A 121896-nucleotide genomic window follows, 5' to 3' on the forward strand; every position below is an offset into this window, starting at 1 on the left:
TCAAGATGAATACATGACCACAATATATTAGTTGAAATGTTTCAGCCTAATGGATGTATAATCCATGAACCAAATATCTTTGAGATATCATGATCTTAGAAGAGTTAGATATTAATGGCACCAAGGGAGCTATTATGATCTAGTTTGCTAAAAAGAGCATTCAGATTAATCAGATTCAGGGCCATTGTACTGTAGAGAGTGACTTATACTTGTGCTAATATGACAGTTGAACTCCCTTCATATAAAGTTGACTTGAAATGCTGTGGAGGTGTATTAAAGGAGACTTCAGATATATAAGCACAGTGAGTATGGTTGCATACTTGCTATTTTTTAGTTAAAATCACATTTGACTGGAGGATAAAATCTGAGCATGAGACATTATAATTCAATTACTATTTTGAATTCTTTTATTCCTTTACTTACTGTTTTAAGCCACGGTTTGGGAAGTACTTAATTTTTTTTCAGCAAGGTTACGTTTTATAGAAAACACTATAGATTAAAAAACCATATAATGCATTTAATAACTGATTTGCAAACAAAGACATGCCTTTTATAAAACTCCTTGCATTACATCAACAAGAGACTGATTTCTGCAAAAGGGCTATAAAACCCTGCAATTATAATCAGCTTAAGAATGATGTTCCCATTTAATTACAAATCTTCATTAGAGTCTTCTATGCTAAGTTCTCTTTAATATTAAGATTAAATAATGAGCTCCATAAAAGCTATCCAGTTTGCCTGACCTTTATATAACACTGGGTTAGATATCAGCATACTGTGAAAGTGCCTTTTATGGGTCTGTTAGTTCAATCTGTGTATCAACTGTATTTGAATTCCATTAATGCATCTGCTGCTGGAATGCAATCTAATAAAATAAAAGATGAGCAGAGAATAGTAAGACCCCGATTTTCTCAGTCTTTTGACCTAGAAAAGTATCCTAGGGGAAGGCCACTAAGTAAATTAGGGAATTTTCAGACATATACCTGTGTCTAGTCAGAGATGCTTGAATTTTACACAGAATATGGAGGTAATGCAGAGAAGTATAATCCATCTATAACAATCCCCTTTAAAATTAAAGACTATTTTTAATCTTCTTAAATTCATTGGTTTAATTTTAAGATTCATAAATTTATACATTTTATGAAACCAAAAATATTAATACAGTAATTTGTCTACTGGGAAAAAAAAAGGTAACTGACTTTTTATGAGCATTCATAAAGTAAGGGGTAAAAAAACCCATTGGGGAAAGTCATGCTTGAGTTGTGATGATTTTCACAACCATTTCAATGACAAAGTTTAATTTGCAAAAATGAATTTCAAGGTCATAGGCAGGTAAATTCTGGCAACAAAGTTTAAAACCAGTTCACATGAGATCTGCCTGAAAATTGGCAATGTTTCCTAACACAAATATAATTAGCATTGAATAGCAAAAGCAATTGCAATGTTAACTTCAAAATGTAGTGCAATAATTTAACAGAACCTCAAGTTGTTCATTTCAAATGTGACTTCCAGCTACTCTGGGGATTAAGATTGTTCCTACTCATTTTCTCATGATTCTTTGGTCTTGGCTTCTTTCTTCATCAAAAAGAAACGGTGATTAAGTATACTTAGTAATTCCAGCCAGCAAATAGGAAGGGCAGCACAAGTCACCGAGTATCATTCAAGTATTAAGTATCATTCAATTATGCTCAAAACTGCAACTGCTCTGTTTTCCCCATTCATTTTCAGCAGAACTTAAAATATTTAGTTTAAATGTGTTCAGTGTTTTCAACAACAACAACATCAACAACAAAAAAGTATGCTTTTTCCCTGACAACTGTAATAATAATTTTAAAAAAGCAAATAAGCGCATTTGGTTAACACAGATATTTTAGCCACAGCAGTATAAACTTGACATTAAAAGACTAGGATTCATGAATCCCTACTGCAGAAATTTTTTCTTGTAATTCTTTTGTTACAGAAGACTGAAAATGGCCCAAAACATAAACTGCCAAATGAGGACTTGTAAAAAGATATATCTGGCATAAGAAAACATAAAAATGTTTTTCCCACCCATTTAATATTGTTTCAAAAACACCAAAATATGAAAAATTAAATTTTTTCATGATGAGAACCTGTGCCAGACCCTTACTGAGGCACAGAATACTCACTATAACTAAACCTTTTCTTTCAAAGCATATTTGTGGTTGTAAAAGTTTGCAGTGCCTATTGCAATTTTAGCCTGTAGTTCTCAAGATTTATGGTCAGATTTTATGTCTTAGTAGAAGAGGGATCTGGAAATCTGATCCTGCTATAAAATTCAGGAAAGGAAAAAAGATTGTGTAAATAGATCTCTTACTTGTCTGAATAGTAATGCTGTAAATGAGTTAACTTCTGACATTTTTGCTTACCTTTGAGTCAGTCCTATTACAAACAATTCTCTCCCATATTCCCTCAGTCGCAATCTTCTTCATTAAAAATTTCAAATTTGTCTTGTATAATATTATACCAGGGCATGTATAATTTGACCTCTTCTGTTGACAGTTGTGAGGTTCCTTTCAGATCTTTTAATATATTTATATCACTGAAACCTCTGGGACTAATCAAACCAATAAAATAGCTCACTGTGGAAAGGATGTCAAGCTGAAGATTCTGAGGGAATTCTGGGACTGGGTGATATTTTGAAGAATCAGCTGTTCTGAACGTCCAACTTGAGACAAACCTGCCTCTGTAACTTGTTTTCATCCCCATAGACTGAAAAACCAGAGTAGGAGCTTCTAAACATCTATCATTAGCTGACATGACAACTTGTTCTAAATGATTAACTGATTGTCTCCAACCCCTTTTCTCTTAAGCCAAGTGACATCATCTCCACTGAAGGCACTGACTCCAAGGACTTTCATTTAGCTCTCCCCGAATCCTTCACACCTGTCTGTGTTCTGGCCAGGACAGGGTTAATTTTTGCAGCAGCCAGGGAGAAGCATGGCCAGAACCTGGAGATTATGGTGTACCACCTGAGGTCATGTATGAACCTCTCCTCAAAAGGGAGGGGAAGCAGGGAGAGGTGCCTTCCTTTCAGGTGACAGTCTTCAAGCCATCTCTTTTCACAAGTGAAGATGACAATGAATAAGACCTCCTGTGAATCAGAATATCAGCATAACATCTTATTAGATGACTGAAAGCACAAAGAGATCCTTGAAACTCCAAAGGGGTCAGCATTCTCTTTGTTTTTGAATTGATGAAGTAGGTGCCTTACCGTGACAAAAACATGGGGTGAGCTTTGAGCACAAGCTGAAGTAGATACCTAGATGATCTGGGAAAAGCTAAATGTTGTGATGTTGAAACTCCTTTATGTTTTCAAGATTGCAAATAAGATGCAACAGAGTCTTTATAATTAGTAATCACAGAGGCACCAGAATCAAGTACAAAATCTGAAGAATGACTATTTGTTTTAAAACAACCTTGCTTAATCATCCTGTGATCGCTCAAAGAATGATGAGACCTTTTAGAAAATCATTAGCAGTGCTGTCTTGGCCAGCACCTTAATTAGACTTTCTATGAACTTGGGAATTTCAGTAAAGGTGACATTTGCATCAGAGAATTTTCCCTTTTGTTTTTCAATGTATGATCATTTAAGAGAATACAGATCATTTATGCTGGCATTAAGAGCTTTTCATTCTTCTCCAGGTTCCAGGTATCATTCATGCAAATTAATTCATACAGCCATTAAAAAGCCTATTAATCTCTTTAATATCCAAGAACCTACTGACTTAATCATTTTTACCTTTTGTTATGTTAGAAGAACTTGCCAGTTTTCTTGCTATTAACCTACAAATTTCACGGTTTCATCAAGTTAAAGCCAGTTCTTCCAGTGAGAAAGTCAAGGGTGACACAGGTAAGTTAAATGATTTCCTTCTTAAGCATTGATCTTTGAGGTCTGTTTAAGCTATGACATTCTTTTTTCCTTCTTGCTGTGAATGACATTTCCATTTCTGTCACTGCAATTCTAATATAGGATCTTCATATAAAATAAAAGCCTTATATAAAAGGAGTGCATTTTTAAAAAAATATTTTCAGATAATTGCATAGAATTGAAAGAGATTTCTTTCTTCATATGTTTTGCTGAAAATAAATTATTTTGATGAGAATGATCAGGATGAAAATAATTTTAAAAAATATCCATTATGCATAGAAAATATCCAGAAAGAAAAAACAGACACAGAAAACATCAAAAAGAAGAATTTCAAAGATCATTGTAATCATAGATTTCATCTCTGCCTTGGCTTTGTCTATTGCTTTAATTTGTATGCGAACAACACAGTTCCTATGAATAGGTTATCAGTGTCTCTGTAAACAAGATCTTATTTATTTAATGCTTAAACACAGATTCAGGGATGTTTCCTTAGGTATGGTGTTTTAAAAATATTGGTTCAAGTAAAACACTGCTCTGTCATGGTAGGTGACTGGTTACATCTTCTGAGATATTTTGGAGCCATTCTGATCATGAGTTCCTAACACTGCTAAAGTTTTGTTTGGCACAGAGAAAAGCACTACCTGAAACATATGCATAAAGGTATAATGGGTCATACCTTTATTAACAAGTGACATACTGCTTCAATATAATATAATATGAGCTTGAAGTAACTACTTTTATTGTCACAGGAAGACTCATTTAAAACACCATCCCCTGCCTTTTTGTAGGCTTTGACAAATGAAGATTGCTTCTCAAAAGTGTCTATATAAAAAGTATACAAAATAAATCTAATATTATGATAAACTTGTTGTCAGTGGCCTATAATGCAGAATGCCTTTTTAGTTTTTAGGGCTGCTTAACAAAGCTATTGAAGCGCTGTGGTTTCCAGGAAGAGGTTAGTTCAATATATCCAGACATAACAGTTTAACAGAGGAATTATGAGTGATTCATATAAGTACAGAGCATCCCACTCAATTCAAATTTCAGGGAAGCATGGGGAAGATAAAGTTTTTAATGAGGTTTACCCTGAAGTAATGAAGTTACGGTATCTAAAACAGACTAAAAATTAATATTTGGGTTTTTATATTCCTTTCACAGGTATGATACTCCCATATGAATGGAGTGATGGCATTTTTTTCAGTTACATTAACCCCACTAATGGTACAAGGCAGACCACAGTGGAGCATCAGCCTCCAAAAATAGCACCCCAGGTAATTTTGCATAGCTTATCTTCTTCTTTTCTTTTTTTATGCCTTTGTTTTGTTTGGGGTTTTGGGGGGGTCTTTTTGGAGAACAGGGGCTTAAGAGTCTTTCATAATTCTATTATTGCTGTGTTTGGACATTTATCCTCAAAATCTTCCTCCTTGCCCGTATTCTTTACCTACCCTATCCCCTCCCAGGAGGTTTAACCACACATCCTCAAACATTTGGCAGCTTGAAGAATGGAGATACAGAAGCATAGCAATTTGCCAAGGGTCCAATAAAATACCTGTGGTGGAGCAAAGAATCATATTCAGGTGTCCTTGGAGCCAGATTATTGAGATAAACATTGAACTGGACATACTCTCTACACATTATCCATTTTCCACAGAGAAGTCTCAAGCAACTTATTTTCAGCGCAAGAATGATTCTAAAAATAATAACCAAAATCATTCAGCACCAGCAGTCTCATTAGGATGCCTAATAATAGTACAAATAAGACAAAATGGATACATGCACATATCTATATGTCCATACATATATATATATATACACACATGTATATACACACAGAGGAAGAAAAAGAAGATATGTTTATTCAAATTAAAAACTGTTAAATAAAGAGGTAACTACTGCTTTAGAGACATTAATGCAAATAAAAGTACACATAAAATAACATTTAGCTCCATAACATGAGGGCCAAGAAATATTAAGAAATTCCATGTATGTTGATTTAAATCTGTATGTAACTTGAAAAATAATGCTTTGGAATTGTTTTGTTTTGCGTGTTTATTGACTGATGAATTCATTTATTCATGTGAGCAAAATCCAATAGCATAAAAATTTAATTTGAATTCTGAAAGAAAGAGTATATCATGCTTTCAACAGGCAATTGTTTTCTCACCTTCCAACTACTATCAAAAGTTTTATAACATATGATGTGAATGTGGCAAAGACAAACATTTTGATTTACAGTATTTCCAGTGTTGTTATCCTGTTCAGAATAATAGAAGGGATTGCTCAAAGACACAAAAAAAAAAAAAAGGCAATAAGTCAGGAAAGACAATAAAGAAATAGAGGTAAAATGGTGAATTTCTATATGTTGTAAAAGTCTTTCATGAAATGCTGCCTAAGCCAGTCTGATTAAATAAATGGTAATGTATTTTAAACTTTTTCCAAATGACCCTAATATTGTCATCATGATCTGAGTCCTCCATGTTTCTTTAATAAAAGCCTAAAAAACTGATTCTGATTCCCTTGAAACCAATAAAAAGAAGATAGATTATTTCTTTGACCTATAGATCTAGATCCGGGTCTTAAAAATAACAGTGATTCCAACCCACTGTGCTTGATTGTTTACCATTGGTTATTTCTGCATATGTTCACACACCCATTCTCATGTTTCATAACCCATTGAAATAGCTGTGCCAAGATATATATCCCTTTGAAAAATTAGGGGTGAGTGTGAACATTTTGGTTGTCACCATGGCACTAACATTAAGCCCTTAAGACACACAGTAAAACAAAAGGAAAGTCGAACTTTCTCATCAGCTTTTTTTCCTGGAACAATTCAAGAGAGAAAAATGTCACCACAGTTAATAGTGTAAAGCCTCTGTGTGGCCTGAAGCAAAAGCACCTGTCAAAACCACAGCCACGAAAAGAAAGGGTCACCAGAAGGACAACTGCTGTATGTATAGAGTTGAACAGCATTTCTCTGAAAATCAAGTTTGATTATGCTTTATTTCCACTATTATACAAACAAATGAAAGTTTGTCTTTTTTTTAAATAGGGAGCTAAAGAATATCACAAAGGATATGAAGTCAGTGGGAGTTGAAGTGAAAATCACTACACACTAGGCAAGCTATATTGCTGAATGCCAAATTGCAGTATTGAATTTGTGACTAAACTTGAGTTAAATCAGAGAAAATATGCTTGTGGAATTTTAAACTCTTATGGCAATGAATTAGATTGTTTTCCTACATTTAAATGCCAGCCTACCTAATGGATTTACTGTCTTCTATTGTGAAATTAGAAAAACCAAGGACACAGAGTGCTTTCAGCAATAAGAAAAAAATATAGAACAAAAAGAGCATGCCCTTTATAAAAATTACAAATTCCACTTTGACTGGTTGGGAATAAAGCAATTTACTAAATGGAAAATGTTGGTTTATCATAGCACTGGAAAGAAACGACAAAATTTTTGTTTCCTTCCCTCAGCCAGGACTCAGCTCTCTCTTGAACTGGACAAACAGTCTCATCCTATCCCCCTCTCTGATTGATCAGGATTAGTATGACATATACATCTATAACTACAGAGAGATGAAGAACTGAAAAAGGAAGCAATTGTGTCAACTAAGTACTTTTTTTCCTTTGCTTTCATCTTTCAGGAAAATTTTTAAGATCAATTTACAAGGTGGGTCAGTCAGAAGCCAACTGCTGTGACAATATCTTTGAAAGACTCACAGGACCTGACTGGGTAAGAACTGGTGTGAACTTTTCTTGCCTCTGGGTTTCAAAAACGTAAATTGGGAAAATTTTCACTAGCACTTAGTCCAAACATTCATCTAGCTTTAGGGTTAGGTCCAGCCACTGGAACAGAGCTGGGCTGGGAGAAGTCTTCCAGCTGGGCTGCTGGGCTTTCCCATCACTCAGGAGCTGGGATTCAGCCCCAGCCCTGCTCCTCGCCTGAGCTGCACACCACAGGCACCCTTGGGTGATTGTTCAGGACCCTGAGCCACCGATGGCACTTCCCCAGCCTGACCTTGGACGGGGCACCATGAACTCGTCTCATGATCCAGGCTCCTGGGCAGTCCCAGCCAGTGTCTGCCACCCTGCCCTGCTCTCCCAGGTCAGGCCACCACTGACCTGCTGACCTTGTAAGCCAAACCTTTCTGTGACACGGAGCCTTGTGCCCGTGACACAAAACAAACTAGGTTGTCTCAGAATTGTTATTTTTTTCTTAGAGTTTTTGTGCAATCTTAATGATAACAGGTTTTTTTATTAATAATATCTGATTGCATTATATTCACAACCTGCAATTTCTCTCTTTCATTACTTTTTTACCTAGCTACTGTACTAAAGTATTATTCTTCCCTATGATATGAGATAAAATCATTTCATTCTTACATCATGCAAACTCTGCATACTTTTTTTGAGATAGTCTTGCTACTAGAAATTTTTAAAAGCTTTCGTTTCATAATTAATCTTTTTCTTTCTTGTCAAACTTCCTTCTTGCAGAGATGATGCATGGAATAAATTTCTATGCCCAAATGTTGCCAAACTGAAATAGCTGACTGTTCTCACAGTCCAGTGCTTTAATCTGAAATTCCATCGGAGAATATATTACTAGGCTATTCAGTAGAAGGTATAAGAAAGTGCAAGAATTGATGCATAAGCTCAGTTTTGGTCTCTGGAAGTCAACAGAACTGTTCTCAGTCTTCAAATTTAAAGATACACTGAAATTTTGTGTCAGAATTTAATTCATATATATGTATATTTAAATTTAAGCATACAGATGCGTATTTTCATGAATATTTGGTTGGTGTACAATACATAGCTGACATCAAACTGGAAGGGGAAGAGCAAGCTATAAGAAATAAAAATTACTTCTGCTAAAACTTCTTCATCTATATATTTCAATCATAATGTGGCAGGTTATTTGTATTACAAGCACTTTATGATATTAAAATTAATATATTTAGTTTCACAATTCATTTACCCTCAGTCATACCATGATAAACTTCACCACTACCCAGATTAACAAATCAGTGCTAATAAGAACAGAGATCTCAATCTGGCTCATTGGTCTCAAACTCAACATCTGCAGAAAGTTACCACATCTGATTTACGAGGAAAGTGCCTCCCAAAAGGGTGGCAGACATGGGTTACATGACACCATGTAGTGGTTTAATGCTGACTGGATGCCAGGCACCCACCAAAGCCTCTTTATCACTCCACAGCTGGACAGGGAAGAGTAAATGTAACAAAGCGTTCATGAGTTGTGATTAGGGAGCGGTCACTCACCAAATACTTCCACAGGCAAAGCAGGCTAGAGTTAGTGATACTGATTGAATTTATTCTAACAAAATCAGAGCAGGATCATGAGAAGTAAAATAAGACCTTAAAAACACCTTCCCCCACTCCTCACTCTTTCCCAGCTCTGCTTCCTACCCCAGCAGTGCAGGGAGACAGGGAATGGGTGTTATAGTCGACTCATCACTCATGGCTTCTTCCCCTGCTGAGGGAGAGGAGTCCTTCCCCTGCTCCAGCACGGGTCTCCTGGTCTCCTCCATGGGCTGCAGATGGATCCCTGCATCCAGTGGTCCTCCACGGGCTGCAGGGGTACATCCTTCTTCACTATGGTCTGCACCGCAGGCTGCAGGGAAATCTCAGATCTACTGCCTGGAGCACCTCCTCCACTGCCCTTGGGGTCTGCAGGGCTGTTCCTCTCACATGTTCTCAACCTGCTCTTCTCAGGTACAATTACAACTGCACAGTAACTTATTTTTCCTTCAGAGGCATTACCACCATTTCTGGCCCAGCCCTGGCCAGTGGCACACCATCTTGGAGCCAGCTGACACTGGCTCTGCTGGACATGGAGAAGCTTCCAGCAGCTTCTCACAGAAGCCACTCCTGTAGCCCTCCCACTACCAAAGCTTGGCCACACAAAATCAATACCGATCACTCCTAAATACTCTGTAAATTATAGATGTGCTAATGTGAATATTTCGTGTCTTTAGAAACAATCTGACTAGACAGCTCCTAGAGAATAAATGTGAATAACCTAACAATAAAATTCACTGATCGCAGCGAATGTAAGCGGGATCTGAATATAAGAGGGATCATCAACCTCTTCTGACCAAATGTACCAGACACTTTTGGCCACTGTTGTTACCTCCAGAGCCAGGAAACCTGTGATCTAATAATGGCCAATTATTGCATTTTGTCACATTTGACAATCACAATTGTTCAGTTACTGGTGCCAGTTCTGATTGTTTTGTCCAGTCTCTGGCTTCAAAACAAGATTAACTCTATTTTCTCTGTATTGCAGAGAAATTAAACGCTTCAGTGTAAAGAAGACAAAGAGAAAGGAACATTCTATAACAATCAGAATTCTCCTTGTTAATGAAATATTTATACATTTAAAATATTCATACATTTATATATGCATCTGGAAGAATCCATGAATAATAGCAGATTCAAAAAAATAAACGAATACAGTTTATCAACATCCCAAATAAAAGGCCAATGGAAACAATGAGTTTTCTGTTCCATGTAGAAATATAAAATCTGAAAGGACAGGGTCCAAAAATTAATGATATTGAATAACCCATCACAGTCTAATAGGTGTCTATTGATACTTGAGATCAAAGTACATGTTGTATTTGTGTCTGATAGCAGGGGAACGTTCAGAAGGAAGACTCCTACCTCTGCATAATGAGGCAAGGATAAGTGCAACCAGTGTTATTTCCAGTCTATTCCCACTTCTCTCCTGCCAGTAGGGGTAGAGAAAATATATTTTAAATTACAGCATATAGAGAGTTCCCATGCTTAGAGTGTGCATTCCCTCAGAGTTATGGGTGCAAAAGGCAGTCCAGTTCCTTTCAGTCCAGAGGAGTGAGAGCCCTGACCTTTAGCACTTCTTTTAAAGTTGAACATCACAGATGGATGCACAAGGACTAGATCCCCAGGTGGCATCTCCCTGGGAGTAAATCCTACTGCAATTCTTAATCTAACTGACCCCTTTTCTCTCTTGCCACTGTGATTACTGGTTGATTGAAAGTGACCAAAATCAACCACTTCAGAGCAAAGTGCTTTGTAGCAATGTACCTAAGGGTGTGTAGAATCCACAGAAAACCGGGAACAACATAGGCTATTTGTGTATTTTCCTCCTCCTAAAGCCCACTCTTGCCTTGCATGTTCAGTAGTTTCAACTCAGCCCACTTGCTACCAACTTATGGCTGAGACTGCTTTGCTGCTTCCAAACACTCCCTTTCAGAGGCTCCTATTATTCACTTCATTGTGCCCTCCTATCTACTAGGAACTTTCTGAAGCAAATGTTGGTCTTCTCTGTATATCCAGCCTTGGCTAAGTAAATGTGTAACTCTTCCCTGCACCTGGAAAATAACATTTTCCAAGTTAAATGTCTAGTTCTTATAGTCTTCCTCCAAATTTTACACCTTGGTTTCTCATCTCATTATAATTTCATTTCATTATCAACAAACAGAACATGAACATGAATTTGTAACATCAAATTTGTTATTAACAATTCCCTTCTGAATCCAATGACACTGGGAAGGATAGTATTAAACACACAAACTATTTTGCCATTAACAATAATTTAAAAGAAAATATCATTATTTTAAAATTATTGTCCACATGTTTGTATCTGGATTGTTTCCCTTTCTGTGTAAGGCTGTTTTTCAATTATGGAAGTCTTCTTTAAGAAGATCATTTATTATGGAATGATGTTATAACCAGCAGTACAACAGTACTGTTGAAACATATATGATTGTCTTTTTTCAGTTGTCAAGGACTGTTTTATATCCAGCAGGTCACCCTGTCAATGAGCCTGATCCCAATTAGGAACAAGATGTTCTTCACAGGTTGAATCAGTCTTATCTTATGGATTTTTCTTGACTTAATCTTTCTGTTATGGCTTCTAGTTTCTGTTTCAGAACTCAAGGGAACATTTTTTCTTGTTAGGTATTTTTTTTTTCCTACGAGAGCTCACTGGGTTATCAGCAAGGCACTCTTCTATCGATTCTGACTCCTCCATTCAACTGTTTTCATTACTGAATTTCATCTAGTCTCTAATCTTCAGTCCATGTTGAGCTACTGCCTTTCTAACAGGAAAGAGGGCACATGCAGGGACCAGGCTGTTCTTGACATGCTTAACCTGGAATGAAATACTCCACATTCCCATTTCTCCTGCCTCAGATATGCTATTTTCCCAGTCAGAGCAGGCACCCCTGGCCATAAAACTCCCACTCATTTCACCCAGTGAACTGTATCTCTCTTTTCACATCATGTCCCTTGATTCATTACCTCTCCAGTGTATTAATAAGCACCTTATCCATACCTTTCCATTAAAAATATCCTAAAGTTTATGACTCCCAATGTTAAAATATGGGAGGGGAATTATATATTTTATTTTTAAATTATATTAAAAAATATTTATGTATGTTCCTACTGTTACTTTGTTCAGGTTCAGCTACCCCATAACTCTCCCCTAACCTCCCACTTACCATATTCCCCAGGATCCTGGTGCTTGATGCCAAGGATTGGTGACAGCTGAAGCCAAGTCAAAAGTGTTCCATGGCTCTTCTTGCAGAAAACAAATGTTTCTGGCAGGAATATCAAGTGGACACTTCTTGCAAGGAATGCAAATAGCCAGGAATTCAGGAGCTGAATAATATATATATATAAAACCCACAAACTGATCTATAATAATTTTAAACTCCTAAAAAATTTGAAATAGCCTAAAGGCCTCTAGGTGTAATTGTACTTCATCTTACATTAAAAACTCATGTAATCATGTACTTTAAAACATACTTCTTTGCAAATGATCTGTATTTTTTAGCAAAACCTTAGGTTTAGTTGCTGCTTCTTTGAGGTATTTTGTGTCAGCACTAGAAGATGTGTATGAGCAAAATGTACTGGCTACATTTATGTGGCTATACATTCCTCAGGGATCTTTGTTGTTAACAGCTAACCCAGTTAGCTCAGTAAATTTTTTCCACACCATAAAATAAACCTATTCTTTTCCTCCTCTGGTATTTTTGATTAGAAAACTCCATTTCTGTTTAAGAGACACTGTTAAGTCAGGAAGATTAATCCCCATCCCCCCCCCCCAAAAAAAACCAACAAAATATTTTGTTCAAATCTGCAGGCTTTATAAGTAATTATACCCAGAGTGTATTAGTGGCTTGTAAATATAGTGACTCAGCTACCTTTCCTATTTCTTCACCACTCTGCATTGTTGTCACACTTCACTGTGACTGAGTCTCGTCAGGCACATTGGGCTTAGCCAGTGATCTTGTCAAGTAAGCTTCAGTCATGCCCAAGGCTCAGAAGCTTGTTGCAGTCGGGCTGGGCTGCTCTGTCAGCAGAAACTGAAAGTAAAGCTCTCACTTAGATTTTCAATCTGGGGACCTGACTACCTCGAAATAATACCCACTTGTTACTCAAATGCTGTGCATTCAGAAAGTGTTAGTTTCGCTAGTTTGGCTTTCGTCTTACACATATTGCTTTTCCTGTGACACCTCTCCTCAGAGGCACTTGAAAGGGAGAGAAATATGACCAGGATAAAGGTAATTCCCTGAATTGTTGAAGTAAGAAGACAAAAGGAATAGCTTTCATTGTGCTAAGTTACTTGCAGATTGACTTGAAAACAGAGCTGTTTACTGCAGCATTGACTAGGTATTCCAGTAGAGGATTATGCATTTCTTTTGAAGTGAATGTACAGCTAGAAGCAATTTTGGCAGTTAAATAAATGCAAGAACTGCTTGAAGAGTTTGAAAAATATTTTTAAATAGTTAAACATACAGGATATTCATGAACCATATTCTCTAGTTGTAGTTGTATCCTTTATATCACTCAGTAGTCAGGAGTACCTTCTCAACCACATCCTTCATTTCTGAAAGGACAGAATTTTCATTGCACATGTTGAGGTAAGGAAGGAGTACCAGAACACAGAGGATTTATTCCTTTCATTTTGCCTGTTCTCCAGTGGTTTATGTGCCTCAAAGTGAGCAGCAAAGAAACCTGATCCTAAATAAAAATAATATCCTGAAAATTTCAATTGCATTTCTCTGTGTGGAGCTATGACACTGAAAAAGCATACCACTTGATATTTACTCTTTTGTTTCTTGTGCTTTTATGTAAACAAATTAATTTGCATAAAAACTGGAACTTTCCTTATAATTTAATACCCTCCTGCCGTATGTTCCTTGTTGAAATGTTCTTCTTCAAATCTGACAAGTATATGACAATATAAACAGAAGAACATCTTTTTGACAGATAAGCAAAGATCATTGATAGAAAAAAAAATACCTGGCAATAAGAATTCTATGTTGCAATTTTTCTGCTCTAATCCATGTCTTCACCCCTGTTGAATTAACACCAAACTTCAAGAGGTAGCACCAACACAAGAAGAAATATAGTATACATTTAAACTCTGAAATTCTTTTTAAAACTTCCAAATAAAATCTTTGTAAGACAACCTGATTTCTGAATAACACAGAGTAGTTACATAAAGTAAATTATAAATTAATAATCACAAGTCTTCATAGAGAAAACTCAATTCCCTCTGAGTTTCATGTGAACAGAAAGAGCAACATGACCTACTTTGCTAGTCGAAGCAGTTTTTAATACCAAATACTCCTATGGAACTCATATGGATGCCATACAGTCCAAGTTTATTGCTAGTTACAATTTGAAAAATTAATAATTTTTTGCCTTTTTTGCAAGTAAAAATGCATACATACTTACATATACATACATATGTACTTGGATATGTCTGCATTTAAATATATATTATTGTCTTACTGAATCATAATTTAGTAATAGGAAAGCCTAGACTTCTTCACTGTCTGCTTCTCTGTTTTGTTAAAACTGATGTGAAATGGACTGGCAGAGCATGGGTGAAGACATTCAAGTGCACGATCATTTAATTCACTCCTTACAGGCAGTCCCACTGTGCTTGGAGACTTTGGGCTGATTCAGCTGAAACCATGGCAGGTGTCCAAATGATCTGGCATAAATTTTAGCCAATCCTCTCATATACCTACCCACGCTGTCCCTTCTCCTTGGAAGCAAGGTAATCATGGGTGCCTTTTTCCTTCATTGTCCTCTCTGCTGACCTCAGAGTCATGTAGCCCTTGAATTTAGCAGGCAATTTTCCCCCATTCGTTCTTTTCTTCATTCTTTAGGTTGGATGTCCTGCCCTCTTCCTTTCAGTGACCCCGATGTGTTTTCATGGGGCCTGGGTTGTGCCCTCAGACTGGGGGCTCTAAAGGCATAGAAATTCTCTGAGGCACCAGAAATTAATTCAGAATTTCTGAAAAAGCAACCCCAAAAGGTTGGCAAATATTTTTGTGAAGAACTGTCTTAGCCACATAGGAAAACAAGCTTCTGGCAAACAGTTATTATTTCACTAAAATATACAATTACATTAAGCTCTGGTAGTTACACTGATTGTGTAAGGAAATATTTGTGTTTTTTAAATAAGCATTCAAGGTTTGCACTTTTCCAAGAGGTGCAAGCACTTGAATTTGAACACACTGAAAAATCAATTAGTGATTACAAGTGTTTTTTAGTCTAGGAAATGTGTATCATTAAATTAATGGCATGAATTTAATATTTAGATATTTAGGATTGCTTCCTCATGTTTTTTTCAGTATTTGAAATTATTAATATGTGGGAAAACAAGCATGCAGGTGCTAACATATTTGCCTGTTACAGTGACTGTCCTATCTATACTATGTGTCAGTCTTTCCAGTGTGATCCCAAGCTCAACTCCAGACAAGCTTATTTATAGCTGTAACAAAAACACAACTGCTCATTCATAACACTGCACAGAATCCCTTTTAGATGTCGCAATATAGCTCAAATGAGAAAAGGTACAATATTTTATGTGGTTTTGAAATAGCGTCGACACATGAATATAATGTCATTCACTGGTGTTTAAGCCTCATGCCTTAGAGATGACCAAGACAAATAGCCATAACCATGTTAATCTTCAAAATCTTCATGTCATGAAAAATCCTTTCGTTCAAGGGATGGAGTTTACCCTGTAAATTAAATCTCTAAAGTAATGGAAGAAATAACCCATGACACTGGTGGGGGAAATTAAATTAGAGCCACTAATAGCAGGTCAGCGCAGTACGACCAGAGGTAATAGAAGTGACCACAGGAATGATAAGCAGGCCTTCCCTAGGCTGTGACATCTGTGTCCCAGTGACTGTGACAAACATTCATCCATGTGGCAAGAAATTCACAAGTCAGGTACTAGCATGTTTACTGTGCAGTCTGACACTGGTGGAGCCAAAGCATGCCAGTCTTTCTCAACAGGATGCTCTGATTCCCTAATGAAGACCATTAAGACAAGTGAAAATCTTTGACCCCAGTCTCGCTGCTGAATCAATCTGACAGTGCTCCAGGTAATCTTTTTACTTTATTTATTTATTTATTTATTCGTAAGCACGGAAGATATTTTCTGAACTAATACAATTCCCATTCCTCCCAACATTGCTAAGTTAATGTAATTCTACCCTGGAGCAGTAAAATAGAAGGAAAAAAGGGAAGAAAAATATAAAGAACAAATTCTGGTTTGAACTCTAAAAATCCAGCGTATGCTTTCTCTAAAGATTTTAACATCACTGCAATAGCCGCTGGCAAAATAGCAGGGTGAGATTTTAGGGTAAAATGGAGTCTTGAATGTCATGCAAAGCACCTTTGAAGTTCACAGCCTTATTTATTTACTAATACCTGAGCATGATCACTGATCTTCTGATGTAAACCTAGCAGTGTAGTAAATAACATATGTCCAGAGAAAATACAGATTTCTACAAAATACAGAGGTAAAGGGTAAAATCATATTCTACCACCTCTTTTCTCTGCATTAAAACAACTTATTAATGCACAACACCATTATTAGCAAATATTTTCAGCAGGAATTAGGAATACAGACAGTAAAAGGAGGGAGAGTAGTATGACAAATACCAAAGTACTTGGCAATGTAAGCAGATAAGTAAGTAAAAAAACTAACCTTACACCCATGAGCCTCTGTTCAGAAAACAAAAGAGGTTAAAATAAATGTTTGTTTATATTATCTACAGGATATATGTGATCTTAACCTCTTAGTCATTGCATTGAAACAAACAACATATTAAAATGGAAATTTCCCCAGAGTTAGTGATTTGCAAAGTGAAATAATGAACTTCATATCTCTCATTTACTCATACATGTTGTTTCTATTTAAGTGGTGATTATGCTTACTCAGACCAGGCTTCCTAATGATCATTTGGCAGTATTATTATGTGGCTTAAAAATCCAGAGGTACGACAAAGATAAAGTGCTTCTAAAAATGCCAGACAGTGTTTTCTGTTGCTGTAGATTTTGAGATTTCCAAACAACATCCTGGTACAAAAGTTCCCCTTGTTCCAAGGCTCTGGCAGTCTTCAGAGACAGAGTATGAATCTCTCCATCGCTGCAACACCCTTCCTTGTTGCTAAAAACTTCCTTCTGTGGACACATTGCATCCTCCTGTGTGCACTGACGTCTGGTGTAGGGTCAGACCCCACTGATGACAACAGGAGTCCTGAGGAGATGACCAGCTGAAGATTCATGAACAAAACAAAAATAAGGTATAGTGTGGAGGTCAGGCAATACCACACAATAAATTCCAAAGTAGTTAATTAATTAAAGCCCACTCAAAACCCAACTTTTATATTTACCATAGACTGGATTTCAGAGCTTGCTGAGACACAGATTCTCTTAATTGAATTTTTAAGAGTTTTAATTACCAGTTCTAGAAGACATAAACTTCACATGTACTAATATTCTTTTTCTCAAATAAATATTCTGTCAAAAGTATTGGACTTAACTTCTAAGAAGGCTAAAGGAAAGGTGTACCAGAGATTTCCTTAGAACTAGCTCTTCAGAAGTACAGAACTAATTAAAATAAAGTCCTGTTGTGCTTCCAAAGTAAAAAAAAAAAAAAAAAAATCAACAAAAAACAAACAAACAAACAAACAAAAAAAAAAAACCAGATGCACATCTGTTTAAAAAAGGAGTTTGGTAAGGCAGCTTTTCAAACTTCTACTGACCTACTATTACAGCTAAGGAAAATTTCAGGGATGACCAACTGCAGAGTAAGGAGACAGTTTCTTCTGGAAAGTCCGACATCAGAAGAAAAACAGCATCAGTATAAGAGGAAAAGCTGAGGACACCATATTTTCTCAATTATATTAGGACTGAATTTTCTAAAAGCAATATTAACCCTTTCTGGGTTTTAACCATAATAATTTTTCTGGCCAAACAGCCCTTTCCTAGGTTTGAGAAACACTGCTCTGCTGCTTCTCAGCATATCCAAATTTACTTCACACTTCATCTCCTTCTTCAAAGAAACTAAGACTGACTCTTTTGTGAGTTTAAAAGAAGAAAATGGACAACATCAGTCCTTCCCTTTCCCCTGGGAAGCCTGTATTAGAAAGCAGAAAGAACTTTGAATGCCAACAGATTTCTTTACAAAAAATTACATCAGAATTAATTTTTTATTATTTTTTCCTGGATGAAACATTCAGCACTTGAAATTGTCCTGGAGATGACTCATGTCAGAAGGCTTTGGGACTCTGGGACTTTGGGAATCTGGGACCACCACACATGTGGTGGCAGCCATGAGCCAGAAAACAAGGATGAGTACCAGCTTGTTTAAACCTTTTACCTGCCTCAACGTGAACTATAGTTATCTGGGAGGACAGACTATGTACTCAGATTCCCACAAACATAGCTGGACAGAAATAATCAAAGGAGACAAATATTTAATCTCATTCATATTTACTTTCTAATGTTAGTTTGATAACAAGTAAAGGCAAGAAGATAAACAAAAGCTCTTCTGAGCTCCTGGTTCACTTGGGGTATGGAGTCAAAGCAGACGTGGTTCTAGTCCATAGTTAAGTGGAGATATGCATGGAAGTCCTGTGGCTGAGCAGAGAAAAGTATTCTGTAAGAAGAGTATCCCTTTTTGCCTTTGGTGAAAGGTGCTTGGCATACAGATGTCAAATTATCCTGAAATACCAAATCCTGTTCATTTTTGGAAAAGCTTTGATCCCAAATTGATCTTCTGGGAGTTGGTAAAGAAAAAAAATACATTATAAATATTAAAACTAGTTGGAAATATCTTTCTCATGTCTCCTTTTTCCCCGGCATCCAAATTTAAACCCAAAAATTGAGCAGTAATGGAAAAGATTCTGACATCATGTGTAGTTACTTGAGTGTACTTACACTTGCTTCAGGTCATAATAATTTTTAGTGAAACTTAGCTAATGATGTAATTTAAAAGCCAACATAATTCAGTTTCCTATTCTTACAATTGTGAGAATTGTAAGAATTATTCTTACAATGTAAAAGGTGAGTTTGAGGAAAGAAACTGTGTTTTAGTTCATTAAGGTTTAAGTGATAGACAGGTGAAAGGACAAAGTGAGTGGGCACTGGGATAACAAAGTCCTCAAAGGGAACTCCCACACTTAAGTGGTGTGATATATACAAAGATGATAACCATGGTTTGAACTTTAAGGTTTTACAGACAGTTTTAGCTGATCTAACTGTGAGTTGGAGAGCAAAGAAATGATCTGGTTTTTTTGCCCATCCTCAGGCACAGCCTCCTTTTGGGCTGCCTCTGGATAGTGTACCTTTGGATGCTTCCAGGGAATTTAGCCTAATTTTAAAGGATTTTTTGGGGGTTGTTTGCAGACCAGTGGTGAGTCACACCATGAGAATCACTGTGAAAAGAAGACCTGGGAGTGGAAGCAGGTGAGACAGGATTCCCCTTTTTCACATGGAAATAGCCTCAGTTCAGTGTGTATCACAACTCGAGAGTACACCCTGAGTGGTGTGATCTTTGCACCAGTCTGATGGATTTCTGGAATTTCCTCATAGATCCTCATCCCAGAGCAGAAGGTAATAGTGTTGGGGGCTTACACTAGCCAAGAAGCAGGCCCATAGCCATATCCATGGCCTTGTTGAGGTATGTGTATATATTTCTGTGATCTTCACAGTGTGACAAGCAGGTTTGTCTGTGAAGGTTTATAAATATGTGCCTATTCAAATATATACAGATCACATACAAGATATACAAACATTCTTAAAAGCCTGTTCTCCTGAACTAACAGCCAACTATTTCCAATATTACTTTGATTTGCAACACTTCTCTCACCTTCTAAAGACAATTAAGGAGGAATAAGTTGCACATTAAGTAGCACCATTATGAATTCATTTCCTACCTATTTTCATATTAGCATAGAGAATGATGAATTAATTTTGTATTCAAGTAATGCTTATTTCAGCCTCCAGTAAGAGTTGCCTCATAACACACCATTATTATGTTAAATGCATCATCACAACAAAAAACTAACAAAAAAGGCATTTATTTATGTTGCTTTAAATAATGACCCAAAAAATTTCCATACTTTATGTTTCTTTAAATAACAAGCCCTCAGAGATGCTGAATTAGCACTATAAATTAAGAAACATTGCATTATGGTAAGAATATATTCTTTAGGTAATGTCAGTTCACAACAGCAACAGCCAAGGTCAGTAGTCCCATCTCTCAGTTAAATTGCACAAAAAGTGAGAGAAAAAAAAAATCCTTCTCTAGGGCCCACATATACTCCCCCATGTGCCCAGAGGGATAAAATGAAAATTATATATTCTAGCTTCAGTATTAAAAGAATAAATTCCAGCCACCTACCCATGTGTCATTATCAAATTTCATTAGTATACACCTACTTGTGTGCCAAAGCCTTTAATAGGAATATTACATAAGATAACATTGAAGAACACATGCAGTCTATCCAGGCATGAATTTCCTTTCCAGGAGAACCAACTGGACAACTGTCCTTCAGCTTGTTTCCTAATTATCTGTGTACAAATTCGCCAAGATTAATTTTACAACATAAACCTCCTCTAGCATATCAGAAGTGTCATCTACAGTTCTTATTGTTTGTGCCAGTGGCATACACAAAAGGCTATAGAAATTCAGATATGTTTATCCTATGTATTAGTCAGTCTCTAAAATATCATTAAGGATATTTTTACTATTCTTGATACATCACTGTTTTACCTAAAATTTTTGTCATCAACCCTGAAATTTTTGCTCAAATTTCAGACTGCACAATTCTACAGATTGCATTGATAGGAGCAGTGAACACTTGCCCTGATTTACAGAGATTTTGATGGATTTTTTTCAACAAAAAATTAATCCAGTTTAGCTAAGAGATTCAATGAGCCTATGAATATTTAATTTGATGCACACCTGCTCACCCACGCACTGATGTAGACATCCAACCCAATAACTAATACTGGCAGCACTTAGCACAGAACAGAACCAGGCTGTAAACACAGGCTACATCTATGCTAGTGAATTAAAAACACAAGTGAGTTCCATGCTGTAGTTTTCCATACTGTTAAGTGAATAGTCCAGTTTTGGCTTGAGCCAACCACTAATATCCTTGGGTATGCCCAGGGTATTTCTAGAGTTGATCAGGCTGGAAACCATCAGGCTGACAAATCTGTTCACTACAGACAGGGGCAGCCATGTGAATTCAAACTGTGCCATGGCAGACAGCCTCAGAGCCAGAGAACAATTTCTGGTTTATTTGTTGTGTAAATGTAACTACAGATTTGCACCAGTAGAATGAATACACCCCCTAATAAATAGAGTTGTTCAGGAATTTCCAGTGAAATTATTATGTTGGGGTTTTTTTCTTTAGAAGGTTCAGGTTCATTAAAACTCAGACCTTTTGCAGGAATGATCATATCAATTTCAGCAAAGATAGAATAGCTGATCAAAATTAGAGACAAAAATGACATTAGCAAACAGAAAGGTCAACGTTGATAGGATATTTACTTGGCATGTGAGGTAATGGAGTTCTGGCTGTTTTGAATCAGCCAGAATAAAGGCTTGTGCATCTTAGTCAACCTGCACAAATATTTTGAACTAACAGCTAGTCTGAAACAAAATACAGATATTTTTTCATTCTCTATTTTTTAACCTGATAAAGGTTAGGGTTCAGTCCATGGGGAAGGGATTTTTAAACTATTTACCACAAGGTTCTAACCATAAATTATATCTCCATCTTTACCCAATCTCTTCTTTGACATCCACCACACACCAATAAAAAATCTGTACATTTTTCTACATATAGTAGGGGCTAAGCATATAATTTTGATCTTTGATTTGATCCTGCAATAGGATTTAAGTATAGGTCGTAATCAGAAGTGATTGACAAGAATGGCAGAATGACACACAGAAAACATTCCACTAAAGGAAATGTAAGCTGTACCTGGTTTCTTAGGGAGATCAGTTGATACTTAATAACTTACATAAGATGCACAACAAAGGATAAGGTTTTGATCAAAGGTGTTGCTCAATAGGACATCACTGGAAAAATTTATGAGGCATGGATGTGGATACTTTCCTCCAAGAAGACACCATTTTTCTTTCTTGAGAGTCAGGATACAGGATGACTTCAGAAGTTCAGGCATAGCCAATACTATAACACTGAGCAGAAACAAAAATAGACAGAAAAATAGAAATTATGCACATGATTCAGTGAGGTTGTGCAAGGATTTGGATTAAAATGTAGTTAAGTTTCCCAAGTTTTATGGTATAGCAAACTGTGCTGAAAATGTGAAACACACAGGAGTGGTTCTTTTGCAGAGTATTATTATTAAAGCAATAGCTTGCATGTTCTGTTCTGTTAGGCTTTGATTACTACCAGAATTTATATTTGCCTTATTTTTTCTTGATTAGATATAGGCATTTATATTTATGCCGGCTAAATTGAATTGAACTGCCAGCAGAGTTCATGCTGTACCCTTGTCCCAAAAAGTTTAATGTCTTCAAACTCATCCTGAACTGATGACATCTGTTGATAAGCACATCTCTTAGTCACACATGTGCAAATGCCTCATCCTGGTGAACAGGAGATTTAAGCAGTTTCTTCAAAATAGGTCATAGGTTTACAACACCTCAACCAGCTCCAGTTTTCCATCACGAAGTGTCAGAAAGTTCCTGCTTCCCTTGCCTGTATATGAGGCCATGAGATATGAATAAAAGTACTTTTCTTTACTCCTTTGCATGTGCATATGTCTTTATTCTATGTGCAGTTTTTTCCTTTCTTATGTTTTTTTCTACTTTTTCCTTTTTTCTTTTTTTGGCACAAAAGAAGAAGAAGCTTATATCTGTTCCTTTTGTTCTCACAGTTTCATGCTCTCAAAAAAAAAAGGAGTACTGAGATTAATGCTTCTGTATTAGATTTAGCGTGCTTTTCAGCCTGTCACTAAACTGATGAAAGGCAGCACAACTGCACACTTTTCCCCACTGAGCTCAGATAGGTTTGTTCACTAGAGTTCAAGTCTCCTGCCAACAACTCACTGCAGTTCCAGAGTATTCTCTTTACATATTCAATCTGTATGTGTGGATCAGCCCATGCCCCTTCTTCCAAGCCATAAATTTGGCAGTTTTAAAGATTTAATAGCAAGGTTGCTGCAGTGACAGCTCTATTTGTGGCACACCTCCCTTCCTGTCATTGATAGAGGTCTGCTGATCGGCCATAAAGTTCAATTCTCCAACTCCTTATCAATCAGCTTCACTGTGTGACCCACTTCAGGAAAGATTTAAACGAGGTAGTGCAGATTCTTCACGGAGAGTATAATAATTGGAAGGATTAATAAATCTTACATTGTTCTAATACACCAATTTTTTCAATGGATTGTTTAGCTTTGATGTTGATTCAAAGATGGTACAGAACTTGGAATTTGTGGAAAGGTGAAATAAAATTCTTAAATAAATTTTAACTATTTTATTTTTGAGAATTCTAATGGCTGTCATGGTCTAGGAATGGTACTCCCCAATTCAGTGCCCCTACCAAGACTCTTCATGTCCTGTTCCACTCATTCCTCTGCTTTTCCCTCCTCCTTCCCCTGTGGTAGGATGGAGAGGAAAATTGGAGGCACAAAAGGTAAACATCATGGCTTGAGATCAGAACAATTTGCTGGAAACAGCAGTGAGATAAGAAAATGAACAGTAACAGCAACAATACTAATGACAGAGGGTACTAGAGAGGAATGATTCACACAGAACCTCCCAGGCTCTTTCTGCCACACTCACTCTGGAAGGAGCCTCTTCTCCCCCAAAGAGTTCCTTTTCCCCACCTCCATCAATGATGTGATGTGATACAGAATAACCTCCTTATCCTGGCCTTGCCCCCTCATGGCTTCAGCAAAAATAAACCTTGTCTTGGACAAAACCAGGACATCTCCCAGCCTTTAATATCCTGTTCATGCCATGAAGCAAACAGTATCCTCTGTCCTTTCATTTCAAACCAGCCCATCATGGTTCTCATTTTGAAATTCAAAAATATTGACCTACTCTCCCAGTCTTGGTTTGTGTCTGCTGTTTCAGAAAACATGAGTGGGAGCAGATAAGGAGGTACTTCAGTCTGGTTGAGAAGCGGATTTCTTTCTCAAGAACAAAAGAAGTTATGCGGCTTAACTAATATAGATTTCCTTTCTCCCTTTATTAGTACAGGCAGGGCATGCTTAATTTAACTTGCTAGGTGGGGCTGCCTGGGATCTATTCTGAAATAACTTCCCAAATAAATGAATTTCCAGAGTCAGAGAATGGTAAAAAAAGAGAACACTCAGTCTCCTAAAAAGGAAGCAAGGGACAGTGCAAGCACAAGCTGCAAAACTCTCATCTCCTTCATCATAAAGATTGCACTGAACTGTTTGGAAAAGGAAGTAAAGTTGCCTTCCATAGTTTCTACTTTTAGACCTGCCATCCACTGAGCAGTTACAACTGCTGAGGAATACATGGCCATCTATCATAACAAAGGATATGACAGAACTGTCAGTGTTAGGAAAACAACACTCACAAGCCAAGCTGTAGGCAGAAGAAACACACAGAATTTCAATCAAAACCTACTGCTTTGCAGTTCTACCTTTATTTGCATCTTTCAAAATCCTTGTTGTCAAAATCCTTTTAATCAAGAGTGTCACTCCATTTTTAAGGGTAGTAAAATTATATATTTTGCAGTTAAAATTACTGAGGAGAAGAAGAAAATCAGAGAAGAAAATTAGAATATTAAGCAAACCAGATAATAAACCAAAATATTCTTGCATGACACACTAAATTCAGCTAATCAACCTCTGCATCTTATCCATTTCACATTCTTGCTTAATCTACTCTAACATTTGCAACCTTTGGTCAGTATACTTTCCTGAATACTGTCATTCACTCTTCTCCAAACCAGTCAAAAGGTTAAAACTTTTTTCCAGTTTATTTAATACCATTAATCAAACAACACCTTTTTAGAAAACTCTAGATTCCTGGGTTGTTTTAATAAATGTCCACTTTGGAAACACAAAGGGGCAGAAATTCAGATCCAGACTGCTTCAAAGTGCGAAACACAAAATAACAAAAAAAAGTGGCAAAAGTTAAAGCCAGTTCAGATACAAGAAAAAGGGTGCAATTTCAAAAGAAGAATCTAGAGCAAAATTTAAAATTGCATTTGAGGGCAGTTATACACTGACCATTTGCTGAACAGCCACAACAATTTGAGTCCTCACAGATTCAGGCCCTGCCTCAAAACAGGTCACTCATTTCTCAAGAGTTTGAACCAACCATTGTATTCCAGCTTTCTGGAATAAACAGCTTTCTCCAGTGTCCAGGGAGAAACAGAGAACTGACATTGAACAATGAAGTTTAGAATATGAAAGACTAAAGATCCCAGACACAGTGAGACACCAAGGAGAAATCCTTGGCATATCTTGTCCAGTAAGTAGGGCATGTTGATGAATCCCTCTTTCTGGGAATATCAACCCAACAAATCTCAACAATTTAGACTCACCAGTGGCTATTTCAAGTGTATATTTTCAACTTTTCTTATGCAAGAAAAGACAGGTGACTTGTGTCTCTTGCACACATCAGTGTAAACATTCCCAGCACTGTGGGACTGTGGTACAGAATGATATAAGACCCATTATTAATGTTAGTTGCATATTCCTTGCTGACCTGTTCCTCAAAGAGAATTAACACTTCTCCATTCCACTCTTGTTATCTCAAGTCCAAGCCATGTATCAGAAACTTCAAATCGACTTTGCTTTTTAACACATGTGAGAGAAAAATAAGTAATTTAATGTGGGTATGATGGAACAGCAATTTTTTAATAGAAAGAAACATTTTGTGAAGTTTTACCTAATAGTTAGTGTCAATTCACTAATCGCAGAATCACAGAATTGATTAGGTTGTGATTCAACCTGTGACCGAACACCACCACATCAACCTGACCATGGCACTCGGTGCCATAACTGGTCTTTCCTTAAGGATCTCCAGACACTCCACCAACACCATGGGGAGCCCATTCCAATGTCTAATTATCCTTTTTGTGAAGAAATTCTTCCTAATGTGCGGCCTAAATATCCCCTCTTGTCCTACTGTTAATTGCCTGGGAGAAGAGGCTTTTTTGATCAGCAGGTCATTAGGAATGACCCATTAACCAGTGTTCTCCTCATTGTCATGCATTTTGGTTAATGAACTGTTAAGTTCTACATCAGTTTAGAGATACTGATTGTATTAATAATCAATGGCTGAAAGTCCATCACCTCTGTAGCTCTCTTTGGATACACACTGACACTACTCTTGTTTCCCTACCTCCATGAATTATTTCTGGTAGCAGTCCTCAGATCTCAATCAAGAGACACGGCTGCTTGAAATGATGAACAAAACGGAAAATAAATGCTTGGAAGAAATTGAAATAAATTGAGAGTGATCACACTGAAAGGTCTGGGGCTTATGAAAAGGAATGAAAAATCAAAATAAAGCAGTTGTTCTAGCTACTTTCAAAACAGAAGAATTCTGCATAGAAGACTCAGTTCTTTCTGGTAGGATCACAGAAGAAAAACAAGCTTCTAGAAGAAAAAATACATTCCACAAAACTCAAAGCATCTTTTCATTAACCCAAGAGCAATAGTTCTTCCTAACTACTTATTTCTATTTCTTTCACACAGTGACCCTCATTTCTTTTATTGTCATACTTCACTCTGTTTTGAATCAATCATGTTGTATGTGTTGATGTCGTAAAACCCATATTCATGTAATTCACCTCCCTTCAATTTCACTGTCTTTGTTATAGAAAAGAAACACACAAAACAAATCTCCCTTGAGCAGGAGTCTTTGACTTGATTTTCAGAGATGTTAAATACTCACAGTTCACATCTCTGAGTATCATGTTGCTTATTACATTTCATGTCCTTGCACAGTTCAGCAAGGTATTAATTTTCTCTCTTTCTCTCCATCACATCTGTTCCCCTGGGTTTGGTTTATTTTCAATATTTTTGTACTCTTTGTACAAAGAGCTTTGTATCTTCTTGTAGTATTCTCTTACTTTTTCCAGAAAACTTCTGTAACTTTTTTATTGCATGTTCCATTTTGAACCTGGGAAACTTTTCCAGGAGAATGTCTACAAATGGGTAAAATTGACGCAAAAATATATGTCACTATAATTGGCATATTCTTTTAGCACTGGTTAAGTTCCCTGCTGTCAACCAAGACAATTATTACATTCATGCCTTCACAAGGTCTATAAACTGTAGCAGGCTAAACAGCCTCACCTGAGAGAATTTTTATTTAGTTTAATTTATTTCCAATAAACACAAACAATGTACTCACTGAGTCCAGTATTAATTTAAAAAGAAAAAATCATTGTTTTGTCCACCCTTAACAGACTGTCCCTCCAAATTGCTTCAATAAGGTGACAGGCAGCACAGAAGGTTGGAGTGGAGCGTATTGGTTTCTATCTGCTGCTTTTAATGTCCTAATGGCTTTTCCCTGCTCCTTTTGTGCTCCTTACTGGATTTTCTCTACTCCTCTGTGCATTTTAGTATCAGTCTGTAAGCAACAGTCTTTTGGGGGCGTACTTGCCCCAGTTTGGGTCTACCTGAAGGCCAAAGCCCCTTCAGACTGGAGTGCCTTCTGCCAAGTGTGCACCCTGGGCTGCGTTTTTCCACAGCAGTGCCCCATCGCTCTGTGTGTCTCTTTGCATTTCTCCCAGCGTAACTCACCATGTATGTCCCCATATGCTCTTCCCCTCATGGCTGCTGCCCCTTCTTAAGCAGGTCTGAACAGATGCCCCATGTGCTTTCCTGGTTTACTGAATTTCTGGCACCTGATGGGTTTGGGCATATGGTTGATTTATTTTTAAAATAGTTAATATCATTGCCACACTTTGCATCCCTTTTCTAAAATTTGCTGAGCTTAAGAAATGCAGAAAGTCTTCAAAAATATTAAAATATTTCTATGTGTTAACCGTCAGAGTTTGCTGAAAGAATTATGTTTACCATGCTCTTTTATTTCCAAACTATACATCACAACAATAATTTCAGGGATGTCTTAGCTCTCTTCCTGCCTATGAAGTCTACACTTAGGTCACTTCCATGTATCAAGCTTTTCTGTGATGAAAACATAATGTCTTGGTGTAAATGTTTCCTTAGTTCTATGCATGCTGAAGTTTTCCCATTTTAAACCTATCCCATGCAAAAAAATTATAGCACCCCCGCCCCACCCCAAGCCCTCTCAAATAAAAGTCCTAATTAAAATCAAATAAAATATGTATGGAAAAAAATCAGGCACAGTTGAAATTCCTGTTCCAAACTCTGTCTCTAACAGTCACTATCAGCTCTTTTCATAAAGGCTTCTCAGATTTAAGCCCAAATCACATCACATGGCACTGACTCTTCTAACAGCAGGTCAGCTATCCATCACTACAGCACCCAGAATCGTAAACCCAGGAATGGGCATCAGCTTGTCAAATTCTCACAAAATATGTCCAGCATGTCTCCTCAGTCACAAACAGTGAAGGACAAATGCAGCAACAACCACCCGGTCAAAGTGGTTGAGAAGAGGGAGCAGTAAAATTAGTTCAGTTTCCTACTTTTCACCTTCCCAGCTAGAAGAGATTTTCATGTTTGCAAGATAAGCTCTCTGTATGTTGCCTTGACTTTCAGAATTAAGGATCAAAGGCATCTTCATCTTCAAATACCCTTTAGTCTTTTGCTTATAATATCTTAAAAGGAAAGGAGGGAGGAGGCAAATCAGTGCTTTCTCTTAATCTCTCTAACCGGTATGGAAATCCATACCAACAAAATCTGTGGACAAATGCTACTTTACATGACTAAAAATACTATAAATCTGTGATCCTTTATCATACTTGGATGATCATTATGCCAAGCAAGCAATCTGCTAATATTTATAATATCTGATATTTCCAAAAAATATACACAAACTAATAGGAGGAAAACAATTCTAATCCTGCCCCACTGTCAATGGGGATTAATTTAATTCAAATAAATATTTTTATGAAAATAAAGAAAAATTCTTTCTGCAAACAGCTGGTTAAGTTTGACTGGTTTCTTTAATTCATCCAAATAGACCATTTAGACTGGGTGCAGTAATTGTGGTTCTCCCCCTGCTGTTGCTTTCCTAATTGTTAATGTTGGTGTGTGTAAATACCAATTAAATCTGTTCCGATTTACTCTTTTTAACTGGTGCTTAGATTTTAAGGGGAAAAATGGCTTTTTAAATTTATATAGACAGTGTGTGTCCTTTGTGATTTTCACAGCCTGTTCCAGTTAACAACAAATGAAGATAAATACGAAGCAAAATCTGTTTGGTTCTTCTATAGAACAAATAGCCCCATTTACAAGGTGTTACCAAATACCTGGCATTTTCTTATCCATTACTTATTTGTATTTTGACCATTAAATTCTAACCTTTTAGCCCATTTGGTCACTTGCTTGTGATTTCCTATGTATCAACCACAGAATAATGACAATGCCAAGGTAAATGTTATCTCACCAATTTACCTCAGTGTTAATTGCCAGTGCTTTGTTGGTGAAGGGTGACAGTAATGACAAAGGAGGTGACAAAGAGAAATGAAATTCAAGTGGAGCTAAAGAAAGTATGAAAATGCCTCCTTGGGTTTTATGTGTTTTACTTGACCCAAGTAAGCATCATTCCTTTAAATCATCATTTCAGGCTGCTTTCTTCTGACATTCAGAGGATAATTTAGCAAACTGGTCTGGTAAGAATGATTGACTACAGATGTAATACTGGGTCGACAAAAACAGAGGTGAAGTGAAAGAAATAAGAAGGAGGGGGGAAAAATATTTGGGTTTTGGGTTTTTTTCCCCCAAAACCCAAACATTGTTTCAATAAATTCACATAGATTCAAGAATAGATTACAAATAAAAACTATGTGACACACTTTTACTTAGCTATGATTAAATGGTGAAAACAGAAAGGAAACTGAAAATTAAGTTTGCTCTGCAGCAATTGTTTTATTAGGTTTAGAGCGGTGAAGATCCATCACAGAGCTTTTGTGTTCGACAGTCCCATCAGTGCACCTTATTCCTGATCTATGGGGCTCAGCCTAGAGCAGAGAGTGCCAGGAGCCACACAGAGATTGCACATTCAGCCAGCTCTGAGATAACCTGCTGCTGAGGGCAACACTGGGAATTGATGAGCAGCAACAGAGTGAAGTAATGAGAATCAAAGGAACTTGCTTCACACTGGCCTTCTTTTTTTTTTTCTTTTTTTTTTCTTTTTTTTTTTTTTTTTCTTTTTTTTGTTTCTTGGGTCATGGTCTGTTTTCAACCTCCAGTCATTCAAACATTCAACAGCTCTGTCTCTGGTTATACAGTTGTGACTAGTTACTGATAAGCAGAGCATTTATTCTAACATTTACTAGCATTCACTCTAGCATTTACTAGCACTTACTCTAGTTTCAGTGCATTTCAAATGCAACCCTCTTGGCTCACTTCTTTCTAACATTACAAATCAAGATTTACACCACTAAAGTGTTCATTTTCAGACTGACTACCCCGCTAAATGTTTCTAGTGGAAGTGGAGGCATTTGATAGCGTTTTTACAGATACAGATAGTAGTGCTTTTTCTTTTGTTATGTTCAATGAACACTTTAGAAGGATTTAGAGGGCACATTTTAAAGCAGAGTTTGAGATCTCTTCTTCATTGTTTGGGAAAAATTTTTAAAAGTTGGTAATATCCAAACATGGATCTTCATATATAATAAAATCTCTACAGTATCACAACTTATATAGCAATTTACAACCAAAATAGATGCTGATTTCTCTGGTGTGAATTTCCAAGGCTTTTCCTCAGAGGCTGGGCTATATTATGCTGCAGCTTTTCCTAGTATTTAGTCAACTCCTAGGTTAGCAGCACATGAGATCACAGAATCACAGAATGGTCCGCTTAATCATTCTCTACAACTGCCTAAATAGAAGTTGGAGCAACGGGTTGCTCAGTCTTTTCTCCAATTTGACAAGTGATTAGACAAGAGGAAACAGCCTCAAGATGCACCAGGAGAGGCTTAAATTGCTATTAGGAAAAACTGCTTCATCAAAACTATAGTGAAGCATTGAGCCCAGGGAAGTGGTTGTCCCTGGAGAAATTCTAAAAATGTGTGGATGTGGCATTTGGGGACATGGTATAGTGGTAGACTTGGCAGATTAATGGTTGGACTCAACGATCTTAAAGGGCTTTTCTAACCAGAAGTATTCTATGATTCTGTGATTTGCTAACCAAACAGTTTGCTTATGAAATTTAATTCCAGTTGGTAGAAAAGGTTCTATTTATTTCTCACTCTCACTCTCATCCCTTTAAGCAAAGCTGCAGTCCTTGCCTACTTGTTAATAACTTGTAGAAACTATATTAAATAACATTTTAAATAAGGGAAATCAATTTCACATCATATATTCCTGTTTTCCTCCTTCCATTTTCACGGTATTCTCTCTCTGATAAGGTAGGTTAGTACTAAACATTCTGTTAATGGTTGTCAAATCAATCATGGTTTTCACTGCTAGAGTTATTCTAGAAAGAAGCAACACACTTTAGAAGAAATCAGAGAGGGGCTGAATGAGATAATGTAAAATCACTTACACAGACACTCTGGAGATGGAACCCCGTTTAATATTTTATGTAGTCATTAACCTGAGAGTGGAAGGAAGAGGGTAATGGATGGTCTATTGCTTTTACCTACAAGACAATTTTCTGAAGCAAACTGTCTCCCCTGGGGCAGGGATCACACATGCCGAAAATCCATAAAGAGGGTCACAGATGAATGGAGATTGAGCAGATTCAAAATTCCCATATGAGCACAGTGGAAACTGCAGACAGACCAGGTGGTGAAACTTGTCATACTACACACAGCCATGGGCCATTGCCATCCAAATGCTCAATTAGTTTATTATGGCAACAGACACACCATGCTGGTCAAATAACCAGCACATCTGCAGAAACTACAGAAAATAATCAATTATTGAAGAAAGCTATCCACAAGTTACATTACTCTTACCCTTTCTTGTTCTTCTCTTTCTTTTTTTTTTTCTTCTGTCTAGTTGTCCAGCTGTTAGAGATTACCCCAGAGAGCCAGAAATCCATGAACTATATTTAGATATGAGAAACATGGAGGGAAGGGGAGGAGAGGAGGAGCACTGATGAGAAAGAAAGCATTAAGTTTGGTTGATTGGCTGATTTGGTATGGATTTTTGGGGTTTTTTTTTAAGAAAAAGACTAAAAAACACATTAAACATCTCCAGGTGACCTTCAAAACACTGTAGACATTTCCTATGTGGAAACAGCACAGCAAACAGAGTGTTTTTATGCAGTGTAGCATAATATAGGTCAATATATAAATATGTAGGTCATAATAGACAATTTTCTGACCTGGAGGAGAGTGAAATTTTTCAGCAATAGAGGTGTCAAATCTTCAAAAAAATGCAGAAATAGAGGTTTTGGGTGCTAATATTTTATTGGCTTTTATCACAATTTTTACAATATTTTATATTGTACTAACTCTATGTAATAGAGCTGTTTCTTCTCTTAGGGACTTCCTGCTATAGGAGTTCAAATCCACAAAAGTCAAGGTCCTCCATGGTCTTGAATTATTTTTCATTATTTTTCAATTAATGGATTAGTTTGTTAAGCATTAAAAAAAATTCTCTACAAGAGAAAGTCCAGTTTTCTAACAATTATCTCTTCCTAAAAAGTTTATCTTCCACAGAATCAAAGACCAAGGTCCTGTATTTTAAAATCTCATTATTTAAGAAGTCTAATTAAAAAAAAATATATTTTCAGAAATTAGAAGAATGTTCATGTAAGTTTTCAGGAGAAGCAGCAAAACAATTTCTGATATGCCTGAGAATCCAACAAAGGAGAATGCTAAGATGGATCTGATCTACCCGTGCTTTCACATCTGAAATCTAGCCTGTAGGCGACTCTGAGATGTTCCTATGACTTTGTTCTCAAAAGTTCTGGTACAGCCATTTATCTACAATTCACTGTTCTTTTAGGTTTTGTAGTTTCCAGACTACACTATTTACTGTTTTAGGTAATAAGAACAGCATGTTGAGCCACAGCAATATAAAAACTATAAATCATTAAATAACCTTAAGAAATTATGGTTGAACTCAGACATTTTTCTAATGGTTTAGTGAATCTAAAGTGGAAAATAGCTATATTTCTGTGCCTGTAATTTCTGTCCACATATGAAAAATGCTTAAAGAGCCATAGGTCAGACCCAGAGGGAAAGTGGCCTTTACCATGAAAGAATTTTGCACAGTAATAATTAAAGCAGAATTTGATCACTAAAACACACTGTAAGGTCAACTGTGTTATCTATAATTATGGTAAGCAATGTGGACATTAAGATGAAATACTGAACTCTTAGTACCTGGGAGAGGGGTAGGGAGGATATTTTGAAGCATGAAAACCCAAGCATACTGTTTATGTGTCCTTTTCTTGAAGTTCCACTTGAACATGATAATTGCTCTTAATCCTGATAAAGCAGCAGAACTTTATAGCTTACACTGCTCTCATCATGTTGCTCAATTCATGGTCAGTTTTGGGATGTGTGAGCATATGGTATAATGCCAGGAAGCTTTTGTGGGTTTGGGACAAAGACAAGAACATAAATGTTTCAAATTAAAAGATAAACCAGCATAGTTAATATTATATTTAATTTTAAAACTAAAAGGAGATGATATATAGACGGACAGGTAGAAAATATTTGTAGGTTTTTTTGAGAACCATGGATGCCCTGGCACCTGATAGGATGCACCCATGAGTGCTGAGGCTGTCTTATGTCACTCTGACACCACTTTTGATAATATCTGATAGATCATGGCAATTGGAACAAATATCCATGCACCCCAGGTCTCAGCACTGGGTTTAGTACCATTCAGCATCTTTATCCATGATAAAGGTCAGTTTGATGAGGATACAAAGATGGGAGGAGCAGCCATGTGCCAGACAGTTATGCTGCTGTCCAGAAGGACCTCAACAGTCTGAAGAAATGGATTGACAGAAACCTCAGGCAGTTTAAGAAGTACAAAGTCCTGTACCTGGGGACAAACAGCCCCAGACATCCATTTAGGCTGGGGATAACCCTGTTGGAAGGCAACTTGTGGGAAAAGGACCTGGGGATCCTGGATGACACCAAGCTGGCTATGAGTGGGCAAAGTGTCCTTGCTGCAGAAAGACACAGTGGTATCCTGGTTTGCATTAGACAAAGTATTGCCAGCAGGTCAAGGGAGGTGATCCTTCCCCTCTGCTCTGTGCTGGTGAGTGCACACCTGGACTGCTGCGGCCAGATTTGGAGTCCTTAGCCCAGGAGAGATACAGAGCTCCTGGAGAGAGTCCAGAGAAGGGCCATTGAGATGATGAAAGGCATAGGAGAAAAGGCTGAAAGAACTGGGAGAAGAGGAGGCTCAGAGAGGATCCTATCAGGAACTGTAAATACCTGCAGAGAGGGAGGAAGGAGGGTGGAGCCAGGGTCATTCCAGTGGTGCCCAGGGACAGAACCAGAGACAATGGGCACACACTGCAACAAAGGAAGCTCCATCTGAACACCAGGATGCACTCCTTTATTATGAGGGTGGCTAAGCATTGGCCCTGTTTTTCCATAGATGTTGTGGCCTTCCTTGGATATATTTAAAAGCCATCTGTACACAGTCCTGGGCAACCAGCAATAAGTGGCCATACTTGAGCTGGGCAGTAGGACCAGACAGCCTTCGGAGGTCTGTCCCAACCTCAACCATTCTGCAGTTCTGAGAATAACCACTTTTGTTCAGAAAGGGATGCAGAACTTCTGCTTTGGTGTCTCTAAAATCACACTTATGTCCTTCCAATGGTTAACACTTTACCCCGTTAGGTAAAATATATGCTGGATTTAGTCCTTCATCAGGAATGCAAATTTAAGAAAAGAACTGCAGGAAGTGAATATTCTTATTTATCCCTGATATTATCAGCGTGGAATGACATGCAGGCTGGTATTGCCCATATATCAACAAAGGAGCCTAGTCACTTCAGGGAGAAGGACTAGATGCACAAATAATGAAAATCATGTGGGCAGTGAGTTACCTAGGTCAGTGGACATGACAGCAGTCGTTTCAGTGTTCAGTCACCAGTGGCTAGGCTAAGAATGTGTTCTGTGAAATAGCCTTTATAATTTTTCCAGTCCAAGGACAGTTCAGTATAGGTGCCTTTGAAAAGCTTAAGTATAATCAGCAGTTCATTTTCCAAGAAATTTATCTGATTTTCTTGCCATATTTTTCAAGGTTAGTGGTCCTGGTGGTTAAAATCCAACACCACAAATATATTTTCTTTTCTCTTACAATAAAGTCCATTATGCAGTATCCATGAGGTTTTCATTATGGGCATTTATTTACAACATTTTCAGAGACGTTGGAATGTCTTGATGTAATGAATTACAGCTCATATTGCATAATCCAAAGAAAAAAAGCAGAAGTAATTAAAAATATGAAGTTAAAGTAAGCATTATGCTACTAGTAATTATTTTCTTTTATTTATAATTAGGACAATATAATGCAACCAATATTTTCCCAAGAGGAAAAAATCAAATAATTTCATTAAAATCAACCCTTATTTTATCACAAAAAAATTAATAACAATTAACAATTTTTAATAATAGCGCAAGTTCACTTGTATTGTTTTTATCAACAGCAACATATATCATTTTCATTCTCACATGCTAGCAAAGAATTAATCTGGTGATCTTATGTTCATATATGAATATTAACAATTTAGATTGCTTGAGTTGCTTCAACAATAGGTTTTCCATGGATAATTCAAGTAAGTAACTACACGCTCTTTTTCCCAAATAAAATTTGACATTTAGATAAAAAATATTGCACCCTTCTTTTGCCCAGTGCCACTGTTAATCTAAGATGTGATGCACTGAATATAGAAAATGAAAGTATTGGTAGAGAGGATGTTAAATTACCTGTAGGTGCAAATACAACAATTATGAAAAAAGCATGTAAGTTTTCCACTATTACTTGATCTTTATTTTTCCAAGAGACATTTTTATCTCTATACTGTAAATAAGTATGACATATATAAAAACATGTCTAAAGTAGAGAAAATACTTATTTTTTGTTTTTCAATAAAACACCTCTAAACAGATGGTCTAAATAAATTTTGAATAAACACAAGAGAAGCATAGTATCCTCATTGGTGCTCAAAAAATAATCCAATGGTACAATAAAAAGACACAAGGAAGAAGGATATTAAACACTGTGTTAAGGGTAGTCTTAGTAAATTCATTTTTGAACTCACATTTCATATGTGGTAGGAAAGAGCTCAAGGTTCTGGTTACACTAATGTTTAAGCACCTAATTCCTTTGAAGCCAAAGGGAGTTGAACATGTGTTCCTGAAGGCAAAACAGGCACACACGTGCACTCAGACAGCTCAGAGCCTGTGTGGACACATTCCTGCTCCTCTGCTAGAGCACTGCTGGGACAGCAGTGATGGAGACTCAACCTGGAGCAGCTGTCTGCATTCACGAAGTAGCTCTAGGATAGTTCATGTATGCCCCCTCTATGGGATTTGCATACACAGGTGTTTAATTTTAGGGATAATACTAGATCCCCAAGCCCAGGTATAGCCAGACATGTAACATTTAAGCCCTTGTAGTAATCACATACATCTGGGTTCCTCTGTGTCATGCTGTATTTTACAACCTCTTTCATTGTAATAACAAGCCTGGTGCACCCCCTTGTCCATCCCTGATGCTGATGTACCAGCAGGCTCATCCTAGCAATATTAGCAACTCAGGGGAGAGATACAAGATAGAGTAGGAGAAAACAGCAAGAAGCTAGTTCCCACAAAACTACATCCCGTTGTGTAGATAACCTGGTGATTATCTGATTACGTCCTCTCTTAAGTGCAAGCACCAGCCTTGCACCTCATCAGGCACACTAAACTGTATTCCTGCACAATGGCACCCTTGCAGGAAATCACATCTCCACCTTTTGTATCTCCACAACTCCAGACTCACGGCTGCAGGAAGCTACAAGTGTCCAAGAGCAAAAAGTCAATTTGTCTGTGTTCTGAAAGAAAGGGAGACTGATTGCATCAGTCCTACTTCTACATCTAAACTGAATCCTGAATTGATCCAGTATTAGCCTTTGGATTACATCTATAACAGACATGAACAGAAACTGCAGGGCAACAATTGTATCAGGAAGTCCATTGCTGTGGAGTGTAAAAAACCAAATACTGCATGGTCTACTTCTCTTGCTCATCTGTGACATCCTAAACATCAGCACATCCCCAAAGTAGGGAAGTCAATTGCACCAGAAGGCTGATAAGAGACTCTGATCCAGTATTTGCTAGAGAGGTTTGAAAGCATTCTTTGATTCTATTCTGACTCTAAAAGAAATCAAATTATGTAGTTAGACCAGTTTTAGAGGGCAAGGGCAAAAGCAAGACATCTGCATATTTCAGAGTTCACATATATCTTTCCCCATGCTACTCTTGCAATATACTGCATGGATACTGATAAGGTGAGGAAGACTGCCTGCTTTGTTTTGTTGTCCAGAGGGAAAGCTTGCTTCACTTGGGAAGATAATTGCTTTCTCCTGGTTCCCACACAGTAAACACTTGTAACCAAAACACACAGAGCACTCTAATGCATGCAAAGGAGCTGAGGATCCAAAAACTGTATCAAACAAAAGGCATTTTTTCTTTGCATTCCACCTTTACCTTTCTGCATCACCCAGAGGGAGGCTGATTCTGTTCATAAGGGGAAGGAGGAAAGACATTTCCAAGGTCTTACTAACACCTCTGCCATCTGTTTGCCATTCCATTATTACATCACAGCATACAAAATTATTGGACCATGACCAATGCCTGCCTAGAGATTTTTCAGATACCACTTCCCTTCTCATCCCCTGATGAGTCAAGTGTAGCTGCTCTATCTTACATCCTTCTTCTATTCTTACATCTTTTGTCCATTATCTTCCAGCATATGAACCTTACCACCTACTCTCACAAAAAGCTGCTGCTAGGTCCACCTAGGTGCTGTGGGGGGAATTTCATTTCTGCAGGTTTTCACAGGTATCGATTTAAGCTAACAGATACATGTTATCCGCTGTAAAAGAAAATTACTGTTTTCATTACTAAGAAAACACTTTCTTGTTGTCAAAAGAAAGCAGAAATGATGTCCTTGCATTAAAAGGCTTTTAGGAAGAAAATAGGCATTGAAATAGGCATTGAACTCCTGCCTGCAGTCTGTTTCTTATGAGACTTTTTGTTCTTTCGAGTATGAAAAGGCCATACTTCCTTCATGCCTACTGAGATTAAATGGAGCCTGAATCTGGAGAATATATTCACATAGGACACCTTATTTCAACAGGGCAAACTCAATTTAGCCACAATGCTTTTAAAGGCATGGAATGGGCCCCCATTAGAATGGGTCTAAAATCATACATGTTCAGGCATTCTTGTGGCCTCTCCAGAAAGGGAAGACAAGAAGTATGAAAACACAGATTACTCTCACTTAGTTCTTAAAACAGAAAAGAGTTGCGATTATACCAACATAGTAAAGAAGATTCTGCCATCTTATTGTATCTTTTTTTATGTTGGGGTTGTTGGCAAATCAATTCTAACAATCTTCATGTTCAAGGTAAGCAATAACACCTATGACTTGTCCCTGAAATATGTACTTACATTCAAGTCCAAGGGAAGCTAGAGAAGATATTAAGCTGGCTTTAGGGATGAGACTTGGCCCTAAGAGTGTATCATATTTCTCCTGCTTCTTCTGTCAGTGCTTAAGAGCTGCAATGCATTGTGAGCCCTTCCAAGCTTTCCTTCCACCATCTGCAGAATTGGACAGCCATGCTTCTTGGGAAAGGATGAACAGACTCCAGTAAGGATGCATGGTGTTTTCTTGCAGGTTGAGAGTTGACAAACATTCCTTGGGTTCCACCCTTTTAGGAGACCTGCCTGTAAGTCAACACAGTCTACTCCAGAAAGTGTCTAAATGGGAGTCTGCTGGCTCAGGAAAGGGACTGGCAGCCTCCCTGAGGGGCCATCCTGAGGAAAGGAAGCCTGGCTGCTTTATGACATTGATGGGGATAGAAGCTTAACTGTAGGTACACTTAGTGGCTGGTGGTCTGTGGTCTCTTTTCTGACCACCCTGTCTGGATGGACTAGCAAACTGATTTTTAACTGAAGGAGTCTAGTGACTGAAAAGCCTACTGGTACGTTGAGGTTTCACTTTGCCATTTGCACACTCCCCAATTGGAAGTGTCTGCCGTGGGGTAGCTGAGAATGTTCTTCAGTGTTTTTCATCTTCTTTCATTCTTCCTCCCAGATCCAAAGGTGGTTCTGCTGACCTGACAGGACAGCCCTAGCTATGTAAGGTGTGCCTCTGATAAGAAATCAGAAAGATAGAAACAAACAGAACACATAAACACCATCACCACCACAACCCCCTGATAGAGTCTCCCAACTCTATCCATAGCAATAATAATGTGGAAGAAAAGCTCTGTGTTCTCCAGTACCAGATAATTTTGCACAGTTGAAGCACAGCTATAAGTTTGCTCTTAATCATTCTGCTATGAGGGGTGGAAAGAGTGACATCAGGTTGTCTATTAAGTATCCTGACCCTCATATTTATCTCATTCAGCTTAGGTGATAAGCCAAACCTGAGTTAGTTGTCCAGGTTGCCTTAAAAATCAGCACTCAGAGAATAACCTTTCTATGGATTATTAATCTCTGGCACCAAACATTGTATAGATTCTAACCTGTAGGTACTTGAAGTTAAAGATGAAGAAAGCCCTCAATGCTTGATTCAAAATTTTTTACAAAATTCTCATTAGCTGAAGTAGAGTTCTGGAAAATTGTCCTACTTTAATACTATACAGAATACTCTGGAGCATTGTATTGGTGTACCAAAACTAGAGTAAAACACACAGTCAAATAAAAGGACAAGGGATCCTTTAAACCCATCTCAATTTGAATTGACCTATTAACTTTCTTTCCTTATGGGCACTATCTGAATTGTCCCAGTTCTGCCATTTACACCAATCTCTCCTGGGATTTTGTTACTCATTGACACTGCTGTAGCTGCTGAGACATAGTTTAAGGATACCAAGAAGTATGTAGTAATACTCCTTACATCCTTGCACAACAGAGATATGGTAGCAGCCTCCAAGAACAAATTCAAATGTATATCTCCAGACAAATGCTCCCAACCAGTGTAAAATATAGAATGCAGAACACATTCAGATGCACTGCAGAAACCAAGTGATAAAGTATATTAATAAAAACACTCTGGACAATAAAAATTCTGCCATTTCAACACTGTTTTGTCATTACACCAAAAGGGTTCAATCTGGTTATTAAGCGCTTGAAAAAAATATATCCTGTTTCATATAATCTTTTGTTAGACAAGTTAATTAAGGTGAAGAAATGCAATCTAGCAATTGTATTCTTCATAAGCTTAGTATAACAGAATAACTGCTGAACTTCTGTAAATCATATTCCTTTCAGCAAACACACCCACAAAGACTAAAGCTTAGCCTATTCTGACAAATTCCTCATCATGTTGAAGTTCAACAAAAATAAGTGGGAAGGAGACTGCAAGCATTCCAATAATGCTATCCAGAATGGATATGAAGAACATTCTGTACAGCCAATCAATCTAACATGTAAGAACAGAAGGATAATTAACTTCAAATTAATGGCTGGTAAAGAATTAGGTACACAATAAGCCAACTTCTCAGCTATACAAATTGGCACAAGTGTAGAACCTGATCTGCTCTATGCCTCATAAATCATTGCAATTATAGACAGTAAGACTAGAAAACAACATCCAAAGGTTGGTTCATTTACCCCCTTCCCAATGGCGGGATCATTTGCACTGACATCATTCCTCGCAAAAGCTTGTCCTGTCTGTTTCAGAAACACCCAGGAATGGGAACTTTATAAGTTTTCAGCAGTCTGCTCTTATTCTTAACTGTGAGAATATTTTTTTCTCAGTCTGATCTAAGTCTTACCTGCAATGAAACCCTCCTTGTCGTACAAACATCAAGGAAGAGATTATTGCCTTCTGTATTACAGCCATATTTTACATACATTTCTGTCTTTTTCTCTCTTTTTCTCTAAACCATCTGAGATATTCTTTCTGAATCAGCCATGGCTTATATATTCTTTTTTCTCTACCCTCTGATCTCTCTCACTAAATTCTTAACCACAGAGAAGAATGACTACAGTTACAGAATACACTGTAACCACTGCATAGCTAAGTCTGTACTCTATAAAGGTAGAGGCCTTTGAATGTGTGAGAAGGTTCTCACACATTTTGAACAGAAATACATGGATAAATAAATCACAGAATCTGGACTTCAGCATCTCTTGATAGCAAGTATCCATGAATCTCATTCCTCTGTTTCTGAAGATTGAAATTCACCCAATAATGCCAACTCTCTCTATGAGAGTGAGCTTATACACAGGAATGTGCATAAAAGGATATAAGTATATTTTTTCCCCAAATAGGATAGAAATGGTTTTGTGCTCATATATTCTGTTCTGCTTTGATACTCTTCTTTTCGTGAAGGAGTTAGTTTCCCTACTAGAGAACTTAAAATTCTTTCAAGTAACACATTACTGCCTGCTGATTCCGATGATGAATTTTAACAGGGTGAATTTAATCCTGGAAAAACAGACATTTGAATTCTGTTACTTGCCATGTGATAGGAATGTATAATCCCTCATAATCTCAGTCTGTCATAGTGTAGTAGGAAGGAAATTAAAAGAACCTATTAATTATACTTATTCAATAGTGCAGTGTTAAACCATTGCCTTTGCAGAATCACCTCAACCACTAATTTCCCTCAAAAATGGAATTTATTAATTGATCATCTGAATTCTCTTATTGCTAGACATAGCCAACTTCTCTTTATGGTCTGTTTTTTATTTTGTGCTAGATTTTGCTGCAGGTCTACTAATGAGGTATATCCTGCTTTAAACAAGTGATCAAGATAACCACTAAGTTCACTTCACTGATCTCAGAAATACACACTGATAGTCAAGTCATGCATTGATTACCAGACCACTCTGGATTTTGTTGGGGGTGAGGCAAAGGAATGTTGCAAGCCTCCCCTGAAATCATTTTTTCACAAACACCATTTCTTGGCAAAGCTTGCCAGGCCTACTCCTTTTGTTTTACCTACTGGCTATTGTTCATTGTATTGCTAACTTTTCACCTCAGTTATCACACCACTGTACACATGTTAGGATGCCTTTAATTATTCCCATCAATCTCCCTTTATTGACTAAAGTAACTTCATATATATCATCCTAACCCGCAGCAATTAAAGTCAGGGTGAATACTTCAAATGCAGCATTTCTCCTGGTCCTTAAATTAGGTCTGGCTATGTTGATATTTTAACAGAGCACAGCAATATTAGCTCAGACCCTGAAAACAATGGACATTTCCTCAGATGTAGTGCTGTGCTTATTCAATTCACAGTTCAGGGTGGGCCTGTGCAATACCAGCTCTGTGTGGAGCATCATTCAGAGATGTAGGTATTCTCATGGTATATCTCACTTTAGCCAGAGGAGCTCCAGATTCCATTCAGCTCCAGATTCCATTCAGCTCCAGATTCTGTTTATGTACCACTATGCATCGAAACTGGTTTTTTGTATTCTGAGGGAACAAGGTACCATCACAATCCTTCTTGTATTCATGCCGGATTCCCTTAGGAAATTGGGGGAGTTTCAACAGGGAAAGGAAGTGCAAAGGTTAGAAGTTATGCATTACATGCTTCTAGGTTTCCCAGACTATACAGCGAAGTACTGGGACTGCAGGAGACATTATCTCACAAGCATAATTTATACCTGTGTTCTTTTGAGTAGTTGTATTTCCCCTATGATTCTTCATTAAGAATGTTCTACACCTCAGCACTATTTTTATACACCAGTGCATTTCTCTGCTATCTTTGCTTGAAACATTCTTTTTATATTCATCTTACCAAGAAGAGCCATTGAAGGCACATGCAGTCCCAACAAAAAAAGAGAAAAACTAATGTTTCCAAATATCCTGGGCTTCTGCATTTGCACCTTTTTTTTCTGTTTGTTTGTTTTTATGTTTTTTTTTTCTGGAACCATAGCAAAAGGCTTGTCTCACCCCCCATCTGAGGTTCCATTGGTTGAATATCCTTAGTATCTGACTCACAGCTTTACTTAAATTTCAATGTTTAGTTCCTAACGTATGTTTTTAACTTGAAGATTACAAATAAGAGAGAGCCATTATCTCCCTAAATCATTCAAATTGCTAATTGCTTTTGAACCTGCCAATTCTGAATTTCAGGTAATCCACCAGAGATGAAGGCTGCAGGACTGAAATTAATTTACTTACTTTTAGAGTAGAATATGCCCCTGTGATGAAATTGGGCTAATAGGGTAACATAAATAAAAGAAACTAGTTCACCTCCTCTGAAGAATCTTGCATTCTGTGAGAAAAAAAAAGAGGTTTTTTTTTTACTGTGGAAATTCAGAATTTCCTCTCAATATACCCAGAAAAACCTTGAACACAAACAGGTGTTTCAGTGGACACTTTAAAGAAGTGATGACATTTTTGTAAATACATTTCAAAATTTTTTTTGTCATTTCATGGTAAATATAGAATCATATTCTGGGTTCACTGACGTATAAACTCAAAAGAGAACTTTTTACCATCTTTTCTGAAAAGGTGAGAGAACTGTCCCAGGCAAACACAGAGGTGTTTAACCACTGGTACTGACTGCGCAAGCCCATAGCTTGCCCATAAGCACGAGGGAAGTAGAGGCAAGGGTAAACCATCTCTTTCAGTCCTCAAGTGGTTTGTTTCTGCCAGGCTGCTTCCATTATCCCACCTAGCCCAAGGCCAAGAAGAAGAGAAGAGAAGTCCCTTGGTTTCTCTAACACTTTCTTGCTACTACAGACTCAAAAACAATCAAGCTTTTTTTTTCTCCTTAATGATGCTGTGTAAACTTTAAACCCAAGTTTACCCAGCGTCATTATGTCATGTTCAAATCCTCCTCATGAAGAATGTACTTCAAATCTTCAGAACAAACACCTAAGACAAGCCTATACTTTGAGGATACAGGCTCTAACCCACCTTTCTTGAAGTTGGGTCTTCCCAAGGTGGGAAAAATGGAAGAACTGGAGAAGGACTGGGATCTTGCAAGGCAAGACCTTCTGGGCCAATATCTCAACAATTCAGAGGTGTTCGGCCACTTTCCCCAGAGTAGGTATTTTTGCCAAAGAAATGTACTGAAACATTACATTCTGCCTGATACTCTTAAATTGGTTTTGTTTGCTGTATGAGCTAGTGAAGATTCATGAATGGCACCGGTGACAAAGCACCTTGACATCTCTGTCCCTGGACACATTTCAGAGAAGCCAGCATACATAATCATGCTTTCACTGCAGATCCTCTGCAGAAAGATTTGTGAACTTACTGGCTCCATCATGCGTCCTCCAGAGAACACTGCAAGGGAGAAACACTCCTTGTATTGTTCATGTTTCCAAGCTTGTAAGTGAAAATAATCCAGTTTTGAAACAAACCCTTTGAGTTATGAAAGACTCTGCAATGCCTCTGATGACTACACCTGCCTGGCTGGGAATGAATAGTCACACCTGTTCTTCATGATAAGAAAATCAACCAAAGTAAATAGACTATCCTTTGTTTTCATGTTCTACTGTCAAAGCTGAATTAGAATTTTTTAAACTTGCCTGTATTTTATAGTAATGATGATTTTAGTTGCCAGATTGAAACATGGCTGCTACAGTCAGGATCAAGCCTGACTCTGGTTCTTTTTAATTAGCTCGCTATGGTTTTGTGCAAGTCACATAATTTTTGGCTAGGGTTAATGTGCTGTTGGTACTTTGCTACAGGAGAATCAAGTTTGATGGTATATACTTGCACATCATGATAGAGATTTAGAAGATCTTGAAGGAAATCCAAATGTCACAATGTGCCCAATAAATAGTATTATTAAAACATAATGTATTCTATTAAACATTATTTAATTAATAGTTATTGCAGATTTTTATGCAAGAGAAGTAGAATCACTGACTCTTTCCGTGAAACATCCTTCAAGTGCTATGTACTTTGCTGAAAGAGAAAGTACAGAAGGTCATAAAGGCATTTAGAATTACGTTGCTCAGAATGTACACTAGCTGCCATTTCTGCTTGGTGTGACATGGTTAATGTAGCATCCTATAGGCAGCAGGTTTATTAACTACTGTGTGAATGCAATTAATTAAACACAGGAGTCACCTGAATAAATGCACAATGTCAACAAATGTGTATGCACACATCCAAGTTAGTTCCCCTAGACTCTCTTTGTAGTCATCGAATAAAAAGGATCTTTAGGAAGTGGTCCGTCCTGACCTGAGACAACCAACCAAACCATATCACATAAAGTACAGTCTAAAACTTCCTTCCCATGTCTCCCCAATAACTACAAAAGGAGCTGCAATGGTTAGTCAAACTGCAAACATTGAGACTGTTGTTATCTAAAGGTGGGTGAAGTGAAATCTGCATCAGAAGTTGGGATATGTATACACAGGAACTCAATTCACAGTTCCACCAGAAAAGTATCAAGTGATCTTCAATAATTTGCTCCATTTCTTCATTTAAATGAAGGTGATAATGAGATTTATTCATTAAGAAGACTTTTGCAGAACTCAGGTGAGGGGAGATGTTTCATCTCAAGCAATAATATGATGACAGAAAAGGGCTGCTTTCACTTCTCCTCTGAAAATGTCTATTTTGGTTTCAACCATGTGTCAAAGATGAAATACTGACTGCAGTGATGTCTTATCAGGTTAACTCTTGTCTCTGAACATTTCCTGTTTAATCATATTAAATAAACTACTTCTGAAAATATTAAAAATTGTGACGCATATGATATCATCAAAATTACTTGCCGTCTTTGTGCCAACCTGTAAATATTGCTTTTTCATAGCATGGGTCCTTTCAGCATAACACAGACATAACAAATAAAAGTCTGGATCTAAAGATAATATATAAATGCTAATGGAGGTGTAGCATCATTTTTATACCCTTCCAACAAAACTGTCCTAAATTTATATTCACTGAGTAACACAATGAAGTACAGCAAGAATGAGAGAAGGAATACATAGAACTTCTTACGTGGCATTGAGCCAGGCCTACAGGTATCCTGACATCTGAGTCTGAAAATCAAAGCATGAAGTTTAGAATGTGTGCTAATGAGAGCACTAACAGAAATGTTTTTTCATTGTTGAAGTTAAGTATAAGAAAATAAATACGTATAATAGAATTTTACTCCAGACACATTTTATACAACTCCCTTAAAACATATAAAACATATTCCTGATTCTGATAGTCCCTATGTCTATCTCTCAGTAAACAGCATTGCTCATTTCAAGTGGTATAAACTGCCACCCAAAGTCTAGAAGTGAGAGGTGTGAGACTGCAGAATGTTGTCAGTTTTGGCCATGGGAGTGGCTCAGAAGACGTATTGTACAAGCATTGCATTAAAAAGCAACACTGTCATTCTTAAGCCATCACAAAGGTTTGGTTGCTAATAAAACACATAGCACAAACAGAGTACTGGCTGCTCTTCATCAAAGGGGAGTTGCAGTAACTTGAGGAGATGGACTAGCATACAGGGAAGTAAAGAAATTACATTGAGCTGAGAGCTGATCCAGTTGGAACCTACACCAAGTAGAAAGTCCCAGGGTGAGTGGGCAGCAAATCTCCAATTGTGTGTGGGTTTTATTTGCTTGAATTGTTTTGTCTTGGTTTTAGTTGGAAAATATCTACATTGGAAATAAAAACTTCTGATAAAGATACACCACTTTTAATTTAGTTCTTATTAGAAACTAAATTAAATTTAGTTTTTTTAGAATTTTGTATGATGTAATTTCAGTCAAAAATAGAATGGAAGGAGGAAGAAAATTAACATCTATAGGTAGTCACTGTGTAACTAAGGTACTCCTCTTAACTACAGAAGACTCAAGTCTCCCATTGTACTCTTTTTGAAGACAACTGAATCTTCTTCAACTCAGATGAGCTGATTGCTTGAGTTTTGGTTATATTCTGGGCTGAGATAGCTATGAAAAATAGAAAAAGTCTCAGTAATCTGCAGGGAAAGCATTTCTAAGTCAGGTTTTCCAGGGCAACAGTGATCCTATCATGGTAAAAGAGCAGGATTAAGTTTTAACTGAGTCTACAGTGCACGCAAATTTTCCTGGATAAGTCAAAAACATTTCCTCTTTCACAAGTCAGGACTACCACCCCACTTGTTTGTTTGGGCTAAAAGATATTAATCCTGATAGATGCTGGGACATGGAGGCATTGCATTGCAGTGAGAAATGTGTAGGTGTGTCTATTGCAAAATCAGATCACCCCATCAGTATTACCTTCTGTCATAAATTGTTTAGTGTTATGGTAATTTCTAACCTTTCCCCGGAAATAAGGAGGAGTTAGAGAACTGCAAATTTTTTGCATCCTGTGGATTCCACAATCTCACACATTTTTAACTATAATATGGATGTGTTCACTGCTTCCCCTTGCACCTAAAAAAATCTGGATGGACATTAAATAATTAAATTGTGCATTAAATTAAGATTAAGACTTTTAATGCAGTTTGGTTGTTTACAGATCTCACTAACTAATTTATTGCTTTTAGTAATTGGCTACAATTCTTTTTTTACAGAACTAAAAATATATGTTGAGCAACTAGTAAAAAAGAAAAAACATAAGAGAAACAGATGAAAATCATCCTTCCTTCTTTACATGTCATAATAAGCAAATTTTTGGGAGGTATACCAGTCTGACTTTATTAAACAGTGAGTCTGTCCCTTTTTTTTTTTGTTTCCACAGTTACCTTTTGAAATTTGTTTTGAAAAGTGACTATATAATAGGGACACATATGAAAATATGTGCATTATTATTAATATTATTATTTTACTGAATAGATTTTATCTGTGCTTACACTAGAAATAAAACTAGAAATCCTCCACCAAGGGAAAAATAGGAAAGAATGAAGCAGGAAAAGAGCTGCATTTTATCCAGGCATGCAACCAGTAAACCACACTCTGTTGTCACAATACTTTCCTCTGAGAGCCCGTTCTCATGTTTGTGCTCACATGTGCTGGTTTCCATTAGATCTTTCTGGAGACGCACAACACTTAAGATCTATATATAAAAGGCCACTAAAGCATTAAGAGCAATAAGGGGCTTATCAGGCAGTTGCAGAACACAGATATCACAACTTGTGTATCAGAGAAATTAAAAGGTAAGCATTGTCTAACTATATACATTGAGAGTTCAGAATTTGGTTTTCTGCCTTTTATGAATTTTGTGGCTTCAAAATAGTAAGACCAGACCAAATAGTTTACCTGGTGATCAGAGTTGTGCAGCAGCTTTAGATAAATCTGAAAAAGTTCACAGATTTTCCAAAAAGTAGCTCTGAGCCTTAGGGTCAAAGATGTATTAAGAGATAAGACAGTCCCCAAAGTTGGCAATGACATTTTTCCTACATTTTTAAGGCAATTTGGACAGATTTCAACATATATACAGTAGAAAGATTGCCCCTGACTTCAGGCTGGACAGGCAGACCCTTTGGAAAGGGAAAAGGGCCAGAGAAGCCTCTTCATCTTTGGCATCTTTACCACCTTCTTTTACAAGCCTTGTCCTTGTCAGGAGACCTTGAACTGATGAGAACTGATGTGTTCACCGCGTGTGCAGCCAGAATCAGACCCCCATGCTTTGGCTGCTGTGTTGTGGCCACAGGCAGGCTGGCAGCCCAGCTGGGAAAGGCTGGCTCCAGGGCCTAACTGCGTTTTGGAGCTGACCTCAGAGTTCCTGCCTGCTCTAGGGGCAGCTGACCGAATAGCAATAGCTATCCATTTCCTTTGTACTAACCCAAAAGGGACAGAGAGATGAGGGGGCCTAGGAAAGGTTTGAAACAAGTAAGGAAGTTATCTAAAATTTAAATCCAGGGTTTAAGCCCAGAGGTGGCATCCAATGCAAATGCAGCTGTAATATTTTGAATCCTAAGATTTTGGATTGTTTAGTGTAGTCCAACTGTAGCAGATTTTGATGACTATAGTGTTTAGACACAGGCAAATAAATATTTACTGATGGAGGAATTAGAATTACTATAGCTGAAAAAAGGAGAGAAAGTACAAAAGCCTTTTTGCAAGCCATCAAAAGGTTACTAATTTTGTCTATCTGGCATAATAAAAAGCAATGTCTGCATCTACAGACTTTATCCAACTTTGCACACACACTTTAATCTACATCTAATAGCAAAATCCTAAAAAAAGCTCTTGATGAACCTTTATATCCTTGTAAAACTATATTAAAATGCCCCCATAGTACTTCAAAGCTAAAGAGTTACAGAGGTAAAAAATTCACTACTTTAAGTCCATTGTTGCCAAAATACTCACAAAGCGTGGACAAACCAGTTTTCATTTCATGATGAATTGATAATGTGACTACAACTCACAAACATCGAATTCTCCTTCCAAAAGAGATGACTGCCTAAAGATGTGATTAAGTCCAAAGGATATCTCAGTTTCATAAATATTCAGGGTTAAAAAGTAAGAAGCAAAACATAAATACATGGTCAGCAACATATTTTCTAAATGTGTGCCCATTCCATTTGATTTTGTGTTGATTTATTCTTTTTAATGAAAACCAAATCATGTTAGAAAGTCAGTACATTTCACACTTTCTGACAAAAAAATCACATCTTTCCCTTTTTATGTTGCACACTACTTCATTCATCATTGATTCAGGTATTTTTCTGTTGCAGTCTTTAAAAGTTGACAAAGGAGAGATAGCGGTTTAGGGAAAAGTGAAACACTACACTCAGTTTCTTTTTTGTTGTATTTAGAATTTCAACGGGTTTCCACTGCATGGAATTTGTTATTTTTGTTATTTTTAACAACAAAATTGTTATTAATTAATAATTTGTTGTTATTAACGTGGAATTTGTTATTTTTGCTGTATTTTCATGTTAAACTATGCAGGTTTGTTGGCTGATTTCTAAATCTTTAATAGTAGTTCTAATGGCAATACTTTTTACAAATTAGAAAAAAATTAGAATGCCATCTTAAATTACATAAACCCATGGGTTTATTCATGGTTCTAAAGAAATATAAGATTTGACAGTTCAGATAGATAGTTCTAGATAATTAATTTGACCAAATTATCAAACAGTCTTGGGATTCCAATAACATAAAAATGTGATTTTAAAGTGTCTAAACATTCATTTCACTGTTTTAACTTCTTTAGGGGAGTTGGAAAATCTCTTAAAGATTATCTGTGCAAATCAAATTGTTTAAAGGAAAATGACATTCTATTTCTATAGAGATTCTAAGATTTTCCAGTTGGCTTGTAACTAATATGAAAAGCAGAAGTGCTGTCTTTGTTCACAGGAAATTTTGAAACCATTAGCATAAAAAGAAGTAAAGATGTTTCTATTTCTAGCGAAATAAACATTTTAACATCTGAAGTGAATTTAGTATTTCACAATAGTGTTAAAAATCATATTGGCATTGGAAGACAAAATAGTTTTATTTGGATACACATTTTTTAAAGTCCTCTAATCAGATTGATAAAAATGGGAAAATAGAAGAATTCATATTAATATACATATTTCAGATCTGTGTGTGTGTGTGAAGAGGTTTTGAGCAGTTCTGTTGCCTAACTTTCAGGAACAAACAGTATCTAACATCATCAGAGTCTCAGCTTGAGAAAACTCCTAAACTCTTCATGTTTAAATTCAACCTGCTCAGCAAACTTGTGCCTACCAGCAAAGAGAAAGTGTCATTTTCAAGGGCACCATGAAGGACAGAATACTGGAGAGCATGTTGAATTCCAACAATTTTAACAGGACAAGAAATGATCAATCCTTTCTCTTCACACGTTTCTTCTCTGTATGCCAGGCACTTCCCATTGAATGCAAAAGAGCTTAGAGGTGGAACTTTTGGATAGACACCAAGGGTTATAAACCTTGCAGTCAGAAGAGTTTTCAATTAAGCACTTCCTTTGCCTCCAATACCTGGCCTTTCTTTTTTTTTTTTTTTTATTTTTAAGAAAAATTCTAATCTATGATATGAAAATTAGTTACAGCAAAATGTTTTGGACTTTTTTAGGAGGATGTCTGTTTTCAGGAAAAAATAAATATTGCAAAGAAAAATAGATATAAAAGAAGTAAAATGGCATGCATTTGTCTGGTCTGAATTACCATAAACAGCTACATGTTTAAATCATTAAATTATAAGTGAAAATTTAAAAATATGAGGAAATAAAGTCAGAGTTTGAAATTAAATATTGAGTTAAAAGGAGAAATAATTAAAGATTTACAGAAAATCAAAAAATGAGAATTATTTTTCCACTGTTATGTAGTTATCTATTGAACCCACTGAACATTAATCATCACACAAAGTGAAATTTCTTTCTTTAACACATAGAAAACATTGTGGGAAATGCTATTCTTTCAGCAATTTGCTTGTAGGTTACAAAGTTTAAAAAATCTTAAACCTCACTAAAAAAACAAACAAAATCCACCTTTGGCTAAAATAACCAAACCCAGGTATTAATATAAGAGCTACCATAGTCTGACCTCCCATCCCCAGTGCTTTGGATGAGTGGATTTGTTTCTCTGAATAGAGCTGAAAGACTTTTCTACCCTACAGCAGAAATTCTGCACATAGACCAATTTCAATGCATTTCAAGATTAAAAGCACTATGCTCCGGACAAGACTCCCTGATTTTCTTCTGTATTATCATTTGGAAACACTTTTTCTCCTCAGCATATTTAGAAAGCTGTAGAAATTGAATGGTGTTTTTCCAAGTACTCTGTGACATGCACATTCACCCCAGACATCATCACCATCAGACCTCAGTTGGGATTCTCCATGGGATATCCCTTTTCATTGTACCAAATTGCACAATTAATGTCTACATTTTCTTTTCTCCTGGATTCTCTTGAGCTTGATGTTATTCCTGGACAACAAAAATTGAAGCAAGTTATTAATATTACACCTGCTTTAGGTATCCATTAATGAATATCATTTAAAGTATTCCATGTTTAGGCAGCAGCACCTCTGCATTTGCCTTACACAATGCTTTGTAATGACCTACGTGGTTCAGAACCTTAAGGAAAATTTCACAGAAGGGCACAGAAGGGCACTGGGCTTCAGGAGAGATGGGAGTCTCTGTAATTTAAGCCCTGGTAGCTGGCACCACCTTACATGCAAAATAAAGTACTTTACAGTGATGCATCAAGTAGATCCCAGGGCAGAATCTGGCCCTGTAAAAACAATAATTTTGAGAGCTAGAAAATGACATCTGCAATTGTTTCCTCATCTTAACCACAGAGACACATTCTGCTTTCCCAGCACTTTGTGTTTCATGAAAGCCGTCAGCATTAGATAAATCAAACTGCATTCCCTACAAGCACCCCTGGATAACTTGCTTATTTCCACAGCTTCCAGTCTGATTTGCTGGAGAAGGTCTGCCAGCCCAGCCTGTTCCATAGCCATTCCCGTGAGTCATAACACAGCAGCTCCAGATGGAAGACAGGGCAAACATCTCCCTCCAGAGTTATCACCAACTCAGTTCCCATCAATCAACCAGCAGCTGGGACTGAAGAAACATTCCCTGCTTTTCCTGGCTTGCTCATGCCAAAGACTCAGCATGTTAGTGCTGTGCTTTCTCTCACATCCAGTCCTTGGGGGTGAAAAAGCCTGAAGACTCACAGATTTCCCATGTGGCTACTCAGCCTACTACCTTCAAGAATCATGTCAAACTTAGCGAACAAAAGAGATTTTGTCTTAGCACTTTGATTTGGTGTTTTTAATTCAGGCACTGGAGCTTCCTGGCTTACAGGTGAGATCTTGTCAGTCTCGTCTCCATCCAAGAGACAGAGGAGCATTACATGTACTCTTCTAAAGGCGCAGGAGCAAGTGATTGGCAAGGCAAAGGCACGTCTGGGTTAACATGAGGGAAGCATGCACACTGAGTAAATGTGACTGCTCATGCCCATTCTGCAGTTGGTAGAAGTAGTAGGAGTTGGCTGCTGAACTGTAGTAATGGTGGGAATCCAGTTTTTGCTCTGTAGTAGCAGACATGGCAGGAGGTGACTGTTCCTTGAGCCAAGACAAAAATGGAGAGTGAGCAGTTGGAGCACTCCAGCAGCAGAGTTTTGGCACAAAGCTTCACACAAATGCTGCCTCTTGCCAGGGTGACCCGCTGCTCTGTGCTCTCAGCCATCACCTGCAGGCAGGGAAGGCTGCAGAAGCTTATGCCTTGGGGGATACAAAAGGAACAAAACTGCGTGGCAGAAAAATACTTGGGTGAATACTATCCCCTCATCTGTTACACGCACAAGCTGCAAACACCAGAGAGTATTTCTCTGATCAGAATTACCTGGGCTGGCCTGGATTTCCTGTGAGTTAATAGCCCCTCATTCCCAAACAAGGATGTTTGCTTTTACAGGAGATGATGGGCCTGTCTAAGTAGGGACAGGGACCTGCTCTGCAGGTCTGACTGCTGCTTTCATAAAGGACATTCAGTGCCCCAAATTTGCCCTTTCATGCTGTAAGCAGGCCTGAAAGTCTGAAGTTTCTTTTTGTGGCATTAAAAAAAAAAAAAACAACAGTATTTTCTGGCCATGCCTTCAATAACAAGAGGGAGTTAAAACAGATCTACACCACAAAATTTAGGGTCCATTTTAGAAGCGTCCATTTCATAAAAATTGAATCAAAGACATAGTTCTGAATCTTACCTTTGGCTAACTACACAAAGATGTTATTTTCCCGTGGAAAACAGCACACATTTTCCTGTGGAAAACGTCCTTGCCTGGGCTGGATAACTTTGCCTTACTTTAAATGTATTCATCTGTTAAAAATTTGATTCAAATATTATTGGCATTGTGTATCTGAGGCAAAAAGGAATGGTGAGCAGATAAAAAGAAAATCATACACTGCAGGACAGAGAAGAGAAAAAAAGTCAGCCCAAGAGGGACAAAAACAGTAAAGAAAGAAATTCAGCTGGGAAATGAAATCGTACTATATACAAATTATATATGGAAAGAGAGAGAGAAGGAAATCTACTTCTGTAGTTTGGCCTTTTGTGAATATCACTTTTATGCCTAGCTTCTGTATAGGTAGCACACTTTGCTTTTTCAGAACACCTACTTTAGGAACAGAAAGCTTGAATCACCTATAGGGAAAAAGAGAAAGGCCATAGGGCTAAATCATGGGAGTCAAAGATTTGAAATATTGAGCTAAAGCTACAAAGCCAAAAAATAAAGTGACAAATTCATGAATTTTACATAGTTTCTCCATTCAACATAAGGTATTGTTCACTGTCTCTAGTCCTGGGAGATATTTTATTCACTTGGAAAATTGCCTTCAGCCTGTCCAAAATAGTATTTTAGTTCTAAGATATAGGGATGTCATTAAATAGAGAGCATTTGACATTGCCGTAGGGCTTCCCAATTGAAAAAATGCTCTCTCAAATAAGGGAATTTGGCACCATTGTGTTGTTACTATCTACTGAAGCTAAATAAAAAAATACAGCTTCATTGCACCTCTTATACTTTGGAGTCTCCAGGGAAATCAGGCAGATCACAAACAAGTTAAGATTCCAAATTGCCAATCAGAAGAAAAAGGAGTTTTCAACATTTTAATTTGGGCAAGTGGATCGCTCCCCAGTTTTGGCCAAAGGAATGAAATAGCAAAGAAGCCCAGTTGGACTCTCCTTTTTATTTCCCATAGTAGTACTGAACAGAGCCTTTTAAACCTATTGAAAAGAATCTGTAAGATTTTAATACATCCTGTTCTATCCCCATGCCCCTTTTTCCCAAACTCATAATTGCTGGAAAACTGTGTGCAACTCAGTGATAAAGCAGGCTTGCTTAGTTTAAAACAATGTCTGTTTCCTTACATCAATGTTCTGCCATTCTTAAGCTTTCTTCTCTCAACCCACCTATCACAGTTCAAAAATGTCATGTTGATGCTTTATAGGCAGACTCCTTCTGGATTCTTCTTAGAAACAGCAGCATCCTTGAATAATTTATACCAGTCTGTTTCTGCTCTACTTTTTTGCTGCACTTCAGTAAGCTTCCATGAAGGAGGGAGAGAAGGAATCAAGTAAGCAACTGCTAGCAAATGTCTGCCTCTACATCCAGCATTTGTCTTCTATCATCCCCATCCCCCCACCACATCAGGAAAGACAGGAAAGGAAATTCTCTCAGAAATGTTTAAGGTTGAATTCAAGTTCAAGACTAGCAAGGCTTTCCACAGCTACAAGGATCACAGCAGGTAAAACCAAGTTGAGAAAATACCTGCATGTCAATAGCATATGTGGCATCATAACTGAAAGATGTTTTAGTGAAATTTGGGGTTAGGAGGGAGTTTGACCATGCTGGGGTCTCCACACAGGGTTTTAAACTGCCTCCAAAACTGTTCTATTACTTAAATTTTTTATGTCTTTGCTGGAGAAAATTTAAAAACAAAGCAAAACAAAATCAAACCACATACATATAAAACTCACAATCACACACTCACCACCTCAAAAAAAATTAACTGTAACCTGAAAAGACTGCAAAACTGCTAAAATGTTCCTTTTTAATCTGAAACACTGAGCAGGAGAAAAAGCAGAGGAGGCACCAGGGTGAGGGTCAGGCCGGAATACCCCTGCTCTGAAGGAATGGCACAATTATGACAACTAGAACTATACTGTTATTTTGTAGCTCCCTATTCATTACAGCAGAACCCAAGTGGACGATGTAAGCTGTTAGATGCTGTGAGATGTGGGTCTGCCCCAGCTCTGCCCTGTGCCAAAGAGCCTGGAGACAGAAGTGACTGCTGTATAACTACACATCTCATTGCTGCACTCACTACAGAGACTGTGCTGAAGGCTTGCTGATGTCATGCACCACATAAACCTTGAAAAAACCTTTTGCAAATTTTATCTCAGCACTACTGCCTCCTAAAACAACACAAGGAAAGCCAGTCAAAATGCCAAAGGAATTTGTGCCTTTGAAACAACTTGATGGCTTTCTTTAAATAAATTTTTCCTAGCCAAAATAAACAAAGGACATCTAAATCCTACTAGACTCAGATGTGTCACAAGGAGACACAGCCTTTTAGCCTCATTATCTTGGAAACACCCAAAGGAAGATCCCAGGTATTTGGCTGTCTGTTCTTAACTGCATTGCTGGTCTTTAGACAGGAACATTTTATCCCCATAGGCATGCTCACTATTTGCTTGTCTTTTAGTCCTACCTCCACCTACATAAGGTAGACAAATTATTTTCAGTAGCTTTCACTGTAAATCAAAAGTAAGTCTGTGTTTTCTACAGGCCATTCTTCACCCATTAACTGAATCCAGTAGCAGCATCTGCAGTAGCACAGGGTAAAACCAGCATTTTGCTGGACACCTACAGTGTACTGAGCTCCAAGTCATCTATGATGGGTAAGAAACAATGGCATTTCGAGACCTAGCTCAAAATGCCACTCAGGAGACTCTTAAACTTTCATCTTCCACTAAGCATGGATGACCAGGGAATAAAGCCTTCACCTAATCAGTTTCTCAAAAGTACAGAGAACATATATCTTCATTGCAGTTATTGAAACTTCTGCTAACTTACTTGATTTAACTTCACCAGGTAGTGCAAGCTAACAGGGAGGCCGAATCAGCAAAAAATTGCAGAGTCTAACTTGGTGATGCATTTTTCCAGCTTTCTCAGTAAGGCTGGTAACATGTTCTAATTAAAAACAACTATTTGGTAATGGTACCAGGTTACCTTGTGATGTAAATCTTTCTCTATTATAGCCACAGAGAATGAAGTTATACCTTTGACTGCAGCATGGGAATACCATAGAGAAAAATGTTATTTCTTAATTTCAAAAAGCCTCTTTGAAGTGTCAGAAGGTTTCTAAGCCGCTTTCATAGCCACAGAAATGTGTTCATGTAGATTTTCTAAATTTTAATTTTAGAGGGACAGAAGTTTAATTTTGCCAATAAAATATAAAAGATAATAAAGTAAGGGGTTGGATGTTTGTAGCCTTAAGAAACAGCACCATTATAATTTAGATGTCAATCATAAGTCAATGCCAGATCAATATTTGACACTTGCACTATATTTAAATTATATTGCTCTAGAGTACATTAAGAATTCACTGTTGAGAATACAATTATTCCACAGATCAGGCTAAAGAAGAACCACTGTAATAAACAACTTATAATTGTATGTTTCCCACAATGATGTTCCAAAACCCATCCTAAATAAATCTTTTGTAATTTCTCCTTATAACTCACTATTTAGTTATATGAAGAACTAAAGAAATAAAATATGGTTCTTCTCTAATTCTCTGGATGTCTAATCTCTGGCCTTAAGAATCATTTCATATGATAACTGATGGCTGGTGCCACATTTCTTATATTAAAGGTGATTAAGGAAAACAAAATTATTTTAGAGTTTTGGGACCTATGAGAGGATGTGATAGGCACTTATCAGACCTCCAGAAGCCACAAGTATATGAAACCTCTTACCACTGTATGAGGCAGGGATTAGCAAATACCCTTCCTTTATTAGCATAAGAACTGATTACAGGAAATCACAACTACATTGCACGGTCCTGAAATGGAGAGGGCAAGTTTTTCAGGAGAAAGACATGCAGAGATACAATCCTGTACCACTGCAATGCCAGGATGGGGAGAGCTGTTGGATCACCCTGCAGCTGTTTCATCTTACCAGTGACCCCACCCAGGGATCTGTAACTTTACTGGGCTATAGAGGGCTAAAGCTACAAGCTGGATGGGGAATGAGCTTGGCATGGGAGCACCTCCAACTTTTGTCTAATTTGGTCAGTTTGACACAAAAAAATTTCACTTGCCAAACTGAACTAAAATTACCTAGAAACTCTAGACAACAGTAATGGCTTTGGTTAGAACTTGCTTTTCCTGAGGTGGAGGGGGGAAAACAACCAACAAATTTTAGAAACTTCCAAGTTTAACGGGTAAAATAAAATATCCACACAAACCTGAAGATTTAAATGGATAACTGATTCAAACCCCAATTCATTTATTGATCTGAACTCTCTGCTTCCTTTTTTATCTCTTATTTATTTTCTCTTGAGAAACTATGCTAACTTCCCTAGGTCATTATCTACTTCTGCTGATGCAGAAAGTCACTGGCAGTAGGAATAGGTCTCCTGCTACTGCAACCTGAGGTCATGTAAAATCTCTCAGAGATCATGGAAAAACAGCTGAGCAGGGTATAAGCACTTTCCAAAACAAAACCTTTCCCTGCACAATTTCTGAGACAAGAACACAGACTTGGCTCTGTGTGAGCTCCAGCACAAACCACTGTTATTTCAGAAATCAGATGTTTCATCCACATCAAAAGTCAGAATGATCCCAATCAGGAACAGCTGTTTTCACATGCCATAGCCAGATGACAGCAGCTACTGGAGGCAGACAGCTGAAGCCAGTTGGGATATTCCTACACATATCCATAGTGTGCAAACAAATACTTAAGGTTTGTCACCAGTATATGCCTTACAGGATTGTAAGGCAGAAGTTTTCTTAAAGGTAATTGACAGTGGTAAAATTTACTCTCAGTTTTGGTCTCCAGTGTGTGTGTTTGCCCTTTGAGGGAAGCAGCTTAGGAGCGAGACCCTCCTGTAGTCACAGTACAGACAGAAAAACATCTTGCCAGCCTTCTCTCCCACCAGCCATGTTTGCCAATTTATGCTTTACTAACACCTTAGAGTCACAACCTCTACCACTGCTTTTTCCTAAGACACCAAAAGTCTAGTCCATTTTCTAATTCTATTTGCACAGGAAAATGCCAGATCAATATTAAGACCCTGGTATCGGGAATTTAGGGAGCCATCACAATCTCCTGTGCCCCTCCATCATTGAATTTCTCTTTCCATCACCCCTTTTCTAAAGAAGCAGGCCTGTGTTTCTCTTTCAGGGAAGGATGGGATGAAGTTTGTAAAGTAGCAGCTCTCATACCTCATCTCTTCCAAATTAAGTACATTATTAATCTGACTATAGTAACATTATTCATTCATAGTTGAGGGTTCCCGAAGATTTGCCTGGAGTCAGCTCCAAAGGCAGTCTGTCAGCTGCAATAGGAATCTATGTTATTATTGTAATCCAATGTCTGTGTGCATGGCAGAAGGACAGTTAAATAAATCAGGGATGACTTCTGGATTTCTAACTTGTTACTGCATGTCTCTCTTTCCATAACTGATCTGGTATCTGGCAGAGATGATAGCATGGATGAGAGCCAGCTTGCTAAGGAGACAGCCAATGCTGATGGTAGAAGAGGTGACAGTGATTACCAAAGTGTTGTGGTAGGAGTGTGGCTTCAGGTGACACTGCTGACTTTGGAGGACTGCTGTTTATGTTTGGAGGATGATGTAAAAGGAATGATGAAAGGTACAGTTTTCTAACTTTTATTTTGGTGCAAATTAATTAAGAACTAACGAGTTCTAGAAGAACAAACAAGTTGAGTTATCATTCTTCTGGCTTCTGAGAGGGCTATGCAACTAAAACCTTGGTGATGACACAGAGCAGACAGCTATTTCTTATAAGAAGCTGCCTCAGAGGAAAAACAACCCACCAAATCTTTGTGTTCTTTTTTTTATATTTCTGTATTTTTAAACCTTTGGCTGAGTAATAGAGCACTCTGGAATATGAGTGGGTTTTGCTTTTTGCAAATGTAAATAAATAGATCATAGCATAAAAACATCCAAGCAAGTGTTTTTTAAATATCAAGGATAGAAAAAATTAGTGAGAGAAAAAAATAATGTTGAAAACCATGAAAATCATCATGACCAACAACCATCATGACCAGAAATTTTAGAAACTTTTTTTTTTTTAAAGTAGCTTTAGGAACAATTTTTATAGATCAACTTTTTCTTTTTGTACTTTAGAAAAATAACAGAAAAAAAACTCTTTATCTCCCAGCATAACTAAAGAGTCTTTTTACTCAGTGACAATTCTAATCTTCCTGTAATGATATTGGTAAATAAATGGGGGAAGGAGAAAGAAATTAAGACATTGTATCTGTCTTCTCCATATCTGCTTAATTTTGGAGAATTTATTTTGTTGAAAATAGTGGTGGGATCCAAGGTACAATTTCTATCACAGTTTTCATTTCTAGTGATGCTGAGATCCAGAAGTTGGCTAAAATTAATTTCTGGGCTACTGAATTCTTCAAACATACATTTTAATTTTCTCTATACCAAACTAAGGCCAGACTGACTCCTTCAGCCTAATATAGCCATGAAGATTAAAATGCCAAAGTACTTTTCAGTGATTTCCCCAGCTTGCTCATATATACCATTGATTTTTTTTCTTTCACATTAGTCTTTTCTGAGAAGTCTGAGACTAAAAAATAAATTACATGGACCTGCTAATAGTAAGCGTGGATAGAATTAAGTCTTTTCATAGACCCCAGTTCAGTATTTTGTTCAAGCATAGGCAAACTTGCTTCTGAGCAAACTTTTGCAGCAGTGGCTGAGGCACACACTGGCCCAGGTGTTGTTGGAACAGGATGAAAGCTACCAAGATTTCCATAAAAATATACCAGACACTTACACCCCTTCAAGCGCAGTGGGGCAGCTCCTGCATGCAGCATTTTTACTTGCTCCAAGATCCACACACTACAAGTAGCTGACCAGTCACAATGGCTGGGAGGCACTGAGGGGATGTGTTGCCACAGCAATTTTTAAAGTCATGAAACAGAAGCATGTGGGAGAGAAAGCACAAGGAGCAATCACTTGAATAAGTAATGTCCTCCATTTCTCTGTGCTGATAATTTGTTGAATCTGAACCACCACAAAAATAATGCACTCGACTGGTTTCGTTTTTTGTTTGCTATAAGTTACAAAAATACACAAAGAAAATTTATGCTCATAGTCAAGTAATTTGGAGAGCAAGTATGGCATACAATGGACAATAAAAGAAAGCAGTATGAGAGACACAAGGTTCCCTCTTACCCTATCATGCTTAATACCCCTGCATATGTTGTTGAGTGCAGATTAAGTGAAATGAGTTCTTCAATAGAAGCAAAAAATAAACACCAGGGACTCTCTAATACTTACTTCTCAATTGCATTGTTCCATAACTTTCTGAGGAATGGAGAGTTTAAGAAAAATAGAGGTTCTTTCTTTATGGCTGGACATTTTTAAGTTATCATTTGTAAAACCACATAAAATGATTTAGTTGTCAAAGAATAACTGAATTACATAAATAAAACATTACATAAAAGACATCTCAGTACAATTTATGTGAAGTGAATTTCACAAGAACCAGTCTATTGTAGAAAATTCAACTTATCTCTTCCTGATCCTTTTATTCTATCTAAACATAGAAATTTATGTCAGTTAAAAAAAAAAAAAAACTATTACTGTTTGTCATAACTGAATCCATTATTTTCCCTCCATGATCCATCAGGTAAAAACAAGTGCAATAGACAGTTCTAGCAGAGCCTTGAACATAAAAGGCCTCAAGAATAGAATGAGATCTGTTAAACCTATCTTGCTGTGCACTATAACTGGAAATGATAACCTTGAGGTTTAATTTAAAACAAGTCATAGAAAAGACTTCTGACTGTAATTGTTATCTGTCACATAAATAAAATTATCATGAAATGGAAATGGGCTTGGAAAGGTACAGTTTTGCTTGTTGCATTGCCTGTAAGCAAATTGAACTCTGTGAAGGTTTATCACTCTTGCTGCCTTCTTCCTCCAGTCTTTCTTAATAATGGATCCATTCAACTGCAAATATATGGAAAGAGCTGAAAACCAATTATTAATTTTCCCTATTACTTTTTATTTCCAGAGCTTTACTGATTCTGTTGCATTTAGCGATTTTGTCTCCCTTTTTTCCCTGCTAGCCCAAGGAAAAACAAAAATCCAAAATTGGACCTCATATTAGAATGGAAGTGTTTCCCTTGTATGGCAGCAGTTTCCAGACAGGCAAAATGAGGGAGTGATTGCAAGTGCATGGATTAGGCTGGAAAAAGAAACCAATGGATCTCAGAGCAGCACCTATGCTTCCCAAGCTTGGCCTCCACTGGATTGTTCAGAGAGGCAAAGGAACTCTACCAGGCACCAAATTTAGTGTAATTAGAGCAAGAGAAAAATGAACAGACTCTTTTTCTGCTTTTCCTTGCTTTTCAATTTGCTGTGAAAAGAAAGTGCACTGGGCTCAGGACACATAGCAGGGAGATGGAAACAGAGCTCAGGTTTGGAAGTCAAAGATTCACCACACCTTTTCACCTACAGTGCATCTTGGGGAGGACAGACATGCACGGGCTGCCTCAAAGACAAACGCAAAATTAATTTACTTGCTGTAGTGCCTAAAATGAGACACACCAAAGTGAAGCTACCTGCTGCTTTTCAGACAGCACTGCAGGTCTCCCACCCTGGGCCAGCACACAGGAGAGGCAGCTGGCAGACCCAAACTCCATTAAGCAGCTGTGGCTGTGCAATCACGCAAAGAGAAAGAGTGGCAGGATACAAGAGCAGGGAAAGGTGCCTGCCAGCAACAGCCCAGTGTGGCAGGCTGCATCACCTGGAGGCCATCACATGCAGCTGCCTGCTCCTCACACAGCGCAGCAGGGTGCAGCTCACTTGCAGCTTCTGCTCCTTTCAGCCTCAGGTGGCTCCTGAGGCCACACTTGGTAGAGGGAGCTTGAAACAGCTGATTGCATTTTGCAGCAGGTGGATTATTAAACACCCTCCTCAGTGAAGGGTCTCATCTCTGCCAGATTCCTTCACAGCAGCAACCACAGAGAACCCTGCCAAGGGTGTTCAGAGGAAAAATGAAGTTTTGGGGCACTGATTCACCATCTCGAGGAGCCTCTCTCTCCTTTGACTATAGGAGAAATTAAGGAGACAAAGTCACTTTAGCTGGACAAACAGACTTTCTGCTCCTTTAACGTTGGTTTCAGAATATATTCATTGTACAGGTGGGATTTCTTCAGAATTACTGATGTCACTTCAGTGGAGTTCTGCAATATCCTGTTGACTTTCACCCAAGGGCAGAGGCCAGCACAGAGCAGCTTGGACCAAATTAGTGTAATTTGGAACCCTGAAAACTTTCCCATTTCCTAGCTGTCAATTTTTTTTTCCTAGCAGCTTGTCTCCTTTGAAATGCACACATCTAGGCTGATCTTTTAGCAGCAGTTTTGGGGTTTGGTTTGTTGGGGTTTTTTGGTGGGTTTTTTTGTTTTTTTGGGCTTTTTTTTATTGGTCAAACTCAGCTTTTATTTGCAACATCCTTGATGTCATAAGTCTGAAAAATCATGTTAGAAATACTGCTTAAACAGGAAGATCACAAGTTTGATGCAGAGATCTTTCCACATAAGAGCATTCCAATTATTATTACATAAACCCACTCTGTGGGCTTGGTTAACCTCATACTGTAACAGTGTTAAACACAGCTCCTAGTAGACAAGAGATGCATGGATTGATGGAAGTTTGATAATCATAAATAATATCTTGCTGAGGCCATGAGCCAGAAGTTAGCACAAGTCTCAAAACAAGCATGGATGGAGGACAGCAGGAGACTTTGACTTGGAATCTCCCAGGCTCTTCCATGCCAATTCTTATCAGACGGGTTTGGCAAAGCCATTCAACCTCTTCTCCTTTCAGAGTGGATGATTACTTTCCAAAAATCACATGGATGCTATGACAGCTAATTAATTATTGCTGTGTTATGCTTTACAAATTTAATTAGTATAAAGAGGATTAGTAGAGAGAAACACTGCACAGAAAATTAAGTTGAACTTATACACAGTGTTAGAAAGCCACTGTAGTGAGATAGAAAGAGGAGAAAAATTATAAATAAGGAAAGGGCTTTTGAATAATGAGTACTTAAGAGGTGTGTATGAAAGAAATGAGCAGTGTGCTACCTTCCTAAGTAAGAGGAGGGGGAAAGGAAATTAAAAATTAGAAGCAAGGCAAGCAAATATGATGAATAGATTTGAAATATAAAGTGAAGATAATCATATGGAAAAGATGTAATAAAAGCCACCGAGATCCAGTAATGGATCTTACTGATATCAGAGGAAAATGGTAGCACACTTGTATTGACCTCACACTATGTCAACACAATACAGCTCTTAATTCCTGAATTATATTGTTAAATAATTAACTGATGAATCATAAGTAAATAATTAAAACTTGGTTCTGTAAGCCTCACAACTGAGAAAATAAAACTGTCACAGTGATACCAGATTTTAGCAGAACTGCTACCGTGGTTAGGGAAAGGGTAAAAAAAATTAATATCTATAGCCAGCTATACAGAGTGCTGGAAGAAGCACCTGGGCTCCATTTCTCCATTGAACAAAATAAAATGGATCATCTGTTACTTAAATCTCCTGTATTAAAGTTGAACCTGAAGAAAGTAGAAGAAAAGATTACTAATTACTCTGCAAAATACCTAGACTTGCCCTGCTGGAGAGGGTTTGTGATTTGGGGAAGCAGTATTGAAAAGACTGTCACTCTGAAACACTGAGACAGTCTTGAGTTCATGTTAAAATATCCTTTCATCCAATATCTCTAAAATTAAGAGCCATAAAATAAACCTTCACAGTTCAATGGACAATAACTCATAGATATTTAACAATCCTAAGAACAAACAACTTCTAATAATAATTCAAAATAATAATTTTGTTTATTCTTGTAAAAGGAGTACAGTAGGCAAAATATAAAAAAGATCAGCCTGTGCATCTACAAAACAAAATAATTCCTTTTCTCCCATGAATGTCTCCCATTATTTTCAGATATAGCAAAAGCACATGTACTTCAATTCCAAGCAAGGCAATTAATTTGGATTCTGACAAATCAGAGCCATCAGTCACAGGATTACTTTTATTATTTTTTACAATGAAAGGACTCTGAGAGCACAGATCCTGCTGTGTAGAGCCATCACATTCCTTCCTGAGAACAAACTGATAGGAATGAAAAGTCTAACAGTAAATAATTATTCCAATAAAGAAATTACAAAAAGCTACAATAGTTAGCTAGAATAATTTCAATTGTTTGTTCTTTCAACATGTTGTTTTAAAATAAATAGAAGACTAAATTTTAGAAACATCCACCCTCCAGCTTCCTGATGCTTTGTCTTGCAAAACACATGCCAGCAGCAAAAAATTTAAGGGTCTTTGAAGATCAGGGAGGGAATGAAGTATACCAGGATTCTTCAGCACCCCCAAATAACCCCACACCTGGGGTTAGGCTGACTCCACAGCCTCTGTTAGCCACGTTGGCTAGGACATGTCCTTCAGGAGCATCCTGAGGGCTCATGTCCCATGGCCTGGGCCTAGGTAAAGGAATAGAGCTCGTTGTTGAAGTAGTTCTCCAGCTGGTCACTGAGGGAGTCAAAGGTGGGCCGCTCATCGGGCTCTGCATTCCAGCACTTCTCCATCATCCTGTAGAGCAGCGCTGGGCACGTCTCTGGCTGAGGAAGTCTGTACCCATTGTCCAGCAGCTGGATCACCTGGTGTCCTGGCATACCTGCAGGCCAAAAGGAGTTCATCAGGCTACTCAGGATCTGCTTCTGGGTGCTGTGTGTTCCTTTCTCTTCAGCACAGAATCACCACAGAATGGTTTGGGTTGGGAAGGACCCTAAAGACCACCGGGTTCAAAGCCCCTGCCCTGAGCAGGGACACCTTACGCTAGAACAGGTTACTCAAAGCCCTTCCAGCCTCGCCTCGAACGATGCCAGGGACAGAGCCTCATCTCTTAATGTTTACCAGCAATTAAAAACCAACTCCAGCATTTCCCCACCACCTCACCCTGACTGTGCCAGCTGCAAGGCATCACAAATAAGTTTGTCTGCATGTGAGGCATTTCATCCACCATTTGGTTTTGTCAAAATTTATCAGACATCTATTTAGCTTGAATAGTTTCTAAATGCCTCTAGTCTCAGTGACTATAAAATCTCCTAAGAAAACTTGATCTGCTGCTGAATTTTCCTCACATTTAGAAACATTTTCCCTAAAATCAGCCCTATTTCCACAAGGGCAGCTGGGCAATGTTATCCCCTCTACTCCATAGAGAAGAAACCATTAATTTCCCCATCTTTGCTATACCTTTATATATTAAGACTACTGTCCTGTTCTCTTCCAATTTTTTACTCTTTAAATTAAATCTTGTATTGTGTTAATTTCTTTTCCCTAGATCTCTGATGGTGCTTCCTCCGCACATTATCCACTGCCAGCACAAATCAACATAAACTCTTCTAACTGATTACTGAGAACAAACTCCTGAAAGTAGTACCAAGTAATAAAATAGTAAAATGACATTTTATACTCTTAAGATACAGATGCCTTTGCAAAGGGGTAAAACTGAATGAGTTTTCAGACAATATCCAGAGCTATGGTGTTACATATTTTTTATACTAAAATGATTTATTTATCTGTGCGTGTGTCCATATGTACACGACTATAGTTTATATAAGACTTCAGGATATTTTGCTTTGCTTTTTTTTCTTCAGAACAATTTCGCAGGAGGTGAGGGTGGGAATCAAAAAGCAAAATCAATTTTTCCTTTTACAGAAAATATCAGTTTGGGACCCTGTGAAATGCAGTTTATGGCAAACGCACCACCCCTCAGGCCTGTACAGACAACATAACTTTTTTTTGCTTTAGTTCTTCCCTTGTGTTCTATTCACCAGCACAAAATGAGTCACAGTCAATCATCTCACTGATATCTTGTGTTATTGGAGCCACAGTTCCTTGAGCATTTCTCACAGTACTAGAAATAGTAGCTGCTCTCAGACTACTATATCTACTTTTGAGATTGGTGACATTTTATTTCCTAATTATTTAATACTTGTGATCCTTTCCTTTATGAAGACTTTTCACTGCAACAATCATACATGAGGGAGGGGGGTAAAAGCACCCTAATTTATTTTTCAGACACCTTCTTTCTGAAGTGCTTGTTCAGCACTTCACACATAATCTACTCTTCCATGGGATATACTAAAAAAAAATTCAAAAAGGACAGGTTGGGAAACAAAAAAACCCTTCCTTTATTTCTTCCCTTTTTCACATTCCAAGAATTGGCATCTTTGATCTGATGATGGAGGAAAATAGCCAGCTGGCTTAGGTGCCTCTGCAGTGCAGATTGATTCCATCAAGAGGAAGCTTGAATGTGTGCTAACCACAGCTTTTGCAAAGCTGCCAGGAGGCCCAGGGAAGCCAGAAGGTCTGCCCCACTAAATGGACCTCATCTCAACAACCTTCTTCCTCTCTTTAAAATTTTAACCCTTTAACTTGCCCATGGTACAGGTATTCAACCTTCTTTTTTGTGTTATTCTGAAATCAAGATAAAAATTAGACATAATTTCTTTAGGTAAAAGTACTTACCATGATAAGGCATCTGCCCGTAGGTGATTATTTCAAACAGAAGTATCCCAAAGGACCAGACATCTGATTTAACGCTGAATCTGTTGTAGCGGATTGCCTCCGGGGCTGTCCATTTCACTGGGAGTTTTGTTTCAGCCCTAGCTTCATATATTTTTTCATTTTCTACCTATCATGGGTAAAACAAAACAAGCCTGGTTTCAGACCTGCTTCAGCAAACCACTTAAGCATCTGACTAAACTCAGCATGTGCTTAATCTTATCTTTTAACCAAACTCTTGTTTTTCAGGTAGGTACCCATTTTCTGAAGTCTACCATTGGATTCAGCTTTGCAGTTGAAAAGTGCAGAGGCTTCATCAGAGGCTTTTCTAAGGCATTTATCATTTCAAGCAAGCACACACCATTGGAGTGGCTCCTGATTAATTATGACTTGCTGCTGTGAATTCTGGACCTGGCATGCAAGATTTCAAAAGTCTGTCAAGAGTGGCAGTTTTAAGCATCCTGCTGACACTAGAGACCAAATGTCTCCATGTCTAGAGTAAAGAGAGAAGGCTAGAGCAAGAGCTAATGAACTTCAGAAGATTTCTTCTGTGATTTATTGTGATGTTGAAGGGTCATTGACTTTGATAACAGTGGCTTAAGCTTCTTTTGGGGAAGAAAGAATAAACTCTGACTGATCCAAATTAACATATTCGTTTCCCCTGAGCTAATTAATGTAAAGTGTAGGTGAAAGAAACAAAAAAACTGTTGAGTTGCCAGTTTGTAGAATCATGTCCTTAAAGGTTTATCACAAGGACATCTAAATTTTGTGAACATTTCTTCTCTCTTTAATTCCTACACATAATTTAGTATACATAAGTCACACCTAAAGCCTCAGTCAAGTTTTTCACATGTAAATCCAGATGTACATATACCAGATTTTGCTTCTTTGATTGTTTAAATACTGAATACATATTTCCCAGCTGCAATGCTCGACGGTTTTGAAAATACTGGTTGTTATTGACTTATATCTCTATACTTATACAGCTGGTATCTTGACCATAACACTAATCTTTAGAAATAAGAAACATATGCATTATGAGCATTGTTCATTTAAAAATATATATTTTTTATGTTAAAGAACTTGTAATATGAACTTATGCATATTTAGAACAGTCAAAATTAAATTAAAAGACTTTTCAAAGTCCCTTGATGCCTTTTTTAAGCCATTATTCTATATTTCAGTATGTAATAAATCAAATTCTGTTATAAACTTCAATTTCTGCTGTCGGAATGGAAAAACAAAATGAGAAGTAGAAGACCTTTTTCTCTGTTTTTCCTTCTCAGTGCAAGAACATAAATAAATAATAAAATCCAAGCACAGCCTCAGAAATTATGGATTTCATATTGAAATCCATAAAATATAGCAAAATAAATCTTTCCAACACTGATTAAATAATTTTCAGAGGTAGGAAATCTCATTTCTAAACCACAGCTCTTCCAAAGGGATGCTTTAGCTGGTGACCCTTGGCATTCTCTGCCTTCAAGGACTAGAGAAAAAAACCAAAACAGTGCAGTGGCAAAGAATTTGCATCAGAAGTAAAGCTCTGAGAGCTCACTTTACAAATGTTGCTGTAAGCTGTGGACAGGAATAAGGTCCTTTTATGATTACTACCCGTGATCACAAGCACCATGGAGGCAGTGAGGAAGTGAACAAGGAGAGAATATATGTCAATACATTTTTATATGCCTTGCCTTACAGGCCCAGGTGTACAATCTTTCCATCAGTCCTCTCCATGTTGCAAACACTGTGGATAAAGCTGGGTATTGCCAGGATCCTTCCTGGGTGGCTGGGAGGGAAGCAGACACCAAGATTCTTCAGGCTGACGCAAAGGCACAGGACAACTTCTGACCTCACATGGGATAATGCAGGTAGAAGATACAAGTGAACATGTCGTAGGTCCTTTTCTCCCTGGGCTTGCCTTTGTCTTAACCCATCAATTCATTCTTTAGTTGGCCTCTGCCACCTTATTCTCCAGAGTTAAAAGCTGGGACAATTAAGCCTCTCAAAACCTACCTTAAAAACTCTTGCAAGTCCGAAGTCTGCCACTTTGTAAACATTGTGCTCACCAACAAGAACATTCCTGGCTGCCAGATCCCGATGGATATAGTTCTGAGATTCAAGGTATGCCATCCCAGAAGCTACCTGAGCAGCCATGTCTATTTGATGTGTCAGGGAGATTTGAGAGCCTCCATCTTCTGTTTAAAAAGGAGATTACAAGAACAATGTAAGAACATCAACAAGATGCTGATTTCAGACATAAATAACTGAAAACCTGCCTGGTTCAAAAAAGCCAACACAAATAAACCAAATCATGCAATACAATAAGGTAACAGCCCAGCCAAATGACAGAGATTACTGAATTACATTAATTATTTCCCAATAACTGAGCAACAATGCTTGTCCCATCTTCTCTAAAACAGTAGATAGTACATGCAAGAGTTAATCAAGGCCAGGAAGGAGCTGCTGATGCAGTCCAAAAAGAAAATCTTTTATCTACTGATAGTAACATAGTATGCATCTTTCTGATATTAAGGGTTCATAAAACTGTTCTGAACTGTGAGTAAGAGTTTATGTCCGTACCCAGTGGTTGTAGCTAGAGCTGACTAAAGATGGAAAATCACAAAATTGTCCTTGTTCCCTGTTCTCCAATGATTCTGACTAGGAAAAATACCATCTGCTGTCAAGTATAACTAATTTTCACTTTCCAGTCCACTTGACTGCTTCATGCTGTTATCTCTGTTGTTGCTACTCAGGAGTAGGACTCCTTGAGATGATTTCAAGCTGCCTCCTTCTCCAGTAGAACTCTTTGAAGCAATGTGCATGTCATTCCCACCACCAAATTCCAGAAATTGAGATTTGGCAATTGAAGATCATTGTTCAAACAAGACAGTAGAAGAACTTTGAGCTGAGCAACTTGCCTCTACAAATTAAGGAGTCTCAGGCCATTAAAAACTGCAGCCAAAAATTGTAAAATGGGTAACAAACAAAAAAAATATTAATTGTGGTATAACAAAATTAGAGTCCAAATTTGTGGCATTTTGGGAACAGCTAACCAACCTTCTCAATGCAAAGAATTTAAACCAGGAGGCAATTGATTGTAAGCCAAATCAATATTACATTCAAGGACCAATTCACACAATCCCAAATGCTGCAGCACTGAAGCATGGCTTTCTACCTCTGTAGCCTCTAACACTCTAAACAATTTCAACTTTGTTTCAGAGCCTTGATATCAAAAAGCTGAATCCTTGCTGCTAGGCTTATTGGCAGCTCTCTGTCATCAGCTTGGTGACTTTTACTTACTGCCTCTGTGTTAGAGGAATAAAACTTTCATAGCTGGCAGTTTTCTCTCAATTATTTTAAATTGATTTACAGTGATAGCATGTCTTAGTACTGTTTTAAATAGCCTTCTCCAGTTCTGGCATTTTATTTGATGGAACTTTTTCATCCCACTAATGTAAACTTACCACATTTCCATTTAAAGCCATTCCCCCTTGTCCTGTCACTACCTGGCTTTGTAAAAAGTCCCTCTCCAGCTCTCTTATAGGCTCCCATTAGGTAGTGGAAGGCTACTCTAAGTTTATATCTAGCTAGCTAGCTATAGATATAGATATGTTTAAATAACTTTCACACTCAAAATCAGGCACACTGCTGAATTTATAAATTTATAAATAATCCCATGGATTATTCTTTAACTGATCAAGAAAATGTAGCACCTCCATGTCCTTTTTTACTAATATTTTTTGACAAAACCCTCAACCTCATATGAAAAATTTATTAGAGAAAATATTAAAGAAGTCTTGGGGTCTGCACCCCGTTCTAAGCAATCTATCATAATCGCTCATATAGAAAAGACAGGAAAATATTCTCATTGACAGATATCTGACAATAAAAAAGAGAAAAATAAATAAGCAGCACTTTCTCCAGTGAGGGCATTGCCTCCACAATAATTCACTGAATTTCAAGACTGCATACCTGCCAGAACAAGCCCTAGGCCCATCAGAATTGATAAAAGCAGTCATACATTTATGACAATCTCATTCACTTCCAATAACAAAGAAAAGTTTTCAGGTGCATTTTTCTCATACTGGTGGCAGCTCAATAACTCTGCATAGCAGTGCTCATCAAGAACTCTCCCAAAGTACATTTACAGTGTGCACAGGGAATTCCCATGTCCATCATTATTAAGTAGCTGTCATTATGGGGAAATGTGATAGTAACTGTGAATAAAATATTAGGGACTTTTAAAGCTGGAAAAGCATACCATACTGTTCTAGGAGGGGAATAGGAACAAAGAGTATCTCTGGACTTTCCTCCACTCTAGTTCGCTTTATTTACCCATAGTGCACACAGAGACAGAAGCCTTCTGAAAATATTTTCCTGTTTCCTGCAGAGGCTGAATCTCAAGAAAACTTACCAGGAGCTATGCACTCCAGCTGATATAGATCACTTCCAGCCACAGAGCTCTATATGAGCTTCAAATCTCTTTCCTTACTAGTCTCACTGACAGCAATGACTTTGACCACAATACCTATCAAAACTCTTGGATCTCTGCCTCCACCTCTTAGTTCTGTGCACCTCCCTGTGCATTTGCCATCAGACAAGGAGGGATACCACTAGACTGGGTTTCAACTGGGCATTTTTATGGATGTCTTGGTGGCTGCATGGAAACCAGCTGACTTTCCACAACCTCTGATGAAGAGCAGGCACTTAGGCAAGGAGCAAAGTGCTGTGCTCATGCTGGCAGCTGATCCACACAGAGGCTGCAGCACTGAAGTGCTCTGGACATGTTTACTCTATGCACACTAATAGGCCAATTTTCACCTCTGCAACAGCTGTGACTCATCCTGCCTTTCTCAGAGCTGTTTCTACAGTGCAATAAATGTTTCCATGCACAGCAATCATTTCCTGATGCGCCAGGCTCTTTCAATCAGATAAGCTGCAATCTACACACAAAGGCACCAAAGATGAGGATTTGAAGGAAATTTGTGCCTTGCTACCTCTGGCCAGCAAATGCCTACAGAACTGTGGATGATCTGGCCCAAGGTCATGGCAGACCCGTTGTGGGCAGCTCCTGGTAGGGCTGTCTCTGTGTCAGAGATTTCTTTAGCTGTAATTGTGCATGGACAGACTCTCATTTAAAAATGGTTCCGCAGAGAAGATGGGGGAAGGCATGTGTCATGGCAAATGCTGTCTGTGGTATTACACAGGGCTTTGCTTTATGGGCTGTAAACAGAGAAGAAATTCAGCATGACCACCGTGGCAAACATTTTGTCTTCAAGAAATCATTACAGCTTTAAAGACATTTAGCATATCACAGACATCTGCTAAACTGAAAATGGGTAGCAACACTAGAATCAAGAATTTCCCAATAACAGGAGTGAGCTTAAAAGTGCAATCATTATGCTAGTCGGTTCCAGGCTGTACAATTTTATTTTTAATTATTATTTGCCTTCAAAAGAGCACTTTGAAGTGCTACTGAGATAAAAGCCCTGATGAGATAGGCAAGGGACAAATTTGTAGTGAAAAGCTATCCCTGACTAGTAATAGTTTTCAAAGCTGTTAAGTACATTTTGTGGAAGTGCTTCTATTTCATGTCAAATATGATGACCTATCCTTCTGGATACTTATATTTTTATTCCTTTGTGTATGTTCCCATCTACTCCTAGAACTGGATGAAAAAATATGAGCCATTATAAGGCAAGAATCAGACTGTGGATGTGATTCCTTCCTACTTTTAAAATATTTTGGTTGTCAAAAATTCATAAACCTTTCTGCTTTTCTCACCCCCACACATGACAAATAATGCAGCTTTTACATTAAACTAGGATGTTGTACTCCTATCTTTTATGTTAGTGTATTTACTAAACTGCAGCACCCTTAAAATGAGTTTAGAGTCATTTGCTTACTTTTAAGGTATTCTAAAAGACTTCCATATCTCATCAGCTCAGTAATAATATAAATTGGGTCCTCCAAAGTGCAGACAGCATAAAGCTGTATAAGCTTTGGATGTCTCAAGTTCTTCATTATTTGTGCTTCCCTCAGAAAGTCTTTTGGATCCATTGAACCTGAAACAACAGCATATAACAAAACCGAGGTTATTAAAGGGCTTTCTACCAGCAATCTTAAGGGAGTAACTGATATTGTTTTCTGGTTTTGAAAGTACATTAACATCTCAAATCTTCACAGTTCCCACAGAAAACAGACAGTGCAGCTGAAACAAACATTTAATGAGTGAAACATGCCAGTTGTGTAGGGACAGAGAACATATGTATCCCAGCCACCAGAAATATAAAGGCTAAAATCAACCACCCCCAGGACTGCCCCAAACAGGAAAAAAAAGCAAGGCTAGAATGTTAAGGGATACATTTTAAACAAACAACTGGTTAATGAAAGGATCAGAAACTGAAGTGAGAGTGTCTAGGTAATGAACACAAAATTTCTGAGAGAAAAATAGTGCTGCAACAAAAATTTGTTGCACTATATTTTAAGCTTCACCAATTAAAGCCTGAAAGCACTGAAATCAGTTTAGCATATGCAGAGATGGTGTGTGCATTTTATATATACAAAAACAAATAACTATTTATAATGATCATGCAATAGCAACCCTATCAGAAATACCAATGTATGCACAGATGTAACATTAATTTTACAATCCCTTAAATGCCAAAGTGTCTTAGCAGCAAATGACACCAACTTTTTAAGTGTTACTTAAGATCATAACATCTCTAGTTCTTTTCATATATATAGTGAACCAATGCAGAAACTATGTCAAAGAAGCAGTCAGAAGTGGCACAGGAAGCCAAAGTCATAGCAAATGTAGAATTAAAGGTCATGTATCCTGAATAGGGGATTGATTAGGAAAACATGAACAAATAAAAAATCAAAGCTTTCTAGATAATGATCCAGTAGTGATCAGATATTGTCAGGTGTTTGAGGAAGCTGGTGAATAACATCTCCTTCAAAACGCTTGTACATGCAAATGTGAAATTATTTAACTACTCACATGTCTCCTTCCTCCCAAATCAAAATACTTTAATTAAGAAAATATTGCAGTTAAGATTGGAGAGGAAAATATCTAGTTATCCAACTTATTCTGCTCTATGCCGTGTTTAAAAACAAACTCATCTTACTCAGCAAGCAGGCTAAATAATTTGAGAAACCAAGGCTGCAAGAATAAGAGTCTTTATGGTTGTTTTTCTTAATACTAGGTAATCTATAAGGTTCATTTGGGAGTTTGATTGTGTTCCAAACATGGATGTTTAAATTAAGTGAAACTCTTGGAGGATGTTAAATGGCTCAGCAATAAAATTCCAACCGATACTCTGTTCTACAAAAAGGACTAGAAAATCAGCCTGTTCACCCAACATCTACCTTAAATGCCACCTCCTGAAAAATGCCCCAGCCTATTTCCCAAAACATAGGAATGATGTGTGATTTCTTATCCTCGCATCAATACAAGAGGAAAGATTCAGAAATGCTCCTGACATAGACTTTATGAAAAAAGAGCCACTTGACATTGCTGCTTGGGAATGCGAAGATTACATTGCAAGGAACAGGTACTCCTCACTTCCTTTTCCTCATACTTCCCTTGGCAATCCCATATTGCCCAATTTGGTGAGACTTCATAGGATGTCATTAGGAGGAGTGGTCAAAGTATTTGGATTTCCATCAATAAATGGCAAGCAGCCAATAATGCATCTCCTCAACAGGTACAAGCTACACTCATTTTCTTTACTCACTGTCAGAGGAAAGTGGGGGCCTTCACAAAGAGTAAATGATCACACCTGGTCTGGATAAAGCAGAGATTGAGACAGGGAGAAAACCCAAAATATCTGTGATTACTCTACATCCTTTTCTTGTTTAGAACAGCACAATCTTTACAGATTTACTCAAACTTTCCACCAATTCTAGATTTAAAAAAATAATTTATAAGGTTGTCTTTATAGGGTTTGGACTCACTTTGATATTTATTTAAAAATTTACCCCATTTGCTTACTTGTTTCAAGATATATGCTTTGTCATAAAAATCAACCAAAAATCTACAGCTGCATGGTGAGAAGCATTCTGCCTCCAGAAGCAAATGCATCAGTGTGAATTATGATTTAGCATCAGTGCCAAGATTTGACAAGTTGATTCTAAAAACGATGAACTACTTGCTCACTTAGGGTCTACCAAATCACGGACCTCTATGGATCATTATACAGGATTTCTTCACACCATAGAATTTGACAGTCTGATTTGTTCCCACCATCAAAGTTTGCCTACAAGGAATTTCTCAATTTAATCATGCTATAAACTTCTCCCAATAAACTGAAACCAAGCAACATGTTTTTCAGATATGACAACTTTCAATAAATTGATCAAGAAGGAAGTTTTCCATTAGCTGAATAGCTGCAAATCTTTTTCTACACTGTAAAAGCAAATAACAGTGACAATAATGATAACAAACCAGAAAAAGATCAATAAGTATTTCCTGCATGTTTTACAGAGCATATGTAACCTTCAGTTTTACTTAGTTTATATCTTTAAATAGCACAAGTAGCAGACAGTGCCCCAATCCCCCACAGCCCTGTAGATCTTATATTGTACTTCATAAGAAGATTGGATGACAACTGAAAAAAATTTAAAAGTGTTCTGCCTAAGAATATGTTTCAGCAACTGAATTAAAAAAACTGAATTAAAAACTGCCTCTAAAAGAAACCAAACATGCTTGTTACAAATTAGTTGGATAAAGCCTGTCACAATAGTGGCATAGAATTTACAGTACATCCCTTTGAGGCAGGAAACACATGCCAAATGGAGTTTCAAATAACTGAGGGGGGTTTAACTTGTAGTTGAATATGTATGTTTTTAATGAAATACACATTTTCACCTGTTAGTGGTAAACACAAGATAAAGAGCAGGTTACTGTAAATAGAAACTACTTGGTCATAAAACAGTTAACGTAAGCCTTTATTGAAACAAGTGGACGTTTCTATTGTCTAAGATACCAGTTTGGGAGTAAATTTATTAGGACCTGAAGAAAATATGGTCTTGATAATCTGATTTTTGAATGAAAAATGTTTTTCTAAATGTCAAAGCCATTCTCCAGAACAAAATGTTAGAACCTCTTCCTTTGAGATGTTCTGTTGTGCTGCTTTGCCAGGAATCACCTCTAACTGAGGCATACTTAAAAGAGATATATCAGTTCTGATTAACTTATCTTTGAAAATATTTTGTTCTAGATCTGAGGAAGCTTCACATTCTAAGATAAACACTGATAATCTGGAAATGAGTTAGAGAGGAAGGTTAGTTATTTTCCAGATTCTACTTGCCTAAATGTAAATGGCCCTTAAATATTTGATAAACCTGTCACAAGACCCTTTGTTTGCAACTTTTCAATAAACCTTCCCAAATTGCTTCAAAGTATCCTTGTGCTTCAAAAGAACCTAGACCTCTAACTGAAGTTTATAGGAAATTAATTTATGTGGAGACTTCATTAAGCATATAACTATGATCTTCTGAAGAATTTTATGAGTAATAAAGAAATAAAGTTTAAAAACTAAGAATTTGGCAACACAAGAAATTAAAATAGCCTATTCATATTAACAGATGAATAATTTATGTTTCTGGATGTTCTCAAGCAGCTTTGTCACCATGGAGAAGTAAACTTACATATCAGTGTAAGGCCACATACTGAATTAAATGGAATAAAAAAATCTCTTTTGTTCTCAGGGAAACTGGGGTACTTCCCTGAGTGCAAAGCTTTTTACACTGCATATGTATTAAGGATGTGAAAAATTAGAGAAATGAAAATGTTATGAAAAACTCCACTGACAGTACCAACCCAGACACTATTTTGGAAAAACCTCCTGAAAAAAAAAGCATGCTTGGACATTTTTCATGCAGAGAGAAGCTTGGGAGATGCTTTGCAATGTGATAATGACAAATGTATGCGTCAGCTTCAACAGGCATAAGGAACTTTATCAGATACAATTAATTGGTGATGATAGATGTCTGCTTCACTTGCTGACAGCTGGAGAAGCAAGCTAGCCCAGACAATAGGTTCTAGAAAATCCATCACACTCAACATAGGACAAAGTGCAAATCCCTGCTGCAATGATTTCCACTTAAATAGAAAAATCCAGTGTCTCAGTGAAGAAATAAAAACAGAAATGTGAAATGACATGTTCATGGACCTGCATCAAGATAGTGCTGTGCAGAGCCAAAACCAGAAATAGTAACTGCTGGTTTCTAGACTGTTTTCCTGTCTACTGATCCCTGCACCTCTTTGAAAACTATGGGTCAACAGCTCAAAAGTCAGAGGCAAAGATGCTCTTACGTTTTGTTTTTTCATTCACACATTCATGGCTATGGCTGGTAAAATGTCACAGATGTCTCCAAAGCAGAGATAAGTGAAACAGTGGACAAATAAGAGAATTATCTGAATGAAAGCATCAAATTACTTCTGCTTTCTGTATACAGCCACACTGATCAACAGATTGTAAAAGAATAAGGAGAAGTAATGGGCAAGACATTGACAATGATATTTGAGAGTAAAGTATGGAATGATGTCAAATATTTTCAGTTGTTGTAATTGTGCTAGAGGGACAAGGGGTGGATTGTGTGCAAATTGTTTACTTTGGTTTTATGATTATGGTGTTTTGCTTTTGTTCTGGAGAATTCTTTTTCTGGACATAGGATTTGAGGTGTAACCTCACCAGCACTGAGCAGAGAGGGACAATGGTCTCCACCCTGGTCTCCCTGACCGCACTATTGCTGATTCAGGCCAGGATGCCATTGGCATCATTGATTTTAAGCCTTTTAGTAGCAATAGCTAGAGATTAGTTTAGGTCCACAAAAAAAATTGTTTGAGAAATGAGAAGGACACTATATAGCAAGAAACTGCATTTAGCCTTTCTAAAGACAACTGAAAATTCGTTAAACAAGAATGGAAAGAACAACTAATACATTCAAATAGGCTTTTATTTTATTACAAGAAGACATAGCAAGGGTTAAAAAGAAGACATCAGGAAAATTCAAATGTGAAATTAGGTGCAGATTCTTACAGTTCCTTCATCTTAGGACTAGAGGACTTCTCATTATTGTTTAGTCAAGAACAAGCTGTGTTTTGATTAAATATAAATGCTAATCCCAGCAGAGGCATGATGTGTAATGGCATATAACAGTAAAGTATTCCGACTACATATGGTCTAGAACACATATACAGTGCAAAATAATGCTCAACAGAAAACCCCAAAGTTACAGAAATCCTTTCTGGCCTTAAGACCTATAAATCTATGACAATCTGATTGCATTATACTCTTATCTATTGTTCACCAAGTGATTACCCTTGATCAACCTGCTCCTGCTTGGTAATAAGAGCATTGTTCCATTTCACAATTTCTCTGGTGGTAAAGCCTTTTCAGCAGAACTCTTTCCATCTCAGCCCCTTACATTTGTCAGATCACTTTGAGTTTAACACACTCCTCTGTTTTTCTGATGGCTTGCATGTCCAGAGAGTCTACACTGTAAAACAGCTTAGTGAAAAGTCTGTAGTTTAAAATACACTCCCTCCCGCCCCAGTGTAAAGACAAGAGATTTAGATCTTTGAGCCAAGCTACAGGAGAGGTGCATTTTACAGTGTGTTACACTTGTAGCCTGAAACATTGCTTATGTGAATATTGGAAGCTTCAATGATCAACACTTGTGCTGGTTTGACCAGGAAGAAGTGGGAATGCTGGGATGTTGTGGTCAAACCAATGGGTGCTCAGATTTTGATATTGGCACCTGGTGTGGCCAGTGGGGTTTGGACACACCTCCGAGAACACACAGGGGTTAAAAACCAGAGCTGCGGCCCTGGCAAACTCTCTTGGGACTTCAAGGGAAAGAGGTCAGATCTCCCTCCCCCGTTCAGCTGCTGCTGCTGGGCAGGGCAGGGGCAGCCATGTGGTAGGCCTGGGCCTGGACAGAGATGGGAGTGAGGAGGCCCTTGAGGATGGAAGGGTGGAGGAGCCCCAAGAGACAATGGGCAGCCCCCCCCCAGCAGAGAGAGAGGGAGAGCCAGCAACGGAATGTGATAGCGGCCGGCCGAGGAGGAGAAGGGGGGAGTGCGGCGAGAAGGTGCCTGGCAGGGCAGCGTGGGAGATCCGGAGCTCTGGGACAGGCAGAGACTGAGATATTTAACCCTTTTCTTACATGATTGGGACCTCGCAAAAATGCTGATCCTCCTCGGAGCTGAATAAGAAGAGAGATAAGAGATGAGATAACAAGGACCAGGCCCGAGGGAAATGGAGAAGACTGGCTGAGTGGGGGGAGAGATGGAGTGGCCTTTTGGCTGGACTTTTCTTGTGTGGCCATAGACTGAACCATTTTTTTTCCCTGTGACACAGAGACTGCATTTAGGGGGAGGCAGTGCCTCAGAACCAGGAGGGTTCAGTGTGGGTACCCCTCGGCCCCAGGAGATGGAAAAAAATGGGGGGGATAGATGTCCCGGAGGAGAGACTGTGCCTTTTTTGGAGTGTGACAAGGCATCCTTGAAAGACAACCCTAAAAGCAGCTCTGGTCCATGCACAGTGGTGAGAGCACTGGGCATGGGAGGAAGATGTCACAATGGCAAAAGGACTTTCCGGGTGGTGCTGAGTGACATGGAAACACACGAGGTTTCAGTGTGTTTCCAGGGGAAGCCTATGGTGCAAGAAGGACTCCTCTCCTCTTCATAAACTGAAGATTGAGTATTCTAAAGGGTGGTTCCGGACTGAGAGTTGGTGATTTGGGAGAATGTATTACACTGGGAAATTTTGGTGGGGAGGAGGAGGAAAGTGCTTTTTGTAAGGTTTTCAATTTTTCCCTTATAGTTTTTTCCCTTCTTTTCTTGTAGTTTAGTTAATAAAGTTTTCTTTATTATTTTCTTTCTTTATTTCTAAGCTTGAGCCTGCTTTGCTTATTCCTGGTCACATCTCACAGCAGACACCAGGGAGAGGGTATTCTCATGGGGGCACTGGCTCTGTGCCAGGCCAAAACCATGACAACACTATATATTACTCATTAATTATTATATTTTTCATTCATTTGTCAACATTATGTTATGGTGAATGAAATTACCAACCCTACCCTTTGCTGAAATTTTATTAGTACCAAGATAAACTTTTGTTACTCAGATTAGGGTGAGGGTATTGTGGTTTGTCTTTAATTAATGAAGTGTTATTCCTCATGAGTAACAATGAGAACAAGCTATGGAAGACCAATGTGCTGATTGCTGCAAGAGACTCCAAATGCCTTTCACTATAAGTGAAAAACAACTTATAGAAGAGGATAGTTCCCTGAAGAAGTGATACTACAAGGTTAATTGCTTACATTTGTGACTGTTTGAACTGTTTTTGTAGAATGAGATCGTTCACAAAGTACAGTGATAAGAGATTCAACATTAACTACATAATTTATCAAGGCAGCTTTGGGAATCAAAGTCTTCATTCGGAGCAGCACTATGTGTGACGTTCGGCTTCCTTATCACAGTGTTAGGTCACAAACTCTCTGCTATCCAAGCATTGCATCCAGGTGGGGCTTCTGTCTGCCCTAACTCAATACAACCCAGCATGCAATCAGTGAAACTACTGCTGTTGACCTTAGCAAGAGTCAGACTAAAGTGGAAAAAACGGAGATAGAAAATTATTGATTAATCGAGCCCTTTTTCCCAGGTGAACTATGGTACTACAAAAAGAATCACAGTTGAAGGAGTTTCTTCCATTATACTGCGCTAGTCTGTACATGATAACAAGTCTGCAGCGAGTCTTATGTTTATTCCAGTGAAAAAGAGATTTCAAGCTGGTTTCTGTTTGCTGAGTCACTAGGGAGATGCACCTGTTCACTGAAAAAAGTATTGTCTTTCATATGAATTATAGAAGGTCTTCAGTGTGAACAGATTTCATATTTTCAGTTAAGCAGAAAAAAAAAGAAAAAAAGAAGGCTTATTTTCTTTCAGTTTGCATGTCCCAAAACACAAAAGATATCCTGATACAAGGGAGCCTTGAAACATATGCTTAAATTCTTCCCTGTTTGGTAGACCATTCAAGCAGTGCTCAAGCATATTGATGTTATATTGAATCAAAGGTCTGAATCTGTTCTGCTTCCTGAATCAGGTTCATTAGTGCCCAACACAAGCTTTTTCAATTAACCACAGCTCATGTTGTTATCTCTTTTTTAAAAACATGTATATCATCCAAGCTGCCTCTCTTATCTATGTGGTTCTTGCCATCTGCTGGCAGATATTTTATGTTGTCAATTGAGAATGCAGAAATTATTTGAAGTTAATGAAACATAATTAAGAAAAATGCTAAAAACTATATTAGTCACAATCTTATATTGCGTGCAAATAGTGAGTATAAATGTTGTGTATCTAAAACTTTTAAAAATTAAAAGCAATACTAGGATTAAAGCACTCCTTAAGTACAAACTTAGCATAGTAAATATTCTATATGACGGAAGAAATCACTGTAGTATAGCACCTAATCCCTAGAAAAACCCCACAGATGATGAACTGCTTGCAAATCAATTACTTCACCTACAGATTATTCAATCTACAGTGACTCATTTCCACACAAACAATACTGTAAAAAATAGGTACAACTCTTGTTGTGGTTGCCTTTTCATGTGATACGGATGTTGAATTAATTCAGCTCATCTAGAAACAGAAAAGTGTATAAAATTCTCATTCAAAATACCAAAGAGTATCTAGACCTAGAGCTTTACTAATCTTCATGTCTAGGTGTGTGGATTTTAAGAATGAATGCATATATACAGATAGGCTCTTACAGATAGGCCGCATTTAAAAAGTAAAGGAGTACTCTTGCTAATAGCTCATTAACATTTAAGAATAATTCACATACCTGGTTTTAATGTTTTGATTGCCACAGGGGTGGTATTATTCCACAGTCCTTCCCATACTTCACCAAACTGACCAGATCCTAATTTTTTCACTAATTTCAGAGATTGTCGGTCTATCTCCCACTGATCAACAGTTTGGTAAGATAAATCAAAAGTAGCAGGAGTTTGTATCTCGTAAAAGAAAATAAATAATACACGTCAACAACATATATAAATCATTGTTAACTATTTCATGTAAAGCTGGAACAGATATAAATAATGTTTCCTTAGAGTATACACATGCAATAAAGTGAGCCAAGAACATAAAATACAACCCTCAAACTGGGTGCTCTTTGTTAGAAATTAGAAATACGCTAAAGAAATCCTCCCATGAAAAGCAAACATTAGAAATCATCCCTCTAGCAAGCTTTTTGAACAATGACGTGTTGGTCGCCAGAACCTTGCGGTTTTGCCTCAGTAATTACATATGGACAGCTAGAGTTACGAAGTTGGAGATTTCATTTCCATATGTATTTATAAAAAAGTATTCATAAATCATGATATTCCTTCCCCGCCCCCCCCCCCAAACAAACACTTGATGATTTTTTTCAAAATGGCATGGTACTTTATTATTAATTTGTCAAACATAAGAATGAAACTGTAACACTACCCAGAACTTCCTGAAAACAAGCAGATCATTAACATTCTGAAATGGTAGAAGAAATGGGGTCAACACTTTCTGACAGATATCTGATGAGTTAGCTCACAAAAACTAGTTTGCACAGTGTAGCATCCACGCCTTACCTTTAGGCATGGTTGTCCGAGCAACACGCAGAGGCCATCACTGTTCTTGCTGTAATAGTCAACCAACTCATTCAAAGTTTTAAAAGTTTTCCTTCTGGTTAGGAAAAAGCTTTTATCCATCCTTTTGATCCTGTAGTGCTTCACAGATGTACCATCAAAAACTAAAAAGATTTAAATATATTAAGTTTCTAGGAATTATTGAAGTGGTACAATATCATTTATACCCAAACCACCATAATGTTCCTAAATATATTTATGAGGACCTTAAAATAAATTATTTTAGTTCCAAATATGACAACTATAAAAAAGCTTCTTTCAAACCAAAGCCCATTGTTCAGATAGCTTAACACCTCTTCTCTATCAGTCTTCAGCTATTCAGATTTGGAGATTCTTCGCCAAAAGAACTGATTTAGAAGTACATAAATATATCTTCTGTGAGGCAGTTCATGTTTCCCATGTTTGAAGACAACAAAACCAGTCAAAAGCATCTAACTGACAGCAATCATTTAGCCAGTTTTTAATATTTTCTTTATCCTCCTTTATTTTAGTGTTAACATTCCAAATAGCAGCTGCTGGGCTGGCAGGCACTTTGGAGGAAGTAGATATAGCCTCCACATAGCCACAGTTCTCTGAAAAGTAGAAAAAAATCTTCCAAGGGCTTTTTCTAAATTTTGTGCATGTTTGGAATATGTAAAAATCAGGTGAATAATGCTGTGTTTCAGGTAGTTGATTAATTCCCTTTCAGTGGAATGTTTTTTATTCTAATCTGTTGTGTCTTAACCAATAAGACTATTCCTCACTTCCTGTAAGTTATCTGCTTATCATGACAACCAGTGTCCCTCCCTGTGACCATTGGACCACTCCCTAGATATGTCAGAATAAAGGCTGGGCCACTGCCTGCTGGGGCTAGACACAGACCAGCACAAGATCAAAGAGAGACAAAAAATGTATATAAATCACACGCACACACAGAGACACACGCACACAAAAATGTTTGGAGACCACTAGTTTAGAGACCTTTACAAATGAATATCAGTAGAAGCAATAGCAGGCTCAGAATCATCAGAGAGGGCAGTTCAGAAGAGCTGAAAAGGTATTCAGTCACTTATGTGGGTGTAATTTCCTAGACCCTCCATTATTTAGACATCACTGTCCATGTTCAATGGGCAGTAGAGAGTTTATATTACATACAGAAGGGTAACTGATTTTGCTCCAAAGAAGTCTACAGCCGTTAGCTCTAACATTAACAGTGTTACACAATAAACCTAGAAGTAGATTCATTATACTGTGCCTCTGTGTGCATCTTGGTAATAGCTTTGGTTATAATGACAGAGGAATATGTGGTTACATAGTGTGTGTAGAAAACATATAGGATTGGTTGCATGAAATAAGTAAAGCTGATAGGAAGAATAATTTCTCTCACCATCTAAGTGATGAAATCAAAGAGGAAATCTCTCCTTCCTTAAATACTCTTGTGGATGATCAAATATTTTTGCACTGTACTGTGCGATTGTCATCCAAGACCACCAGAGAGCAGACAGGAGCTTTTCAAAATACTCCACCTCAGGTGGTCTTTTTAGGAATCTGGGAACTTACGATTCTGCATGAGGACAGGAATGAGAATATTTGTAAACAAAATCCATATTACATTGCACTTTTCAAATTATATTTCTTTTTGAATTAACACCCATCATTACTACTTTTTAACTGTAAAATTTATGAATGCTTTTGTGATGTGTCATTTGGAAATGGTGCTGAAGCAAAATGAAGGAAAGAGTAATTCAGTAATGACAGACTGAAAACGTAATGACTTTTCCAAAGTTCACAGGAAAATTATTCCAGACAAATTAATTAGTCTTTATGATGCATTGAACAAAAGGCCAACAGGATGACTGTGTTAATCCAGTCTCAGTTATATATCACAAATAATAGCAGTTTGACTACCTGATTTATTTATTAGCAGTATTATAACTGTTATTTGTGAAGTAGCTAACATTAATAATGCAAGAGTTGGTTTGAAGGATGTGCTCTAATTTCTTAAATGAGCCTTTTACAAAGCCTTATGATTGACAGCATGCAGGTCAGGTGGTGATTCGTGTGGAGAAGCTGGAGAAAATTTCTGCACTGATAATGTCTCGTAAGTAGCTGAGATTAGTGCAGTATTTGACAGGGGGTTGTTTACTTTTATTTTAGGGCTGAGTTTGGCTGTATAAGTACTGCATACAATTGGAGTTCTGCATCACAGTGTGGCTCCTCTGCCAAAATTATACAGAGCACATATCACTCAAGAAAGAACTATCCATAACCCCTTCCAGTCATCTCTACATCCATGCCAGACTACTAACCAGGACAGTATTGTAATTTTAGTCTCACACAGCTTGACAGTAACTGGGTTTGAAGACTGCAGAGGTTTTCTCCTCAACTTGCCCTTTCCAAAAGAATTACAGCTCCCCATTAGATTTCTACATGGTTTCAGTCTAGCAAAAGGATTATCCTCTCCCAGCTATCCATCTTCACATGATAGGTTAAGCAGAAGTCGATTTTGCCGCCTGAAGAATGTGAATAAAATAATTTACTACTTCTTCCCCAGGGCACAAAAATTTATGGTGGCATCAGCAGAGTCCACACCTTCACCAAATGAGTCATGGAGACACTAATGTTCCCTTACTGCCAAAACCAACATGTTTTGGAGCAACACAGCTCCTGGGAACAGCCCTCCCTCAGCTCTTACCATGTAGCACTGCCACCAGCACCTTGCTCTGCCTCCATGCCCAGAGTGGATGTGGGAGGAAGGTGACTCATGAAATCACTCTCACCAGCACAGAACGGGTGCAGAGGCAGATCCAAGATCATCCTTGTGGCGGTGGTCACAAGGGTTTTGAGGATGAGAGAGAAGTGAGAATGTTGATTCTATGTTCAGAAGGCTTGATTTATTATTTTATGATATATATACCACATTATAACTATACTAAAAAGGAATAGAAGGAAAAGTTTTCAGAAGGCTAGCTAAGCTAAGAATAGAAAAGAATGATTAACAAAGATCTGTGTCCCAGACAGAAAGTGAGAGCACCTCTGCTGTGAGTGGTCAGCAAATCCAAACATCCACAGGAGACCAATCACGGATCCACCTGTTGCATTCCACAGCAGCAGATAACCATTGTTTACATTTGTTGCTGAAACTTCTCAGCTTCAGCAGGAAAAAATCCTAAGAAAGGATTTTAATGAAAAGATGTCTGCGACAATCCTCTTTGTTACAGCCGTGATTTTCCCAGTTCTATGAATCTGCTGCCTTAAACAACTACCTGTTTTTCCTACACTGGAAGCCAAGAGGAAAACACACAACATTCTTTTAGGAGCATGGAAAAAATAGCTGAAGAAAACACAAAGCACTTACATTGTTATTTAATGCAATAAGTCTTTCAGATACCATTATTCAGTGATGGGCTAAGTACAGAGCCTCCTGCTATCATTGGCAATGACACTCAATTAAGCTGAGCACATCTAAATTATGGCTTTTAATTAAAATGAGGCAACATCTAAGATGGCACCAACATGTTTAAAATTTAATACATTTCACACCAGATGCTGGAGTCATCAACATAAAAATCTGTCGACAACATGTGCATTTTTAAAATGGAAAAACCTATTTTTGAAATGTCAAACACCCTAAATTTATAGTAACACATGTCAGGGGCCTATCTGGCTTGATGAGCTTTCCATTTCACTATTCACAGATGATAAAAACCTTTCCAAACATGAATTTTTGTTTTTAATTTAAATAATTATTTATTATCCAAATCTTACAAATTGAGAGTTTTCCCAACAAGGCAATTTAGAGGTAAAAAAATGTAATTTTCATGAAAGATTGAATTTTTAATTTTTTTATTTTTTTTTTTACTAAGGAGATCACTTGTCTCCATTAACATTAAATCTTATATATCTCATTGTCCATATGAGTATGAAATCAAGCACAAAAGTCATAAAATCAGTTTATGGGTTCTTGGGTAACAGAAAAAGAAAATCCTCCTCTTCAGCTTCTTTTTTTACCTAAATGGCATGCTGGATGAAGAATTAAAATATTTCCTTAAAGATCTTAATTTTGATAGCCAGGTTTTCTCTTCAAGCCAATATCATCTACTCTGCAATGAAACCAAAACAACAATAAAAGCTAGAGCAAAACCAATCAGATCTACAGAATATGGGACTTTTGAGGTCTAATGTTTCTGGACTGAAAAAATTTGAAACAGAAATTAGAGACACATTCCAAAATATTGGGTTGGGACTTCTCTCTTGTCAGTGTATCAGCTACCACAGAGATGGAAGCCATCCTTCTGCCTCAGCTTTAGTGTCTCATAGTTCCTATTGATGGCACAAACAGGAAAGATGCAGGAAAATCTCTCTTCTCCACGGAACCTGGTGAACTGAACTACCTTCTTTCCTACTAATGCTTCTCACAACACAAACATTTCATTGTTTGCTTTAGAAAGCACTAGCTTTCCAAGGAGTCAACAGTAAGTAATGAGATTATGGACATAAAACATCTAGACCAGGATGTATACTATTAGTTTGGGAGCAAAATACAAATAGATGCCATTCAGCTAAGCTGGTTCAGTAAGCAGCAAATAATATTTAGCTCTTTAGGATGAAGTAGCATGTTAAGGATAAATGATGTTCAACTCTGGGAAGCTACTAAAGAATACAGTGGTACTGGGAAATGATGCCACCAATAGTGTCTACAGATTGCTTCAGTTTATCCTTTTTCTTTAACTAAAAGAGCACAAATGTTTAATAAATCTGAGATGATACATATATTCATGCATATATTTTCAGAGGACAAGCCATATTTGTGCATGAAGGAGAGCTGGCTTCTGCAGCTGGAGCCTTGCCTCTGTGTGTATTTATTACTTTCTTCAGTGCCACTCTTACCTTCCTTAATCAAACAAACCAGCATGAAACAAACCCACACTGTTGGTTTCATGTCTTGCTCTTATCATTCATTATCAAATCTCCTCTTCTCAAATAAGCTTATAAAAAATGTAAAAAATTGTCTACCACAAGCTTTCATAATTGAATCAAATATACTAGATCAGCTGGAATACATTTTCTGTCCAAAATTTGTAATGAAAAAACTAAACAGCAGCATTAAAGAGTGATTTTATACCACTTCAAAAGCTGGCCTAATATTTATTTTTCATTCTCTTGGATTTTTCTCTAGTTTACCTGACATACTTGTACTTTCCTGTTAGAGAAGTGGTTAGGTTGCAGGATAAATAATTAATATTGTAAATCTTTCCTAAAAGGAGAGAGAATAATAAAAAGGATTTGCATTTGTACCTCCAGGTGCACAAATGAAAGACTTTTCATTGACTTTTGGTAATGTGCCATGTATTTACATGCCATCATTAAGAAGATAATACATGCTTGTCTTTCCTTCCCTGCATAACACCATCCTAGCCCAGTTCTTGGATGAAATCAGCTCACTGATGAACTTGAAGGAAGCTGAAACCATGTAACACAGCAATAAGTTGGCACATGTAGAGAAAGCATTTTGAAAGGTCTGTGGCTGTAATACAGTCCTTGGACAAAAGTGTGCACACACAAAGAGGCCAGTTCTGTCACAGCTCAGGAGCAGTCTGATTCCTTGCTAAAGGTAGTTTTCCTTTAAGCACTTCATGGCAAGGACCAACTTCCTTGAGGGCAAACTGAAAACTGTGGATTAAACTCTCCCAGTACTGTAAATATCACATTTATTTCAATAAACACTCCTGTATTTCACTTTTCTTTGTCTTGACAATAAAAAGCATTCCTCACATTACCACAAGACACTGCAGGTACATACACTTTAGTTATAATTGGGAAAATGGAACCAAGAATATGTTTCTTCACAACTTAAGCTGTGTTTCTGTGTAGGTTCAGAAGGTGAGTGACACATAATCATCCAGGCAAAAGAAGAGTCAATATGAAAGAATCTGGTTATGGACAAAGTGCCTCTCATTTCACATAATTCTGCACGTGACTACTCATGGTTTATTCACAAACACCAAAAGTCTTTCCTGGCTCTGGAATTAATATAGGTAGAACATATTAGGAAGTATGGGTCCCTGTTGTCTCAGGGACAACGCTATACTCGTGAATCACAGTTGTATGACAAGTTTGATGGGAAAAGTTCACAGAAAACAACCAATGAAAAATCACTTTTTACTATCACAATTTACTATCTAAAATGGCAAATATGTACAGCATGAAAAAACATGATGTTCTTAAATGTGAGTTAAATTATTATAGAATAAGTGTCCTAATTCGATAATCATTCAGATTCAAATTAAGGACTTAAATTTCAAAATGCATCATCATCAATCTATTTTCTGCTGAAGTTTACAGTGAAATTTTCAATGAAACATCACTGATTCTAAAGCATAACTTTGAAGACCTTCCCTCGATTTTATCCCTGAAAAAAAAATATATAAACCTAAATGTGAGTTCTAACAGAAATCTCCTTTTCTAAAATTTCAAATATCTGTAAACGTGCTTTTATTTTTATTTTTGTTTTGTGTACTAATCAGAGCTGTAGTGTACAATTTTAATGTAATTTTTTATGCTTTGGTCATGAAAATATATTAAGGCAGCTAGAACACTGTAAGTAAAAGCATAAAAAAGTTAATTTCTGTTCTGAGTATATTGATAAACAAAGTCTATAAAATATTAACTCAAATCACTTTTGCCCAGTTTTCTTTATATATCTCCTGGGAAAAAAAGCCCCATTATTATGAATTTAATTTCATTTTCATGCCCACAGTTTATTATTCTTGAAGAAGAAAAAGCCCAGACCACCTGAAAAATTTTTAAAACATTGCTTTAGATGAAAAACTAGAATATACCTGAGAGTGCGTATTCGCCTTTTAGACTTTCGCTTTCTCGGATTAGGAAAGCTCCTTCCTTGTTTACAGGGTACAACAGTTGTCTCTCGGCATCTGCTCGTCTGATTGGGCCAAAGAACCATCTGAACAAATAAAAACCATTAATTTTACCACTCAGTGAAACATACCAGGAAGACAGTTTAGCTTTTATAAACATGCTGCATATTTACTAAGAGATAATCTGTGCTATGTTAATTAAATGTCAATAGTAGGGGGGGAAAAAGCCAACAAGAACTACAGAACAAATTTATTGCTAGAAAACATCACACATTTGAGTGAAATCTGGATTTTATTGCCGATGAAAAGTCTTACTGCTTTGAAGGGAACAAGCATTCAGAAGTGACAGACGGCCTTGTCCCAGAAAACATCACCAAGAAAATTTGCCAAGGCTACAAGGGCAGAAATTGATGCCAAATCTATTGATGCCACTGGAACTAGGCAGAGGTGCAGGTATGTGCTAGCAGCCCAACATCTTAAAAGACAAAAGATCTCTCAAACTGCAGAAGGGTTCTCAGATTCCAAGGTGTAAATCACCCTGCTTCCCCATTCCATTGCCACGTCAATACCTCAGAGGAGTTACTGGCAATTTTCAGCTTTGCTGCTTTTTGACAAACAAAACCAGTGTATCCCTCAAGTCACCACAAAAATCTCTGCACCTGTATTCTGTGAAAATCTACTCCGATCTATGGCTTTTAAAACATTTTTCCTCGCTAAATCCTGTAGTTCACAAAGGCTTGCTCAAGCAAAAATTTTAATTTGCACCTTTGAAGATAAGATTTAGCTCTCTTGCTGCTTTGTGCCGAGTTTAAATTAAAGATAAATAAGACAAAGATGAGTCGGCATTTTTAGCTGGGGTGGTGTTGAGCTTCCTTCCAGCAAACATGCCAAGCTCTTTCCAAGATTACCTCCACCTCTTATTTGAAGCAAGTGATGATAAATAGGTATCAGAAGGATGCCACAAGCTCATAGGAGAACTCCTTTTAAATTAATCATAGCTAAAACTATTACACAAACTTCAAATATAAATTAATGCACCACAAGTATGTTGCCTACTTGATTTGTAAATTACTAGTGAAAAGTACAGACGGAGTCATCAACAAACTATTTTAGTATCTGCAAGGCTTGTAGTCATCAAGAGGAATGGAGGAAATAAATGAGAATATTGGATGATGCCTTAGCTGATCAAGCATGAGGACTGAAAAATGGGTTTGTATTAACAAAGAGGAAATAAAAAGAGGCAAATGCAGACAGCACTAACCGATGCTGAATATGCTTTATTAACAGAAAATGAAAAGAAAATTAAAGACAGATTTTTCCAGACCACATTCCTGTCCACTGAGTTGAAGATGATTTGGATAAAATAGGTCTTGATACATATTTGGCAAGCAAAGTAATCTCACTAGAAAGCTGTAATGTGTTAGAAGTAATTTTAATTAGTTAAATGTGTTCATTAATTCAACTAATTAATTTAATTAATTCTTTCATTAGACTGCAGAAACCTAAGTAATCAATAAATGTTCAAATCCTTGACTAAGGTTCTTGTCAAAGGAAGGAGAGTACAAGTTCAACTGTATTCAAGTTGCAAAGAAAATCTGTCTGCCCTAAAATCTAAATTAGAATCTTTCTGAAATTTCTAAATATACCCGCTCTGAGAATAGCATCTGAAATCCAACAAACTATATGAGACAAAAAAAAATAATATTTGTCCCCTTGAAGTATTAGCTATCACTCAATCATGTCCAAAGTGACTAATACTCATTAGAGTGTATAAGAAGAAGTGTTTAATTTTTGGTGTCCTTTCTTCTTGGGTTACAAGGATAGTACCTTTTCAAAAGAATTTAATTTTGTACCAAACCCAAAAGAGCTTCCAGTGCATTGTTAGCAAGACTGGATTTGATAGCCACAGTCAAAATACAGTCTTTATGTGACTCAACATTTGAATATACAGTGTTAGTAACTCAAACTTCTAAAGCCGAAAACTTGAGCAGTAATACAATCTATGCAACTAGAGGAAACTGTTGGTTTATTTTGAATATATAAATTAATTACTCTGTGTATGTAAAATCATGTCTTCAATATAAACCATGATTTGGGAAAATAATATGCACATAAGTACATCACATTTAGGATAATTGTAATGATTTCAAAACATTTGATTTCAAAACATTTCAGCTTGTATGCTTATTTTTATTAGGCTGGAAAAACTTCACTTAAATCAATATGAAATTACCATTAAAGGTTATATGGAGGATACATAACATGTAGGTTCTGACTCCAGATAAGCCTAGCAATCAAAAATATCCTAACTTGCAAAATACTATAATTAGAGCAACAGTATTAGAGGAGGTAAGTGTAACTGAAGCAATTACAGAGGGTGAAAAGTGGATACATATTGTGTATTACCTCATTTGCCTGACTTTATATGATCTGATTAAAATGTTTCAGAAAAATACAGGGAAAATTACTTTTAATAGCACTTGAATATTTGATTCTTAGTTCAAAGCCATTTGGTTTGCAATAATAATTATACAGTACCAAAAGTAATACTGAATGTGAAAAAAACAATCTCTTCACTTCAAAGCAAATAATTTAATTTGTTATTCATTTTTTTTTTAACTAAAGCACATCTGAATTTAAAGTAATGGAAGTTTAAATTCCTTTTATAAAGCGTGAAGAGCTTATTTCGATCTCTAGCAATTGAACTTCTGCTTCAAAAGGCTTAATATTTTACTTCATCCAAAAGTGCGTATCTTAGAGGGAAAAGAGCTCTAAAAAGTAATAATGAATCAAAGTAATTGCTCACCACGAGATATTGCTCTGCAGGATAGGAAGGTCAGACCAAAACAACACCCAATCCTTGGTAAATCTATTCATATTTTATAGCTCAAAGACAGATGAAAGTTTTAAAACAGAACACTTGGAAAACAAGAACTAAACATAAAGAACTATCCACTGAACTAGTTAAGTAACTTCTCTGACTTCAGTGCAGTGTATTGGCACCAGACAGTCCAGGAGAAGTTTGAATTAGAAATTCTTACACAGTATCAGCCTGAAATTCAGCTCACAGCCAGGCCTCTTTGGTGGCCTGTCAGTGCTGGATCAGTAGATTACCAGGTATGGCACAAATGAGTGCTTTCAGACTTGGGCACAATTTTCCGTTTCGAGCAGGAGCTGTCTGGCTAGCACAGCAATAGTTCTCTTCTCTCAGCAAGACCCAGGAACATGCTTTCTTGGCCAACACTCCCAACTCCCTTTTAAGTGTAGGATGCCAGATCTGGTTTTTGGGGATTGTTTCCAGCAGCTTCCTCTAAATCCCTTGCTAATACCATCATTCATCGCTATCGGGAATATGTTAAATTTTAAAAATTAAAAATTCCAGGGTACTTCTGGGTCATTTTGGCCACCACACATAGGATGACTTTGGAACCAAAAAACATAACCAAATAGGTCACAATAACAAACACAGTCCTCACTTGTTGCAGATGATGCTCAGTACTGGAGTACCAGTGAGATTTGTTGTGGCTATTGAGAACATAGCAATCACATCTGTTTTGGCCATCAGTTCCACTAGCACGTTTATCATCACCATGTCACATCACGGATCATAGCAGGTTTTGTCATGGCATGTTCCCTGACTGTGACAGTATCACTGCTGAGACCTCTAAAGACTTTCTTACAGCCAAGGAAATCTTCATCTAGCTGAATGCTGGTGTTTATACTTGAAGGGCAATTTTATTAAGAAACAGACATCTCATCACCTTACACTCATTCCTGCCAACCTATTCAGCCCAGTTTGAATTAAGATGGAGTCATGAGCTCAAGGGAAGTTTGTAGTGCTACCTGGCTTCACCGCTGCCTTTCCTGAGAAGCTTTCTGTCTTCCATGGTGCAATGTATTGCTGATCTCCATCTAAATGTCATTTACCATTTGCTTTCTGTCCCCCTGTGCTTTGCTACATAAAAATCTGCTAAAATAAAAATAGTCACTCCTATTTCTACCCTTCTTATAGCAGGAAGATATGGCAGGAACTTTCAAGCTGGACAGTAGAAGAGAGGAAAAGTAACGTGGGCCAAGATGTAAAGCAAAGAAAAATGTGGAGGCAAAGTTCTCCAATGCTGTATTCCTGGCAACATTTCCACTGCCTGGTAACTTGCCTAGAAAAGGACAAAAGTCTCAGTGGGAAAAAAAACAGCTACAAATATCCCCATAACAAAAATAAGGAGAATGCAAATGAATTTTCTTCCTTCTCATTAATGCAAAATCCCCCTCTGATAAAATCTGTGCAATGCACTTATCTTAGATAGAGACTGAAGATGTTACAGATCTCAACTAATCTGGGAACTATGGGCTTTTTCTGTCCCAAATCTAACTCTAGCCAATACACAGAACTAATCCCCTCCCATAAAAAGGATTCCCAGTCATGATCCAGATGAAAATACTCTCAGGGAAAATATATTTTTTGGCAGCCTGTCATTCCTTGGAAACCCCTTTCACAGACCCCACATCTCCCTACATTCCACCTCACTTCTTGGTCTCTCCTAAACCGCTAACATGCTAAATCCTGACTCTAACATAAGGTGTGTGCTAAGCCTTAGCCAAAGCACTCCACTCATGGGCCAGACAAAATATTTCTTTGGAGATGTCATCCCTGAGTGACATGGGTAAGATGCTCACGACCAAGCTAAACACTGACCCTGAAATAACATCTGCAATCTTGAACTTTCTTGGAAATCTCAGCAGATTCCTCAATGCTCTTTTGTTATTCCTACTGAAACCAGCAGAGAAAATGATGCAGAAGTTTTTCACCCATTTCCTTTAAGGCTCCCTAGTTTCCCACTTTTACCATTATTTAGATTTAATATGTACAGGAGAAAAGTCAGAATTAACTCTACAATGTCATATCTGAAGTCACTGAATTTCCTTTAAAAAGTAGCTGTAGCTGGGATGTGGGGAGATTATTTCAGTTTTTCATTCAAGTTGCAGGACATTGGAGGTAAGATAAGACTAAAAGCAGAGGTCTATGACATACTCCTAATTTTGTTAATATTCACTTAAGAGGAAAAGCCCTGAGGGCTGAGTCAGCAGTAAGGTACAACCACACGTAGAAGCTGAGATCATTACAACAGCAATGAAGAAGAAGGAAAGGGGAAAAATGCTGAAAAATAGCAAGGAGAAACAGAATGAATAATAGCAAATAAGTCACATAAGATTTATTTTCCAAATTTATTGAAGATGTTGAAATGAACAACACAATCCTATCCTGGATCAGCACTTTGTGGCATAAGGGCATCTTGCTTCTCGCTTTTCATAAGTGCTTACAACTGGGACTTACTTTCTCATGTTGGGGTGAGTCTCTTGAGTCTGCTAAATGTCAGCAGCTGAGAGGGTTTGTTGAGATTCCTGTAGTTCTCAACCAGAAGTCTCCATTAGGGAACAAATGGTGCTGACAAAATGTTATCTGGCTCTCCAGAAGATTAACTCAAGTGTATTAACAGTGTCTGTACTGCTAGGCTGAAGAGAATAGGTTTCTTTGATGGAGAAAAGCAAAGAATTACTGCATTTAGAGCAAAATTCTTGGGTGAAAACAAAACAAAAAAAAAGCACCAGATACTCTGTATACTGAAACCACATATATCCCAGCTTCTGGAATGAAGAAAGCTTGTGTAAGAGCTAAAACAAATATAGAAAAGCTCCATCAGCATATGAAGTTTACATTTTAAATGCCTCAAAATCTACTGTCATAGAAAGCTGTAACTGCCCAATGAAGTACTTCAAAGTTAGGAGATGACAATATTAATATTGCTTTCATGGCATCCACTCAGCCATTTTCAGAAGATCCACTATGATACCATCTTTAATTACATGGTCATATCCAGTGCTCCCTACAATGTTAATATGAATGCTGCCCACTGAATAGCTACCTTCTAATTTGTTTTGTCATTGCATAGATAGAGTTCATTTACTGTTTTAAACAATTTACATTGTTTAGCATCTGCTCTCCATGCCAGTTACAAAATTACAGGTATGGATTCTTTCCTAGCAGCCTCTATTACAGTGTTCATTACTGTAATATCCAAATGCTCTGCAAATATTCATTAAATTCTTTTTGTGGCTCTTTTCCCTGTAATATACTTTCTGCAGTGGAGAAACAGCCCAGAAAGGGACTAAGGGAATACGAAAATACTGTGAGTATTTTCTACTAATTTTGGATGTCCAACTTGAAAAGTCCAGGGCATGCCTTTCAGGAATTTTACATTTTGCACAATTTAACAGTTATTTGGACAGCAATAGTGGCATAACTTCTATGCCACAGAAGACAAGGAGAGATGCATAGAAAGCTAAAGAGACAGAGACAGAGAGATCCTCCAGGGTCTTATTCAATTGCTTTCATCATATGACCACCCTGTGACCATTGTCCTTGCTCAGCACATGAAAACCTGAACAGGCTTGTGTGCACCACTCTTCTCTGCTTTCATCCATATGGGACAAAGAAGGCTGCTGAACCAGCTTTTAATCCATGCCAGGTTTGCAGTCTGCTGTGGGTAAAGAATAGTGCAGAAACAGGGGCAGAGGTTTACCAAGAGAGCCACCAGCAAGTCCTCTCTATGCTGACAGGAAGACTCCTGGCACTTTTGGGTTTTCCCAAAATATTAAAAATAGAGAATGAAATCATCAAATTTTAATAATAAGTTCAGTTACTGCATATAAAATATAATTTTATTGTCAAGACCTTGGTTATATTGAAGCAAAGTTTTTTTAGATAGCAAAAAAGCACACACTTTTAGTGCACCAATCTTCCGTACTAAATATCAAGCCCTTTCTCCAATGCACATGAACAAAAGATTTCTTGTATTGTTCTGAGCCACATTTTTTGCTTTCAGGAAGAGGAAGAGGCACTCTGTGCCTCATCAGTGCCTGTATCAATTCTGGAAAATTCATACACAATCAGGTAAAGCCTGGAAATTTAAAAGCAACTAAACAAGCTCTTCTGATAGAAAATATTAGGTTGTTTTAATTATAAGACTAATGAAGTAATAGCATTGCTTCAAGAGCTGCCTTTTCAAGAAATTAGGAAATATCACTGCATAGATGAAAGCCTTCCAGGGGTACCACACGTAAGAAAAACATGTGCTTTACAAATGGTGAGGTGTATGCATGAAGGAGTGAGTGGGAGACAAGTGCTGGCTGATTCAATTTTTCCCTGTATAGTCTACAGTGAACCTGATGACAGTTTCCAGGGAAAAAAAACAAACCAAAACAAACAAACAAACCAAAATAAAACAAACAACAAAGAACTCCCACAAAACAACAGCAAAACCAAAAAACTCCAAAACATATGAGACAAAACCAACGAAAACCAGAAAAATCTTTAGTCTGGATAAACCATAAAGACCAACACTTGCTGGCAAGATTCCTTTCAAGAGCATTTTCAAAAACACAAACCTTCCTATAAATGGCCTAAGAATATAAACAGTGGAAATTCAGGAATTTCTCTAGGGCTTGCAGACTTTATTTGGGCAGAATCCAGAAAACCTAAGATTGATTTTCAGGCAGAGCCCTTCCTCCTTACTTCTTTCTACAGGCATGCCTGGGATAATTTTTAATTCTGTCTGTTCCTCACTGTCATTTACTATCAGGTACTGAAGGGTACATGGAAGGACAAAATTTAAGAGGAAGGAATTTAAAGCTAATGGTAAAGGAAGTCATGGGACGTTACAGGAGGAAGGGAGAAAACAAGACAGTAGAAATTCAAAGCTGAAAGAGCCATAGAATTAGCAAGTGGATGGATTGAGAGAAGAAAGTCAGAGTTAGTAGGCAATGATGAGAAAAGAGACGAAGCTGAGGACTGCATTCAGTGCCCAAGGGCTATAGCCTGCTGCTGAGCTGCTGCACTGTTCAGCAAATGCTGGTTTTCATCTTACCCTGCTCCCACAGGGAGCCTGGCCTTTGGCAGCCATTCCAGTCCTACTTGGGAAAACAATTTTACAGAATATCTCTTGAAACAATTTCACAGGCTAACTCTCACTGTGAGGATTGCTCTACACAGATCTTTTCTCTGTCACCTTCTTAGTTCATCACACCACTCTTTTTTGTACTTGCCAAAAGAGTAATTTGACATTAGTTTTCATCATGTATTTATTGTCTAGGAGTCATTGCTTTAAATCTCATCCACCAAAGTACTATCAGGAAAAAGTGAGTCAGGAGAGGTTGTTAAAAAACATTAATATACCAAAACTTTTCTCTGTCTAATAAGTAAATCATCTGAGATCTTAACACATTGCAGAGAGCACCTGACTTGGAATTGAAATAAAAAAACATTTAAACTGTTTATGGTACAGTGACTCAGCACAATTCTGATTACTTATTTACCTCAATAAGAATCTAATTCCCTCCAAGTAAAACCAGAAATTCAGGTTTTCAGGAACAGTTATGTCAGGCATCACACCAAACCTTTGGCACCTACAATGAATTTGCTTCATACAGAAAGAACTGAGTCACGCATATTTTCCAGAACCCTGTTGTTGAATAACTTATCACAAACTAAAATAAAGACTCTTGTGTGCATTATGTGTGGGACTTGGATCTTCTGAATCTTTTCACGGTGGATAGAATAAGTTTGTTTTTCTTTCCACAGAGAAAGCACAGAACATGTGAATAGATGTATATAAAATAGTTGTGTAAAAAAAAGGCTCATTTCTACACCACATAAGCAGCAGAGATCTATCAAAGCAACAGAGCAACTCTGGTTTATGTTTTTAAAAGTCTGTATGTTTGAAAGTGACTGTCTGTCGTAACACGCTCTAAGTTTTGCTGTATTTTGCACACTTTGAGATCAACATTGCGATTTTTCTTTGAATAACCATTACAGTGTGAAATACAGTTTTGGAAAATAACAGATCCCATTTTGCTCTTGGCTTTTGGATAACGTTTTCTTAGTGCTCTTGTCAGCAGATATAGCTGACTGGTTGGTGTTTTTCCAGAAACACTAAATTTATGTTAGACTTGAGAGATTTTTATTGGGGAAATGGCAGAATATAAGAGGAGATATGAGAAGAGGCATAGAAGCAAAAAGGAAAAGAGAATTAAATTATACTTCTCCATCTATTTTCTAAACAAAATACTATAGTTTAATTTGAGAAAGTACTCCATTTGAATAATTTGAAAATTTAAAGGCTTTTTGTTTCTATTTTCAAATACAAGTTCCAACAAAATATTACCCTCTTTTTTTCCTTTTAATTTTGTTCAGAAGTGATTACATTATCTGAACACAAGACAAAACCAAGCAATACTCTTCACATTATTTCAGGGCATATTTTGATTTCATACAAAGCTAAAATGAATTCTTTGCTTCTCTCTTCCAGGTGGAAGAAGACATTTTTCCTTTCTCTCGTCCCATTCATATTTGAAAATGAATATGTTCAGTAGAACACAAGTGATACATTCATCCATGTGAAAGGGGACCTTTAGCTAAAACAAGGCAATTTAAACCTATGTTTCTAATATATTATAGTCCCTATCTTGCTGGAATTTACAATGTGCATAGATGATTAAATATTGCAACATGGAAAACACAGCACTTTAATAAAGAGAGGTAATATTTTGGAGACTGGATGTCTCTAAACCTACCACCAACATTAGACATTACTTTTGCCAACATTTCTTTGTAGCAAGATGAAGGTTATTGCCAGAAAAAGTCTTTATACTTCTAGACTGAAGGAGCAGATTTGCCACACTTTAATTGTGTAGGGCCTTTAAAAACAGATGGTTTCGACTTACTAATCACTGACAACTGGACTGTAACACTGAACAGTAGCTTACTCCACACAATCCCAACGGCTGTAAAAGTAAAACTCTCACATACCCTGGCAGACTGACCTTATGTGTATCTGAGACACAAAAGGAGCCCCAGGCTCCACTAACAAATCACTGGGGCAGAGATGAAGAAACTGCAGGAGATTACTTTCTCGTGTGAAGAGGGCAACAGATGTGTCAAAAAGGACTCTGAGCCCCTAAAGCCCCCCCCTTGGTTTTGGTCCAAGAAATATCTTCGTTTTGTGTTGCACCACTGTTTTCAGCATAATAAATAATGAGCTGTGCCCTAAATAAAGGACCCTAAATAGAGCACCCTAAATAAAGGGCCTGTCAGGGCTCCACAGGCTTTTACAATAAAGCAACTGTGTGGGATTGTTTAGGTAAGGGAAAATTCAATAGTGAGTAAGTTGGTTTAAACCCATCACAATGGCAGGCATTTCCTCTTCCAGTCTAAAGCAAATTTACTATCTTCCAACATAAACACCAAGATTACTTGCGCATTAGTCTTAAATCTGTGACATTTTGTGTGTAAACCTTTCCTGCAAGAACACGGTGGGCCATGACTGTACTGTCACCTGTTGTAAGGGATTATGAACAATACTGCATTCACTTTTCAGTAGTTGATAATGGCAGCTGACCACACTGCAAACGTGGAAATTGACTTGCTTCGAGTCTGCTGCAGGATGACAAATCATTGTACCTTTGGCTACTCTTGCACTCAGTAATGACTGGAAGTGACTGTTTCTCCTGTAGAAATAGTATAATAAGGCCAAAGGCATGAGCTATATAATTTAGCACAGCTCACCCAATACTGGGTTCACTGCACAACAGAAAAGAAATCACAATGTGATAGCATTAAATTTTGGAAATATCCATAAATTTATCTCATTTTTTGACTCCCTGTTTGGCTATTGTGTAATTAATTTTAACATTTGTATTCATTAATTCATTATATTTTAATGAATATTAATATTCATTAATATTGTATTCATTCTCCACAATATTAGTCACCTGCATGCTGTATTATTTAACCTACTCTGAAGTTCTTCTGTATGAGAAAACAAACACTAGGTGAAAGTGATATCATATTGCTTTTTGTGTTGTTTTAGTTACACAAGTCCTATTTAAGAGATTAAAGTCAATTGTCAATGTTTATTCTCTGTTGTAGTTTTGCACATGAAAAAAGGGTTCCGTTGCATTTAAGGCTTGTTCTGAAACAACGACTTGCATTTGGAGTCAATGAAAGGCTACCACTGTCTAACATCCATTGCTTTAGGATTTGGGGTGTGAAATACAGCCATATAATCACCTCTTCAAAAAAAACCCCAAACTTAAAATGCATTCTTGAGACCCTATTTCTGCTGCATAGAGTCTCTCAAATAGCATTGTAAAATCTTGCACCAATGTTAGTAGTACATGTATACATTTGTACTTCCACACTGATATAATATACTGTAAAAGTAGCAATAACTCTGCTGTTTGTAACCAAGGAACAAAGTGGAAATCTTGAGGTAGCCTTAATGTTAACATTGTACAGAGAACACAAATAACATGAATTGATTTAACACCATGGGAAACTCAAATAGACAAGAAAATTTTCAATCATACATTCACTTAAACCATTACAGCTTCCAAAAGCCCTCAATTGATTTTCTGGAGAAAATCCTTCCAGAGAAATTATTTTCTTTTCGTACAGAGAAACTCAGTACAGGAATAATACAGAAACCCTGAGAAACAAATAGCCCCATGCCTGCCCAAGACACTGGTGGCAGAGCAGACATCTTCATCCATTTTGTGGAGAGCTCTCTCTTGGACATGCAGTTGGGTTCACACCTCAGACTATTGCCAGCAGTCTGGGGGACTTGTGTCCTCTGCTAGGTCAGCTTTCAGTGGAGGACAACCAGGACACTCTGTCCCAAGAGGGATTGATAAAGAAACTGGGCACTCTGGCATCCTCAGGTGACTCTAAGCCAAAGGACAGAATGGTTCTTTCATGGGGGGACAAATTACTTAAATAAAGGGCCTTCCACCTTCCAGACTAACCTTTTCAGGGTAACAGATGGGAAGGGTGACACAACAAAGATACTTTTGACTTCCATAAGTAAAGCTGGAGCACATCAAACTCCACATCAGTTCTGTATTATCAGACCAAGACCCTTACACAGATTTCTTTCACAAGAGATTACAACACCACGTAAGATTTATGTTAGCATCACAGGAAGCTTCTGGGTGATTTTTCAGGCATTTTAGCTCTGTAATAACAAGATCTCATTTTCTCTTTTCTTTCCTTGCACATTTTCAGAAAACTAATAATTATCTTATTATAATCAAGTTGTTATTCTAGAATAACATCCTGAACCCCCAGGTTTACATCTTTATCATTTGCATAGTCTGAGCTTGTCTGTCATTTCTGGGTAGCTCATCAGCTAGCGTGACTGAGTTTATTTCTGGTTATTGTCTTTGTTAACATTAACTTGTCAGTTTTGCTGTCTGTGTGTTTGTATCCCTCCCTTTCCTTGTTGGCAAGGTCCTCAGATAATCCTGAAAAAGGAATGTTCCCACGCTGCACATGCCATTCTCTGTCGGTGCAACTGAGCAGCTCCTCCTCTTCACCACCACCCTCCTCGTGTGCCCCTCAGGTTTGTCTGCATGTTCTTGTGTATGGCTCCCTTCACTACACACCCTTAGAAGAGCAAAGACTCCTTCTGTCTTACAGAAACTTCCCTTACAGAAACTGCCATTAACTGAAAAGATCAGTAATTTCAAAAGGAAAGCTGGGGCTGGTGAGTTCTCGACGTTTCTGAAATTTATGGTACATATTCATTCCCACATGTGAGTCTTAAATCTCTTCTCTTCTTTTGTGGTGAGATTTAAAAAGCTGAGCTGCAAAATTTTTATTCTATAAATACAGGAAAAAAATTTTAATTCAGTTAAAAATATATCTAATTTATTTAGAGAAAACTAAGGAAAAATTCTTACTGACATTACTGCAGATAAATTTATAATGTATAGTATTATAGAGTACTCTGCACAAAAGTAGTGGAATGTCAATTAGTGCAATCCTTTATGGAGCTATCACTTATCACTTAAATCACTGCTTTGTTTTTCCAGTTTTTATTGATTAAGATTAGTGTACCACCATGAAAAAAAAGTATGTATTTCTATGTGGTTTAAGTGATAGGGAAAAGGAATACTTTTTCACTATCAATATTTTGATCTTCTAGAAAGCTATTTCCAGATGATTTCTAAGCCTGTCTTGAGAAATGCAAAGTTGTAAATTTCCATTCTAATTGCTTATAACACACATGGTTTTTTTACACAGATCTGAATTGAAAACCTGAATGTCAACATTTAACAAAATTCTGATGAAGGACAAACTTCTTATGTAAAGAAGTTTAATCTCATATTTTTAGTTTTAACACAAGAAAGGCCTTCAAATATATCCTATATATTATTGTTTAAAAATAACTGAAAATTTACTTTTCCTCTTACATGGAATAGTAAATATGTAATAATATTTTGTCCTTTTTTAAAAATATCATCCAATAAATTATATTCATTCTCTGCTATGCATACCTTGCTTACATAGCAAAAAAAAAAAAAGAAAAACAGAAAACCAGAACAAGAACAAAAGACAAGAAACAAGATAAAGAACAAAACAAACAAGAAACAAGAAAAAGAAAAAAACATTTTGCTACAGAAAAGCATCTGAGTCTGATGAATCATATTTTCTTTCCTAACCTCTTTTAAAATTAAAATGTATTATCTAAACTATGCTGCTGGAAAGTTGCTCAGTATCAAAATCTTTGCAGTGTCTGCTACAGCCTTGTGTTGAAACATAATGTCTTCAGAATTATAACAGGATATATTCTGGATTTAGTACTGCATCTTTGGTAGGGAGCAAAACAATGGATGGATAAGTCTGTGAGGGTGAAGTCATTGATGGCTGCAGCCTGGGCTGACTTAGAGGCATTAGTGTAGATGGGGCAGACAGGTGAGATCTGTAAAGGAGCAGTCCCTGAATGTCACAGGGACCTGGGCAATGCTACCATTTCCTTTTGTGCCTATTTATTTTCAGCATGTCTTTTTTTTTGTGTCACTCATGACTAAGTAATCAACAATCTAGAAAAAAAAAAAAAAAAGAAAGCCAAACACTTATTTAGAAATATAAAACTTTCCACAGGGATGAGAGGGCTTTTTGTGAGGTAGATTTTTTGTCCTAATAGCTTGGTCCTTGCCCACCAACAGAAAGAAAAGAGTTGTGCAGTGTCAACACCTATGGTTCTGCTAAGCAGACTTGACAATAGGCCTGTAATTAGATGTGGCAGTGATGCACCCTTGATTTTGCATATACAACAGTTCCAGCCCATGGTGAAGTACAAAGGTAAGAGACCAAAGAAAGCAGATGGGCTTGTGCACTTTTCAGAAAATCCTTTCTGAAAGCAATGGGGCTAGAGAGAGCCATTGGTTTGACCTTGTAGGGTATCTCTTATGTTTTTATGTCTTAATCTCTTCAGTACAGATAGAATCTTACACAAAGAAAGTCTTCTATAACCAACAGTGCTTTTCACATAACAACAATTCTTCACAGAGATACCTGACCTAGTTTGTTTAAAATGAGCCCAGCTTTAGGATTTCTTAGCCTGGCTGAACGGTTGGTTGCTATTTCCCTCTCCTAAACCTGCTCAGAGATCACTCAGCTATGCAGAGCTCTGTATTGTCCTGGGCAGAGAGCCATCAAAGACAGTTATTGAGGAAACATTGTACAATACCTGGAATATGTTTTTGCCAACAACATTGCTCAAACACAGCTAATCTATGCTAGCATGCACAATGTTTATTCCTACTGAGTAAGAAAAAACCCCACCAAACAGGACTATGAAGTTGGTATGACCAGTATGTGGCCTTTTTTTTTTTCTTTTTTCTCTAAAAGGCACTATAAAGGCCACCAAGCCTTAGAGAAAGCTAACTAGCTGTGTTTGCAGGATGTGTTTTAAGGACATTTTTTGGTGTTCACATAGTTCTTTGCTGTATTCTTCATAAAAGGTAATGAAAACTAGTAGCTAATGATTTAATATATAATACACTAATTTTGAATAAAGACAAGTTTTTTTTTTCTTCAAGATATTTCTCAGAATTTGAATAGATAAAGACATACATATTTAGAAAACCACATTGCCAGAAAATGGGTTTCTTTAGTTAGACAAGTTTTCATGAAGTGCTCATATACAATGCCATAACTCCTTCCACTTTTCTGAGCAGAGATACATTTTCTGAATGTGGATACACACATGGATGGATAAATAGTACTTCCACTTGAAAAAATGTGGCATTATACAGTTTGATAAACCATTTACTTCTGTGTTCAGTATTGTCTTTGAATAATTAAGAAATAAGGAGAAATTAGGTCAAAGTTTGATAAGTGCTTGAAGACAGCACTGGAATGCTTAACCATCATTAAAGAAGTTAAATAATTAATTTAATGGTATTTTTGCAGTATTTCATTGTTTAAATTTAAAAAAGGCACTCCCAAGTCAAAAAATATCAAAACCATGATCTAGCTTAGCAATACACACCTCATCTCACAGGGCTGTATTGCATGATCTTAAAAATATCAGTCTTATAAACTTTCTCTATATTGTGTGTGTGTACACATGTATGCACACGTAAACCACACACCCCCCCACAATGGATAAAGTATATCAATTGAAAGAAAAGATGGAATTTCACATATAGGCTTTTCAATGTTTTATACTAAATGTATATTTTGGTGATAGACACCTTTTCTACCAAAAAAAATGTAAGAATGACTTTTGTACTTGGCAGGTTCCAAGAATGTGCAAACAAACTACTAGAACTTTGTGCAGTCATTTAGCAATGAACAATTTTTACAAGTTCATTTATTTCAGTACAAGGGTTAGTAGTGATTCTGGTGGTGTCCTCAGGAGTTTGTAGCTCCAGAATAAGGAGCTATGAGAGCAAGAGAGAGGGAGCACGCAGAAACCACAATGGATTACATTCAGTTTTCTGAGGTATTCAGCAGAATCCAAGGTACCACTTTTAAAAAAGCCTCTAGCCCATTTTGACTGTAAATGCCACTTTGAAAAATGTCCCACGTGAACCAATGAAACCCCAAAAGTCTGACTTTGCAGTAAGTCTAAAACAAGTCAGCCCAGTGAAAGCTTTATTGTTCTCATATAGTAACTGAAATTCAGTCAATGTATGAAACAGTTAAAGCTGAGTCAGGTAACAGAAGGTGAAGGAACTATGGAGATTGACAAAAATAACGTACTAGACACTTCTGCTTTCAGCTGGTTGTTTAAAAATCTCACTGTGGAATTGACTGGTGAGGTTTCATTGATTAGGTCTGGGCTCAGCTTCCACCAGCTAGGAAATACCTACAAGGTATGTAAGAGATAAATAATTTCAAAACTGAAAAAAGTTAAAAGTAATTGCTATGTTCTTCTTTGACCCAATCTACTAGGAATTTGTATGCATTTGCTTCCCTCATCACAGCAGTCTTGTGTCAATAATGCTGGCATGAACATGGCCTGGTTCAGAGCCAGGACAGAACACATGGAATGAGTGATGGCCAATGGCACCATGGCCTGTATCAGCAATGATGTGGCCAGCAGGACCAGGGCAGTGATTGTCCCTCTGTGCTCAGCCCTGGTGAGTCCTGTGTTCAGTTTTGGACTGTCTCATTACAAGAAGGACACTGAGGTACTGGAGCATGTCCAGAGAAGGGCAATGAAGCTGAGGAAGGGTCTGGAGCACAAAGAGGAGCAGCAGCTGAGGGAGCTGAGGTTGTTTCGTCCAAATAAAAAAGGGGTCAGGAGTGATCTCGTTCTCTGTAACTAGCTGGAAGGAGATTGTTGTGAGGTGGCAGTCAGTCTTCTCCAGATAAAAGACAAGAGGAAAAGTTGTGCCAAGGAAGGGATTTGTTATTAAAAAAAAAAATTCATGAAAAGGATTGTCAAGCAGTGGAACAACCTTCCTGGGGAAGTGGTGGAATCACCATCCCTGGAAGTGCCCAAAAGGCATGTGGATGTGGCTCTTAGGACCAGTGGCAAACACAGTGGTGCTGGGTTAATGGTTGGACTCTTAGAGGTCTTTTTAAACCTCAGTGATTCTATGATTTTATGATTGTGAACTGTCTTTCAATAAACAGACAACAGGTCCATCAGGATGGCAGGGGAGAGCCCCCTCCAAGAACAATCCATCTTTCCTCTATCAAAACCAGAATTCACATTACTCCAATAGCAAGGTGTATTCTTTTAATTTTGCTTCATTAAATTAACTGCAGAGCTGGGCTGTATTTCTTGTCCAGAACAATTTGCACTATGTCATTTTCTTGTTTAGTTTCAACAACTGGCAGTAACAAAACAAGAGCAGGTGAATATGTTACTATGGCTCCTGTTTGTAGTGCAGAATAACAGACACAGAAAAAAGGAGCACACAGACAGGAAGGTCACACGCTTTGCCAAGAAGATCTATCTTTTAATTCAGATTTTGGTATTTGTCAAGTCGTTCTTTCTGATCATCCTTTTTTGGAAGTGCAAATTAAATTATGTGATTCTATCTCCAATAACATTTTTTGTTTTCCAAGTGTTATATGTCTAAACACAGAAAGAAGAGCATTCCAAATTCATGGGATGCAGCAAATACAACCTCATTCAAACAACCTTAGAAATGAAAAATCTGTCTGGCTCATGGTTTTGACTGCTACCTGTGACACAGAAAGAAGAAAAGCACCAAGTGCTCTCACAGTTCTTAATAGATCATTAGCATAGTTTATGTTTGCTTTTGGTCAGATGTAATATAAAATAATGTTTTCATGGTACCAGATTTATCTCCTCATGAAGAGAAAGCTCACTATGTGACTATGGTTTGCCAGACTAATGCTTCCACCCCCCAACTGCCTTGTCTCCCCTACCGCAGGTGAGGCCAAGAGAATACACCTGTCTCCAGAGACACTAAACACAATTCCTTCATGACCTCTCCCCCTGACAGGTTGTTTTTGGTATAAGAAGTACAGCAGGTGCTAGAAGAGCTCAGCAAGGAGAAGATGCTTTACTGGTAAATATAAAAATGAAAAGCCTTGTTTCCCCAGTCTGTCCAAAACAGACTTCACTGTAGCAGGTGTGCACTTCTTGGATGCATTTCATCTTGTGCAGCACATGCTTGGACTGAAATGTTGCAGCAGACAGAAGTCAAGCCATGGATTTACCGTTTTTTCCCTTATTCATACAGACTGCCACTAATTTCATCCAAGTCAGCCACCTACAAAGAGATCACTTAAGCCAAAGGAAGGAAGCATAATGACATTTTTTTTCTTAGCAAGAAATTGTGTACAAAGAAGTGTTTGATTCTGATATAATTTAGTTCTATTATATAATATAAATATACTAGCAAACTATTAAAATTACCCCTTCAATTGTAACATACAACTTCTACCAATAACCTTTGGTCAAAGGAGAGCAACACAGTAAAGAAATCTCATTCTTTCTCAGTTCAGATAGCCACGGATACATGAAAATTGCTTTTGTTGTGAATAGTGTTTATTTTTTGTTTTTCCCAGATGAGATACTGCAAATCCTTTCTGCCCTTTCCCCCTGACCTTGACCCACCTTATCAGCTCTACCTCAGTCATACCAGACAGTCAGAGACACCCAGAAAGAAAAAGAAGTTATCTAAAGAAGTTTCTTACTTTCCTTCTTGCTTTACTTCATTCTCTTTCTTACCAAGGAAAAGTAAGAAAAAAAAAGGCATGCCTTTCTCCCTGATAAAAATTCACAGACACTTCAGCAAGGAGACACATTGGTCTGCTGCAACACTTGTTGAGAGCAAGAAATGACCCAGCATTATTCTCTGCCAGCACTGAAAATACAGTGCCAGATGGACTATCTGATTTCTAACTGTCTCTATAAGAAAGACCATGTCAATATGTTGATAAAAGAGGGCCAGATAGATTTGCTTGTTAATACTCTTGAAGATCACAGGCAAAACTGAAATGATAAGCAAAAGGAATTTGACTACTCTGCAAGCAGCTCTCAAGCATTTATTGCCTAAATTTATGGAGTGGCCCTGTCATCTCTCACTGTAGAACCTTTCACGCCCCTCTATTCCTTTGTTGCAGTGACTTTACGGAGTAACCATGCATGCACATGAATGCAACTTTTAAAATAGTTTCTACACAAACATGCTGAAATCAGCTGCTAAAAAATGTGATCGGTCTGGTTTTCTTCCCAAGCTTCCTAAGAGTCACATCATGAATTAAGTCTGTTTCTCAGAACAGAATAGCCAGTGTTTCTTTATCTAATGAGATGGAGATGCAACCTGGAAATAAAATTCCTGTTGTCTCTGCAGATGCACAGAAGCTGGCTGGTGCTACAAAATGTGCATTCAATTAAGTCAAAGACTGTTGATCGACTGTGCCTGGCAAATATTACAAGCATAAAAACCACACTGCAAATATATGGTAAATATATTGGCAGGTGAACGTGTATAAATATATTGGCAGGTGAACATGTATAAATATATGGCAGGTGAACACAAGACTGTAAGCCTTCCATTCTTTGTCAGTTCTGTGCTGGGACCACAAAGGATCCTGCCATACAGGATGCAATGATGCATTAGAAACTTTGCGTATTTCCACAACTGTCTATTTCATGGCCATGAAAAAATCGCCAGCACCAAAGGGAATTAAAACCAAAATAGAGAGATGAGAGAAGATAAATTCAGGTTGGGGAGAGAGAATGATTTCATCTTTAAATTGAATAAAAGAGATACTAGAACAAGCTTTTTTCTAATTGCAATCTTTAGGGAAAACAAATAGTGGCTCTTTAAACCATCAATACTTTTGTTCTTACTGTTTCACTAGGATAACTGAGTTGTAAACTACAGAGGGTGGGCGAAAGGGAATTCTTTGAGGAAATTGTAGCAAGGGATCTTCCAATTTGATAAAAGGCAATAAAAATCCTCATCTTGAGGATGAACAGCTCAACCTGAAATGCCTAACAAAGCAAAGATGTCTAGTTTTATTTGGCCATGTTTGAGTTGGGATGACTCTTCAAATGACTCTTCAAGAGGTCCCTTCTGACCTCAGTTAGGCTATTGCTATATGTGTGTGGGCTGACAGGCTTGTACCTATGTGAAGATCACTAAAGCCAAGTGACTTAGAAAGAAATCTGAGAAAAGACAACATGTCTAAGCCACATTAATCTTGCTGTGAAATAAAAAGTTTATTTGGGAGAAATTACTTCATCTGAGAGCTGGAAAAACTCTCCATTGTTTCCTCTCCAGTGTTCTAACAATCTATGGATAAAAACCTTTTCTTGTAACTTAGTCTTTAAGGGAGAAAGGTATATTAAAAAAGTAAAAAACAATACAATCGATTCAGTAACAAGTAAAACATCAGAGGTTATACAACAATGCACTTCAGCAAACTTAACTTTGTGTTTGAAGCTCTAGATATAGAAAGATAAGGACATTAGGAGCTAAGATGTTGTATAACTGAGAAAAATTACTTTCAAAGTATTAACAGCATGAAGAAATCTGATGACTTCTAAGAAAACTAGCTCTTGAAAGAGAGCAAAGGCCAACCTGAGCTAAATTAGAGCCTAACACCATTTATCTAGTGACTCAGAAAATGCCTTCCCTGCAGATTAATTTCTCCAGCTGGAAGAAATTTTTTGAACACGACCATTGAAAATGTTGTCTGCCTGAATACAGAAATAGAAGCAGCTGGTCAAACTTTGGAAATTAAGGTCCTCAGGTTAGAGATTAATCTTAGAGTTGCCCTAAAATGCCTCCAGCAAAAATCCTACAGCTGATAAAAGACTAGTATAATCATATCTGAGCCAATTTTTCTAGCCTGTGGCAGTACAGTGGGCAGATGAGGTCGAAGATGATGTTTCGGGTTCAAATGAGATTTAACTGAAAGGCTGCATCACCATCCCTCTAAAGTCAACATTCATTCTGAGACTAATAATGAATGTCGCTTATGGCATTTCTTTACACAGTGATAATTTTTTCCAAAATACACCTCTGGAACTGCAATCAGACCTATTTCAGAAAACATTGACTCTGACTTCTACACACAGAAGTAACTGTACAGTCTAGGCTGATTCAGATTTTACTCATCATTACTAGGGAGCCAAGTAACTGATTCTGTGAGATTCGTGGTCTATTTCAGAATATTTAATAAGATCTGGCATGCTTACAAGGGGCAGAAGAAGATGGGATGGATAATTAAACTCTGTGAAAATTTAATAACTTCATCTGTAGTCTGTTGTTACGTCCACTTTTGCCCTTTGCAGTACTCGCTGCAGTTAATTTTGTCCTGAGAGTAGACAAAAGACAGAGAAGATGCATGTAGTCTAGAAGGAACCATTTGAAACTTATCTGCTAGGGACTCACCCATCATTTGGAAGAAGATGAAAAGGTGTAAAGGTAGCTTGCTTTAACTGATTAACTGGTAACTTTGCAGCTGGTTAAGCTGAACAAATGTTCAGAGCAGGGATCATATATTTCTACTCTCTGGATATCATCTGATACACACTTTTATACAAATAAAAATAATGAACCAACACAGCAGTAACCAGGTTTAAAAATCTTTCCAGGTGATTTTTAAACAACTGATTAGTGTACATCACAGAAGGAAATTATTTTAAACAAAATAAAAACCCTCCACACTCTGCCTTCAGTAATTTATTTTCCTGTTACCACAGTGTCTTTTCCTTGCCCATGCCAACTAGTGCTACCACCTGTAGGACCACCAGAGGCTGAGTGTGGCAGGGTAGTACCCAGCAAGAGAAAAGGCCACGACCTGTCCCAAACCCATTTAACATGACAGAGAAGAGTTTCATTTCGCACAACATGGGTTACTCACGGCTCAGCTTCGATGCTCTGGTCAGCAGCAATGTAGTTGGCAGGGATGTAGCCCGTGAGCTTGCGGCCAGGACAGACTGACCCCTCTGGCAGGAGGAGCTTGGCGTACCACCATCCCTCATGGGATGCTTCCAGCACTTCCAGCTTATCCCCAGCTCGGAAGCTCAAGTCATCCTCCGTGCGAGCATCATAATCGAACAGAGCCACAAAGTTGCAAATATTTGCTAGCCCCTGGCCAGGCAGTGGAGGTAAAGGTTTTTCTTTTATCTTACTCTCTAAGTCCTTCTGTCCTGCTTGGAGGTCAGGTTTTACCACAGCAATGTTGGCAAAGACCTGGCCCCCTTTGTCTTCCTGTTCACCATTTGTCCCACAGAATAAGCAGGGAAGGTAACGCTTCAAACAGGAACAGTGCTTCCGAAAGAAGTTTCCCATCTTGATACTTTGTTGCTTCCTCTGCTTCTGCTTTTCTTTCGATTTTTCTGGTTGCAAGATCCTTAGACCAATTTTTGCACCATCCACACCTTAGCTTTTTGCGGACTTCTTCTCCCCCTTCTCCTTTGGCATAAAATGAAACAGTTCTTGGCACGGCTGGAAGCTCCTCTCTGGGTCCCACGGAGAGCTCATTACAGACGGCTCCCAGTTAGGGAGTGAAACTTAAACATTCAAACACCAGCACAGGTATGGAGGGAATTTTTTACTTCCTCTTCAGAAAAAGGAAAGCAACAAATCAGCTGTGCTGGGCTGAGCTCTGAGAACAAAGTGTGAACCTCTTCTGTTACAGCAAAACAATAAAGCCAGAACATGTAAATAAGGAAGGCTTTTCAATTCCTTCTGCTCGGGATGGGTGTTTTCTTATCTCTGATGTGGTCTGGTCATGTGATCAGTGGTGAATGTCTGCCTTGGCAATGATTAACCAAACTGACCTGCCTGCTTCCTCAGCAGTCTGACGTGGACAGCTTGAATGAATATTTCCTTTAGCTCCCGGTTGGTGCTGGTTTCGGTTCGCAGTTTGCTCCCCTGAGACCGGCAGACGCCCTCGGCAGGAGTGCACCTGTGACTCCTGCCCTCACTCACACCCAGGCGCATTCCCTGCCAAGTACTCGCCCTTCAAACAAACACTAAGGCTTTTTTTTTTTTTTTTTTTTTTTTTTTATTCAGCTGGGATGGGCACTTTTTACAAGGAAAACCAAATATATATGGCTTACAGTAATAAAGCAATATATTTTAAGGCATTCCTTATTCTGCATTTTAAGGAAACCAAGGTACTAGCCAAAAAGCATTTCTCTAGGTGGCTGGCTGATTAAATCAACCCTACCTAAAAATAATGGTTTTCCAGTCAGCTTGTAAACAATGACCCTGCATTGACCAGTATATTCCCATTTCTAAAGTATCTGTAATCCAGCATACAGACCAAGCATGGGTGTCTGGATACTGTGTGGCTGTGGCAAAGCAGGCTGAAGTATTGGCCATCACATCACAGCAGTGCAACCCAAGCTTTGTAACCGCTGGAAATCAACACAGCCCAGAGGACATGGAATGACTGGAACAGGAGCAGGAAACACAGAAGATACAGCGACAGTCTGTCTGCACATAGTGGTGGCATTTCAATAAAAGAAAAACTTTTACAGATCAGCGTCTATTTATTGAGATCAATCAAAACCCACACATGGACCTATAACTTCCTGGTGATTATAAAAATGGAGTCCTATATTTTTATTTTCTTTCCTTTATTGTGTTTTTTTTTTTGTTTGGTTGGTTTTTTGGTTTTTTGGGGGTTTTTTTTGGTCAGGAAGCTGACTTCTGTGGTTTTATTTTACTAGAAAGAAAGCACCTAAATAACAGAAACCAATGTCACTTGCTTTCATCATGTCTCTCATTCATTTGAGTGAGGACACCAGTGGCAGAGGCAGCAGGCTACTGATCAACTACAGACTGTGGGATGACTAAAAGATATCTCTATTGAAAGTGATAATGTTTGTATCAGGTGCATCTCCACTGAAGAGGAATGGGAAACTGCTTATAAACACTTTTGCAATGCTGCAAAAGAAATTAAATACAGGAGGAACATACGCATCAAGTCACCAGTAAACTTCATCATCTTTAGGGTTTGATTAAAAAAAAAAAAGGTATGCTGATTTGGCAGATTATGATAATCTTATTTCATTTCTGAAGCACCACTGGAGATGATTTTTCACCAGCAGTTATTAACCATATGATAGTAAGAACACAGATATCCAAGAGACATTTGCTTTTCCTTGGTGTGAATAACACTATCCAAAGGAAAGAAAAACCTATATTGATAAAGAAACTATCTTTATTAGTCTAGTTTAAAAAATTGACTACATTTACTGAAATAAAATAATATTAGAAACTACTACTAATTAATCTCACAATTTTCAGTTTGCACATTTGATCGACTTTTCCTGTAATGGTTTTTGGTTCTGGCAACTTGGGCATTAATTTGACAAAGCTTTGCAAACTCATTTACTGATAGTTTCATCATGACAACAAAGCCATTTGCATCATACAGAATCAAGCTGTACAATGCACAACTGTTTTCAGAACCAAGTCTCACCTTTACACTCAGGAACCAATAAACAAACACATTAGAAATCCCACTGCATTCACTGAGACCACTCAGATAAATACTTATAACTGGAGCCACAACAGGGCTTAAGCCTACAAATAGTTGTGTATATGACTACCTTATCTCAAAGAGTTCCAGGCATTAAATTCATCTTCTCCCTCAATCTGTGTCCCTGCTTGGCTTTAGAAGAACAGAAAGACTTTTTCTGAAAGTAATCAATAACTATAAATCAGATTCTTTTCATCCTGGTCTTCAGGACCAGTTCTTTGTATTAACCAAGTAGACTTTAACAAGCAGTCATTAAAATCATTAATCAGATTTAAAAGACTTCTCAAAAAGAGAGAAGATTGGAGTTGCTGAGAACCACCGAGCAGATTTCCTATCCCATGTGGGACAGGACAGTAAGTGAGCTGTGGTGGCCACACTGCAGCAGCTTCTGCAAGGGTCTTTGTTCCTATCCTGGTGACTTTATTGAGGATTCACTGCATTTCTGAAAATAAAGAAGTTCTCTTAATAGTTAAGAGACTATATAATTTTATCACAGGCAAGAAAAGAAAATTAGCATGTAATAAAAATGCTCTTGCTGGTTTTACAGAAAAAAATAAAATCTGATAAATCCCATAATCCTGATTTTCATATTCACAGTTTGGAACAAATGAGGGTAATCATGTATATTCAGGGGCTTTTCAATATAAACTGTTGTCCAAGTCCTCTGCATTTGAATTACATATAATTTGACAGAATAATCTTTGCATTACCTATTGCTTGACTTAAATTATTTCTTTTGTCTTGCATCCCTCTATATTTTCTATTTTTTGCAAATCGGGCCAAAGAGTTCTAAATTGCTCCTTGGCTTCCTGTAACTTTATTTAATTTGTTTAGAAGTCTGAATATCAGAGCAGAAATTGTTAAAAAAATAAGCCACTGGAGGTAGAGTGACTGTAAAAGACTTAATTAGAGATATTGATTAATTTTATTGGCAAAAGTGTGCTTTAAGAAGAATGCAAGGGTCGCACCTCCTTTGTGCAGCCAGCAATAGTTAACAAAAAAGATGAATTTATTATAACCAGAATGGCACATTTACAGTACAAATACTGAAATTTAGTATTCTGGTCCCTATATTAAAAAAAAAACACCAAACACTAATATTGTAAGTAATTTCTTAATATACGCAACACCTTGAAACAAAGATTGATCATTTAAAAGCTGTGTCTGACAGGACTATATAAACTTAGACTTTAGAAAACAGAGCAAGGCTATTCAATCAAGCACTACTTTCCCCCTTCATGCTAGGTAATTTCCCATTTCTTTTAGTGTTTATTTCCTTGTTCCATAAAGAAAAGAGTGTACACTGATGCTATAGGTTTGAGGATAACAGATATTTGAAGTCACTTTTTATGTTTTCTATATATTGCCTATAAAGTCCAGTATAAGTAAGACTCTTGCAAGGAGCTTTGCACCTGCTTAAACAATTAATTTGAAGTCCTCTAAATCCATTAAATCAAATTCTAATTAACTTAGAGTCAATATCCCTTAGGCCTTATTCTACAAAACAATCCTGTTAAACGCAGTGGTGAAATATATTTTTCTTAGTCGACTGAATGGACAGAAGAATAATGTGATAACATTACATCCTTTAGTAAACTTAGTACAAAACTAATCTGCAACACTGACATTAATTGAAGTGATCTTAGAATCAGGTCCTGCTCTGCATGAATTAAGGTATCAGACTAAGTTGTATAAAATAAGTACAGATAAGATTTGAATCCACAATATTTTAAAAGCCTTGTTTTGATAGAAGTTCTATTTGTGTTACATGCCTTCAAAAATTGAAGTTTGAATGTATGAGTTTGCATTACAGATAGTTTCTACATTTATTGGTTTGTATATGCTCTATGTGGAACTATTGGCATGAATACATAAAAACTTAGGAGTTTCAGAAAAAATGTACCCTCCTTTGACACATAAATATGCTGGTTCATATTTCAGAGACAAGGAGTGACATCACTGAGACTCAGTCTTCAGTACTGATGATACATGGGGTTTGAAACCATTCCCCTACGTCATGCAGAGAATTGTAGTCTGAATAGTTCTGCTGCAGAAAAAAAATATTCCAAGGCAATATTCATCAACAATTTTTTAATGAAATACGAGTCAGTTGAAATTGGAAATTGAAAAAGACAGTGGTTTTTCTTAATGAGATCACAACAGAAACAGGCATTTTCATTCAGAATTGCATTGAATTCTGTAAAAGGAAATAAAAACTCCATGTAAGGAAATTAGAAATTAAGGTATAAAATACAAGAATTGTAATTAAATAATCTATGATGCCTGTAGCATCACTTTCTATACAGTATAATCTTTTTCAAGACAGAAGCTATACTGCTGCATTTAATGTATGCTAGTTTAAATATTCGACATTATTACTTGCTTAGAAAAATTTCACAATGCATTACAATAAAGCAAGTAAAACCTTTCAGCAAAGTAAAATATTCAAATAATGTGAACTTTAAAGAAGTTAGCAGAAAACCAAAAGCATATTGCTTTAAATCTGTTCTTAGGGAATAATTTAAATGACTAACCATTTTAAAGTTGTGTAGTTTTTTAAGGTAACAAACTGAAATAAAGCACAATGATTTTTTTTATTACAGCTGTCTTTTCAGCTATATTTCTTTCCACTTGCACATTAAAATGGAACATATTACTACCACTTTGTAGCTTTTTTATATTCCTTTAAATCAGCACTTCCATTTTGTTTCTCTAATTTGTAAGTTGCCTTTTTTCAGTGAAAATAAATTATGTGTGTAATTTTACTCTTGACAAAATTGTTTACTCTTATTGATTAATCACTTTCCTGGTTTTGTCTATTATCTTAAACCATAAATCCATGAAGACGTAGAGTTACATTTGATTCTGCATTTTCCAACTTGAAATCTTTTTGCATTTGTAATGAGAAAACTCTGGCTATTTATTTCCAAAAGGCTGATCCAGTAATCCATCTCTACCCTAGAAAAACATTAAAAGTATACTTTCAAGTGCTTTGGTGATGAGGGTTGCTTATTTATTAGCTGAATTTGGGCCTGAAACACGCTACATCTGACAACAAATTAACAGAGAGGAATAAGGTTCTGTCAAGGATTGACAGAATAGAGACTTCCTCTATTTGTTCAAACAAACAGATCCCACTTTGCTCAAATTTAATGTAAGTTTTGCCATTATCTGCAATGGGACCAGACCTCAACCATTATTTTTCATTTCATTGTACATTATTCTAAATGATATACAGCCCAGTGTTAAAAGTTGTAACTTAATTTGCTTTCTATGAAGCAGCCTCTCTGAATAAAACCAAAGAGCTGTAGCTCTCTTAGGCATGAAAAACACTTCTAATCAAATTTATCTCTGTGTGGGAAAAAATATGGCAAGTGGATGACAAAGAATTATCAGCAAGCATGACTTTGCCATTCTTTTAAGAAAATGTATTCCAAAGCTGACCCTGCTATGAATAGTTTTTAAAATTAGAATGTGCATTTATTTTATGAAGATTTTATGATGGGTCAAGATTGTTTCTCACATAACTCTATCAAAGTCTGTATGCTACAACATAGATGACTTGAGAACATGATTTACCATTTATATCTGAAGTTGGAATTGCATCAAAAGAAGCAGAGAAGTCCAAAGAGAGATGGATATAAAGAAGCAGTGTATCAAAATATTGTAGTCATTGTTTCACCTGCGAGTGAAAGTGCTTGGGGTTTTTTTCCAAAAATAAAACCAGCACTCTCTCCTGACCTTCACTGTACCTCAAAAAGGCAGCATCTCACAGAGAGCTGAAATTTACTATTAGAATATATTGATATACCATATAAAGGAACACATCTTGTTAATGACTTAAGATTACTGAAATATGGCATGCAAAACCACTAGAAAAACTAGCTGTTAATTTTAGAATAGAATAGAACAGAGCAGAACAGAACAGTTTGCTGGAGGTGACTTGTAATCATCACCTTTTAAAGGACAATGCCCAAACACTTCTTAAACGCTGACAGGCTTGGGGTGCCAGCTACCTCTCTAGGAAGACCATTCCAGTTTGACCACCCTCTCAGTAAAGAAATGCTTCCTAACATCCATTTGGAACCTCTTCTGGTTCAACTTTGAACCATTTCTACACCCTCTGTTACTGGATCTCAGGGACAAGAGATCAGTATCTCTCTCTCTCATCCATCTTACTTTTATTCTTCCTGCTAGATCATATTTAAACAAAATTCATTTCCACAAACTGTGCATACATTAGGATTATATATATATCTAAAATCTCTCTATAGGAAAAGGACTTGTTCTGTAATCACTTCCTATGACTATATGAATCCTGTGCATGGTCCACCCACCTTCCTGACTAAGTGTTCCTCTCTCTTTGTATGTTTTCTAAATAGTTTTCTACTTCCTGTTTCTTTCTTTCTGCTGTATCTGCCCTTTACAGTGAGATGTTGTATAAAGAACATTAAAGGTAAGACACTTTATAAGCCAGAGGAAAGGTGCCCCACAGCAACCTCAGGATGTGCGCTTACATATTTTCCCTATGAAAAGTAAAGGATAGGCAGAAAGAAAGCTTTAAAGCTGGGATATGCTTCAAAACTATGTTAGGAAGTAGCAGACAGGTATCTGTTGCTCAAACTGATGCAACTTGTCTTGCAAATATGTATTTTCTTACTGTTCTTCCTTTTCTTTTGTTTCAATATTCTTCTCTCTAGAGATGTAAAAATTTCTGTATAGTTTCCTGCCTCCTCTTTTCTTTCTGCTTGTCTTGCACAGCTGTACAATGAGATGCTGTACAAAGAACATTACCCAACATCCAAGACATGATCTTTATAAACACAGGGAAAGGGGATGGGAAGCCACCAGCCTTGGTGATATGCACTTTGAGTAAGGACTTCTGATGAAGAATTCTGTCACCTTCTTTCTCTGAAAATTGCTTCCCAAATACATATTTCTTTGTCTTTGCTTCTACAGCGTTAAACCTTATCAGAATTGCCTCTCCCCCTGTCAAGAACATGAAGGTATCTAAATGCAGACATAGTTTTCCCAAAAACAGAGGAGATTGCTCTGACCTGCTTCACAGACACACATAGAAACAGAGTACAGATATTTCAACAGTTATATCAGCATGACGGACTTTTCTTGATGTTTCGTATATATTCCTCTATATCACCTCCTTCTTATCAAAATACAGCATACTTATTTTTATCCTTCCATCAGACCACTACTAGGCATCTTCTAGAAGAAGAACAGAAAACATGAAATCCCATTTACATTCAAAATAAGCTCTTGTATTTTAGATTTATAAGCATTAATATTAGCTTTTTGTTATTGCAGCCCCAAGAAATATAACTCTCATTATAATCAACAATGAACACATACAGAAGAAAATATGTATTGAATAGAAGATCAAATGCTCTTTAAGAAAGAGGATTTATAGTTAAACAAGGAAAAAATTTGACCTCTGCTAATCATAGTGATAGGATAAAATCTGGTCTTGAAAATCCTAACATGGTAAGGATTGTAATTAATTAACTCGCATGTTAGTTTGAAAGCACAGATTTCTGTCTTATGTTACAGTGTGTTAAATTTTTCTGTACTCAGTCATAGTAAGACCAAAACTAGAGCAACATGCCCAGTTTTTGATCCTGTATTCCAGAAAATTTGATAATGACCAATTTGATAATGGAGTGATGAATGAACATGATCCAGATTGAGAATCAAAGACAAGCCGTCTTAAAACCCTTCAGCCCTTAAGAAAGGAACTTCAACAATTAAACAAAAAGAGTCTGTGGGAAAACATAGTAGCAGCCTTCAAATAGATGGAAGTCTGGTGCACGTGGTTCTCACATCTGCTAGGAATAGGACAAAACACAAGAAAAAAAGATGCATTAGAGCAACAGAGACTTTGCTTTGAAATGAAGGGAGGGAGAAAACTCTCTGTTCTGCATGTAAGGACGAGTAAACGCTGGAAGAAATTGCCTCAGTAGCTCTTTCAAAGGGGTACTTTTAAAGAAGTAGACAGTTGACTTCTAAGGGTGTCTGTAGTTGGATTGATCCTGTCCCAAGGCAGAACATGGCTCTTGATAGACCTTTCCTAGTTCTGTTATCTGCAAGTCTGCAGTATTGTAGTTGTGGCATTTCCCACTGGCTGTTCAATAGCTCTGTTCTTTTGTGCAGAATGCGTATTGGAATACATGAGATTTTTTTATGCAATAACCAGCAAATGTCAGGCTTGAAGTGCAAGCCTGTAACCTACGTGGACAATTCAGAAATCTTCAGAATGTCTGAATTAGACATATTCCTGGTTTACTCATGAAGAAATTGAAGCCATAGGTAATTTATATTATCTGTCCATGAATACACCACAAATGAATGGAAAATGAGAACTGAAAATGAGTAATCTTCTGGATTTTACACTTCACATTGTAAACATACAAGTAGGCCCCTGAAAATGAGTAATCTTCTGGATTTTACACTTCACATTGTAAACATACAAGTAGGCCCAAAAGAACAAGAAAAAATCCCAAACATAGGAAAAATAAGACAGTGTCCCATAGATCATAGAAACTGCACTGTTCTCTCCCCATTAAATACAAAAGAGTGTGTTTTGGAAACATATCTTCCCCAAAAGTCCATATTCCTAGTGCAATTTCTTTTGACTAAATGTAACATTCATCCAGGTCAAAAAGAAAAATCTTTCAAAGTACCTTTAAAAAACTATGCAGAGTTTTAAAATATATACCCACTAAGGGTCCAGCAATTAGTCTTAGTTATTAATCATTCTGACAAAAAATTGATTTTCATTTCCTTCTTTCATGTTGTGTGGGAACAGCCTGAGGTAGATTACAAGATCTGAGCGAGATGATAAGGACAGTAAGAAGGCTTTTGAGAGACTCTGAGCACCTAGTGGATTACTGTCTGTTTAACCTTTTGATGAGGTACTGGGTTTAGTTTTGGGAATCTTGTCTCTTTATCATCCTGATTTTCATTTCTATGCTGGTCAGATAGAATGTAGGGACTATAGTACTGAGGTGCCACATGTAATCAGATGTCCTAATCCCAGCAGAACTATTGTTTGTGTGTAATTCCCCTAGAAAATTGATATGTCCATATTTTGTACCATATAAAAAGGCTGCTAAACATCCAAATAAACAGAAAAACTTGTGAAGTCACTGGAATTTAATCGAACATTAAATCCTGATCAATACTTAAGTAAATACGCCAAGCTTCTCTACCTAGT

General features: G+C 37.4%; 1 protein-coding gene across 1 annotated transcript; it reads right to left on the bottom strand.

The window, feature by feature from the left end:
• Positions 1-65006: 65006 nt before the first annotated feature.
• FRK (fyn related Src family tyrosine kinase) lies at positions 65007-112890 on the bottom strand. Its single transcript, XM_063151034.1, has 8 exons — positions 112035-112890; positions 90290-90411; positions 83412-83572; positions 82631-82799; positions 73673-73831; positions 69776-69961; positions 67728-67889; positions 65007-65871 (listed from the first exon to the last, which is right to left on the bottom strand). Exons 1-8 carry the CDS (start codon positions 112463-112465, stop codon positions 65678-65680), a joined length of 1584 nt encoding a protein of 527 aa, XP_063007104.1. The 5' UTR covers positions 112466-112890; the 3' UTR covers positions 65007-65677.
• Between the last annotated feature and the right edge of the window lie 9006 nt (positions 112891-121896).

The sequence above is a fragment of the Melospiza melodia genome, chromosome 3 (assembly GCF_035770615.1).
Source record: "Melospiza melodia melodia isolate bMelMel2 chromosome 3, bMelMel2.pri, whole genome shotgun sequence".
Lineage (NCBI taxonomy): Eukaryota > Metazoa > Chordata > Aves > Passeriformes > Passerellidae > Melospiza > Melospiza melodia.

Coding starts and splice junctions, on each gene's coding strand:
- FRK (XM_063151034.1), bottom strand. CDS start 112,465: ATGGGAAACTTCTTTCGGAAGCACTGTTCCTGTTTGAAGCGTTACCTT. Junction 90,412..112,034: donor CAGAGCATCGAAGCTGAGCC/GTGAGTAACCCA, acceptor TTATTTGTTCAG/ATGGTTCTTTGGCCCAATCA. Junction 69,962..73,672: donor TCTTTTAGAATACCTTAAAA/GTAAGCAAATGA, acceptor CTTTTTAAACAG/AAGATGGAGGCTCTCAAATC.